Consider the following 144,179-nt stretch of genomic DNA (forward strand, 5'->3'; position numbering starts at 1 on the left):
GATCCTTGTTAACACCAAACGGCAGTCACAATTATCCTCTTCCATTTTACTTCTCCAGACACTTTATTCATCTCATGGAGACAGCTGAAACTCTTCTCCACAGGCTTTGAATAATAATCGGCTTTAAGAGAAAAGAAAATACATGAATCCATTTCAGCAAATAAATAACTCGATGTAAACACATAAATAGCATTAAGATAAGATATCAATTCCTCTCTCCTAGCAGCACCACCAATCGGGGTTTTGTTGCTCAGGGATTTCCCTTCTGGCACTCGCTGTGTTTACACACACACACATCATGCAGCATTATACATCAATGCAGGACTCAAAGCAACTCCAAGAGGCTGGTACCAACACTAAACATAATCTTTTACACTTTGAGGAAGACATTATATTGCAATATAAATCATCTCTTTCTTGACACAGTCTAGCATACATACATTACTGGGGACTCAACAGTTCTGCACTCTCAAATACAGTACAAGATAAATATGACACGTGGGAATTAACATACAGAAATTGACTTTACATCATCACTTGGCCCACAAGTTTCTCCTCTAAAGACAATAGGTTATCTTGATAGTCAGCATGATAGAGGATCAAGACTCAACATGTAATCTGCTCCGTGATAATCTCAATGTACATCTTTTTATGAGAATACATTAAATATTGTAACCTTCACCCCCTCGGTTCTCTTCATTCATCAAATAACTTGCTCTTGAAAGAACAAGCTACATAAAGCCTTCAAATATGGGACACCGTGTTTATCTCTTACCGCAGCCTTAAAGGATAGGTTCAGATTCGTTTAACGTACAACTTTACATGTCTTTGTACATTTTAACATATCCTTTAAAGAGCTTTATGCTTTGAATTTGGCACACAGACTTCCCCCTGAGGACCATCATCACCCACTATGCAACAACAACTTACATTGTTATTATTACTAACATTATCATAAGCTACATTATCGACAGTTTTCACATAACTAATTGTTATCTTCATTTTTACAGATGATTCACAGCAGCACACAGCTGTACAGACGATATGCTTTCATAGCTGCTCTGTCACTTGATGCCCAAACTACAGAGGATCTCAAAACATTGAAAATGTATTGAGGGACTAATACTGGGCAACAGTGATGTTTTGGAATTAAATAGCATTATGGCATTTCCTTCCACTTCTTTACACTTCTTATCTCGGATTGACACGCATGTACTGTACAATTCAAAGTTCTTCTTCTGTACAGTTCATACACACTCAATGTGTGTACGCATTCGGGTTTATACATTGTCCATTGAGCTTCTTTATTTGCTTATTGGCACTGTTGAGTCAGTTTTTATTCAATCCATCAGCCCCAGGTTGGGTATCCATTCCACTGGCATGAAACATGAAGGCATCAAAAAGAACAGGAGGCTGAACACGAGCACAACGGCACTCCACTGCTGCGGTAAAAAGTATTTGGAGGTTCATCTCATTCAGATAGGAAAAGGTCTGGTCGAAATTAAATGATCCACTACAGCAAAACATATTTTCTAGTGAGCGGTTTAACTTCAACCTGACAAGTGGGGGGTTTTGATCAAAGCTAACTTTGTGGCTAAAGTAGAGGAAAAGGGCTACACTCCCAGAGTTGATTTAAACATGATGTTATGAGGCGAGATTAAAGAGAACAAAACAGAAAATGGTAAAAGACACAAACTGTGGGAACATGGAATAAAAAAACTAGACAATCAACAGGGCTTATTTTGTCCAGTGATGTCTTTTGTTTGATGTTGTGTATCAAAATGTTTGCTACATGGTGATGATCTTTTGTCTTGTAAGCCTCCACTCACACAGAAGCCAGACAGGATGTACTATTTCCCACAAAGAGAAACAGAATATGCTTCCCGTTGTCTCATTGTCTCAATTCCATGCTTCTCATTGTCTTGTGTGTACTGCGGAGATTGTTTGAAAAACAAGCCTGCAGGGTGGATGAGTAGCGGTTTAAAAAGGTAAGTTTCATTAAGGAGAGAGAAATGATTTAATGACTATTGTCATTACACTCAATCCTTTTAAGGATTTATTATTTGGGAATTGCAGAATTTCCTCTGTCTGACCCTAGAGGGAGCAATAACTGTGTTTCACTCAAAACAAACAAAAACTGACCCCAACATTTCTGATAACAAATGACAGATGGCATCAATGAAGCGGAATACTCAGATAAAGACATTTTAAATCGCGCTCTGTTCTTAGTATTTCCTAATGCTGTGTGCCTGTCAGAAACAAAGATATTATGGCTGAATGTCTTTTTGTATTTGTATGATTAGACATTTATTGCATCTACATTAGCAGTGTAGACAGACAACAACCCGCTGTAGAAACATCATTCCACACTGTTTTCTCTTCCCTGAATCAAAGATGCCAGTCGTCAGTTCTCATTAGAGACACTGATCTTTAGTCTTTGACGTCTTTTTAACGAAGCAGGCTTCAGTAAGGCTGGGACTGATGACACAGATACACACAGACACCCACTACCAGGGAAACTAGAGCAGGCAAACAGGGCCTGGGTTTGCTTGCGTTCCCAATGAGCCGAGACCACAGAAACATGTGTCTCCACACCTGCCAGGATCTGTGTGTAGGAACACTTAGCCCTGTGTGCGTGTGCATTCATGTCCCCTTGCTAGTGTCTGTATGAGTAATTGGTCATGGTTGTGTACATTCGTATGACTTTATGTAACCTACAGCTGTGATGTGGATCACTACCGTCCACTGCTGTAAACAAGAAAGATAAATAAATAATCCAAGGTGCTCTTTGTCCGCCGTTTGATATTGAAGCCAAATGCGTGTGAACAGAGCATGGAGAACCGAGGGTCCCACAGCAGAATTCAAAGAGCCTGACGCCAGCCACCTGACGTGAATACAATCATTCAGCGAGACAGGGGAACATGGCTCCCCCAGGAGGCTAGAGGCTTTCCTCCTTCCAGATTTCAGAGCTGCTGCACAGACCTAAGACTATACTAGTGATAGAGACCCTCGTGAAAACAATCAAGCATTGACATCCAGTCTAATCAAGATTAAGCCCGCTGAATCATCCCTACGACAGAGATGCTGTGACTCATGGAAACAGACAAGATGGAATGAGAGAAAAGGCGAATGGAAAAATAGGAGGAAAGTAAATCATGAGTTTGTCGGTTTGGATAGCTATTGGAGAGTGAGAGATGTTCCCTTAATGAGAGTTGGCTGCTGCACTTGTTTTTATTCTGTTGTCCCGTGTGTGTAAGCCAGATCCTGTTCTCGAGGTTGTAGGCCCAAGCAGGGAGAGTGTGAATGCTGTGGATCACCTCCTTGTCTTTTATGCTCTCCACCTGTCTCAGAACCTGGTGCTCTCATGTTTCAGCATGCGGATGTTGGTAAGCGTCCCGCTGCCCCTGTGGTGGAACCCGTAATCCTGGCGCTGACCCTCCAGTCACCGAGCACTGCTGCCCGCCGACGACATGCTGCTGCTGGGACTGGAGCTGCCCGAGCCCCGGTCTTCAAACACACTGATCTCCAGCTGAGGACAGGGAGAACGTCAAGGATCATCATGACTGAGGGTATTCAAATACAGTTACAATTACAAAAGCCCTGTATTCGTTCATACTTAAATGTGTAAAGCTAAAGCAGACCACCACTCTTTCTGTATTGCTCACACTACATTTCACCCCATGTTGATGTGGGTGCGCACAAAAATAAACACTTAATCTCAGATGAGGTGGCTTGTGAAAATGTTCTACTTGAGAGCTCAGTGTTTTACAACATACAAACAGAAGAAGTCCCTGTGTGTGTGTGTCTGCTTCCTGCCCCGCTCTGCGTCCCAAGTTTCCTGGTAATGCTTATCTCCTGTCTCAGATTGTCTCCAATGTGCTCCAAATACAATTGCATCTTGTTTTGGCTTGAAAAAGATTGTAGAATCTGGAACAGCTCATGACAAGTAAAAATAAACCCCAGAACTTCTCAAAACTACAAGTTGCAGATTTGTCAACTCGAGGGTTTTTGAGTAAGATCACAGTATGTTGAAACATGTAAAAGAAGTAGAAGTGAGACACATGTTGTGCTGGTCTTTGGGGGATTGAGGTCTCTATCATCCACGAACAGAGACTATATTGTACAGGGGTGTGTTGGCTAATAGGTTGGCCCTGTGACTTGGAGCTTGTCCTTTGAGCCAGGTTTATGTGATGGTCTACTGGATACATTCTCTCTCTCCTTTTGACTTTTAACTTCATGAGGAACTTTGTTGGGTTAACTCCAACTAACAAAGAGATGTTCACATCTGGTTTCTTCTGCAAACTATAAAATACCATAAAATTAGCCTCGTGAAGAGTTAGGAACATTTGAAAAGATTGTGATAGACCACCCTGTTTTGGCACAGCAAAAAAGAACAACATGTCCTGAGCAAACAAAACACAGAACCGCAAGTGCATACACACCTCAGGCTGCTGATTCATCACATCACTACTTTTTCACCTTTTCTCGTCAAAGGACATCTTATGTGTGCTTCTTTCAGGTCTGCCCTCCTTTAAATTTACTCCTGGGAATGACAGCTGGCCATTGAAAAGCTCCTCTGCAGCAGCTGGAGTTTAAGTGCCTTGTTCAAGGGTACCTTGACAGTAATTTATGAGAAAAGAGAGTGTTCCTTTGTAATTCATCCAACTAACATGATGCTAGTAGTTCAATTGATTCTAACTAGTCACCTTTCCTGAAGCCTGGTTTCTGCAAACTCCCAAATTCTGCAACCTCATCTCAGTCTTTATATCACTGACTGTTCTGTTCAGCAGTTACTCTTTTTTAACACTCTTGGGCAGCAGATGAGTGAAGGATACAACTCTCATTCCTCTCTCTACGGGATCTGTCAGCAGCAGACCTCGAGGAGCGTAGATCTTCTCATTCTGCTCATGGATGTATCCTGATATCTTCTTCAGCACCTGGAGTAGAACAAGAGGGTTGGTGAGGGGTAAGAAAAAGGACAGAGGTACATTTGGAGACAATCAAGATTTGATTAGAACCATTGGAGGCATAGTGAAAACCTAAAGAAACAAGCCTAAAATGTGATCCAGCAGAAAATAATCTGTACAGACATTCTAACAGGGGACCCATTACCTGCATATTGCTTTTCAAAGTGCACTCTGTGTAACCATGTAGATAAAAAGACGCCAAACCATGGCAGGGCTGCAGTACCTAACCACATACAATACTGAAACTCATTGCCTGTCTCTATTTTTCCTGAACATTATAATCTAAACTCAAAGTAATTATATTATGCTCTAAGTACGGAAGCTATTTTATACATATTTCTAGGCCACTCATGTCAAGCAAGGCTGTATGTATTCGGTTAGTAAAAAGTACAAGCTTGAGCTTTTCTCTTTTTGAAGTTTTCCATTTGGAAGCCATGGTTTCCTGATTCCAAATATGGCTCTCCCGGGCTAAATGTCATGCCTTGGTTAACTGTCGGGTCAATTCGGAAACACTATACAATGCGAGGTGGACAGTTTATTTGGATTGCATTGGCACTGGACTTACTGTATATCTCAGTTTTGCAAGTGAGTATTGGATCAAATGTGTGCTAAATACCCAAGAACAGCAGTGGAGCGAAGCTGAGCACCAAGTTCAGACCATACCTCGGCACAGAAATTCAAACAAGCATGCCTGTATTACATTACTCTACGCATTACAACTACACACATTGTTTAGAGAGTTCAACAAAACCGTAGCACTGGGAAGCAGTCCCATGGTCCCGCTGATAGCAACCAAATGACTCCTGACTGATGCGTGGAGATGCTAAATGGACTGATGATAGCCAAAGTGGCATCATTAGAGCAGCTTATTCAGCCTCAGATATGCCTCTGTGGACATCAACAAGGCTGATGTGCCATGCCTCTTCTACACTCTGCCTAAGCATGTCAATCAGCCAACCCACGCTCCACTGGGCCTTATGTACACTGACAGAGCTGTCACCACTCCTAAAGAGAGAGGCAATCTGAAGCACATCTGGGGGTCTCTACTAAGACAACACACATTTGTATCACTTAAGAAAAAAGACCACAACATTATCTACTGTATATACAATGAGAAACCAGTTTAACCATATTGTCTACAACTTTAGGATGCGACCCTGACATTGATGGCACCTGAAAGTCAGGCTAACATAGGGGTTTGTTTAAAACATGTATCATTACTTGTCTTTCTTTCCAAGGGATTTTCTTTTAACAATTGATGGTTAAAACAACAACAATAGAATCCGTAGAACAACTACAGCAATCACTTGAAGTATGCTGTATTGGGGATGTAAAAACTTTTGTTTCTGATTTATTAAACATGAAATATTCACATCCACATATTTGAGTTAACTAAAGGTCAGTGTAGCACTCGGCATTGACAGGTTAAAACAATAGAGGGTGAGCAACACACTGAGCAGCGCTCCTCTGGGATGTCAAAAGCCTGTTACAGCTGCAGGCACAGCTGCTAATATAGTGACCCCTGCTAGAGGAGACCAAAACTACAGAAGAATACTTCTTTCTATCTCCAACTGGCAGACAAAAAAGAAGATGTGTTTTCAATGAAATGCCTGGAAAGATTTAACATTAAGGAGAAAACCACACAGTACATTTCTCAGTGAAAAGCCATCAAACGGCAGCGGTTTGCTCCATTGTGCTGCCTTAAATCAGTCAGATCTATGTCAAGTTAAGGTATCAATATTGTGTCTTGTTTTATAACTCCATCAAAGAGAATACAGCATCATAGAGAGAAGCCTTATTATTTATTGTGGCCCGAAAGGCCAACCGTGTCACAGCTAGCCAATCGTGTCACTTCAGCGAAACAATGTGACAGTTAAGTACTCAAGCTGTGCCACTTTGTGCTGGCTTGTCTGTTACAGCCCTTCTAGAAAAAGCTTTAAGAGTGTGTGTATATCGCCTAGGAAGCGAAGGTGTCACAGTCTGTTTCACATGCATGCCGCGAGTGTTTATTCCTCTGCAAGAAAGAAAGTTGTTTATGTCACCAAGTGCAATATAAAGGGAATTATGTGTGTCTGACTGAAACCCGAGTGTTCAGGCACGTTCTTGTGAATAATAGAAGAACAACAAATGGGAGATGAGGGCACATGCTGTGTGTGAGGGAAGCTTTCTGAACGCTTGTGTGCACATGTATCTGTTCTGACATGCTGGGAGCAATCAGTGTCCTTTGATAGGGTGAGATGTAAGCATCAAGGGCTCTGGGTGCTCCAATGAATCTGCACACTGATCCACGCTCTCTGGTGTGTGGCCTCTTTATCAGCACACACACACACACGTACACGCACAAACAGCATCAACTTGGGTGGGTATATTTGATCATTGTCAGTCGCAACATCATTCAGCCAAGATGGTTAAGTTAAACAAGTAAATAAACAGCTTTCCTGTGTGTTTGATGGCATCTTAGCGTCTCAATGGAGCGGCACCCAGCTGACGAGGAGATGAAAGCAGCTCAGACCAATGCGTTTGCGCATGGCTTCATGACAGCAACAAGTCCTTTTGTGCTCCTAGGTCAAGCTCCAAGAATCTCTGTACTGCTTTGATAAAGAAATGTTTACAGAATGCAACAAAACTAGGGAGATGAATGTTGCGGGTGACAACGATCAGAACACAGAGGCATGCTGGGACTTCACGCCACTCTAGTTTAATCTAAAACAACCGACAAAGTCACAAGAGGTTAATCAAACTCCCTGTGTATGTGTCTGGGATTGTGTGTGTGTGCATGTGTTCCATCTCATGTAGCGGCATGCTGCAACAAAGAGGTTTAGTCACGTGCCCTTTCTCAAGATGGACATCTTGGTTTTGCTGCAGGTAAATGTCACGTTACAGTTGGCGTGCCATGCCTTGTGCACCAGCACACAGGTGGACGAACAGCTGAGAGGAACATTTTCAGAGAGAGAATCGAGTGTAATCTCCTAATTTTGGGGGTTTTCCAGGTACCAGGTGACCTTCTGGATTCTTATAAGGTGGAGGTCAATGTAACCCATCCAGATCCACTCAATTACCTTGCTGACTTTAATATTTTAATCACGAAATTCCATAATGATTACATATTTATCATGGCAGCACAGTTGGCATGCTGGGTGTGCATATATTTATTCCAGGTGTTCTAGTTTCCTCCTCTCATCCATATGTGATATATTTCAGCATAGGTTAACCTTGCTCTCATCCAGTACATGTTACAATATAATTGTTATCCACCTGCCACCGGGATACTCGGATCAGAAAAAGGGTTTGCCCTTTAAGGCCTCATTAGATTTCTGCAATCCATACGTTGTTCTAAAAGACTTAAGAGGGGCCTCTCGAATAATGATCATGTGTTCTATAAGAGATCTATTTAGCTGCAGGAAATAGAAAATCATTGGGAAGCAATACTAAAACAAGCGTTATAAAAAAAGTGTGTGCTCTCAAGAAAGCTCCAAGGAATAATTCAACAGATAAGAAATATTTGCTGAAGATAAGATAAATAGGTCGGTAAGATAAGATGGGATATTTGTTTTATTAATCATCATTGGGAAAGTCAGGCGTCAACCACTCTAATGCCTGTGCATGCATTGCGCAAATTCCTAAGGCAATGGGCTTTTTCCACCGCAGAAATGTTCACTTTTCATAGTAGGAAAAGCACCGGTGTTACCAATAAAATGATTGATGGCTCTGCTCTATTCAAGTGTCCCAGTAAGCCATAGAGGTGGGACAGTGAGCCAGGATGAATAACACCAGGACCCTGAAACTGAAGCAGCAAAATTAAATGCAGCCATTACGAACTTTATTATTTACACCGGAGCTTTTCCTGCTGTGAAATAACATGTCTTCAGTAAAAAAATACCCATGGGCCTATCTTAGCAACAAGACTAGAATCAGGGGGAAGAAACTTGCCTAGCTGTGTCCAAAGTAACAAAGTGTGCCTTATGACCCGTGTAAAGCTAAACAACAGTTTACCAAACCATTGTTACAACACATATTTCCCAAACCTAATGTGCAGCCATATTTTCATTGATACAAAGTTAAATGTTAAATGTGTTTTGGATAAATGTATGACAGTACCTTCTCATAGCGTGTCTCCATGCAGAGGAAGACGATGTAAGCTGTTGCACAAGCCAGACATCCTTCCAGGTACGACTGGCCCCCGATTTTTTCTGCCTCCACATAATAAGAGTTCAGCGTCTTCACCGTCTCCTCGAGCAAGGTTCGCTCAATCTACTTACAAACACAAACAGACATCCAGGTAGGGACATGGACATGCACACACCATAAGGACTGTGAAAGTCTTCTGGCATAACAGTGGGAACAGGCTGTTCCGCTATTAAAACGACCTGCCAAACACACCAGCTGCAATCTGCTCCACCCAAAGTACTCCTGCTTTGTCAGAGAATTTATCAACAAACGTCACGTGAAAACTAAGAAGAAATCTACATGAAAAGATACATTTTTAAACTGTGACAGCAGTCGGTAGTGGTTTGCACAACATTACATTTAAAACGCTCACTAATGGCCCCTTTGCACTGACTCCCACTGTGTTTGTCTCTGTGTTTATGTTTCCTTTTCGCTGTTTATGTGGACTGTCTGCCTAAGATGCTAATTACTAGACAAATCTACAATAATACCCCAATATAACAGCATTCACAGATGCTAATGTGGAAAGGTGAAAAGAGCAAATAAACAGCACCACTTCTCCAGAGCCTAAAGTGAGTGTAAAAAAAGGGCTTCATTAGATTCAGCTTTCTTTTGAGGATCAGAAGATTTTGAATACATTTATAATACTTATACTGTTTTTGTCCGCTGAGTTAGAACTGCAGGACATTAAAGCTCAAAGTTTGTATCCTTTTGTGGGGTGGAAATACCTTACAAACCAACAGCCATCACTCACACCTGTTCTTTCATATTGGGAAGCACCATTTTGATCTTATTAGGCTATATTGGGCTATCACTCTTTCAGTATCAGAGAACGGGGGTGTTGCTTCAGGTGAGTTGGGTTTTGGTCAACATATTACATTTTGCCTGGATGTGTGTATACTGTAAGTGGGTTTGTGCTCACCCTGTTGTCGAGCTCGGAGGGGAACTTGGCCTGGAAGCGGCACACGGTTCCTTCAGTGTAGTCTCTCTGAACAAACACCTTGGTGACCAGCGATGCATTGTGCCTCAGCTCCTGAAGGTTATGAAACTGAGCAGATAGACAACAGGAGAAAAGCACACATGTTCAATTTGTGGTTCAAAATGTATTTATATACATAATCGTACAAGAGTAACAGGTCTATTTGATTTGGTGTTGTGTGTTCAAAAACCCTCTCACAACGTTCATTCAGACTAGAATATTGTATTCTCCATTAAATATACATATAATGGGAATTTGGCTTTGGCACTGGATGATGATAATAAGGTAAAATAACAATCACCATACACAGTACAACATTCAATTCATACACAGAAAAATGGAATCTTAAAGTGACTAAGTGGCAGTCTTAATAAAATGTCAGAGTGGTTTGTTCTTCCACTGGCTTGGGTCCATTAACATATCAGTTGTATTTAAAATGAATTCTTTATTATACGTTAAAATGGTGATGGTTTTCAGGGTTTTTCTTGACAACACAGGTACATAAGGGCTACACAGTGTGAGAATGGTACTGTGTTACTACACCAACACTTCATTCCTCCAGCATCAATGGACCCAATTGCAGTAATAACACTTTGAAAGACATCCTTTTGCAGCACTTTGGTGCTGAGTGGAGTGTTTTACACCCAAACAGTCATTCCCCTGAGAGGAATAAAGCAGCCACCAAGTGGGCCAATGTAACATGCCCCCTGCTGATATAAATGACTCCCCTCAAGAGGATGGCAATTAGAGATAGAGTAGGAGGAAGGGAATGAACAAAAAGCGTGTGTGAAAATTGAGTATAACACAGATAAGGAGGCATGGTTTTCATTCAGAGCCTCAAACTTGATTTCTGCTCCATATTTCCCAGAATGTGCGGGCCATATTGTAGTTGTTGGCTTATTATATTCACTACATTTTATTTTGTGGATCGTTTGTCCAGCTACTGCAGTGTTGTTATAATTAAGAGCAAGCATATTTTCAGTTCATGAGGTTGCCTGAGCAGGAGAGAGTCATTTCCAAGTAAGCAGACATAGTACAGTGCCAGCCTTTCATCTCTATATAGAGTATATCACTCACAACCCAGAATAGCATCCAAGCAGCTATTTTTATCAGCCATAAGCCAAAATCATCTCACTGCCAATAGATCTTTCTGTCTGCCAGAGCTTTGAATATCCTTCTTTTTTGCGTTCTTCATCTCAAAAAACACCCCCCTCCTCCTCCTCCCTGCGCTATCTTCAGGCCATCATGATGAACAACAAGTCACTCTATTAATAGAAGCAATTATCAGCACACGATTGAGAATCCTTTATCCAAGTAAGAATCATTTTGCCGAGTGGGATAAACAAAAGATCCATACGGGTCATTTGTTCGTCACTGTGAGATTTGTTTTGGGTGAGGAGGTCTCGCATTCAATCTTTTAATTGAGAAGTTTGAACTTGTTTACTTCAAACAGATATTAGCAGTTAATAGTTCTGTTTGCTGAAGGATTTAAACCTGATATCCAGGTCCAGTTGTGTAGATTTTTATGCTTCAGGATTGTTAGAAAAAAGAAATAAGAGATACTGTAGATGAAAAGATGTGAGAAAAGAAAGAGAGGAAATGAAGATGGAAAAAGGTAAAGAAAATAAGGTCTAAGGAAACAAGTAAACAGGAAGAAGGATGCTGACACTTTAGTTGACAGAAGTTCAGACCAGAGTGAAACCCAGCAGCTTGAACTGCACTGTCACATGCTCAGCTTTCAGGCCAGTGGGACATCACAGTGTGTTTTGACTGGTTGTTGACCTACTGACCTCCCTCTTACATCTCTCTGCTACATGTAGCTCGCAGCTGAGCAAAGCAAGCAAGTGTCACGAGTCTGTGTGGCGGCCAATCAAACATGTCCCTTTATTTCTTCAAAAAGACATCCTGAAAAGAACATCTCTCCAGACAATCACATGATTTTTAACAAACATGGAAACTTGTGTGACAAAATTAAAAGTGATTCGTCCAATGGGGATGTCCGAGTTAAAGGTCACAACTGACTGGTTCTGCCTGCCAGTGTCTTCTGTGTCATTTCATGTCATGTGATGCTTTATAGATGTGGGTCATAGCATCTACATTGTTATAACTTGGTCCTAAACGTGGTGCCCACTCTCAAATAACTTTCAACTGCCCAAATCCTCCAACACCTACACTGTTTTGTTAATAGAAAACTTAAACATAAAATGTTTATTTGGTCATGTTACCGGCCAGAGTGGTCTTTTCTCCATTTGAGCCTTAAAGATCAATGTTTTCTGTTGGCAGAGATCTGATGTTTACTTTTCTGCGTGGGAGATCAGGGTTCAAATCCAGCCTATTACTGTGTCTAAGTATAGCACACAAGCAGACAGCAATGTTAAAATGTCATACTGATCACACAGGACTATTAAGAAGCTGTGCATCATGCAGCTCTGTCTAACTTCTCCTTCCACCCACACATCCACTACTTCTAGTTTGCACATTGATTAACTGCAAAATGAAATGTACTCAGTTGAAGAAATAAAATAAGAAAAAGAAAAAGGACTTATAACCAGTTTAGAGGTTCATAAAAACATCATGAATTTAGCAAACAAAAGAAACAAATGTATTTTACAAGCCACTGGCTCACCAGACAAAAAAAACACCAAGAACCAAACTACTGTAGAGTACACCAGTTCAAACCAGAAGTGAAAAATGACACATGATGCATCAATGACCTCTCATGGCCATGGATGGATGTCCATCACTGCTTGTAGCACTTCTGGATTTGAATTTGAATATGAAGTGCTTTATAAATGGAACCCATTATTATGTCACTAAATCACTTTAAACATATTTGCATTGTCATTCCTACTCAGATACCCTTCCCTATCTCTGACTTCCAGCCTGGATATTGGGGTCTGTGTTACTCTCAATGCCATGACATGTTTCATAGTCTCGTCACTCCGACTCAAACAACGTAAAACGACAGCACGGGTGAGTGCCATTGGGCAGCAATGCAAAGGGCATACACAATTACAGTATGCACAGTAAATACACTGAGTCAGATGTTTCATTCTTGTCTCCAAGCTAGTATTTTTCAGCTCTCTTGTCATCTGTTCAACTGATTTTCTGCCATTTGGAGCAGCATTTGACCTGTTTTCTGCCAAGCAACGCTAGCCATATGTCTATAAATCGTTTAATTTTAAGACAGTGTTGACAAAACTGTCACCTTTCCATGACATCTGGAGGAAGATCAGTGACTTTGGGGCCTAAGCTGAAAGAGGAAATCTCTTTTGGATAAAGGTGGAGCATTGTTTCAGTGGACAGCTGAGCCAGCCTCTGATGATTACTGGTTCAACACATTATTCATCAACAGTGTATGCTGAGCCAGGGCTAGCCTATACGAGGAGGGTCTGGAATTGGTGGACTTAATGGATCCAGAGAGCGTCCACGCAGCACAAACAGTCTGCAGGATGAGCTATGTGCTACTCACTCACTTAACATGGTCCTTTGCTGACTTGGCATACACGGAAATGTCAAATAATTAGTTTTAATATAATATAAAAGAGAGACAGAGAGCTGGGTAAAAGCATGGATAGGAAATCAACGGTGCTTCTCATCTCTAACTCCAATCACTGATGGTTACAAACTGCAGCAGCCTGTTCACATTAAATATGTCATGGATGATTGATGGGCCTTGGACATAAAATCTATCCTGGTTGCACCAACTGGGTGTGTTTGCGTGCATGTGCATTTTGAGTTGTGTGCATGCACGTGTGCGTAATTGATGGGGCTTGGACAGGGATGCTGGCAGACCACCAGAGGGAAAATCAGGGACCCTCTGCCAATGTCTTTCAGGCTCGGAAAAAATCTGGCAAGAATCCTGCGCAGCTTATTGTCACTACACCTTTACCTGCAGCACCATTAAGCTTGAATTACAACTTCACTCACTTATAAATTGCATGTTTAGTGTGTTCACATACATATGATCACATATATTTACACTCATGCATGTACTGTATGCTGGCACAACTAAGCTGGCTCAATCTTGCAAAGAAATGGCTCTTCCAGGGAGATCATTATTATGATAACTAAAGCAGATATGTCTTCAGCGTGATGGTTACATCACCAAGGACACAACGGGGACGAGAGGAAGACGTGCATGCTGGCCTGAGAGCTAGCAGACATTACTGAGGCTAAAAATACATCAGCAACACAGTTTGTTGTAGTTGTGCTATGACACTGCCTGAACAATACTATTTCTGTCATGGACGCTGTGCCTCTGCTGTTCAGGGTTGCCAATCATGTTGGCTCTATTTATGAGAGCTGGGAATTGGAAAGCTGATTCACTATGTGGCTCATTTAAAATGCAAGGACACATTCCTGTCAAGACCATTTCGAAGTGACAGTGTGAAAGACAGAGAGAGGCTGTCCCTGTCCATGGTGCTGACTGCTCCATCATCTTCAGCACACCATCAGCCTCCTCATCTTCGAGCCGACTGGATATTCTCTAACTGGAGGACATTGGTTTTCTTAATTGACCATGCAAGAAAAAAACACTACGTATGAAAAAATATGCATATCTGCCTGTTATCACAGAGCTCAAAAAGTAGAATGAAAGTAAATGCAATGGAGCTTCTGCATGAAAAATATGTTCATACTTGAAGATAACCTGGCAAGACTCTCTGATATTTCAGTTACAATTCACAAGAAGACAAGTCCAAGCGGTGGAAAAGATTGAATTAACAATTAACATTAACCACGAGAAACCACATGCATCGGAGGAACAGCAAGCAAGACACTCAGTTTACAAGACTGCATTTCTTATAAAAAACGAAGGGACATAATTTTCGGGTTTTGTTCATGAAATAATAGAGAAAAGGCAGCGGAGGAGCCGCATTTCTTACCTCTCTCGCCATATTGCAGTAATGAAGTACAGAGGATCTGTCCCGTGCTGAAAGAGACTACCGTGTGCTCGTGCTGTGCGGGACACCGCGACTACAGAGCAGGAGAACGAGGGCGCGTGCTTTTGCGTGACTGAGCGCGCACACTGCGACTAGATTCGCAGAGATGGGAATATGCTCATTAGGCTACATGCTTTTTTTTTTATATAAAGCACAAACCGAACATTATTTGCCCTCAGTCCTTTTCAGTCCTCAAGGTCAGACTTTTAAAACACTAATCAGTGGTAACGGAAATATTCATTTTTTTTAAAGGTTGGTACCTCTTTTTGTGGGGTATTAATAATTTCATTGATCATTAATAATTCAAACAAGTGCCTATAGGTTTCGGTTTCTGTTTGCGACCAGTCAAGCACCTCAGTTCTTCACTTGAAGGATAGACAACAGGCAAATAAATAATCAAATGTAATGTTTACAGATGCAATCCTTCACACATTGAGTAGCTTTACTATAAAAACTTTTGCGAGAGTATTATCAAAGCAAAGCTCAATAAGAGTAGCATTCAGAAGTGTTATACTGATACCAGAGATTTAAAAAAAAAAAAAAATACGAGTTCAGTATTAAATCACCAGTGAATGAAAATGCCCCCAAGGACATAAATCTTATCTTATCAATCTCAAATGTATTTAATTTGAAGCCTATGTTTTATATTAACACATTGCTCGTCATCCAGTGTTTCCTCTAGCCAACTCTGCCATCCTTGGTGCAAAGTTGTCATGCTGTGTTGACCATAGCCCATATGTTTAATGCACCATCAGAAGGGGCTCATATTAAACATTCATCAGAGCCCACTTGGGTGTTTTATATTTCCACGTTTTCCCTTTTCCAGTTCACGAGCAGATCAAGGTCTTACACCACTTGCATTTTTTACAAGGTTGACTTCAATTTCACAAATATCACTAAAGAAAAAGCTGCAGCCATTATGAAAGCTCAGGTTTAACGCTCTTGACGCTCCCAAGGACAGGGAAATGTTTAGATGAGATAAAAGACTTTGAAATAAGACAGCGAGTGAAGTCACTTTGTAAGGCTATTTTTGGTGTAAAACTCCTATTTTCTGCTACCTAATTGAGGTCATGACGTGCTGAAAATAGCCACTTTCTCTATCACTACACATTCCCCAGAGGAATCACATTTCAGGCAGATATGCTCAAATGTATAAACAAATATATCCACTAAGACACAGCAGTAAACAACTCTTATGAATGGAAACAGAATCCAAAAATAAGATGGAAGAGGTTTAACAAAATGAGAATTATGCTAAACTAATCTCATTCGCCAGGATCCTGCTGCTTTCTCCGACTTGCTTGAAAAGATTCGTATCTAATCACATGCTGGCTGAGGTTCCCTTAGGGCTGTGTGTATATATACTCACATTTACAAGTTTCTGTATGCATGTGTGTGTATTACACATTCTACAGTGTATTTTCTTTTCGAGACACAGACACACACACTGGTACACACTCACCATCACATAAACCTAAGCCTAGGGAACCTATTCAGAAGTAGAGCTCATTATCTGTGTTCATTATATGTGCATAATTTGTGGAACTAAAATCTCTAACAACCATATGAGGGTGTATTTCTCATTGCATACAAGAATACAACACTATTGGGCTGGTGTTACGCTGGAAACTTAGATTTGTACCTTTAAAAAACAGGAATACTGTTAGAAATGACTCGTGAAAAGGTTAAATATTAGCATTTAGTGATCTGTCACCAATAGATAAGGCTAAGAAATGTCGCCATCATGGAACATCTATTGGTTTGGGGTGTGTGATCGTAGTAAGCCACACTTTGTTGACCCATTTACTCCCTGCTGCATCCCTAAGATTTTGAAGCTGCTCTGGCTTTTTTCGCCTGATAGATTGATTAATAATTCACATGACGAAGAAAGACCCTTTTAAGGTCAATGTTCACGTACAGGAAGTAATTTGGGGCATTTTCAACAATACGAATTCTGCTGTCTTCCTTTGAAGGGGCAGCAAACGTTGAAAATGTGATGGTGGGTCAGCTGAAGACATTGCGTTACTTAAATGACGCAAACTTTATACAATCCATCTAATAGTTGTTGATATATTATTTCCATATTGTTTAGACTGACATCAACATAACAAAGGAGCAGCCTGGATCTGTGATGAAGTAGTGGCTTCAGCTAGTTAGTGTGTATGTATGTACATTATTTATGTCACAGATTGTAGAGTATATATGTTAACAGGAGCGATAGATGCGAGGTGGAATAGGAAAAAGTTAGGTCTTGGTTTTATGAAGGTTTTATTTTAGTTTCCTCCAGATGCAAGCAAGCTGAAGAAAACTACAGAGTTGTTTCATTTTAAATGTCTATCATGGCAGAGTACATGCATTCCTTTCCATATTGAGAAAGAAGATGCCTTCATATTACATCTCATTTAAGTCTTCCAGCATGTCTGAATCTGCACTTCAGCAGAAAATAATAACTTTGCCACAACCTTAAATTATCATAATGACCCGTAGCAGGCACACACACACACTCACATAGTGCACTCAAATATAGCCTTTTTCACATTTCATCCTTCATGAAATATTTATTCCAGCAAAACATTCATGGTTTCAGCTTCACTCCCAAAACTGCCACTTTCTATTTGAAGCTGGTGCTGTGAAGTGTTGAAGATGGTGATGCTGACCTTGCAATGAAAAGGAAAACAGAACCAAAGAAAACACTAACTATACCTGCGGTTTCTCAGCTCTCATGTCCTTAGACTTGGCAAGTTGGGGTAGCATTAGGGACTTTCTAGGAGTCTCTTGGTTCAAATGAGCAGGAAACGTATACATATAAGTGCATCCACATGTCATGATTGACATGGGAAGCTATTATAGTTTTGATATTGTCCGAATCAGTTTTGTCCTTGTTTTTTGTGTCGGTCCAAAACCACAGATCCCAGATATCCGTGATCTTTGACTTTCACTACAATAACAGAAATGTGTTTGTTTGAGGGTTCGGTCATCGTCATGAAACCTCTTATTGTCTATGTGTGTGACTGTTCCATCCTGGAATGTTGACATGTCCCTCTTCTTGGTAATCGAATAAGGGCCAAAAAAGTTTAGAACAGATTGTGTTTCCTGGGAGGTTTACAGGCAGTGAAAAGGATCGCCTGATGACGAGATCTGAGCGCTGGCTCCGATTTGTTTATGTAGTGCAGCTGGTATGTGTCTTTCAGTTTCATCAGCTTCTACTCTTGCATGCACGCTCTACCTGTACGAGGCAGTGATGCATGAGATTTGGGTTCAACCGTGTTTCTATCTCCAAGTTGTCTGGGCATTAAGCCACAGCAAACACTCTTCTCTATTGACTTAACCACAAGTTGAGAATCTCTCACAGACACAAATACACAGATACTGTCAGAGGAGCACATTGAAAGAGATCTGGTTCTATCCCAACATGACAGGAAATGAGAAGTCTCTAACCAAAAACATATTAACTTGGAATCTTTAAAAGCAAATAAACATCTACTCGAATGCCTTCCAACATTTCAGATACCAAAGTCGAACTAAATAGAACTCCACAGGTCATCTTTTTTTCAGCGAGTCTGCATTTTGGATCCGTCTACCACACATCCTCCATCTCTCATATATACAGGCTGGATTATTTGGTGTATGTTTGTGCGTCTGTGTGGCCTGTCAACAGTCGGCCTTGCTCCTGCACGAATGTTGATTTATCCCTCTGGCTGGCAATCAAATCTGTGTTATACTTTTCATATCGAAGCCAGCGGATGTTCTCATTTCTGATATCAATGCTGGCTATGGGTAACTCTTGCAATCCAGCTGGAATATTGCTTTGCAAAAGACACAACTCCATCTCTCGATTTACACATCATTACAGGGAGAAACGTCTGAGAAATGAGAAGAAGGTATTCGGAAGAGAATAATCCATCCACTGCTGCAAAAAACTAAAAGAAAGGAGTTGATGAAAAGAATAAATAGCTGGCAAGAAAGTGGCTAATTATGAGATATTTGAACAAAGAAAGGAGAGTAGGACACCCACTGAGTCATCTGTTTCTGAGGAGTTACATAAAAGTGAAGCTTGTTTGAGGAAGAACAGGAAAGAGTTGGCCAGTCAGACAGATAAATGCACATCTCTGTATGTTAACATTTATGTCTTATTTGGGCCAAAACACAATCAGAAGTGATGAAGAACTTCCCTTCTAATAATCCACACATGATTTCATGACTGCTGTCCAATCACAGCTGAAAAGTCAAGTTTGGCACTCACAGACACAAAAGGGGCAATACCAACTGAACTGTATAATAATCAAGCTGCATATAGATATACATTTCATCCGAGCCCGGCTAAAAATATAACAATACAATTGAATAGGACAAGCAGAATGGCAGAGTGACGCGCTGGAGGGAAAACACATCGTACACTAACACATTTCAGATCAAGGGAAAGACATCAACATGATTTCCTCTGGGCTATCAGGCAGAGGTTAAGACAGAAAAAAAAAGGGGGGGGGGGGGGGGGGGGGGGGAACAGAGATAAAAACAGAAATGAAGAAAGACAAAGGATGTGATCTTTGCAAATGTAATCCCTTGTGAACGTCAATATTGTTAATTTGGCGCTGAGGAAGATAATAACACGCAACAATTGAAATTCCCCTGCCAGTTGAGGTGGTTTGTGGCTCCAGGAGGAACTGACATTATGCATATTTGGTAGTAATAAATAAAGCGAATTAGGAATAAAAGTGATTTAAACTGTTTTGTCATGAACTGACCTCAGTTATAAACACAGAAATATTACTTGAAGGCTCGTTGCGAATCACACCGTGAAGGCATGATTTATAACGTTGGCATTCTCTCTTTAAAAATGACAAATGACAAGTGTTGGTTAGTGGCAAACACACTTCATCTCGTACCCACTTTCAAATGTAACCCATTAAAGTGATGGTTCACAGGCTTCTCACTGTCTTACTGAATACTAATATGCTCACTATATGCTGTGGTGACAACTATGGTCCTTCCTCTGCCAGAGGGAAGGGGATGAGAAATGAGATGAGCCAACAGATTCCTGCCTGCATGGTTCCTATGAAGGGCTGCACTGCCATATAAAGACATATTCAGTGTTGTTTAAGAGACACACAAAGAGCCGCCCCTCCTCTCTAAAACACACAATGTTGACATGCGAGACTCGGCTCATCATATTTCAGTTCTTATGTTTATCCAGCTTTCATCTCGAGATTTGTAAAAAAAAGCTTACAGTAAGGTGAAACTCAAAATCCACATTGCTCCAATTAAAGGATAACCTCTCTATAGCTGCAGACATAAGACTTTATTTTATTCCGACCGTTTGTTCATAAAATGTGTGTGTAAAATGTTCGGCAGGTCTCTCAGCTGCTGCATGTTTGAGATGGACACATGTTCAAAGGCTTTCACAGCAGAGAAAACATCCCAGTCTGCTCACATAGCTTCCCCCTGAGCGAGTGGAACTCACAGCACGCTGCCTTACATACACGTATATGTCTGCTTTGTTGCCATGGTTTCCCTCACCTTAACACCTGCTACTGTGTCTTGTAAAAATAAAAAGTACCAAAAATAAAGGTTATGACTGAAGCATGAGGGTTTTTTTTCCATTTAAAAATGTTCCCTATTGCAGTGGAATTACACTTATGAATAATCAGAGTTAACTTTCTCTGTTGCCCTGTGACTTAACAATGTTTCTGTCTTGTCTGTTTTTAGCAATGTTTGATTGGAGCCCTAAGAACTAAAATAAATGCTTTGTGTCTGCGCTGTCTTTTCTTGTGTACTTCTGTTTGATCAGACGCAACACCGACGTCCCTCTGAGCCCAGCATCAAAGCAGCTCTGCATCATAATTAAACAGCAGCCACGGGCTCACAAAAAGCCATATGAAGTGTTTTAATGCAGTGACGTGATTTCATGTGTTTGTTAGAGGATTCTTAAGCTTATAAGTGGTAATCAAGGGTTCTGCTAAATTTGCTTTTCAACATTTCTACAATGTTTATATACTGCAATATCAAAAAAGTACTTGCATGAACTCCATATTTCAAGTGTTTTGGATTTTGGTGCTGTATTTCTGGTTGAGAAGAAGGACATCATAAATAGTTAGAAAAAATACTAAGGTGGAGAAAAACATAGACCTACAAAACACAGCTTGCTACAATGTTACTGTATCAACAAATGGTTTCCCTTATCACTTTTCTGTACAATGATTTTACAGATTAAAAGCCCTTATAAATCATTTCTATATAGAGCTTAATTCAGTTTTATACACATTTCATCTAAAATGTTTGCCTGCTGATATACTTACCAAAATAATGCTCAGCAGTATTGATTATGATGAGTCAATGATTCAGATACACAAACATACACATGCAGCCCCACTCACAGAGGTGAAACATGACAGGGAGAAAGGCCTTGTTCCAATAATAAAGAGAGAGTGTCCTGCCAGGAGGCACATGACGCCACATTAGTCTTCACTGACAGGAAGGGGAGGGGAGAGAGGGAGAGAGGGGGAGAGGGAGAGAACACTATTCTTCTTGCATAATAGTTGGTTTTGAGTTTAAAGACTCCGATGTTCAGTCCATCTTAAATGGATGCTGGGGTGAGCGGAGGACATCAAAACTGAAATAAAAGAGTCTCATTGAGGCGATGACATTTGTGGCTTTAAAGCATTCTGCATACATCAGGCTCCTGTCCTGGTAGGGGGCTCAGAAAAATGTTGGCAGCGCACACAGCAAACAGTGAGACTCCAAACACAAAAGGTTGACTTGTTAAACATACACAATTTATGAGCTTTCAGGCCTCGGCACAGTGAAGCCCTGTCAGTGCTACTGACAGCAACGAGTGTGAAAGCTGTTGGATTGAGCCCCATGATAGAGTGCTCTGTAATGTAGTGGAGCGTAATGACACCACCACCAGCAGTCGTCCTACTGAGACAAGAAAAATGAGCCTGTCAGGGGAAAGAAAAGAAAAAGATACACGAAAAAAATCCCCCCTCAAAGTTTGGCTATGAATCTGCTTTTAGCAGCCAGCTTTCTGCACAGATTCAAATGCATTTATTCCATCAAACATTCAGGAAGGCAGCCTGCCAGTTATTAGTCTGTAGTTTGTTTACAGTGAAGCTCTTTTTGAATGAGGACTAATGCGACAAGAAACACCAGGTGTACAGCTGATAGAAGATATTTGATGTCACTGTAATGTTCCTTTGACTTAAAGAGCCTCATAATTGCAAGTAATCAGGTTGCAGAGAAACAGACTAATGCACGTCTCCTACATTAAATCCGACAGTAACACCGCTCACACTCTTAGCATAAGGAAATATCTGTAATCACAAATGAAAGTGAGGGTCCGGGCCGTATGCCATGGTGTTCCTTGGTGTGGCCCACAGTGAAGGCAGAATTTCAGGCGGTTGGGAAGCTTATTTCTCGCTGTGGTTGAAGTACAGAACAAGCCGGTGGAGTCCACAGTAGAAAGTTAGATGAAGCTGGTTTCCTGTGTTCAGATGGCGAGAGTCCGGAGGGCCGATGATACGGGCCGGCATCCAACTGTACATCAGCAGCAATCACCTCCTCAGCATCTAGTAAAGGCAGGTATGATATTGCACTGTTTACATACTGTGCACATCGGTTTCCCTGATTTAATGTTCAAACACAGTCCATTAGCTGATAAAGCGCCAGGCACGATGGTAACTTTCTGGCAGGTTAAAGTATATCCTTTCCATTTTTTCAGATATATCAAAGTCATTTTGTGTGTAAAAAAGAGTCACACCTTAAAGCAGGACAGGTAAGCCAAAGATCAACTGTGTCCACTGCTCCCTCTTGTGGACATCCACAATTAAGCGTAGAGTAATGAATATGAATAATATTTCGAAATGGAGAACAATAAACACAAGTGTATCCCTTTTCCTTCGAGCAACACTAATATTTAGAGCTGTGGTTAGAGTGTTTGTTTAAAGAACTGTTCAGATAAAGAGAAACTCCATCAGTGATTGATTATCTGATATATCTGTAATTCTTTTTCCTCGCTTCAGAGTTTGGGAAATGAGAAACATAGAAAGCAGAACTTGAGACTAATAACTGAAAGAACAGAAGGGCTTATATTATGCTATCTGGGCAAACATGCAGAAGGAACCCAATACTTCCAAACGGATTGTTTTAGCCTGTTTTGAATAAAACACCATCTGCTGTTTCGGTGCCACAATTAATGTTTTAATGATTTAATCAAAACCTACATTTTGAACATTTAAGGGGAAACAAGACAGAGCATGGGAGCCAAGAATACCGACTTCTTTTTTTTGATGAATGAGAGCACTTTTGTTATTTCCTTTGAAAGGAACTTGGGATGATAGATTTTGACTTTAGTTCTGTTTAACACCTGCATGGAGAGACATTGAGGACGCTCTTATCAATTCAGTCAGGGTTAAAGGTGGGGTAGGTACGTTTGAGAAACCGGCTCGAGATACACTTTTTGTTATATTCCATGGAATGCTCTTACCATCCCGATAGCAATGAATATCTTAAGTGCTTTGACAAAAAATCCATAAAAAAATGTCATCTGTGGAAGCCGTAATACTGTAAAAAGCACGACCAATCATTTTAGCTGGCCCGGCTAAAATAACTGGATGGCCTACCTGCCTGTCAGCCTTCCATCTGTGCACAAACTTATCTCGTGCCCTCATTGGTCATGTGCGCGTTCGTGTGTGTTGGAGGAGGGGCTCTGTAAGGAAGTGGCAGATTTTCTCCGGTTGTGTATTTTCAAATTCTAGCGATCTCGAGCCGGTTTCTCAAACTTACCTACCCTACCTTTAAGGTTAGATAAAGACTCATGCACCTTTTATCTAAAATAACAAAACTGTGAACTGAAGGTGACAAGCACTTAAACAGCTTGCAGGATTTAAAAAAGAAAATAAATAATGGGCTCCAGCTGCACTAGTGAATGTCAAGCCTCATTATAAACAACATCAAGCTTGTGAGCATACGGGAATTAAATAAATACACACAAAATAATTCACATGAGAACACCGACAAACACCCACATACCGGATGGCTTTCTAATATCACAGATACTTGGAAGCAACAACACAGAGCAGAAACACTGGCTTCATTATTTGAGCTTCATCAGAGGAGCTGAGGTGGGTGAGTGTGTGAAAGGGACAGGCGACACAGGAGGAACGGACATTAACATATATAGGGATTTCATACATTTCTTATCATAAAAAGCCTGTCTACTCAGACAGGAATAATTCTCCCTGTAGCTTCCCGTAATCATATGAACATCATCAGAGTCAAATGTAAGGACGCATGATAATAGTTTCAGCATGCATCACATTCACTTTCTGCTGTCTCTCCTTCTTCCCCTTCCTGAATGCTCTTTAGATATATTCTTCTTCCCTTAGTGTCTCCTCGTGTGCTGCCTCTCCCTCTCTGCAGTCATCTCGCTGTCTCTGCCAGTCCTCTGCTGCTTTGAAGTGTTTAGTGCTTTCCTCACTCAGACAGCCTTCCTGCCCTGTGCCGAGCTCTGGCCCGGGAATAACAGGGAAGAGCCAAGCGCCGAAATGCTGCTAATTACAGCAATGTGTGTGTAGCTGTGTGTGTGTGTGTGTAGCAGCACATGTGTATCATCATCAATTCCCCAGCCTCGCTTCGTCTAATTACACCATGTCATGTCTTCGCCTGTCACTCCCTACGTCTTGTGATCATCCTAGACATTTGTTTTCACTTTTTTAGAATGCCGTATTCATCTCTATAATGAGGATCCAAAACTTGTGCCAGGGTTTACCCAGCGAGCTACAAAGGTTAGCCCCACAGAATTCTTTGGCTTGAGTATGTTTAATCAATCCGTTATTTTCCAAACTATGAGAGCAAATTCCATATTTTTTTAAGAGCCCACCTTAAACTCAGGAAATGACACTTTCTCCTGTTGTCTGACTCAAAGAAACATGAGCTTTACCTCCAACAGCGATGGAGACAAACTAGAGCACTCGTGTCAGCCATTAGCAGGAATATATTAGATATTTTTCCGGGGAGTAAAAGGAGGTAAAGAGAGGTGAGACCACAGAGGGAGTGGGAGTACAAGGAGTGGAAGTATAGTGACAGATTTGTGCTCAAATGTTTTGCCAGCACAGTGTCAGAAAAGATGGTTTGCATTGTATGGACCAGAAGAGCAGGATTATGCATACAAACTGTGGAGTGGTTAAACCATTTCACGTGGAAGCAAAGAAGGACTGTAATACATTTGTCAGTGATTTTTGCAGTATATGAAAAGAGGTTATTGGATGTGGTTCTGTAGCTGTGCAGGGGTTCTGCCAAGACTCCACTTCAAAAGGTCTGGAGTGAAAGAATGAGTTTTTATAGAGATGAATGCTCGAGCAGCGATGATCAATCTAATCGATGAAGTTTTCCAGACATCTGTCAGAATTGAATACTCTTTTTTAGTATGTGCAACTCTAAAATAAACCAAAAACTGAACCCATATTCAAATGTATCTCTGGTTTGTTTCCAGGGAGAGACGTGATTTATTAATGGGTATATTTAGGTCTGAGCGTATGACATTTTATAAAGACATGACCAAGTGGTTTCCGTATGTTTATAGCTCCACAGTTCCATGGCTGATGAATAATATACCGCATCCAATGGAAACAACTAGTTCAATAAAAAAACATACATACATACATCTTGACAGCAGGAAGGGAGGACTCTATTTTCTGGAAATGATAACTGTGAAATGGTACAAAGTGCAACCAGACTGCAGGATTAATCAGAACACTGACCTGGGAAATGAACATGGACGTCGAGACAATCAAGAAAGGATGGGGCCAGGGGATGAAGGTGAAGAGAACGGTAAAGAGATCGCTTCAGCATCTGAAGAAAAGGACAGAAGGAGAATCTGTCAGCACGGAAAGTGGACCTAAAGGATGGAGGGAGGAAACAGCTGTCTTGTAACTCAAAGCATGTCCTCAAATCTGCTGTCACAAGAAAGACACTTACTGTACTTACTTACACGTACTGTAACTAAAAAGGAAGAGAGAATGACAGAAAAGACCCAAAGGATACAGCGTCTAATAGCTCTTCCTTGTAGTAAATTAAACTAAAACCATTCCCATCTGGAGGGATTTAGATTAATTACATTAAGTACAGAGTTTAGCTTGCTAATTTAAAATGACAAGGCACAGAGAGCGAGAGAGAGAGAGAGGGAGGGAGGGAGGGCGGGAGAGACGTTCTGAAACTATTGTCTGGGAAATGCCATCAACAACACAATAAAAGCTTTATTATAATGACATCAAGAAACAGCTTAGTTTGTATGATCTGCGGCGCGGGTCTGTTTCTGCTGTTGAATTCTGTTGTTTTATCACCTTTGTTTACAACCTCGTACACATTACAGCCAGCAGCCCTTTCACACTCTTTACACACTGTGACTTAGCTGACTGCGGGGAGGGATTATCATTCACTCTGGGGTCATGTTAGATCAACGCACATACATGGCACTACATGCACAGTGAAACATTCTGAAGCATGCAAAAACACAGACTTTCTTGCCAAGCTAAATTGTTTCCATTAGGTTTGAGGTGGTCGTTCTTTGTGTTCCTGACTTATTCAGGTCACCCATGATGTAGATCAAAAATATAATGGGGGAAAGGAAAATACTAGACTCTAGTCTCTCTGTGTGTGTCTGTGTGTACCCACAGAAAAGTATGAGCAGCATGAGTCACAACATTTTTGAACATTCAAATGCTATTGCTTTATTGCATATCAATATATATTGAATCATGTAATAACATGCACTTCTGTGTGTTGCAGGCTCCTATACAGTATGACAGCAGAATATCTGAATGGGAGGTGAGTCTGGTCATTGAGTGGAAAGAGTTTAAGAACCCTTGATGTACTTTATTGCTCTTTCATACTCCAGCAGCTATTGGGCTTGTAAAAAAGACCTTTCCGCGCTGCTGAATCCGCCCAAAGATCATCTGAGCGCAATAATGTTTCAAGTTCTCCTTGTTACACATTTTTGCACCTGTGAAATTGGTTGGGTTGGTGTAGATTACCTTGAATGGGACTTCAGTGAGCGGAGCAGCAGGCACTGCCCTGGAGTTGGCCCAACGCATGCCTGTCTAATGGATGTGATATGTGAGTGGGACAGAGCACGCTCTGCACACTGCACACATTGATGAAAACGGGAAGATTTTCCTCTGACCATGCATGGAATAGCCAGGTGGTCCGCCCTTGACATTTTTCATCTGTGCAAAATGGTATGTGTGGGGTAAATGTGCATGAGAGAGACACACAGAGAAACAGTGAGTAAGCGAGAGAGAGGGGAGAGAATTATGCTTTCCCTATTCCAAAGTTTGTGTTGTCCAAAACTAGCATAGGTGTATGGTAACCAGACTGGAAGAGGACAGATGAAGTGGTTTGGAACAGCCGCCTCGCTGCCAAAGTGAGACTGCTGTTCTTCCATTAACACAGTACAGTAGCATGTCTGCCCGCTGCTTTAATGAAAGCACCATTGTACTTAACAATTAACTTGTTTGTTCTTGCTTTCATTTATCTGGGCAGAGTTTGCTCTGGACTCATGGTGTTATGCAATATGTCACATTCTTTCAGCTGTGCCCTGTTCACTTGTACTGCAGCCGTCCAACAGCTCCAATTATGTGCTTAGCTCAAGGACAGCTCAAATATACAGTACATTTGTAGCCATGGAAGAACATAATTCATGAATTAATCCCAGCTTTAATCCCACAGTGTCCAACTAATATGCATTATATTTCAAATATTCACACAATAGACATTTTTCATATAAGAAATGTGTTGACACTTTTGATAACAAAAGGTAAGACTATGGATTTATAAATACATCATGGAGCAAGTGTGTTTTGAAAGATTCCTTAACTGTTATACACCGCTTATAAAAGCCTGTGAATAGACAACACTATTTATATCTTAAGATGACATCCTGTTCTCACTCCTTGCCCTTGAGTTTCAATGTACTTGTTATTTTAAGCTTCTTTGGATAAAAAAACACCTTAAGAATGTTAAAAGTGTTTTATTTATTGATGGTTTATTTGCTGCCTATAAATGCTGAATAAGAATAGGTTAAAAATAATGTGCTTTAACTAAACTTGCGATTTGTCTGATTGAGATATGACAGACTTAGTGTTTGATTTTCATCAAATGTAACTTCTTTCACCGTCATCTTGAACTGAAAAACCCTGAGTGCCGTCAATGTGTCCATAAAACTGATGACTTGAGACGTGCTGAACTTTATTGAGATGGCACCATAAAAAGAGCTGTAACGCTCTTGTTTTTAACTTTGTTTCAGCATTGTTCACATTGATAAATGTGAAAGGTTTTTGAAAATAACCTTGTGAGGGCTGCTCTCCAGATGCCAGTTTAAATGACAAACTACTCAGGAGATATGGAAATATGCAATTTCACAATGCCACTGGCATGGTCAATGTATCAGATCATTTCCAAGGGTGATGTAACAGGAATCCATGCGATGAATACTTGGTTGAGTCATGCTAAACGTTTGTTATATCACATGGAACTAATTTCAACCATTAGCTGTTTTATATCAGATGCAGATTAAGATTGTTGCCGTGGAAGAGCAGGCTAGGACCACAGATATGACTATACATCTCAGGACAATCAGCAAATCTAAAATACTAAACATTTATTTTAAACAGTGATATATGTTTGGCTTTCAGAAGGCCAGTGGGAGACCTTCCTTAATGTTTTAAAATAATGACTGCTGAAGGCTGACATTAATGCCAAGACCTTTTCTCCCATCAGCCAAAAATGTTATCACGCGATCTTTCACTGAGATATGGAAGAAATCCCTCACCGTTTGTTTAAACTCCTATCTCCCTATTTCTTAACAGAGGTGATGTCTGATCCTTAACTGATGACCCTGGCCATTACAGAGACAAGCGGATAACACACACACACACACACACACACACACACACACACACACACACACACACACACACACACACACACACACACACACACACACACACACACACACCACACACACACACACACACACACACACACACACACACACACACACACACACACACACACACACACACACACACACACACACACACACACACACACACACACACACACACACACACACACACACACACACACACACACACAGTGTGAAGAGGAAAAATTGCTTATGCCGAAAAGACAAGCAGATGGATTGATAACGCACACATAAACAGAAAACAGATCAAGTGACGGGAGAGTGTTTAACAACCAAGTCCACGGCTCATAAATCACAGGAGATCTTGCAGTAACGGCCTAAACTCACTCACACTTGGGCTCATATTACAAACAGCCACACTTGGAACAACACCAAAGACTAAGAGCTGTGCTAAAACACGCAGCTTTACAGTAGCTCACACACAGATTGTGAGTCAAGCGGATGAGGTCAAAGAGGAACCTGGTAAGCTTCAAAACAGTCGACATCCTTTATTTAAATAAATTGGCGTTTCAAAAAGCGCCACATTTATTTATTCTTCATCTCCAATTATATGAATGTAGCTGGAAATGCAGGGCCTCAGCCTGACCTGTGGTTCTCTAAGCATTACTTTAGGTTCACTCCATCCAAATAAACTATTACAGTACAGCCCGGTTTCTCTGCCTGGCACTAACTGAGCCTGTGTTGAATCTTCAAAACTAAATTAAATCCCACACTTTAAACTGATCCTATCCAATTTTCTTAAAAAATACACAGTCAAATAGTAGAAACATCAAGTGGGAAAGGTTACTATCGACTTGGTCCAGTTTGTAATTAAGTTAGTGAAATCATTCAATAAGAGTTTCCATTTTAATCCAAGTAAAGTGGATTTAATGTGAAAAATAATTTTCTTCAGGGGTTTTGGATTGTTCGTTTAACCTTTTTCACCTTCTCTCGTTCTCCTCTCGCATCTCATTTCCTGTAAAGTACGTGCATCTGTCCACACACGACGAAATTGAGATCCCAAGATCAAACACTGGACGTGTGCTGCTTTAAATAAGCTGTCTGACGAAGCTGAAACCGACACTAAAAAAAACCCAGTTAGAAACAAAATGTTTCCATGCTGGTATATTGAACTGGATGTGCAACTGGCTCACGCTCACACAAATGTACCAATTGTGTGAATTCTCACACCGTGGTAGCAAGTTTTACCCAAAATGCTGACAAGGGCCATCATTTCTGGCACAATATGCTACTGCTTGTGTTTGTATGTGTGATTTAGAGAGGGTCCCCCATCACTCAAATGTTTTTACTGAAAACCACACACATAAAACACACACAAGTATATGTTTAAAAAAAAAATCCCTCACCCCAGTTTGGGTGTTCCTTTATCTCCTCTGTCTCTTTACATTGGGCTCCATGACAGTGATCTGGTCAAAGCGTCTTTACAAAGAGTCTGATTGGGGGAAGCTGAAGCCAGTTGCAAAGGTTTAAGTTGACAGTGGAGGGGTGTGTGTGTGTGTGTGTGTGTGTGTGTGTGTGTGTGTGTGTGTGTGTGTGTGTGTGTGTGTGTGTGTGTGTGTGTGTGTGTGTGTGTGTGTGTGTGTGCGTGTGTGTCAGAGGGAGGAGAAATTGTCACATTGTCTGATTGTGTGCCTGAATGTACCTTCTGTGTGTTAGCCCTGACGTCCAAGGGAAAAGCATCCTAAGCTGGAACGAGAGAAGCAGAAGTGAGGATGGAAAGAGACACAAAGTATCAGGCAAAAAAAAATACTTGAGGTGAAAGTTAAATTTGTAGACAAGAAGGTCAAAGACAGGAGAGAGCAAACACTTGTCAGCATATCTCTTCACCACTGACCGCTGTGACAGGCATCTACGGGTTTAACACTATGTGACTGTGTGGTGCTAAAGTCTTCCAACATTATTTCATCACATTTCAACAACTACGTGCAATAGTCCCAACTGACGAAGTCATTCCTGACATAAGGCTCTGTGAACAAGCTGAACTAAGGCAGAAATCAGTCATACCATATAAGCCTGATATTTCCTGGTGGCACACACGCAGCCAGTTTTTATGCAAGTCTGTGACATTCTCTGAGAACTAAAGCTCCCTGCTGATTAATTGTGTTTGTTTGTGTGTCTGCCCATGCAGGCTTTTTATCCACCGAAGGATGTGGACTGACTGACCCTGCTAACATTGTTTGCAAACAATCAGGATAAGGGGAGCAGATTACCCAACAAGCCGTAATCGCTCATGGATTGCATACGACATTTCAGATTTTGTAGATTATACAGCTGAGTTTGAGAACTAGAACTGTTAAATGTAACAGTTTTATACTGTATAAGAGTTTTTGCTTGGGTCACTGTTGGATTGACTCTAGGTGTTTCTAACTGAATTAAGAATCTTCACCATGACAATACAAATCTTCATGTGTAACTGAAGATGGTAATATAAAGTAATATGCTCTTTGCCTTGAATAAAACTGTTGGTTTTGCAGCAATAAGTGTTGGACCAATGTGTGTGTTTTCGTGAGAAAAAGACAAATAATGAGTGAGAGAAACATAAGGTATGTATGGGAGACACTGGTCTCTGTGTTTCACACATGTTTTGACAGTTTGCAAGGAAATCCCTATTGTTGCTTCGCAAGTGTGGGAAGTCTGTGTGTGGTGAGGGGGTGGGGGGTTAACTCATAGATAAAACCTGTTACTGGGTAGACAAAGCCTCCTTCACAATGTATACATTTTCTTGGATGACAATGGAGATACATTTCTTTGCATAGATGCCTCTACTTTGGGTTTTAAATGTGTGTACTCCATGCTAATCTTTGAATACATTGGATTTCTTTAAAAAGTATTTGTACTATACAATGGATCCAAGCAACAATTCAGTGACTGTCAAGTTTTATTTACTCTGACTTGAGTAAAAATAATAGATTTCTGAGCAGCAAGTAAAACATTTAGAATTATATTAGTTTAAAATAAGACATTTCCTGTACTTTCTGCAGTTTGTGAACTAGTTCTGTCACAGAAAGACCAGCAACATGCGGACATTCACATCCTCCACTTCATCTTCTTGTGTGGTTTGGAATTCAAACTCTGCTTGGAGGGCATATTTGGGCGTCTGGCCACCTCACCCACACCCTCCAGCCTTTCCTCTTTAGAATCTCCCTGACACACTCACAACCACCAGTACCCAGCACAATCTACACACACACACACACACACACAGACACACACACAATTGCTGAGACACTCTTTTCAAACCATGCTAAACCTTTAGGCCCAACAATACAGGCTGGACCTAATCTTATAGTCCTCGACCAATCAGAGAGCTGGAAACTGGAGAGTGGAATTGATTGGCCGGTGGCCACAGGGGCCAGTAAGGGGAAGGAGAACAAGAGGAGACAACCATTGTTGATTGACAACCATTGTTGATTGATTACCATGAAAGACACTTTTGTTAGCGACTTGAAGGCAGTACACTGTGCATGTGTCAAGAGGAAACGCTAGCAGTCCTAAATTAGGTCACCACTGAACTAATGTGGATACAAAATAAATCACTGAGATAGTGAGGTGTGCACAAGACAATCTCACCACACCTTCCGGAAAGAGTAAGGTCCATAGATTATTAGCTGTTAGTTATATTGATTAGCTGTGGTGCAAAGGTTAGCTTGGTGATTTCTATCCATGAATAACATAACAGAATGAGAGCAGGAGCAGAGTGATGGAAGAGAAAAAATGTAGTCCGTTAGCTTTGGCTATACATTTATCAAACCAAAACAGTTCCTTATAAGCAATCAACGATGCTTTTAGTAATGGTGACGCTATTTTAGGGGTGACTTCAGCTCACTGCCATCTCATCTGTCCACATTGCAGGTTATGAGAGCTGCTCCAAGAGAAGACTGAGCTTGTTTTTTCTACTGGCAGCTTTTCGATTCCCAGAAAAATCACTCCACGGTGTCTGCAATACACCAACGAGTCAACAGGGATCGGAGCTGTAGCTCGGGAAGATAAGGTTGAAACATGTTCAACTCCATTCTCATGGAAACATTTTTTTGCAGTAACCTTATTCACAATCCCCTGGATTTAGAAATAAGGCTGGTCAAGATAAACTATGTGGGTGCTTGGATAATGTGGAGGGTGTTATTGATGTTTCTGATATTGAACCACATTCTTATCTATTTGATTTCATCTTATTGAATTAGATTTTATAGACTGACTGCTGTTTCTGGAATGTTATCTTCTAAGCTCCGGGCGAAGAACAATACTGTCCCTGACTCTCATCCAAGTACACCTCTGACTGTTTGCAAAACACACTCTCACATGCACGTTCCTTGTCTCCTTGTTTGTACTGCCACATACAGATAATAATAATCAAAACATCTGAAGAATGAATTACTTCATATCAAGTGTCAGCAGTATCCAGCCGCAGATTCAGTCTCCTAACAATCTTTCTGAATCAGGATAAAATGTCAGCTTGCACCAGCAAACAAACACTTTTCTATCATTTGTATGAACCTGCATTTACAGACTATTCACATGAGCAAAAGCATTAAAGCGCGACCAGATCAAATGCAAGATTCAAGAACACCCTCCATGTGAGGCAGCGATCCCACATCCTGCTCTTTGAATCTGAATGTGAATTTGCTGCCAAGGCCAAGGACCTCACAGTGTAAGTGGCACTGATAGAAAGAGACAGAGAGACAGCGTGCCTCTATTCACAGCTAACATACACATTAGCATAACTACCATAGCGCGGGTAACCCACCTAGCCACCTGTAGCTACACAAACCACACCAAGTAACCTCCATGGAACACTTTCCCACCCACTTTATTCCCTCTCTTCCCCTGGATTCCTTGCACTTATATCTGTACTTGAGCGTGACTGTGTGTGTGTGAACGTATGTTTCTTCACTTTGAATGCCAGCAGAAGACCATTACGCCAGACTGTTTTGTGCAATAATTAAGTGAGCAGGCTTGAATGGCAAGCAGACATCAATTGTTATGTGGGGCATTGTGCAGCTCAATGAACCTCTGATGAGTAAATGTAAGACAGCTAGAACGTTCATAACAGAATGAGTAAGAGGCTGACAATATCTGCTATGAGTATTTGTGGGTGTGTATTTGACCAAATAATCTTGTGCATATTAGAGAGATGAATCAACTAAAATTCTCTCTCTCTCTCACTCATGTTAACTTGTTGTAGAGGAGGGGTTTTGTTGAGAACAAGGGGTAGGAGGAGTGTTATGGGGAGAGCCTCCCCCAAGGCTGTGATTGGATGAGGCTGTTGTGACTGAGTGCAGGGGAGGCCAGTGGGAAGGTGAGTGGTCTGGGAGCTTGCTAGGGGGCAGGCAGCCGCAGAGAGCAGCTACCACTGCCTCTTAAAACCTAAGGTAGTCCTCATTACAGCTACAGACTGATAGACAGAGAGCAGAGCAGAGCAGGGCTGGAGACAGTTCCAAGAGAGGGAGAGGAAAGGAGAGAGTGAGAAATTGTGAACAGGGAAAGTTAGAAAACCAGCAGTCCTACTTGAGTGCTCACCCTTCCTTGACTGCTGCCTCCCCACTGCACTACCTGAGGCTCACATACACACACACAGGGAGGTGTTCAGGGAGGCTTAGAGGGCTGACTCTCCAGGGAAGAAGGGAATTAAACACTTTGTTTTCAATCCACGGCGATCATACTAAGGACAAAAAAAAGGGATTACAGCTTGTACGCCTGCCCCACTTGTTCCTCTCTGCTCTGCATTTTATCTTCGCTTTGGAGACTTTGGATACAACCTTCTTCAATTGTTGGTTTGGGCTGAGAGAGAGATGGCACATGGACAAAAGAGCCCCAGGTGGGCATTAACCCAGGGCTTCTCCAGCTTGGCACTGGGCCTGTCACTCTTCTCCCTCCTCCTCCTGCTCCTCACCGTCTCAGCCGCAGACGAGTACGACTATTACAGCTGGCAGTCGGACAACTTCCACAATGGCCGCTTCTACACCAAGCAGCCCCAGTGTGTGGACATACCAGCTGACCTGCGCCTGTGCCACAACGTGGGCTACAAGAAGATGAGGCTGCCCAACCTCCTGGACCACGAGACCATGCCAGAGGTCAAGCAGCAGGCGGGCAGCTGGGTGCCCCTCCTGGCCAAACGGTGCCATGCTGACACCCAGGTGTTCCTGTGCTCGCTGTTTGCACCCGTGTGCCTGGACAGACCCATCTATCCCTGCCGCTCGCTGTGTGAGGCCGTGAGGGACAGCTGTGCTCCGGTGATGGAGACCTACGGCTTCCCCTGGCCGGAGATGCTGACCTGTGATAAGTTCCCCATTGATAACGACCTCTGCATCCCCATGCAGTTCACTGGGAACCAGGCCACCCAGCCACCAGGTAGGGCAGCTATGTACACATACACCAACTCTAACGCACACACACTCATTCAAGCATGCTCACATAAATAATTATCTACACACACACAACAGTCCTCAATAGTTTCAGAAAGTGAAATTAATGCTTTAACAGCAGGTAAAATGTTAGCTTGTGATTTTTATCAGGTATGATACGCGGATTGAAGAAAGCAATATAAATACACACATTAACAAGTGATTTAAAAGGGTTAAACATGTAACAATTGTATTCAATTACTGCTGTAACATGACTTGCAGTTAGTCTCTGCATTGTAACTTCCAGAATTCCGACCGACAACATTTCTAAGACAGATGAGTGTTTAGGAGCCTGCAGAGTCAGAAATAGCGAGAGCCCGAAAACGGCTGTGAGGCTGACTGCGCTACAAGGATGACAGATGAGAGTTTCAGTGAGAGACTATGCAGAGTCTGGGAGGAGACAGGAGCAGCGAAAGGCTACAGGGGAAAGTTCTGAGTAAGTGGACGGTGGAGGCCGGCTTCTGTCATCTGCATACGCCTCAGGCCGGACACAGACAGGCTGAGAGAGAGAGACACGAGACTGAGAGACTCCGACAGCCAGATCGATCACCGAGTTAAGATGAATGGACTGTGATGTTAAACACACTTTAGCTGAAAAGGTGACACATGCATACAGACACACACGTTTATCAGCAGACATCCAACGACAGCCAATCAATCAATCTAACCACTGATTGAATGGAGAATGTCTTATTTCAAAGCGGTCAGGCATGCAACTCACAAGCTGGTCTGCGGAGCGTCAATAAATGAGAAAAAATAACCCAAGATGAGACAAAAATTAGAAGAGACATTATACTAAGATTTGATTCACGAAAAATTTGAAAAATATAACATTTTTCACAGGAAACAAGAAAGAAACTGCATATGTGCCAATAGTGATCTGGGAACGAAATAGAGAGAAAAGGGTGTGTGCATGTGTGTGTATGAACCACCACTACTCAAGCAGCCTATTCACAAAAGCAGTCGGAGCTGAGAGGCAGAGAGGGAGTTGATGAGAGTCTTTAGACAGTGGAGTGGGACAGTCCCCACTGTGTCCCAGCCTGCTAGGCCTTTGTTGGGTCTGGCAGCCAGCAGGCCAATTAGCTAGAAGGCCAATTACTGAGCTCCCACTAATTAGTGGACATGACAGGACAAGAGAGGCAGGCAGAGAATGGGAATGGCTTAAGTCTGATTGTCCCTGAGAGGGAGAATGGAGAGGAGTGAAAGGAGAGGGAAGCGGGGAGAGTAAGGAGAGGCAGACCGAGTGTAGAATAGGAGAAAAGCTGCTTCCTGCAGCTCAAAAAGTGTCTACCTCTCGGCTTTCAATAAGGACTCAAAGGAAAACGGTTTATTATTCTCATTATTTCACTTCTTGCCTTTAACCATTTATCACCTTTTATATCTACTTTGATTGACATCTTCCTGTATTTTTGTATCTTAAAAGTAGTTTCCTTAACTTGATGCATTATAGTGATTTTCTGAAGCGATAAAAATGAAAGCAAATAATGCCAAAACATCATTTTAGTCTAGTAAATCATAAGTTCGGTGACTTATCTTTGCTTTTTATCATGTTTGCAGCAAGCCGATATCTAATTATCTACTCTGATAAAAAGTTTTATCTGGACCCTCATGAATTCATGCAGGGCTGACTTATTCCATTAGGGAAAATGGCTGTTCTGTTTTTGTAGGAGGAGTATCAACTATGTGACACTTTGGCTTTGCAGAGCCATAACTCATTCTCTTACATGCTCCCTGAGAAGGAGGCGGCTTAAACTTCATCTGTCACCTCCTGAAACAGGCAACTGTTTGTCGATCCTATCCAATCAAATAATGTTCGGATGTGTATAGATTACACAGAGATGGTGCGAGATCACTGCAAATATGGAAAGGGCTCTTTGCTGTCAAGCATTTTTATGCATATAGAAAAAAGATGTTGAATTAAATGTTTAAAGAATAGATACAAAAGGATAATACTAGGGTAGTTTAACAATTACATTTGATAGTGTGTTTGTGAGTGTGTGTTTGAAACTGAGAGTGAAACCATATCTCTTCTAGCCCAAAGGCTCACTGATTTTTTTTTTTAAGAAACAGAGATTCTCAGATGTGCCGATGAGGCCATCCGAGGACAAACTGTTGGCTTCAAAACACACACACACACACACACACACACACACACACACACACACACACACACACACACACACAGAGCCAGCAATAATAAAAAAGGAATTACAGCTAAGAGTTGTTTCTAAGAGTGAGTTTTCTGGAAATGCTTAATGGACATGCTGATTCCCCTTACACAGGATCACATGAGGACTCTTGTGTTAATCCGGTTGAATCTTTGGGAGTTGGATCAATCACAGGAGTTAAGTGTTCTTATGCTGCTCTGCCTCTCCAGGAGGCCCTGATGTTATCCGAGCTATTCTGCAATTACATGATATAGCACGGTTCGAGGGCTCCTGTGGAAACTAACAGTACATAGTCAGATTCACTTTCCACCTTTCTGTCATAGCCAAAACTGAGAGGAACACCATCACCACCTGAGCTCAGGTTGTATCTGCGGATGATTTTTGGCATGTGTTTGTGTAACGGGGGCCCATGGGGTGTGATTATGTGACACACAAGTCTGTAGGTATTATAGCAGCAAAGACAGGCAGACTGCTGACAGGAGGGCACAGACATCCAGGGAGAAAAAAGGCCAACTGATCTCAGTCTGTCGGGCAGAGCACAGTTATTGCCACCCATCAACTCCACCTTATTTAATGATGCTGCCTTTAGCCTCTGTCAGCATCAGCAAATCAACAGGTGTGATAGGCGAAGGGAGAATTCTGCACCGGGTTTAAGTGCATAGGGTAAACTCCATAACTCAAATAGCACGTTTCCACAGAAATTGCTCTTCAAGACAATATGCACGTTGTCCAGTGAAAGTCGTTGAAATTGCATGGTGTGAAAGATATTGTCTGTCCTCGCCGTACTCATTGATGCGGCTAGTGTAAGTTACAACCGTGCTAAAGGAGACAGGCAGCACTGTCAGGTCCCCAGCAGCACAATGGGCGCTACTCATGTGGCCCTGGCTGCTATATGAAAAGGAAAATGTGATCCAATGCTCTGTGCATGGAAGACTGCCTCGGCCTTTTGAGAATGTATTTTCTCCTCTGTATAGGATTCCTACAGATGCAAGGAGCATGCTGTGTTTTAGAGGCCCCGGGGGCTGCCTGTGGGCCATATTTAAGTCCTCCTCTGTCCGTCTGCATGCCGCATTTAAACAGATGTTAGGACCTCCGACATAAATCACACGCTGCATTTCATCTCCGGCACAGTACCGTTTTATGTCATAAGTGTTGCTGCTCGTAACTTAAAGGGCCCAAATGAGGCATGAGATAGTGACCCGCACATACTTTAAATGGAACGTTATTCCCATAAAAGTGGCTGTGATGCTCTGGCTGCAGGGGATGAGGCAGAATACACGGCAGGGGATCGGATGACAATATTGTTAGATCTGATCATGGATGGTGGGAAGATATGTGTGTGTATGTTGGAGAGAAAGAGTCAGAGACAAATTGAGAGGAAGCTTACTGTAACTAACATACAGGCTATACCATTTATTTTACGCTATAGGAAATGTTGCAAACATAAAATGTGATTTACAGTGTTGGTATTTCAAAGAGACTCTTTGAGATGAATGAGAAGGATTCTTAAATGTCATGTTATGACAAATGGTGTCAAGATGTTTTTACTCTTTAAACTGTGTCCACACCTATACGGGGAATTCTGCAGACATAGCTTTTCAACAGTGTGTTGGCCTTTTGTCCACACCAAGCTGCGTTTTAGGTCATTGAAAAGAAAACAGATATTTACAGGAAATGTTATTAACTAATTACAAGAAAATTAGCATTATTATATTATCATGGTTTTGTGTTGTTTTTGGAGGTCAAAGCTGTTCACTGTTTATGGGGCCTTCTATTCCAAAAGTATGTCATTATTTGATACATGACTTTTCACATTAAGAACAAGTTATATTATTAAAATAAATATTAAGGTGGAATACAATTCAATGTGCAAGAGAGGATAACAAAAACAGACACAGCAGAGGATGGAGACTGAAATGGAGAAAGTGAAGTTTTGCACTTAAATTACTGGCCTCTTGCCGTACGTCATTGCTACTCTGGCTTGCTGTTTGAAGATTACCAGCAGGCTTTCCAACAGACCACCTCCCTACTCGCACTGCTCCCATCATCCTTTCCTCCTACCCAAAATCATCCACTCCCAACCTCTTCTAGAACGTCAGCTCTGAGAGACAATATTATAACACTCGGCACTGGGAATGGAAATATTTAAGCTTGGGCGATGAAGTCTATAACCCAGCACGCAGCATGACGAAAAGCAGCACACAGACATAGTCACGTCCAAAGTCAACCAAGGCAAGAGCATACTTCTCGGATTCTCAATCACATGGCGCAAAAAATCCTAAACTGCTTTGAGATGATGGCAAAATACATGAATGACCTAATGTCAAAATATTTGCTGAGTAGAAATTAGTCCAGGAAATAAATCCACGCAGCAGTGATTCCCATTAGAACATGACGGTGGTTCCCCCGACGGAGAGCAGAACGTGATGAGGGCAGTCGTCGCTTAATTGATTTCTCAGCGGCATCCAAATGGTGGTTTTCTGTCCAAGCTCAACTAAGTTTCATGGAAGGGCTGCTTTCTCCTGACACATGCTCTGGCATCCACGCGGCTGGGCCTCCTGCCAACATACCACCCCTGTGAAACCAGAATGAATTACCGTGGAGTCTGAATAAGAAGTAACAGCTTCAAGGGAATCATTCAAAACAGACAAATCTAGAGTTTTGGCATCTATCAAAACGCGTGTGTGCGTGTGTTTCCGTGCTCTTGTCCCAGTCTTCATGTCAGCACCAGACAATTAAGAGGTCTGACCCTGTAGGTAGGTCCCGCCTGTGAATGCATGGGAAACCTCAGAGAAGGAAAAACTGGCAGATACTCTACAAGAACACGGTTCAACTCCCTCCATACAAGCGCTTACACAGCCATACACTCAGTGGCGGTTAGGGGGTTCACCTCCCCACGACCCTGAGCAGTGAAGCATGCTCAACTATGACCCCTCTCATTATCTGCCCAGACGCTGGGGTTTGGGCTGGGGTGATAACCTTTGAACCCTGACTTTTAACCCAGGGGTCGCTGCTGGACTGTGCTAGGATTATCCTGTGTGTGTTTATAAGTGTGAGACACACAGGAAAAAACAGGAAGGGGGGAGAAATCTCAACATATTTTGGATATTGCGGTGAGTGAGCAATAGAAAAATGTAACTCCCCTATAAGCAGACTTTCCAAATATGTGTATGCATGTGGTGAGGGGAAGATTTCTACTCCACATCCTTCTCTCCCTGGCCATTTCTAATATTATAGCGTGTTCTCTCGATTGGCTCAAGGCTCGGTTTTGTGGATAAGTTGACTGATATTAGCTGTGTACAGCAACAACCAGCACTACAAGGATTACATGGAGGTTATGTAGTAATTGTCATAATAATAGCTTCTATTGAAAAGCCTTTGGAGAAAATTGCAAGGCAGTTTGAGGCATTTTATGTGAGTTTTGTGTGTCTGAGATTGAAGAAATTGAGGTATAAGAGAGATATTTTTTTTATATAACAATATTTGCACCGGGGCCAATCACAACCTTGTTACGCCACTGGCTTGGAAGCAAGTTCTTGTGTGGCATTGGTGAGAATATATGATTAGGTCAAAATGTCAGGATTATTTATCATATTTTAAAGCATATTCTGTCTATTTTCTGCTGTAGAAACAAACAGGATTTTGCTGTAAACAAACAAAAAGACTTAATGTAGGGCCTGCACTTCTCTCATAAGTTGCATGAGTGCACAATAACAACAATCAAGTTCTAAATCAAAGTTAGAGAAGCTAAACATGCTTTAGAGCAAAGCAGCCATGACCATACATTTCGAGATAAAAATAAACTGAAGTTGTTGCTTTGGTTTCCTCTTGCTGTTTCACAATGTGTGGTTGCTGTGTGGCCTAGGAGCTGGCTCTGTATACTGAATCACTTTTCACCGTGTTCAGCGGCAGCAGCAGCGTTTACCTTTCTGCACAGCCAAGCCCACGCCTGCACCACCAAAATATACAAGGGCCAGAATAAAAACATTTTGTCCGGTGTAATTGCAGGGCAAACATCAGTCAGCTTGCTGGACTGTGTATTCGCTCTGCAGCAAATAGCCTCTGACATGAGGAGGGGGGCTGCAAGTAAGTGCCTCAAAAGTGCTCGGGGCTTAATGATTTCATACCGACACGGCTTTCGTTTCACTTGACTAGCACTGACCTCAACTCAGCCCTTAGATATTAGCTAATCTTGCCTTAAAATGACTATATGAGATGTGTGTAGTTGCTAATGAAACATCATTTTTCTCTGTCCCCCTCAGTGTCAAAGGTGTGCCCGCCGTGTGACAATGAGATGAAAGCAGACAACATCATGGAGCATTACTGCGCCAGTGACTTTGGTAAGTACCATCAACTAAAGACTGAGAGCTGCTTGTGTGGTCACATACAGTAGAGAATACAGGAATAGGGTAGTTAAAAAAACTTCAGCAAATACTGACTGAATGCTGAAAATGAGCGTATATTGTAAATGATACTGCAACTTTCTCTCCTTTAAGTACGGAACGTAATCTACAGGTTGATTTTGGCTTTTAATTTAAGTAAATTACACATCTACTTAAACACCAGTATTCTAATAACACATACAACTATTTATCAACAGTAAAAAAGGTAACTAACAGTTCTTCAGTACTAAAATAAACCTTTGAAGAGCCTTCGTTTAAAAAGAATGAAATGACACTGACGCTGGTACAATCAACACTTAAAGGTACCCTAATAGAGGACACAAGCATCATGTCTTTACAAAGCCGTATTATTCTATGTATCAACATGAAATAAATATATCCTTAAAAAATAACAATTGGGTTTTATTTTCTTTATATATTTATGTTTCAATCTCTCCTGATAAACCACATACACCATATGTTTGCAGGTGTTTGTAGAAAACAGTCAAAAATGAGTGCAGAACAACCATTCATTTTGAACTATTCCCTCTGCTATCATAACCCCTCTTCTATAACAGATTCCAGTCCCTGATGTCCATTCAACGTCATTTTATCTTTCTACTTTCTCACATTCCAGTTCCTCCACAGTAATGACCAGCACACAAAGCCAGAACATAATTATTCCATTATTTTTGCTCATGGAGGATTTTGGCTCATCGTACTCCACAGCGGCTGAATTTCTGCTTGCATGGACTACTTCCCCAGTCTTTAGAGTTAATGATATACTGCTCTCTGTTTCTCTGGTCATAAGATTCTGAGCAATGAACTGGAAATGGTGATGAAAAAACTCATAACCTTGGGAGACTGAAGAACATGGCTTATGTTTCCGAACAGATTAGTGAGAGTAGAGAAATTAAAAATGAAACTGGGCCAGACTGGTATTTAGAAGCAAAGTTCAGGTTTCACCCACACCTATGAAATGACCTTAATAGACACAACTCGACCCATTTTGAATGATAAATTAATCAAAGCCTAAAAAATCACATCCAACCACTACATTTATGTGTGTGCTCATTGCTGCAGCCAAAACAAACTGTAGGCTCATCCCCATCATTTATCATGACTACCGAATCACAGATTTTTTTTTCCTGATTGATTTCTGGATTAGATATCTCAATCTTCCATCATGAGGGTGTTTTTCATGGATAAGATTCTTTCTGTTGATTAAAATGAAATACATGTAGTTGTGGAAGCAGATAGCGAGCCAAAGACAGACATTTTATTGGCTATTAATGTATGCGAGTGCATGAGGATGAGTAGAGAAGTCAAGATAGCCATGACGTATGGATCTGGAGATCAAGGCAAGAATGACTCCACAATGTTATTCTATAGGGCGATAGCAGATTGCAGCTTGATCTCATGCCTTATGAATGGTGTTGCCTATTCATCTTAAGAACAATGTTCGCCTTGGGAGGAGTTTATACTCCGCGTTTTATTACAGTCTACTTTTGATATCTGATCCCTCCACATTCCATGATGTACCATCCTGCAAACCAGTACGATGTGAGTCTGGCAGGGCACGGACATGAAACCAACACCTGGTTGGAAGTGGAGGTTGCTCCGGAAAACCTGCGTCTGCTCAAAATGACAGAACACTTCTCACTCCTTCTTCCTCTATGGAAATGTGCTCACTTTAAAAAACGGTATGTTTGTATAAATATGTGGGCACAGCTTGTCACTAGGATACTGGCCAGGTTGCAAAGTGAGCCAGCTGCATCACTTAATACTTATTATGAGTTGGCATTCAAAGTGAAGCAGGGAGTGAAATTATTTTATCTTTTCTATCTTTACTGAACACACATGTGAACATGAATGCATTCATTCACAAAAACATACACACTCTGAGGCACGCAAACAAACACATGCCCTCAGTGAAAGAGCTGGATGTGAATTAGGATGCGGATGAAAGGCAACTCAACACACGCATTCCTTTTTGAACATGCTATCGCTTCGCCTGTACTGTGTATACGTAACAGAGTGTACCAAGGGATGTTTATGCAGGCAAGAAGCGAAATGGCGATCTTCCAGCAGGCTTGGGTAGGGTACATACTGTAGCGATGCTTCATACCGACCCGGTGCCTTTGCACGGCAAATGATTAATTTCACCTGTCAAAATGTTCACCCAGAGAATTCCTCTTTCATGCTTGGCAGTTCAATTTTAATCTTTCACATGGTAAGTCTATAAACATGAGACAGCAGGAGATAGGAGTTGGAACTTCATTAAGTTGATACACTGAAGTATGCCGTATTTAAACTCTGCATATTGTAAAAACAGAGTTGATCTGTGTTGTATATTTTGATTTATAATTACAGGACCGTGAGCACAATTTCTCAGTAGAGGAGCATTAGAACGAAAAACTGACTACAGAGTGAGTGTTACATAGAAAATGATAGAGACAAGCGAGTATGGACAACAAAGGATGATAACATTGCAGAGCTTTAGACTTTGACTTTTCTTTACTCTTGACCTGAACTTGATTGCAGAGAGTCTTGCCTCATTCAAATCTAACTTCCTAGAGATTTACCTTAAGTCTTGAAAGCAAAAACATGCAGGTCCCAATCTTTGACATGGTCAAATCAAGTAAAAAACTATCATCTTAACTTAATGAAGACTTGTAACTTAGACTTACTCTCAAGGGCTCAAGACTTGACATGAACTTGCTTCGTAAAAAGGAGGTTGTAACTTGAAAAACATGTCTTCCTTTTCATTTATGAGTTTTCCCCAAGTTGGACACACACACACACACACACATGCACACACAGGATACACTTTTTATATGCTGCTGGAGAGTTTAAGTTATGATACTCAGGAGAGGTGTAAAATAGCTGCTTCTTTGGCGCAGCACAGGACTCAGTGCTGGTCTGCAGGAGGAAGAAATGTCACAGCTGCTCACAGTAGGAATGAACGTTTAAGTCAGAGTGACACATTAACAGCGTCTAGGTGTAAATATCTGTTTTATAGGATAAAATAAAGAGTTTAAATATGCCTATATCTTCTCCCTTAGCCCTCAAGATGAAAATCAAGGAGGTGAAGAAGGAAAAGGGCGACCGGAAGCTGATTGCAGCACAGAAGAAGAAGAAAGTGTTGAAGCAGGGCGTGCTAAGGAAAAAGGACCTGAAGAAGCTGACCCTGTACATCAAGAATGGAGCCAACTGCCCGTGCGCCCAGCTGGACAGCCTGAGCACCAACTTCCTCATCATGGGTCGCAAAGTGGACCAGCAACTGCTGCTCATGTCCATTCACAAGTGGGACAAGAAAAGCAAGGAGCTCAAATTCGCCATCAAGTACATGAAGTCCCATCAGTGTCCCACCTATCACACTGTCTTCCAGTGAGGCGGCTTGCAGCACAATCTACAATCACACATTTCACCCACATAGAATCTAATTCTGCGTTCCTGACCCCCAAATCCCTGGAAAATCTCTTAACAGTCTGACAAATAGTCCTACAAGAGGTCGTAGGGCAGCCAAGCTTTTATTTTCTCAGCTTTAACTTGAATCAGGTTGTCAAGGGGATCGTCCTGATCTGCTTAGATGATTCAGACATGTTAATGTTGGAGAGGGAAAAAAGCTGCACACTCTGCAGCTCCAATCACATCATAAAAAACCCAAAGTAACCACAGATTGTATAATAATTTGGGTGATGTAATTTTATTTCCCAAGGAACAACAGACATTTTAGATCCCCTGTGATTCAATAAATATATTCCTTGACAATTCTACTTTCCTATTCCAATATAGAAGACAGAATCACTTGTGTGATATCCAACAGCAACTTAATCAAGACAGCTGCATTAAAAAATGGAAAACGAAAGATTTGAGGCAACTATTGGAGGGAAAACATGTTCGATAATGTAATAAGTATAGACTAAGGGAGTTCAGTGGGAAGGCAGGGTTTGTTTCAGTGTAAAAAGAGAGAAATGATACACTACAGTACAAGGCGGCTGTGCAATTGGGCACAAAGCTCCCAGGAATAACATCAAAGCAGAGACATATAGATGATCAGCTAAACTGTGTTGTAATAATGTAAAAAGTAGGTAATTCAGACGAATACTAGATGATTAGAAATCGGGCTTTTTTTCTTTTATCCCTGCCGGGAAAGAAGACAGATGGAGCAAGGAAGACTGGCGGACTGGAGGATGCTTCCACTGACTTTGTACAGCAACGCTTATGTGGCCTGAAAGAGGGAAACTTGAATATTCTTGCTTTTCAATTGGAGAGAGAATGAGGTTAAAGTAGAGAAGACATCTTCCTGAAAACAAGTGGTAAAGAAAGAGAGAGAAAGAGACTCTGGACAGAACCAACAATGTTGGGTTGATAAGTCTCTGGTACTGTTTTTCACTATCGCTCTTTAAATGTTTATTTGTTTTGTACTTTTTAAAATTTTCTTCAGTTAAACTTCTATTGTGTGAAGACAGGAATCATCCATACAGACATAGCACCTGAATTCACTGTTGCCGTAGCAATAAAAGATGAACATTTAACTATGACAATATTTTCTAATCAGTTAACCTGTAAGTAGTTATGTTACTGAAAGACATCTTTGTTTTACAAAAAAAAAGTAAATGAATAAAATATATTTGAAATTTTTATAAAGAATATTCCTTTGACCTCATTTCTTTATCATTATGATTTAACCATGTGCTCATCCATGTTTCTTTGACTTCCTGAAAGAATGTTTGCACAAGAAAGTGCATACTTTGTGCATACTTTAGGTGCTTTCTTACTCTTTTTCTCTATTTTTTTTAAACTGCCATTTCTAAATCCAGCAAGCCAAAGTTAGAACATTAGAAAAACACACTTTTTCTTATAAACAATTAATACGAATGAACATTTTAATTTACTTGAATAGGTTTCCATCTAGGTTTAGAACATTACATTGAGGGTACATAAGGACTGTGAGAGTGCAATAAGCCTGCCCCGCACCTTCATTTCTCATTTCCCAGGGAATAAAAAGGTTAACAGAAAACACAGTTTTACAGAAAGCCAGGGCAATAAAAGCCCTGTGTTTTAATGTGAAAGAGTAAAGGGGTGACGCAGACGGACAGCAGGCTGCAATGTAACCGACCAACTTGATCAAAACCACCCAGACCCTAATCACTCCAGACGCTCACATAACTCAGTCAATGCAATTTAAAAATAGTTGGCATATAAGGGCTCCAAAATACAAGATGGATCAATTGTGACATTGTATGATTTTTGTCTTCCGTCCATATTTTCCGAAATGGGAAGACTTTTGGAGACGGCTCGAATCGTGAACGCCAGTAGAGTAATGACCTATTTCCAGCTGATTGTGGAGATAGTACACACTTTGCCTGTAGACCGTGGAATGACAGAAAGGGAAAGGCATTATGGGTAGACACGTGTTGGACAGGTCCGCATTTATTGGAAACTTCGAAACTTCCAATTCTCTAAGAGCAATCAAAGACGATAAACACAGAGTTAAACACTTAAATTCCATACAGGTGGAGTAGTTTCTGTTGGAACATGCGGACCAGGGTTGAAACAGCTCTGTTGCAGTATATTATACACAGCTTAGTGAAAACGAAGAGCAGCTAAGACAAGATGTGGTAATTCAGTAGACTCAAGTGGAGGGAGACAAAAAAGAGGGAAGGTGAAAAAGGAGATCGGGGAGAATGTTGGCTGGGTCCCACAAGCACCCATCAGCACCTCCTCAAAGGTCACTGGAGTTAATAAGGGCCTGATGAGGGACCAGTGACATACATGTGGTAAAAACACACACAAAAGAGCCATCTTGGGAAAAATAAAACAACAGGCTCACATTGTCTCATCCCAATGAGAACTGAATTCAAACGAGCATCAGTTCCAATAAAAAAGTAGAACAAGTATAGAAAAGAAGTGCAAAAAGGGCATCGCTACTATACACACACACACATTCAAAAGATGTAGAAGAATGGCCACATTGTCTGTTTTTATTGCAGTGCGCTGATAAGCATCACCTTTTTCACAGTTGAATAGTGGTTGTGGCTGTAACACACATACGCACACACCTCAACGGTCACTCGCACTGTATCATACTCAGTAATGCATTATTATTTCATACCAACAATAAAACCAGTGGCTGTAAAATGTCGGTCTCTTCCAGTAATCTCAAATAGTTGTATCAATGAGGTTTTATTTGATCTCAAAAGTGAAAAACAACAGATCCAATAATCTAATATTCCTTATAAGATTTAGTAACTTCACTCCATTTTCAGGATGGGTGGAGAGAGTCTGGAAAAAAAAACAACCTTTGATCAGAGCACCAGACAAAAAAACCAAGACATTTAAGGATAATGTTTATAACTGTATTATCTTTGGACAACACATTGCACATTGGCAACAATGTAGAAGGGCTATAAAATACTGAAACTGTTTCCAGTTCAATTACAATATTCAAGCCAGATTCAAAAGATCATTGTATTACTTTGAGTTTCAGGAATTGGAATGATATATTTGTTCATCTTTTAACTTTAACATTAGTGCAGACACAAACACACCAGTGAGCACATAGACACACATGGTCATTCACACACTAATCAGATTTGACTACTTTGCCTCAACAGAAAGAGACCATTATATAACGTTCTGGAGGGTCCAGAAACAGAATGTCTCTGTCTCTACCCACCACACAAGGTACCATTAAAACAGAATTAGATGGTAAGCCAACATCCTTCTAGTCTGAACCATGGGACCACCTGTCTACAGGAAGAGAGGACGGAGAGATTTACATTCATTTAGAAGAAGAGAGTGAGAGAGGGTGGAAACAGCAGAACATGGACAGAAGTACTGTACTGGCTCCGAGCCTTGGCCTGCCTTGCTCAGTTAAATGCATTAAAGATGTTGTGTTTCGTTGTGTGTGTGTGTGTTACCGTGTGTTTGTGTGTGAGTGTGCTTGCTGATGTGCTTGAGTGTGCCGTGTACACTCTTTTTAAAAAGGCCCAGAGCAAGCCAGGGAATCATTTTCTCCCTATAATAAAGTCAGAGAAACTTTCTACATGTAGAACACACTCTCATTTGCATCCGTACTCGTCTAAGCTAAAAAAAGACAGTTATGGCTTGCAGAGTGATTTTCTCAGTACAGATGAATATGAATTCAAAATAAAGAGAATTATTCTAATTTCTTAACCAGTGCCAGGCATGGTTTAAACTATTTGACGATGATTGTGGAATATTAAATCAGAGGGATGATTTGCTCCGACACATTTTTGTGTCATTTAACATGTTGTTAGTTCATACAGAGGACTGAATTAGTGTGTCAAGCTTTCCCTAAATTCAACTAAATCTGGGCAAATGTATGCAATAACCTCCCAATTGGTTAGAGAGCAATGGAATGCCTGTCTAATGCCTCATGGCTTTGTCTCGTCTACATAAGAAATGGTGAGAGTAGTAAAAGTGACAGCCAAATTGAAGCCTTTCCTCTTCTTTGCACTGATCAGTGTCCCATACTGACTCAGGGACAAAGACATCACACACACACACACACACACACACACACACACACACACACACACACACACACACACACACACACACACACACACACACACACACACACACACACACACACACACACACACACACACACACACACACACACACACACACACACACACACACACACACACACCACACACACACACACACACACACACACACACACACACACACACACACACACACACACACACACACACCACACACACACACACACACACACACACACACACCACACACACACACACACACACACACACACACACACACACACACACACACACACACACACACACACACACACACACACACACACACACACACACACACACACACACACCTTGGTAAAGAGGGCAGGGGGACAGAAGAGGCTAGAAGGAAAGAATGAAGGGGGAAAAGGGACTGGATAAGAAAACACCCGAGCTGCTCTCAAGGGACTCTGGCTCTCGGAAACAATCACATTGGCCTCAGTGTCTCCTCTGCAGTGGAAAATGAATAAATGAATAGGTGGAGTAGGAGGCCTCCCATGGGCAGGGTCCTGAAGCCATCTGTGAAGGCCATCAGTGTGTCCCAAACCTGCTGTTTCCCTACTGAAGCAACATGTCAGTCTGGAGATTTACAGCCAACCGGAAAGCACACACGCACGCCCGAGCAGTGACACACTCGCACACACAAACATCAAAGAGGACACACTCATAGGTGCAGCCAAATGCGCATCCATGTATATTTATACAGAGAGAGTGCCAGGATGCAAAGGCACAGACAAAACAAATATTGGCACAAACATACAGTGGAAACAGAAGTGCACTCTTCACACACACTCCCACGTGCACGGACAAACACTTGGCTGGTGCACAGATTTACACCCTTTTGGAAACACAGGCTAATAAATAAATCCTTTTCACTGGAGACCTGTTGACCTCTCTTTCTCACTTCTTGTCGCACACACACAACGACAGAGGTCAAGGTCAGCCAGGGATGAGCGGAGGGTCAGAAGGAGGTGAAAGTGTGTGTTTGTGGGGGGGCATGCAGGCTGATAAAACTGTGCAAAGAGTCAAAGCCTCCCTCTTTGGCTGGGGGTTAGCAGCCTCCATGGTCGGCAGTCAGGTCGTGATCTGTGACCCAATCAGATCCCTAGAGACGAGGCGGTCTCGTCAGGTGGGACAGTGGCCACTAATTAGACATAATCTCCCATCTCCTACTTGTCAGTGTCTTTTCAAACAGACCAGAATAATCAGCGTGACTCAGGGAGGCTGTCTTTGGGTGGCATTCTGCTTTTGTTAGGTGGAAATAGCCTCTGTGGCTTTGCTGGCTCTGCTATCAAGTGTTGTCTGTTTGCAATAGAGAACTAACCACGATGGTCTCCAAAAGGACAAATGGATCCACTTTTTAGGGCTTGAAATGATTTTTAATAGAAGTGAAACTGTTGGTTAGGGTCTGACGCAATAATAATAATAGTGTATGCAGATTACCCTGCAGTGAGAAACTGTTGGAAACAAAAACGTTGGTCCCCCTTCACAACTCTGGAACAAATGGCAAATGTTTTCCTCCGGAGGTTAGGTTATTTTCCACGAGATGTTTTTGTTTGTCTGTCTTTCAGCACGGATGCAGAAAAACTACTTGCCAAATTGTCATGAAACTTGCTGGAAGAGTGCGGCAGGAGCCAAGGTTGAACCCATTAAACAGGGGAGTGGAACCAAATCATTTAATAGGGGGAATAAATAATTAATTTTTTGATAACAATTCAAAATGTGTTCAGCCTTAGCTACCAACTTGGAAGAGGAAATGTAAACAGTAGAAAGGTTGTTGTTAGCGAATAATGCACTGTCAAGTTGTTGGGAACTTAAAAATGAACTAATTTAAGTTTGTTTTGGCCCAGTTATGTTTTAACTCACTAATTGTTGCAGCACTTTACATCATAATGACAGAAAGGCTGGATTGACTTACGCAAGTGTTCGCTTCTTAATCGGCCTTGTTGGGCATTACTTAAGCAGTCATAAAGCTCTTCTTAAGCATGTTCTTACCTGTTGCTCTGCCTTCCTCCTCAGCACCTCTTGAGCCAACTGACCTCTGCCTCCAATTCAATGTTTCTTTACTCCTCCTTGTTCTGATGACAAGCCGTAGTTAAGGTTTTAGTCGCTTTTACTCTCAGATAATTATTTCTATCATTTTTTAATTGCAGCTGAACTCTTTCTGCACCTCACCACACCTCCTCTCCCAGGATTCACGTGTAATAAATCTCAGGATATAGTCACATAGGCCACACATTTGACAAGAGAAGCATTTCACTACAGGATTATACTCAAAGTTGGATACATTTTGCGTTCAATTAGCAATCTTAAAAAAAACAAATGTTGTTTAGCAAAGAAGCTGAAATAATGTGATTACTTCTTGTTTCAAACAAATGGTTGTAATATTTTGGTGCAACCACAGCTTCATATCTATCGTGATGAAGCAGGATATGAGCAGTAAGCACATTGAAATTAGGACCAAAGATTCTAGTGAAGATCCATATAAGAAGCCTACTACAATTTACATTGACACAAATGTGCTATTACTGAAGCCCTTAATGTCCCCCATTGGTATGTGTCCTTGGTGTAAGCACAGACTGCACAGGCTCAATTGTCTGATTCCTTTCCATGAGCAGATTGCAAGTCCAAAAAAAGGACATACTCTTCCCCACTGCTTGAAACAAAAACCCCACCAGAAGCAGCTCCAACGAGCCAGCTTCACAGCAATCGTTCTTCAGCATTTGAAGTGTTTATGGACATTAATGATCCAGCATTTCAAAAGAACAGCACATGTTTGGCATAGCAGAGCACTTGGGCAGGAGGAGAAAGCATGTTCTTATGGAAAATATTTAATCAGAAGTGTGGGATGTGTTGTGTGGTCTGAATCCAGCAAGTACCCCTAGGAAGTCAAAACATCAACTGTCCGACTGCAGAGACATCCAAGAAATACAATGAAAAACAGGTGTTTCAGAAGAGGAGCTTCTTAGCTGTGAACACAGATGGCAGGTGTGCAGATGTCTTGCTATGCTCCTGCTGTTGGTTTGACAAAGAAGGGTTACAAATATCGAAATAATAAAAAAAAAAAATTAAAAGCATAACCGATCAATCTCTAATGAATTGATTAATGTGTAGTCATAGACAGAAGGACAGAGAGAATGCAGACAGCTAAACAGACAGACACAGCAGTCGGCTCTGTATTCCACCGCAGAGCTCTTGTGGCCGTCTAGCAGAACCGAGCCAGATGTAAATAATTTACCCTGCTTTTTTTGGTTTTCCGCTCAGCTTACATGATTTTGGAAACTTGTGATCCTCTTGAACATGTACTGAATGCATGGAACGAACCCTGCTCACTATCTGCCATAAATGGAGTGTTTCTAACATGTTCTGCATACTGATCCCTGGCCAAGACAAGCACAAGGTCAATCAGTTCATCGGGCCCGTTCTCCATCCATTGAATATCATTTTAGTCTTTAGTTGCCTCTTTCTACATATTTATTTTTCCCTCAGTCAGTCTCTTTTTGTCATCTAGCCTCTTTGCTGCAATCTGTTTATGCATCGCTGTGTCTGCGTCTCTGTTTCAGAACCTTTACGTTTAAGGGATGACAGACACACAGCAGATCTTCCTGGAGACCTTTAGGACAGACAGAGAGGACACAGGAACGCATTTCACCACACATCAGTCAGCCTCCATGAGGACACACTTAAACTATGTGAGAGCTGGAGCTTTTAAACATGAAAAAGTCACGCAACTATTTGTTTGTGAAGGATGCAGCACCGCTGCTAGGATACAAAATATGATGATGACATGGAAATAACTAAATTGAAGCGGAATAGTCAATATAATAAACAAACAGAGGGAAGGCTGAGAGGATACACCCTGACCTCTAGGTCTGTCGTGTTTCAGTAGTAACCCCTAATCACATTGGCAGGCATCAGAGTTCATTTATTTAAATACAACTTTTGAGAAATGGTGTTTAAATCAGAACAAAGCAGAAAACCTTACCCATGTGTTGTACAAACCAAAAGAAACTAATGTGATGGAACGAACCCTGAGCATGTCCCCATGTTCAATGCTTAGATACAGGGAGGCCAGGTGCAGCTGAAAGCACTTATATCAATCATATACTGATGAAGTCATTGCTCTGTGGATTGCTAATATGACATGCATGCAAAAGTATTGAAGTTGGCACACAGTGACAGGGTTAGTTTGCACTGCGTGTCAGGAGGAAGAAATGTTTCTTCATTGGAGGTACTTCAACTTAGAATGCTGCAATATCTCACAATAAGTCACGGGACACTTGAATCATCATGCAGAATTTGAACTAACACCGTGTTCCTGAGTTTTCTGCTTTCATTTCATAGTTTTGTGTCTTCAGGTGGGTCAGGATGAAGCTGAATGAGCAGCAAAGATTTTGTAGCTTATAAACAATAAAAAAGATGGAGCCCTGAAGGCCAGCTTCTGTATATGGATGTGTCTTTTCTTGATGACCGTGTCTCCTTTCCCCCTCCTTTAATACAGATTTCAATATGCTGCATGGTACAGCTTTCTCTCCCTCTCACTCACAGTGGCTGCGCCCCACCCCTCCTCCTCCTCAGAGGGATGAAGTATTTGTTTGGACAGACTGTGAGATCACAGTTGCTGAGGGTGGGTGCAGTTATCCAGACCACATAGTGGGACATTACACTGCTTTTTAATTATATTGCACCACACAATGTGCATTAGTATGGATCTGAACATGTCTCATAGCGTGCACTGCATGTGCTATGACTGCAGGGGTTTGCAGAACAGGAGCGGGTTTATTCATCATGAAACAGTAAATATGACAGATGGAGCTCAGAGGGCAGCCTCCTACATAACGAATGGGAAACTTTCCACTAAGTGAATCCAAGTGAGAATGCCAGAAGGTGCACTTGTCTCAGTATGTGGCCACCACATTCAAATTACATATCAGATCCCATGTCATATGTTGGTTCATTTCTCAGTCAGAAAAACAGCTTTGCTCTCAGATGGACCACCATGCATCTTTGTGGTTCTCTTACCGGCTTAAAGGGTGTTATGAGCCCACGGGATCACGGGATCAACATGATGAAGGGATATTTTTAAAAGCCATACAAAATACTATATAACCTACTGTTCTACAGTTCTTGCATAATGTACATGTATGTAGCTTCTGGTCCCCCTTTGTTAAAACTGTTAAGAGGTCCTCCTGTGCAATATTTATCAACTGATCCTTTGACAATACAGTCATGAAAAATGTACAAATCCAGATTAAGAGCAATCAGTTAGCATTCCAATCCTCAGCAGCTCACACATGTTCATGGATGTTGCGTACATGCCTGCAGCTACTTCACAGTAAAAAAGCCTCTAAGACCTGAGGAGTCTAAAGAAGTAAAAGAGAGGAGGGAGGTAGTGCTGGGAACAATGCACAAGTGTTTGAGCTTGCTTGTGAGGCTACTTCATGATGTATGTGATTTATTCATTAGATAATATACAATATAATAGAACATTTAATAAAAAGGAGTAGTAATACTGGGATTTGTTTAAGTGTGTGTTTTGAAACTACACTGTAAGGAAGAGCACAGTCATCTTCTGGTCAGTGCAGTCGATATATGAGTGAGTGATGATAAAACCCTTGGTAGTTTTGACCTTCAGCTATCTGAAAGAGCTCCCCATGGCTCCTTCATCACACTCTACACAACCTCTGTCTCTGCCTGTCAACACCAGCTTATAAAGAAAGAGGCATCACACCGACAGCACACACAAACATACACACAGAAGGAAATACATTACAACGCGAGACACAAGCAGCTAGCTCAGTACTTACACTGTGTATATAGCTACAGCTGAATGGCACTAATAATTAAGCAGTACACTTGCTTTGTTGCATTATGTATGGCAGAAAAAGGGAGATTCCTAGGCTATGTGTGCTGCTACAAGTAGACTAAGCCCACAGTAAAACCTTGACACCTCATTCTTTCACATCCTTTATTGTCGCATTAACCCTCTTCCTGGAAGCACACCCTTTTCCAACAGATTCATCAACTATAGCCCCATCCATGCATCACACTGACCTCCGGGAACTGACCAGTGAGGCCATGTTGACTCACTACCCTTTGCCTTTGATGAGCTGTCCTTGCTGGTTGTGTCGTTGGCGCAAAACCAGAGGACCAACCCCTTGCCTGGAAGGCATGGTGTCAGGTTTTAATAAAACCCTATACTCACTGCCCAAACATTCAGATGATGTGAACCTGAATTTGAGAAATGTCACTGCCTTTAGGAGTTCCTTTCATGTGTTTTTGTCCTCTGTAAGGAACACGTTTTTTTTGTGAATAACACTTTACAGTTCAATGATATACATTTTTGTCTTACACACCTTGAAACATGTTGAGAAATTGAAGAATTCTAGCACTTACTAAATGCAATACTGAATGCAAACTTGTTGAAAAGGGACTAGGTATAATCAGTATACTAAATGGCACAATGATGCAAAATAGAACGTATTTTAATTTTTCTGTGATTGGAAAGAGAATAATTGATGATGACAGTATGACTGCTGTCTTAATTGTGACCGGTGTGCACGTGAGTCCTCAGGTCACATATGATCAGTAAGGAGCCAGGCCAGCCTCAAAGCCCCTCACTTTCTCTTCTCCTCTCTAGCTGCCAATTTACTGACTGTAGACCTACTGCTGGCAGCTTTGTTGATGTAGAGGGACGAGTCAACAAATCAACGGCTTCCTATGCCAAACTCGTCACACAACGCTCAAACTGTGCTGCACTGGCTCATCCACACAGACATATATAGACAGGAGTTTGCACACATTTGTACATGCTTGCAGCACAAAAATATACATGTAGCTGTACACGCCTGTGATTAACCTAATGGTTACACTTTAAAAACACAGGTTTGTCACTGATGTGTGTGTGTGTGTTTATTTATCTTTACCAGAAGCTAACATGATACAGTCACTCAGTTCACAGCCAGCAGCTAGGGGGCTGCCTGATTTAATTTGTTAAGGCTAAGAATAGACTTTTACAGGTTTACCCACACCAAAGCAAACACCAACACATTTTCACAACAACAACAGAGGCAGTCAGATCAGCCAGAGCCAGAGCAAACTGAATCAGCTACTACAAACAAGCCGGGTGATTCTTAAAGACAAATACAATGTACCTGTCTTTATTGAGTTTTTATCAACGTGTTTTTAAAATAAAAAAATGAAGTACAGCGTGAAAACAAACTCCAGTTAGACTACAGGAACAGCAACAGCTTACTCCACAAAGCAACCCCTCTATCAATGTGACATGAAACCGCTCAAGTTTTACTAGCCAAGCCAAATGTTTGAAGAAAGCTACCAAGTACATTTTTTCCAAGGATTATAAATACTTACATAAGAGTTTTTGAAAGGAAAATCATGTATGCATGTACCATACAATTGCCAGTAGTGACAAAGGCTTGTTGCAGGCCTTAAAGGTAAAAACTGGGTAATATCTTTGTCAAAAGAACTACAAGGGAGGGGGGTTAATGTATTCAGACAGAGACACAATGGTTGCAATAAGTCATCCTGTCCTTCCAGAAAATGATGGCTTTATGGGCTTCCTGTCAACAAGCATGCCTTCCGAGAAGATACCGTATCAGTGAGTGCATGTATATGTGTGTTATGACCGGTCATGGTCAATGACAAATAGCAATCATTTAGGTAGTGTGCTGTGTAAAGGTTATTTCTCCAAGACAAGGTCAAAAACACAAGGCCATCATAATCATCAGATTACAATGAACTTTACAAAATACGTAAAGGATGAGTTGCCTCTCATTTTCTGAAATATTATCAAAGACTCCCATGTGGTGAGGCAGTTAGGCCTAACCTTGAAGAATAGCCTGTGCTGTGTCACCTATAGTGTGTGTATGTGTGTGTGATTAAGAGCAGGGGCCCCTCAGAGCACTAATGACAGCTGATGATAGGCTGAGAAGAACAGCTCTATGACTGATGAAAGCTGCTGCGGCACTGAAGCAGAGAGAGGGGTCAGATTGTGGCCGTGTGGACCACGGCACACAAAAGATAACACTAATGACAAAGCTATTTCACCATTTTACAAATGCTTGGCCAACACGCTGACAACGAGGGTGACGGCTAATATAAAAGTTGCACTGGAACGAAATACAAAAATATTTTCTAAATCAGCTTCTTACGGGGGGTTGTTAAAATCCAACCTGATTAGACCCATATTAGCAGAGTTCTGACTTTTTAACGCTTAATAAGTAAAAAACAACTTTGTAGCTTATCATAAATATGACTATATGTAATGATAATGCAGAATAGTTTTAAACCTATTATTCTTAGGATGGTAGATTTGCCAGACTCTTCTCGTGTAGGGTGTGTTTATCTTACATTTTTTCTATCCTTTAAGTCGTTACAGTTCATGGGAAAGATCAATAAATCAAATGCCATTATAGGTTATCCTTTTCGTCCCTATAGTTTACGGGAGTGGGTGCCTGGAGGATGACATTAACCGTTACCATCTGGCCATTGTGGTCACTAAAATAGTTGGATCAGCAAAGAAATGCCATTGCTATGAATAAAGTCCAATTTTTATTAAATGGGACATTTTGGATTGGCGCCTGAAGCAGTTTTATCCACCAACTACCAGCAGCAATTAATACCACAATAATGTAATCTCTCATGAGTGCAGTTAAACTTTTCAAACAGAGAAGCAGACACTCAAAGAATAAGATGCCAGAGTTCAAACTGTTCTAATGTCCAATACAGTTAAAAGGCTTAATACTTATTCTACTTTGTATTTTGGCTACCCAGAGAGCACTTGGCTTTAAAAGTGTACCATATAAAATACTTATTCGTGGACCCAAATTAGTTTGATCTACAACTATAATAAACCAGGGAATACTTGAGGCAGGTTGCAGGACAGCTGAAACTAGGCTGTGACCGATAATGGCCGACTCCATCAACAAAGAACTTCAAAGGCCAGCCGAGTCTCTACTGTATAGCCTCGGGCAGGCTACTCATCAATCAGGAGACAGCACTGAGGTGGTGCTATACATCCAGTAGATAGCATCATACATCAAACAAACTCTGGAAATGCTACCCTCCTTTCTGGCTGCGTCAGAAAGCTATCTGGTTTTAGCCCACACACGGCCTCGCATGTGGAATGCTTATATACACTAACAAGTTTTTTAAAAACTGTGAATTTCCATGATCATAATCAGTGCTACAATCTCACCTTAAAATCAACACACTGAACATATTGGTTTTAAACTCATATTACGAGTTGACCTGTAAAAAATAGGATTTGACACCTGGTGCCGCTGGACCTAATATGTGAAATATTCAATACTGGCATATCTTCCTTGATATGTTTTTATTCACTCATGCCAGTGCTGAATACTTTGGGAGTGTGAGAAGGGAGTAGGTGCTACACCCAAAAAGTGGGTGAGAGCCAGGCGGGTCCTTCTCTCACCTGACAAGAGTTGGTTGGAGCTGATCCATCAGGACTTATCTGATGTTATAAACATATAAACGTCTGCAATGTTTGGCTGTCTGTGTGTGTCTGGTGAAGAGAACATGGTCCGTTTTAAATAGAAGAGACACGTAGTTGATTGGAGACACCAAGCTGTACACTTTAACCCCACTAATCTCTCTTCAAAATCATTACTAAGTAAAATACAGCCTTGCTTTATACTGTCCATACAGACAGCACTGTGTACAGTAGGTGTCAGCATACAGATCTCTGTTGATACAGCATACACAGACAGCAGACACATCCTGTATGTATTACAAAGGACATGGCACCAGCGATCCCACACACCACACACAGAGTCTTCAGCCTTCAGGCACAAAGAAAAGAAGCCTCCATGGTGAAATGCTGTAATTGCAGCTTAACTGCCCAACAAACACAAACAATTTGGTCATATCCTGCAAAGATGCAAACAAACAAAGGAAGGGGATGAGGACTACACCATTAAATATCCAATGCTGTCATTTCAAGCACGCAGAGGTGGAACCAGGTTTTGCAAGTCACAAGTAAGTCTCATGTCTGAAGTAAGCTTCAAGTCCTAAACAAGCTATAAAAGATCTTGCTACGATAAAATCCCGACAGTAACCTAAAGATAGTATTTGGCTTAGGGAAAAATGAATGTTTGACTCAGTCATGTGACTTGAGTCCAAGTCATGTGACCATAGTTCAAGTCATGTGAATGAGCCCACACCTCTGCAACTACGACTTCCTAGTGACAGTAGTACACACATTCCACTCATACTTTTACATACATTAAAGTTAGATTAAATAAGATTAGGGGGAAATAAATGAAGTCGATAACGTATGTGATTATGTTCTACAGATTTATGAAAGGAGCCAGATTGAACAAACAAGACAGGAATGAAAGTGGGCAAAAACTGTAGAGAATTTAGTCAAAGAGAGAGGGGGGGAGAGACCAAACCGAGGAGAAACGGGAGGGAGAAGGGCAACGTCTGAGTGTAGGAGACCCAGGAATGTTAATCCTCTTTGTATGTCTCCCAGCAATGATTAAACTTTTCTAATATCAGGCATGACAAGAAAAAACAGGTCACATATGGGTCAGCTGTGGGATAAGAAGAACAAGACCAAAGCCAGTGGTTATTCTCACAGCAGAACAGCATGAAAATCACACAATGCAAAGCCACAAATAAGTCGGTGTAACAGCCTGCGGGGCATTCATGCACAGAAACAGAACCAGAGCCTGTTGTTAGTTAGCATGTCTCATTTCTACGCTGGACTGGGTGTACATCAGTGGTAAAGTGGACATGCATATTTGCACCCTAAATGAAAGCAAGCTACATTGAGCTGTAACATGCTGGCCTGGTTATCCATTCACCACAATAGTTCGAGCCACGTGACATATGAAATACATCATGCCTGTTGCTACTGTGTGAAAATGTCCAGAGAAGCTGGCAGGCTGAGTGCAGGAGTCACAGAGAACCACTTAGCGGCTATGCTAGGCTAATCACAGGTGAAAGGTCAGTGCCAAACTGTGTGTGCTTAACCCCTACACTTCCTGGAAACTCTTCTCTCTGGAGGAGGATGAAGAGAGGACGAGCACACATTTTCCACAGCTCGGGAGTCCCTGAGGCTCTGGACACTGGACATACCCTTCTTTTTCGCTGCATTTTTTTCCTCCCAGTCTCTCTTTTCCCTGCTCTCACCACTTTCAATGAGCTGCATCATTACCAGCAGATTTAAACACAAGGCGGGCGAAGAGTTACACGGGGAAAGTGAGGGGGCAAGGGTGGGTTAAGGGGGGCATGTTTGTGTCTGTTACGCACTGGTGTCAGCAGGGAGACAGATTGGAGAAGTATTTCCTTGCCTGTCAGAGGAAAGACCCTCTCACAGGAGGGCTCAGACATCATAAATTATCTGTGATTCTTTCCATGCCCCTCTCTCTCTCTCTCTCTCTCTCGTCGCACTCTCTCCGAGCCCAAATTCTAGTCATAGTGTCGAAAAACAATCTGATTCATAATTTCCCCTGAGTGCCTCTGTGAATTAGCCCCTCACACAGCTCAACAGGCCTCACTTTCACACAGTGTCTTTTCATCAGCGTCTGTGGTCACACACGCAGTAACTTCCAAGCTCGCCTGGCACCCAGAGCACACACACACACTGGACAATCTCCACTGATACTTCGTTAAGCTCCAACAGTGCCATTTATCTCTGGGATCCTGTCATGTATTACTATGTTAAGTATTATGTTCAAGTACTGTTTTACTGGGCTTTTATTGTGAAATACCAAAGACACCCATACACCCACTCAGGCGCTTTCACACGCTCACACTTGGCTCTCTCTATATATATATATTCTTCAATCAAAAGCAGCACAGCCCTGATCATTAACATTCTTACATTGAAGGCCAGTTTTATCACTCCAACCACACAAGGCAATCGCTCCCTTTGAAGTCGGGTTATAGTCAGCATCAGCTCTCGTGCTAACCGTTTATCTGCAGGATGTCAAACTACTGCTAATCTACTGAGAGCTGTGAGAAGTTGCCACACGTGTCTCCCACCTAGCTACGCAATGGACCTTATCCAACAAGGAAGAGCAGAACTAGTCCAATCTGGTTGTTTGAGGGTGAGATAGCCACAGAGTGTCTGCTAAGTATCTGACAGACGGATTTACACCCTCACCTCTGGACCAGTTCACTCATCAGGCTATATACGTTCTTTGGATTCTTTGCTGGATGGGGAAAACCCCCTGCACACAGCAGATATAATGTACAAGGGATGTTCACACATACTGAAACAAAATAAGATACTGAATAAAAACGTTATCTAAAAGAGATACATGGGTTTCAGCCAGTATTCATTTATCCTTCACATGACTGCCCTCTTCTGGTCTAAGTTTATTTAAACTAACTCCATATTTAAATGTATACATGAAAGAGGGAACATTTTCATTGTTATTTATTGTAATGCAAAAATAATTTAGGTATTCTGCATCCTACAAATCCTACCTTGCACTTTAGCTATCGGTTGTAACAGTGCACTGGTGCTCTGCATATCTGTGCAGTTGCTCAACTCCCAACAGGAAATATTTGGAATTTTACATTTGTTTTCGTTCCTCTCTGATCTCAGAGGGCACATAGCTGATTTGCTTTTTCATAGAATGACACAACCCTAGCTGTAGGCAACAGTACTTCAGAGTTCTTAAGTTAACAAAGTCTGTGTAGCTGCATTACACGGTGCACAGATGCGTTTGGGGATGATAGGTCTAAACAGGCTGGTGACCTGTGTACGTCCTGCTGTATCACAAACATGTCAGCTGTATAAAGGGCCATATCAAAAGAGCTGGTCTTCTACTTGTGGACTTGATGCACTTTGGGTTCACCCTCAACCCCCCTTTGTTTGACTTCCTCCCCTCTCAGGTGCTGGCAGAAGCAGAGAGGGTCCCATGTGTTCACTCATCTGTCCCTCGACGCACATTCCCTAAACAAGCACTCTCCAAAACACTGCTGGTTGCCATGGCAGTACTACTGGCCTGAGTAAATAAGCAGGAATAATGTCCTTAGAGAAGGGGAGTGTTGAATGTGGTAGGGGCAGCAATGTGTGCGTGTGTGCGTATGTGTGTGTGTGTGTGTGTGTGTCTTTGCCACTGTACTGCCCCCATGGGAGAGCTGCCTGGCAGAATCATTACAGTCTGTGCAAACACACTGACGTCTTGACTGAAGTCAGCCCTGCCACACACGAACATGCACACACGCGTTCATATTAATATGATAGTTAATTTGCATCAGTGTTATGCAGATTTTCCCTACTGGCCTCTGTCGCGGAGCCACATGTCCATTATTCTAATTGCATATTTCCTTGCATTTGTTTACAGGATGGATACTTGTAGATCTCAAACAAACCGTCTCTGCTGTCTTTTATCTTGTTTAGTCTGACACAAACATGCAACAAACAGGTAAAGCATGTCGAGTTTGGTTCATTATTTCCCCGTACATTTTTTCCAGATGCTACGTCACTTAAAGTGAAGATAGCTCGGAGCATCCAGATGCTCAAAAACAGGTTGTGAGTCAGCATCAGGAAATGAACAAATTACAGTTTATCCAAACAAAGATGCAAGCAGACCTACATACCCATGGACATATACCTGCTAGTCTCACGCAGTGACTGTCAGGTGAGCACATTTCTTGTACAGTTATCATGAGGGTGAAGTAATGCAGCAGTGCACACACAGACATATTAACAGAAACTCATACATGTACTTATCGCCCTATCATTTGAAGTTCCTTCTTTTAGAAAACTGCAAAAATGTGCACAAAAAATCTCCACGCTTTTAAACTGGTCCTCACAAAGATAGACATTTGAGATCTCACACACGCCTGCACGATGACCACTGAAGCAAGTAAATGCCAATAAGACATTAATGATAGAAATTAATGGAGGAATGTAAGACTTCGTAAAAGTGTATTCTTTACTATTCCACTGCGGTTGCATTTTTCAATCTTAAGGCCCTTTCCAACTGCAGAAAGAAGACACTAATGCACACAGTTACATCTGGCTTTTGTCTTTAGTGAGAAAAGTAAAATAGACATTCATTGCCGGGGAAATTATCCTTTACTAGTGACGGTATTTACCAGCGGCACCTAAACTGGAAGTGATGGAAACATGACACACTGGTGGTCACGCTAATTTACATTCTTATGCTGGAGCAATGCCATGCCTCGAGTTTGAAGTGAATATAAATTCAGATATGACAATTATGATCATTTATATATGTACACAATGTACAATTCATATGCTCTCCTAAAAGCCACTATTATCCATTGACAGAAACAGCAAACAGCATACTTATCTTCAGAAAAACATGCTTCATTCAAACCTGACAGAAACCAAATTAAAATCATCAAAACGTACTGATTACTGACCATAATTCTGGATCTGTCTACCAAAGATATATATATATACATATATGTAGACTCTTAACCCCACTGGTTGCATATAACAAAGTACAGCTGTACATCTTATTGGGGTTTCTTGAAGTATTCCTGTTTTAGTTGGCACTGCTGTGTATATATGTGAATGCATCATCCACCTTGTGTATTTATGTGTGCTTGTGTGATTGCAGTAAGCTGCACAGTTTGTGTGGTGCACTCGTGGAATTGTTATTGCATATGCGATACATAAAACAATGATTCATGGAAATCTGGAGCACCGCAGATGAAAAAAATGTCTCTGGTCATTTAGGGATTTAGTTAATTAGTGATATTGCATTATATTTAAGTATTCGTCCATAATACTCAGGTTTCAGTTGAAACCATTTTTGATTCGGCCTTTTTTCAAAGTCTTTATATTAGGTCTCAAAATCCCCTCAATTTTCTAAATTCCCAGTTTCAATGCCAGCTGTCTTTAAACCGACAGAAATATACTGTAATGTACTGCAATTTAAAAATGTCAGTTTCGTCAATGCAGAGGAACGATGATAAAGAACACCTTTATGAGATTTATGCTCCACATGTGAACAGCCTATGCAGTTTTAAATTCCATGTGACAACATAACGAAAAGGCTAGAAATAAAGTTAACTGTAGTTCCTTGGTTACCACTAGGTAGCTTAAAAACAATCCATAAAACACACCACTGCACTTAACAGACACACATAAAGCATGGCTGGAACGCCCATCGGACCAATTCACTTGCATGGCAGAACTACCCATTGCATCACCATAAAGCAATGACACCCTGCTCTATCTAAATCATTTGACCCTGCCCAGCCCTCACTCCTGGGCCATGTGGGGGCCCCTAGGCAGCAACTAGCCAAGTCCAGTTGGCCCTCCATTACGTAAATAATTATCCGGGGTCCAAAGACCACATCTGTAGCTAAACAAGACCTCCAGGCCTGAGGCGAGTCGGAGTGCCGGCCGTCATGGTCAAAACATGCTGCGCCGGAACAGCTAAAGCACCTGGGTCTATCTGCATCCTCATTTATCTGCTCAGAGTGGGTAGAATTGAATCCGCAGCAAAAACATATTTTTTATTAAAAAATAATAATTCTGTTGATCCAAACAAAGAAGAAAGGCAAATTACTTCTCCAAGCGATTTGGAAAAGATGTTTCTTGTATATATATCCATTATGTTTTGACCTGGGTTTAGTATGTGTGTGTTAGTTTGTTACTGTATGTGTTTATGATTATTCTGTATCTCCAAGCCTACGTGAATATTAACAACATGAGCATTGACACCATGAGTAAGGATTGTGTCAGTCTCAGCAGCCCATAAATCTCCTCCCCACCCTGTCCCTGGCTGATGACACATGTCTCTGTTTTGCTAAACATCTTGTTCCAAAACTTGACTTGTTCCAAATTCAACGCCAGTAAGGAACACATTCTCATTAGCACACATAGCACTTTGCTTATATATACACACAGTATTCCCACACAAAGAACAGGCTCATGTGCTGAGAACACACACACTGACACAGGGAAACAAAGCATAAAAAGGCAAAATCCCTTCTTTATGTAATCATAGTTTTCTAAGTTGCTACACAGTAGTCCAACACTCAGTGGGAACTTCAGAGTGGACAGACACTCTCTCCATTGTACAACACATATTGAGAAGAGCTGCAGATGTGAAGCAACAGATCACAGCAGCTGCCAAACAGAGACAGCTTGTGTGACGGTATGGTCAGCTTAATTACACCTAGAGATCCATCATGCAGCAGGCAGCCGTTATCAGCAGCTATGATGGATATACAGCACAGGAGCAGGAAAGCAGACCTTTTCCCTGGACGCCTTAAATCCACACAAACCTGAGCGACATCATTGAAGCATAACCCACTGTGAAGAAGACGTCTTCATCACAGTTGGCATAGGGGCATGGTAAAAGGCACACTGAGGGAAAAACATGAATAACTTGTAAGTTGACATTTCTGCTGGACATTGGTAAAATAAAACCCAAATCATTATTTTGCTCAAGACCGTTTTCTTTTGCATACTCAACATAACAATGCTGTGCCAAAGTAACCTGCTTACCCTCTCATTCAAGGTTGTGAAGTTCCAAACAGAGCAACAGAAAACTGCAGCCTTAAGTAGAGGCTCAATCAGTGGAAACCTGTGCTCAATTGGAGCGTACCATGTAGTGCATGGGCACGGGTGACAATATTTGTGTTAAAAGTGTAATTGTTTATGGCTTCTGTGGAATATGTTGACCTATTTTATGTATTGTGATTAATTAGTTTAAACTACATTTTGAATACATTTGTAGGGAATAAGAATAACAGTAATTCATTGTATAAATAGTTGATTGGCCTTTTGGGAGGGGCTTAACAGATATAAACCTCTGGCCACAAGTGATTGAGTTACTCTGACTGGGGCTGTAGAGCAGCGAGGTACCAGTTTACGTTTCTTAGAGCTGTATATATTAATGTTTGTTTTTCTTTCTATTTTGGACTATACGTCCTTGTAACTTAGTTTTTTTGGCTTTTAATAAAAGCACTTAAGTATGCATTTTTTGTGACTCTAGCCATCTTATTAATTCCTTAGTTATTGCATCGGCCCTTTTTGTAACACACAGAGAAATGACATTGCTGATGGCTGTATCAGCTGACATTTTCCCCCAGGATGCCTTAATCGGATTCCACCTGAGAGACATCAATCACTGCCACCAGACCTATTGAGAAAGGGCCAAACACATCAGACAGGACCAGCTCTGCGCAGGTGTCACTCATCTCAAGGCTAAACACACCAGAACTGGAGATATTATGGATATTTAATTAGCAGAATAAGACAAACATCACACACAGGGGTTAGCATATCACTCAAAAGAAAATCTGTTTGATGGCTCTGACAAGCATCTACTTCCATTTATCTTAGACTGTCTGTTTAGACACATGCGGGGTAATAATATATGTTCTGTTAATCAAGCCAAATTAGCCATTTGGCTAACCTTGAGGAACTTATTTGAACCTTGACTTCACAGTTTTGACTGCTCTTGAAACTTTTAACAAAACATTCTTTCCTTCAGTTTCTTGGGTCAAAATGTGTCTAACATATTTTCATATTTTCCTTTGCCTTCAAATAAATTCAACCTAGCACATAAAAGGAGGCATCATGCATGCTTTAACATTTGATGCTATAATTATGATATTTAAACTGGCTGTAATGTCCACACGCACTTGACGGAAACAAAGACAAAGGTGAGTGAAGAAAAAGAACGTGTGCCGGTGTACATTGTATTTTCCTTCATGCACTAAATCTAAATATTGCTGCTTTATTTTTGATTTGACAGTATGCTGTTGTTTGTGTGATAATTAAAAATGAGTGGGTGGGTTGCTTTGTTACATGCATTGACTTTTCCACTGTATTTTTGTAATTTATATTATACAAGTTTTTGCTCTGAGAGAAACAGACCATAACCCGCACAACTCAGTCCCCAGGTAGACCTTCAGACCACTGCTATAATCTCATAATCTACTGGACCTATGGACTGCTGGAAAAGAACATTTTAGCACAGGTCAAAACCTCAACAGCACACACAAACACATACACACTTTCATGGTCCCACACACACCAATGGTCCCTGTAAATGTTTTTCTTCAGTTACAACCACAAGAACAAGAGTTCAGTCTCGTTAGCTGGTAAACTGAGACCTTTTGTTTAGAATAAGAGAATAATGGCTTGTTGGAAAGGCTACTTTCCTTACATGCCGGTGGTTGTTAAAGATTTCTAGGGATTGTGAATAAAGCCATTTGAGGATCATGTCGTTGTTCGGATCAGCATGGATACACAGGGAATGGAAATTCACAAAACTTAGGTAGAGCTTGCAATTTAACATGTTTGGAAAGGATGATGGAGAGAGGATTATGTCTACTGTAGGCATGCATACATGTTGATAAACAATTTGTGTGTGCATACATCCTTTTGGGATTTTATATAATCTGATGCTTATGGGAAAATGTAGAGCCTTTATACATTACTCCTGCTTGAATATACCAAAGTGATCAAGATAGATGCTCAAGAGCAAGGGGAAGAATTCAGAGTGATTCGGGTAGTAGAAGGTTGGGATAGGAGGAAGTAGAAGCCTAAAGGAGCTCAATCAAAAAGATTGTTGGCCAGGGAGCAAAGTACTATACATGGCTGAGAACATTAGTGACACACTGCAAAAGCATGCTTAGCAACCGGCACAAAGACAAACCACGTATGTAATGTAACGTAATTCAATTCCTCCAGGCACACAGGCAGGCAGATGCACAGTGAGTCAACACAAGTGTTTAAATTCCAGGGAGACATCTGTAATGAGGACTGAGTCATTTGGATCTAATTATGGGCAACCAAGTGGAAAAGATGGGAGTAAATCAACTCAAAGTGATTTCAGTAAAGAAAACTCAATTCCAGAGTGTAAACTCAATTCGCCATAAACTTAATTAATGTTGGTTTAAATGGAAGCACTCAGCTGATTGTGCATCATAAAACATCGCTGAGGTTTTTCGGCTTCACTCTCTCTGTCTCTTCTCTCGATCTCTCTCATTTGTCTTCTCCCTTCTCTCAACCAACAAGTATTGAGAGAAAGAGGAAGTGCTCCACTGCCATCCTGTGTCTTCTTATGCGTCCTACAGCAGGCTGGACCATCTTCTACACTTTAATTAAAGGATACATTAAGATGAGAAAGAAAAGTTTAAAATGTGTGTTAAGTAGTTCTATAATGCACCATATCACTGTACTCAACCATGCTTTAGAAAATTATGTTATTCAAATAGCATGTATTTGAATAACATCCCATTTGTATACATACTGTATATTAAAGGTCCCCTATTATACTGTTTTTCATCAATATATTATAGGTCTCAGATATATACAAAACATGTCTCTGAAGTGTTTGGCTCGAAATACCAAACAGATCGTACATTATAGCATCCCATAAACCCCTCTGTTTCAGGCCTGTTTCAAAAGTGCTGATATTGTGTCTTTTACTTTAGATGAAAATAAGGAGCCACTCCCCACGCCCCTCAGAGATATTTGGTTAAAAAGAACACAATGGTGGGGTTGACCCATAGGAGCGTCTAATGGAGTAATCCTGCTATTTTCTGTTCTAATTCGACCAAAACTTGACCCAGTTTAAGATTAAAGCTATCTGTGATCTACTATTGGGATATATGTGCAGCTATCATGCCTCCAAAGGTGAACAAGACGACTGCTAGGTTAACCAGTAGCACGGTTGAGGCTAATGTTCAACGCAACAACATGCTAGAGGACATCCGCAGAATTGTAAGGGAAGTGATTCAAGATGAAGTTTCCTCGCTCAAGACAGACATTCAGCTTGCAATTGCACCAGTAAGAGCTGAATTGGATGAATGTAAGACTCAACTTGCTGATCATGAGGAAGGTTTAAACACCCTGGCCGCCCGGATTGACTCTCTGGAAGCCTGCAGTACTCAGCTAGCTAAAGACAATGCTAAATTACAATTGAAAACGGACGACCTGGAGAATAGAGGGAGACGTTGCAATCTACATATTGTTGGAATACCAGAAGGTGTTGAACAAGGCAACCTACTACTTTCATCTCTAACATGCTTCACGAATTGTTTACCGGACCGGGCGGACTGGAGAAAGCACCGGTACTTGACCGTGCTCACTGTGTACCCGCTTCACGACCTAAAGACTGAGAGCGCCCACGCTCCTTCCTATGTAAAGTTCATATTTTTCAAGTGAAAGAGGAAATACTGAAACTCTCACGTTAGAAAGGCAAGCTAGTGCTCGGTGGCTACTCTACTCCCATTTTCTGAATAAATATATTGAACAACTAAGGGTTGATTTGCAGGATTGATTGCTTACGCCCTATATCAGTATATAGCATGAATAATAATCACACATCAGTCATATTTTTTATGAATAGTCATTTATTAAATATGAATACAATGGTAGTCCCAAAAACTGTTCCTATCGTCGGAAAAGCAGAGACGGACGTCACACTTGGTGCATTGTGTGTTTGTGTACCCTTTACTGCAGTGTCTGCAGCGTCCTCTCTTTGTCTTCACTGGAAAATGTGCCATTAGGTCCTTACGTACATCCAGTGGAGGATGTGATCTCTTGGATGGGGCCCCGTTTGGTGGACTCACCTGAGAATGGTCTCTTCTGAGCATTCAACAGGCTCCTTGATGTCACTGTCGCTGCTGGGCTCCCGTTGCCTGAAGATGGTCGTCCTCTCTTGGGTGTTTTCAGAGGAGTTGTGTTCACCTGATTAGAACAGAATTAATCAAGATACATGTCAAAAATACATTAGGATACAAGTAAAACATATTACAGTGAAATATAAAAAAATATTACAAATGGCAAATGCATTCTTACCAGGATGAGAGAGGATGCTAGATCTGCCTGAAACTGTCTCCTGTTCAGGATCTCCTGCTTTGGCATCTTTAGAGCTTTGCACTCCCGCTTGTAGAAGAGCCAGGCGTTGATCACAGCAAGGATGATGGAGTGCAAGGATGATGGAGTGGCACAAGATGTACACGTACCAGCGTCAGGACTTCATGGGTCTGGTCCAGCAAAGGATGACACAAGTGTGACCGCTCTGCTGTCATACCATTTAACAGCACAGATGTTGTGGTTGGCCTCCACTCGGATGGATTTCAGAAAGAACTGTTTCTGCCAGAATCAGAGAAGAGTTAAAAGTATTTTTGTAACTAATTAACTGATAAGATACAAGTAGAGTTTAAAATATTGCTACAGATATAATTTCACATACTTTTATCAGAAATAATGCATTAATGTATTCAATTCTGGTGTTAATTCAAAATCTTAACAGAGGACACATTTAGAACTTAGTTATAGTGAATTATCAAAGACATATATTTCTATTAGTGTTTTATTTCCATATGTGAACATATAAGAAGGGCAATCTCCATGACAGGGACACATGCTATGTTGACTACCACACTGACCCAGTGTTGTAATATTACAACAAAGACATAAGCTGCTCAAAATCAAATTTGATTAATGTATTCCACAATAACTAAATATGTACATGTTCTAAACACCCAGAGCATCCAAGCGGACGTGAAGAGATAAATGTAATGGGTTCAAATATGATTAACAACATTGTGAAGACAACAAAAAAATGTTTGCTCCTCTAAAAGGTGGTTTCTTCTTTAAATCCTTGTTTTTTTTGGTATTCTATCACACCTGTTTAAGACTTAAAAACAAATGTAAATAAAACAAATTCAGAGTTTTATATTTCATACTTTCACACAGAAATATTGGTTTGTAAATAAAGAAAGCTCCTTTTAAGTCAGTCCCAAGCTATAAGCATGTGGCTTAACCCTTCTCTTGCGTTAGGTCATAGCCCCCTTCCCATGCTATTTTCGGTCAAAATTGACCGGTGTGTTTTGCACAGTGATATCTCTGGAACCCCTTATCCAATTTTGTTGATTGACATCTCATTTGAACAGTCAAAGCAAGTAGAATCAAGGGATGACAGACAGAATGACACCAGGGGTGAATTTCATATTATCTTTGGCAGTAAGTTCAAAGATAGTGCTTATTTTACATTACTGTATATTATAAAAATGCTTGCCATGTAGGCTGTGTTTACTGGAGATGGACCCGTTCCAATGATGTATGGGATGTATTGATTTGATACAAGCAAGCCAGTGTTTCATGTCATGGTCCGGACCCACCGGTGGGCCCATCAGGTTCAGCATTCACTGTGATGAATATAAAATAAGACACTGATACTGTTTTCCTCAATGAACATTTATTGAAAGACAAATATACCTTAACAGAACGTGTGTGTGTGTGTGTGTGTGTGTGTGTGTGTGTGTGTGTGTGTGTGTGTGTGTGTGTGTGTGTGTGTGCCCTCAGGGGCCTCTATCTCAGGGGCCTCTCCCTCCTCTCCCTCAGGGGCCTCTCCCTCAGGTGCCTCTTCCTGGTCTGTTGTAGGCTCATAGTCTGGATCGCTGTTGTCTTCCATTTCTGAGACATCTTCCTCTATCTCCTCTTCATCTGGTTCAATCTCCTCTTCATCTGGTTCAAAAAATGTGTCCAGAGCCTCTCGTACAGAAAATCGCCTAATCGGTCGCCTGCTCATTGTGTCAATGAGTCAAATGTGAGCAAGGCACAAATATAACAGCTTGAGAGGGGCACAGAGCTCGCACCTGTGAGAAGGTATGATTGTTATCATTGTATCATACAGCGCGAGAAAGGGAGAGGTGTGTGTGTGTGTGTGTGTGTGTGTGTGTGTGTGTGTGTGTGTGTGTGTGTGTGTGTGTGTGTGTGTGTGTGTGTGTGTGTGGAGAGATGTTTTCCATCTGCAGGATGAACATAATACACTCATACCCATTCATTTTCTATGGCGGTCAATTCTGACCGAAAACATCAAGGGTGTTTCACTGTTGAATAAATCACTCAAAATGCAATGCAAGTGGTGATCATCAAGTGTATATGTTCAGAGGCCTAGTGTGGAGGATAACATAAGGTATTGAGGCAATTGGATGAAAAACACAATATTTATGATTAAAACAAAAGTCATTCGGTCACTTTTGACCCGAAACGCAAGAGAAGGGTTAATTGGTATAAGGCACACAAACACACTGAAGGTTGCAATGTGCTCATTCTTCCTCTAGATGGCCTCAGCTACCAACTGCAGACCACATGCTCAGAGAAATGAGGACAGCATTTGCAGCGCAGCAGGATACATTAAATGTGCATGGATGGAGATCAACAAAAGTCACCACTCTCCAAAAGCAGCACCATATTGATTATCTCCTAATGAGGCAAGTACAGCGTTTTTATGGTTGTAACTACAGACGTGCTACTGTGTAAAGTAAAAGGAAACAATATTTAGAATATGTTTCTTTGTAAAGTGTTACAATGAAAGATTCAGCAGATTTAAATGATGATCAAGTATTGGTATGAAATAGCTAGAACTCTCTAAAATAATAACACATCAACCCCGTGACAGTCTCTAATGCATATCCCCCTCCTTCATGTTGTTAGTGTAAAAATACAGCTCTAGACATCTGATGACAAGTATCATGTTTGTACAGTGGGGGGCTGACATAGATCTGTCTGCAATCTCGCTATGAATCACGTTAAGCAGACTGAATTGTGAGGAAAACGGGAAGGTTAAAACTGAATGACTTAAGAAAAGAATGAGGGTTTGCATAAATGAAGTGACATGTTTTGTAGGTTTAAGGAGAGTTGTTCATGAATAGAAATGTTCCATAATTGTGCTTACGTAAGGCATAAGCCACATACATTTATTGCAATCTTTGCTAAAAGAATAAGAGCAGGGCTTTGAGTTTGAGTTGCTTAAATAGGTTGTGGATTACAACGGGAAAATACATTAATCACAAGGGTTAATTTGTGTTGAAGTTGACACTGTGGATATCATTTACTTTCTGTCCTCGCTGCTTCTTCCTTGTCTGGTGTTCAGGGTGGCGACAAGATCACATTAACTTTGAATTAGCTCCTTCTGTACGCTATCAGTGTCAGCTGTACTCTATATATGACTGTGTGTAAGTGATCTGAGCTGGAAGTTAAGAGTTGCTGATGCTACTGAAATCAAATACATCTCTCTGGATTATCCCCTCACCTGTTACAAATAAACACTTTATTGGAGAGTACATGGATCCATATTTGTCTGTATCCTTATGCTTCTACTTTCTACTTACTTATTACAGACACATGCAGTCTGTGTCTGTGACCTGTGATGTACAAACAAAGGCATATCAGTTTTGTAAATACTTTTTAAACCATGATTCTTGGAGCTTGCCTTACTTTCTAAATACAATGAGCAACCCAGTCGCTCAGGCTCGCCACCAACTGGCAGTGCCAGCAGGCTGCCCCGAACCTTGGAGCGGTATCAAGCGGAGCGGGCCAGTATCCCAGCCGCCAAAACCCAACAGATGCACCGCACTGAAGCCGACTTCACAAAATCAGGGGACTAACATTTGAAATGTTCTCCCTCACACATAAACACACTCTTATTCACATCTAAATATAAACACTAGGGAGTTGGTGGATGAGTGCAAACGAAAGCTGGTGTATCAATTTAATCTCTGTGGATTTCTCTTTCGCCCTTGGAGGATCTGTTTCTACGTTGCTTTACTTTTCCACCAAAAGTGGAGTAGATAAGTTGTTCTGTCAGTTCAATTATTATTACATTTATTTATTCAAGCAGCATAATTCTGCACCTGCCAAAAGCTTCTATGTCATGCTTGTATGAAAACAGTCTCCGTATGCTTTGTCTATTTTTAAATATTCTGTATTTTTTCTTTGTCTGCTTGTGATTGTATTCCCTACACCAATTATGCAGCATTACAATAATTGGGACAACATTATTTAAAAAAAATCAATGATTCATTTTAGAAATATTGAATGGTTGAGTGAGTGATTGAAATTTCAAAACAGGACAAAATGTCATTGCACATAGTTTTTTGTAGCTGTTGTCCAGGAAGCGCCTCCATCATTTCACTATCCAATCATTCAATACTGGCTCACATCAGCTCTGTCATCTGTCACTGTCAAATATCAAGACCTTAATCACATTAGATTTGTTTTTCTCTTTGTGCCGGTCACTATCTCACCCTCTCTCTTACGAAACGTTTTTTGTACATTTTTCAACATCCCAAAAGTGAACCATGCCATGCAGTGAAGAGCTCCTTACACAACAGTGTGCTGTGCAAACCCTCTGTGAGGTTCAGAGAGAATATTTACAGAAGTTAGACACAATTTGGTGATGTTCTTTGTTCATTTCAACACAGCTTCTCTCTAAGCACTGCTCTGTGCCTTTCTCTGCAGCTCTGTCATGCAGCTCTCTAATAGTGGATTAGTTTGGCCTTGTAAATGCTGTAAAGCTCTGAGAATGGACATTGATCTTGCAGTTTAATGAGAAATAACAAGGGACAGGCACTAGCACCATTCCTCCCTCCCTCTCTTTTGCTCTCCTTCTCATTTCAACAAACAGACACACATGCACTCGAAGCACCGGACAATCACAAGAACTAAACATTATCTTGTCCTGCAGACACGTCAGCTGGCATCAGCGTTAAAAGGTAATGCATTTTACTTTTGAATATTACCCGAAGGCAAAAGTGAATGTTATGTTAGGAGGAACGACTTTACTGTCACGGCAAAGGAAACATGAAAGTTAAACACACACACACTCACACAGACACATCTTGCCCTCTTTCTCCAGACCAATGCTGGCACTATACGTCCTCAGGCCTGCCTTGGCTGGTGGTTTGATAAATTGGCCCTTTCATCTCGTCAATGCGTATTGTGTCAGTGCGTTCGTGTGTATTTGGTTCTGTAAGTGCATGCTGTGTGTGTGCGTGTGTGTGTGTATAAACGTGTGTGTGTGCGTGTGCGTGTGCGTGTGCGTGTGCGTGTGCGTGTGTGCATTGTCTGAGCTGTGAAGTGTTTGGCTTCATCACTGAGGGCTGCTGTCAGCCTCTGAAAGCGTGTAATAGGCGTCCATTCTCCCGGAATGAATGCACATCCATACACTTGCGAGAAAATTGAGGATTTCAAAAAGACTTGGTATGATTGAACAGAGAAAATATATAAAAAGGGGCATGGCAATGTCATTCTTTTCAGCTCAGCTCAAATTCGGTACATATGATTGCTTTGGCAAGTGATTTTGGTTCACAGATAATTAATGCAATTTTTGATAGATCTAGGGAGGTTATTGTCAGCTATGCAAAACATTCTGGCACCAAACATGGGGTTTCTGTGAGTTGGACTGTGATTCATGGCTGTGTAGTATTGTCTTGGTTTGATTGGGATTCAAACGCAACTGTTTGTCCATTCAAATCCTGACAACACATCATCCTGAAATATGGGATAATTTGCGGGAATTTGGCTTTCTGAGATTGTCTGCAAAATAAGACCTGCAGCAAAATACTGCAATCATCTTCGTAGGAAAGGGAACAACTCTAGAAATATTTGCTTTGGTAGCATTTTGGTATTTCGCTTTTTTGGTTATTTATCATTATAAATACATCAGTCTTTCTTCAAGTTTGATTGGTTACTTGTTGAGTCTACAGAGCATGTAAATAGAACAATTATGACCAAACCCATCCAATGTGCCATCTTCAAATTGCTGGTATTGGTTTACCTTCAGTGGCACATTAGCAAAGACTTGATGGATAAAGTTTACTGTTGAAAGAAGTTGGAGGTATGAAATATTTGTATATTGTTTGTTTACTCTTATCTTATTAGTTAACCTCCTCAGATGGACTGAAAGTCATTCAAAACATCTTGTCAGTATAATATGACAAGTGATTGACGCACACCTGAGCAGCATTACGCTTAATTAGACTAGTAGGCTATATGAAACACAGGTTCGCTATTACAGTCATTGTGGCATATGATCAGGATTTTTGGCGCTTTTTCTCCCTCTCTGTTTTTATGTAAGATGATATTTATGTGGGTGCACTGTGCTGAAATACTCACTCGACCAGTGCTCCCACTCACTCACTCTGCAAACCCAGCATTCAGTGAACACTATCACACACAGGGAGAGCCGACAGCGCTTTCTGTCTTTCATTCATCCCGCTGAAGCTGCTCACACTTTCTTCTTCTCTTCTCCCCCCTCCCTCATTCCTCCCTCACGCTGGTGCAGCTTACTTTGTTTTTGTTTTCCTTCCTCGGTGCCTTTCGGTCGGAGTAGTGGTGGATGATATCAACAGAGCCCCGTTTCTTCTCGGCTCCGCGATACTACGGACTACAGAGGAGTCGCTAGAGGACACGCGCATCACGACAGAGAGCAGCGCGAGGGAGTTTTCTGTTCTTGTTTTGGACGGTACGGCGCGATTTTAAACAAGAAATATACACGATATCAGTGTTGAAGAGTAGCCTTGCGACAAACGCTCCACCTGACGAGACTCCCGTTAAGTTTTGACGGATTTTACGGCACAGGTGCGTAAAGGATTAACCACCGGGATTTTGCGGATGGTTGTGGGAGAGGAGTCACTGCCTCTGCGCAAGGTGAGTGATGGATTTAACTGGAAAATACTCACAGTGGAGTTTGATCAACAGATGAGTTATTGATCTGTATTGACCTCCTTATTTGACATCATTATTCTGTCGGTTTCAGGCCGAATACAGAAGGCTATGGCACCTTAAATCACTTAATATCTATATAGAATTCTTGCTGGAGTGTCAGCAGAGTTTGTAGTAACCTCTACAAACTTTGTTGTGTTGTTTTTTTAATTTGTAAATAGATCTGAGTAATGATATTTATCTCAAATTACAAATTACAGAATCTCCTGCTTTATAACATCATAGTTTGCCTTTCGGGATTGAAATATCCTTCTAAGGCGTTTCTGGATGTTGACCTTGACTTTTTGGACTAATGTCAACTGCTGCAACTAATAATCATAACAGTTATGAATATGTTTACATCGATTCCTTGTTTTGTTACTACAGTCTGTTACATAGTCCAAGGTGCACATGTGTAGTCCGCCCAAGACTCATAGTTACATCAGAAAAGATGCAACCAGAGAATGGCTGGTGGTCTGCTTGATAAATGTCTTGAATGATTGATACACTTTCAACATGTAGCAGAATATTTTCCTACCAAACTGCTTTTCAAATAATGTCGCTCATTTCATTTTACCTCTGTATGTTTAATGAATTTAGAGAATGTTGGCTGCCCGCTTTAGTTTTATTAGATGCAGAGATTTGGCTCATGATTCAGAAACTTTTCACGGTATTGCAAATCCAAGATCTGGCACAGGTTCAATAATGACTTTGTGTGAAATATGAATGTGAGACATGTCAGATACATTATGGATTAGGTCTGATACTTGCTGCCTCTAGTTTCACTGGCTCCTATCTCATTGAGAGCCCGCTCTTAGCGAGTATTTGTCACTTTGGGAAGAATGCTCAGTCAGTCTGTGGCAGGATGATAGCGGCTTATGGCCTTTACACAGCACTCGCCTGCCTGTCACCATCACTGACACACACAGATACATGCAGACCAGGCTGTTCCCTAATATCACTCATTCAGACCTAGGTGTCAGGAAGTAAACAATTCAATTTATTTGAGTCATCACACACAGCCATTTCGTTCCTCAGAAAAGCACATTTTGTTTACCCTGCTCTCACCTCACTGCAGTCAATACTCTGCCTTCTTATTTCCACTCTGTTTTTCCACAAGTAGCCCAACCTACTGAGCTGAGGCTTCATGCTCTGTTTTCATACAGGTATTGATCCGCATCCTCTGACTTCTACTGTACTGTACTTCAGGTCACTGCAGCAGGCAGGGCGACAGGGTGTCTCAGAGCTGGAATAAGAGAGAAATGCCCCTTTTACACCATTTAAGAGCTGCAACTGACAATTATTTGTATAATTGTAAATCAGTCCAATAAACAATTGTTCTTTTGGTCCTTTAAATGTCAGAAATGTGTGATAAAAAGCCCTTCAAAAGGTTTCCAGAGCCAAATAAGACTTCTTAAAACAGACTTAAATCAAAGCTGCAACGGTAATTGGAGAGTCAATAGACAGAGAAACCAACAGCAACCATTTTGACAGTTAATTAAAGTAAAATCAAGCAATAATGCCAGATATATCGTAGTTTCAGAATCTCAATTGGGAGGATTTGCTTCTTTCTTCTGTGGGAAGAATTTTATTTATTTATTTGCTTTTAAGGTTTAGTCGTTCACAAACAAGACATTTAAAGACCTGATCTTAAAATGTCAATTAATGCCGGACTTAATGTAGACCAAATCATTAATCCTCTTATCAAGAAAATAATAATTACATTGATCAATAATGAAAATATGTGGTTATTGTGGCAAAATCCCTAACCAAAAATGTTCAATATCATGAGAAACAAAAAAAAGCAGTCAAATACACTTTGGCGTCTGGAACCAGCAAACTTTGGGCATTTTCCTTGTAAATTACTTATTATTGTTAAATACTGTAGAATATGTTGTAGAGCAGTATTGTAAATGTATATGTAATTAGGATGTGTTGCCCTATAGGGTACTTTAGAGCTAATACTCTAAGTGCACATTTAAAGAGGGGCAAAAAATACAAAATAAAATAAAGCAGGTTAATTAACATGTTTTTCATAATGTGGAACATATGCAGTGAAGCTGTTTCCAGCTCGGAGCCATCTAGAAGTACAGAAGCCTATTTCACTCTTCCTCTCTCTGTCTCTCGTGAGGTGCTGAACTGCATCTGGGGGAGAATCTGATTAACAGACTGGCATAATTTAACCAGTCCTGAAGGAATAAAAGGAAAAGTGATGTTGTTCTTGCAAAGTGCTCGCTTTCCTTCTATACATACAAATAAAGTGCTTGCACGCACACGCACACGTACAAAGATAGACACACACACACAGTCCGAGAGCAATAATTGAGGCGGTGATGCTCCTCAAACGCTTCTTTGCTTTTAAAGGACATGGATTGATTCCTGATTGATGCCTTTGTTCATAGGCGTGCAATTGCTCTAGTTTCTTTAAGATTGATAGCGCATCATTTGTAGGTGTGTGTCTTTTGTGTGTGTATGTTTTCCTCCAGGAGTGCTCCATAGCAACAGGCAGCATATCTTCTTCAAATATCTGTTTCTCACACACACCGTATGCTGTGACCTTTCTGCTGTCTGTGTGCACGCACGTCTTTGCTCGAGTGCATCTGTGTTAATGTGTTGGTGGGTCCGTGTAAATCAGTGTGTGGGCCATTTGACCTTTCTTGGTGTACATTCATTAATAGCAGCATAATAGCTTATATGGAACCACCCGCTGTGCCTGTCCTCATGATCAAGATATTGAAGCAGCATCAGTGCGATGCCAACCTTTCCCAAAGAGCTTTTTGTGCCTATTTTTTCTCTCAAACAAAACCAATATTGTCACAATTGTGCAGTGCTGATAAGGATTTGGCATGCTTTAGCAAAGTGTCAGTTTATCAGTCTTAGACTATTTCATGTATCTCTCAAGAGAAACAAGAGAGACATCTTTAATATATATCTCGACACGGTTGTCGTGTTATGTTAATATCAGTGTTAGACTAATAACTGGTTGCATATTTCATTTCCGGGAATAGCAGACAGTGCTCTTTAGAAATCAATTTTCTTTTGCTCCATCACCATGTTAGGAAACTGGCCAGCTGCCAAATAGAGAGGAGACGAGAGAAGGAGAGGAGCATATTGTGGGTGCATTAGTGGATAAGCAAAGGAAACATGCCTATCCGATGTCAAATGTGTTCTTTTCTGTGTTTGAATTGGTCTTAAAAAGGTATTTCCTTTCTCAAAACTTCCTTCACAAGCACACTTTCGAATAGATGCAAGTTGAAGACGCCCAGTACATCCACATGTAATTTTCTATTCATATAGACTAGGGTGCTGTGAGTTCATGTCCTATATTATCCATGCTAGAGAGTGTGTATGGGTGTGTGCATTTGTTTGTGATGCACAGCATGTAGTCCAAGCTCATACATATCAATAGCATATTCCTTTGTGTGCATGTGTGTTTGCTCATAATTCACAAAGCACATGAGCACAGCACAGTATGGTGTTTATATGTAAGCTATCTTTGTAGATAGGGGATGTGCATGCGGAGACTGTAATTCATAATAAAATAATAACTTACCGCGCTATCGTAGATTCGGTGCTGCATGTGTAAGTGCTGTTGGCATTGCTCGCTTTCCTTTGACATAGTCATGCAAGATAAAATAAAAAACCATTGCCTTTTCCTCTTCAATTCCCTTATCAAACTCATATTAAATATCTTGAAAACACATTGTATTCTGTGAATCAAATAGCATAGGAGGTGGAGTTCATGTGACTGAAATTGGCTTTAATAGATAGTGTGTGGGTGAATAATAACAATAAAATAAATCTAATTTAATCTTATTTGATTTATCTAAAGTTCAATCTGGAAGAGTTTTAGTTGCTTTTCTTTTCTGTTTATTTTTAACATGGACTTTGTTTGATCATTTGACAGTTGATTGCTATTGTCAATGCCATCGATCTTCTCTGTTCTTGTGGCTGGAGGCACTGTTCTCTATCTAACACAAAATGATCAACCAAGCTCTCACAAAAAAGCTGAAATCAATCCTTCCAATGCAATAACACACAGTCTTAGAGAACACAGTCCAGCTTACAGTAATTGATCATATGTTAGTGTATTACTTTCTGACAGGGACAGAGCATTATTTACATTTCTGAAAATACAATTTTGATGTGTAGTTTCCGCCCCGGGCATGCAAAAGTTAAAAGTCCAGACATAGGGAATAAAAGCTTAGAAAATACAATCGGACAAGAAGACAGCTCATCTATTAGCAAAACTCAGCTCCCGGCAAACTGAATAAACAGAAACCTCTACAGTGTGAGAGTCGAGTTCGATCAATCCCAATGATATAGGCAGCCCAGCATGAAAACAACAAAAACTTTCCTTTACCACTATTGCACTTACCTTACCTGACCCTGAACTGCGTAATCATTTCAGCAAAATTACACTGGAGGTTCTACAAGAGGCCAAGCAACATAGTTCAAGATAAATATTTCTAAGCTTTCAGACAACCACTGTCAGAAATGCAGTCCTACACACATACCTCTTATAAAAGATGCACTAATAAGCCAGTTTTTACCTCTGGGCTGTTGTGAGGATCTCTGCAGGCATGGCAACTTACATTTATACTTAGCAAACACTTAAACACAAATAAAAATAGGAGACCTACTATGATTGACAGGTGACAAGAATATCTGTCTACATGTCCCCAGGACCAGCCGACATCATTAACTCTCAGCTGTGTTGCTGAAACTATTAATACCCCCGTTTAAAGACTTTTTAGGAGCAATGCACTCATGGTATAGATGTGGCGCATACATCTTAGTTCCTACTCTTTTCCCTAACCCTATCCTAAGGGAGTGCATGTACGTAGACACGTTGTGCCTCTCCACCTCTGTTCCTTACTTCTTACTTGCTACCCCTTTCCCTCAACCTATCCTAAGGGAGTGCATGTACGTAGACACGTTGTGCCTCTCCACCTCTGTTCCTCACTTCTTACTTGCTACCCCTTTCCCTCAACCTATCCTAAGGGAGTGCATGTACGTAGACACGTTGTGCCTCTCCACCTCTGTTCCTCACTTCTTACTTGCTACCCCTTTCCCTCAACCTATCCTAAGGGAGTCCATGTACGTAGACACGTTAGTTTTGCTGCTATAGGCTTAGACTGTCGGGGGAACACCTTACTTCTTCCTTCTCTCTGTCTGTACCTGTGTACTCTCATGTTCCGAATAACCCAGCTTCCCCCAAATTTCTTTTTGGTGTCTATCTACGCCGGGATCCTGAGTCGTGGCTGATCCTGTTGCTGCGGTCCTGTGTCCTGGATCCTGAATCATGTGTCCTGGATCCTGCATCCTGAGTCCTGGATCCGGAGTACTGGATCATGAGTTCTGGATCCTTGGTCCTGAGTCCTGGATCCTGGTGTCCTGGACCCTCTATCCTGAGTTCTGGATTTGAGTCCTGGACTTCGAGTCGTGGCTGAACCTATCACTGATATCACCTATCACTGCCTGACTCATCATACTACTTCCCTGATGGCTCCCACAGGATTGTTGACATCCTCGTGGATCCATCTTCTTATTATAGACACATGCATTTCCAAACATTTGGTCTACCTACGCTGTAAAATGTATTATCTCTTCGATTTACACACGGCATCTATTGCACGTCTGTCCGTCCTGGGAGAGGGATCCCTCCTCTGTTGCTCTCCCTGAGGTTTCTCCCATGTTCCCCTTTAAACTGTGGAGTTTTTCTCTGGAAGTTTTTCCTTGTACGATGTGAGGGTCTAAGGACAGAGGGTGTCGTATTGTCATACTGATATTCTGTACAAACTTTGAAGTCCACTGAGACAAATGTAACATTTGTGATATTGGGCTCTATAAATAAACATTGATTGATTGAATATAGTCAAACCACCAAGATATTGTCGTAATATTGGATTCAGTCAAGCTTGTTGTGCCATAGAACAAGAGCTTATTTTACGAATGAGTTAGAGGGGAAGTGTCATATTGCTTATATACATAATATAATAAGTTGTTTGTCTCCATTACTAAACTGATATTAACAAAGAGAGTGAGAGAGAACAGAGATTTGGAGAAAGTCATTACAAAGCATTATTTGGCTTGTGTCACTTCAGCTGTTCCACTTATTGCAATTTGATGCCTGATTTGTTTTACACTTCTTATTTTCTTTCAAGTGCATTATATGTCTCACTCCAGCTCAGTCTTTTTGGAAATACATGGATTTTGTGTTGAGGTGCATGTTGCCTCATGGGAAATCTGTTTGTTCCCTTCTCCATTTCACTTTAATCTCCCTACTGGTAGCTTATCATACATATTGTTCTTGGAAATAGAGTAAGAGATTGCTCATGTGTGAGTTTTTGGCTGGGTTTAGAAAATACATTAATGAAAATATAGAATATTAATATATTTCTCAAGTGCTCTGACTGCTGTTTTAAGTCCTGCCAACAAGGGGCTATGTTTTTATAAGAGTGTGTGTGTGTGTGTGTGTGTGTGTGTGTGTGTGTGTGTGTGTGTGTGACTGAGATGAACTCTTGATACCTCGTGAAACATCCTTGAAGTGAGTGCTTTTGTGCTTAGTGCAATACCATGTTTGAAGACCCTCTTTTATCGATTGCACAATTTTCTTGCTTTGTTTGATCCTTAAACCATGCTTTGACATCAGTATAGTCCTAAGGTCTTATACATTTTGTATTGAATCGGAATGTGAAGTGCATCAAATCAAGCTATTGTTAAGTCTATAATTGCTCTTATGCTTTCAAGGAGAAAATATGGTGATGAGAACTATGCCAAGAAAGTTACACTAAACAGTAAAAGAACATTTGGAGCCGAAGTTTAAAAACAGGGCAATTAGTTGCTAATGGAACAGATAGACCCCAACAGTTTTGTTGCTATTCAGCAAAGCACCCCCCATATGTTACAGTAACAAAACAACTCCCGTTCAAACTTCAGGCCGTCTTTGTCTCCCCCCATCACACACACACACACACACACACACACACACACACACACACACACACACACACACACACACACACACACACACACACACACACACACACACACACACACACACACACACACACACACACACACACACACCACACACACACACACACACACACACACACACACACACCACACACACACACACACACACACACACACACACACACACACACACACACACACACACACACACACACACACACACACACACACACACACACACACACACACACACACACACACACACACACACACACACACACACACACACACACACACACACACACACACACACACACACACACACACACACACAGGGAAACCCTAACTTTGCCTGGGATAATAGTCTTTGTTCACCCTCTGATGAATCCATATATCGTGGCCTAAAGCTGAAGATCTGTGATTAATACCATTAACAAGTAATGACCCAGAGAAGATTTCAGAGATAAAAGTACCACACAACATCATGAATAACAAGGTTGGATACACACAAAATAGGTTACAAAGTCTAAGAGATAAATTAATTAATTAAAGGAATAGCGCCCTTGCCCTGAGATAGCGCTATTATGGACCTCCTGTTTAATATTTTCTATCCACTGATGTAGAAAACTCAACAAAGAACCAAGAAGAGATACATCTTGTGTCGAGTTCCATGACATTTTTTAATTGCTGTGCTATTTCGCTGCAATATTGCATACAATGATTGGAATGAAATGCATAAAGATGTATTCAAGGTGTTCAGACAGTTCATTGAAGAGAAGGTTTTTCCTCTGTTTTCTATCATACTAGAAATGCCTGATCAGTTATTGCCAATAAGTGATATTGGTTGATACATGTGCATCTCAAGACCAGTAAACACAGTGTTTTACCACAGGTTTGTAGTAGTAGATTGATTGAAAACTAACATTGGAACACAAGCTCGTGAAGTTGGCAAAATGTGGATCTTACATTTGATCTGACATTTTTCTGAGGTGATTGCACAAGATAAATAGGCCAGATGATCAGCAAAGATGTAACAATGAATCCTGGGAGGGGCATGATTGTTAGTACCAACAATTCATAGAAACCCATACAATACGTTCAGATATGTTTCACCCAAAACCATCAAATTGTTGCACTATAGTCAATGTTAGGGGATCACTAAAGTCAGTAGGATACATAAGTTAAGGAACAACGACTCCGTACACATTGTTATGCCAATCCATTAAGCAGATGTAGAGGTACTGTATTTCACAGGGCAAGTTAAAACCTTGAACTGCAGTATCACCAACGGTATTAGCATTCATAGCATGGTCTCTTTTGCAAGGAAGAGCAGAGATTGTACACCCATCTCAAATATAATTAAACTTATCTGCAAGTAGCCTTAAGAGGAATGAGTGTCTAGCTTCAAGTTGCATTGCAATTTATTCCAGTAGGTGCATAATACAGAAGATTATCTCCTCTTCTTTTGCTAGAGTAGATAAGTCTAGCCTACACCATCCCTCATGAATAATCCCTGCCCTCAAGGCCACATGTCATCCACCGGGAGAGGAAATAGGAAATGGAGAAAAATAAATTGGAAAAGGAAGATGAGACGTATAGTGCTGCCAACATGTGTGGTTGTTTTTAACCGTCAATATCAAGTTGCTTCTCAATATCTCATAGGGGGTATTTCGTCTAAAATAGAATATAGGGCACAACAAGCAGTGACCAAAGGGAGAGAGTAATAAAAACACAGACACACACACTGACTCAGAGGGAGGAGTGTGTGACCCGACCTTGGCATTAAGTGACGTCTCTTTTAGTACCACACACTGTCTCTTCCTTAGAGGACTTACCCTGTTGGTTTGATGCTGAAATTAGCGATGAGGGAACAGAGAGCAACCCCTCACACAGATGTGTTGTTTTGTATCGTTAACTGTAGGCTCTAGGTTGTATTTTCCCCAACAAGATGTGTGTGTTTGCACCCTGGCTGTATTTGAGTCAGTGTATGTTTGCAGTGTGCAGCATTAATCAGAAATAGTACAAAGTGAGCTCCTGCAGTGCAAACAGAATGAGTGCGAATAGAGGTTCAGTCTTGGGCTCCGGCTCCTTAAAAGACATTATTCCCTCAGTCTAGTACCTTTGATTGCTACTGTTCAAAGGTAAGGGGGGGGGAGATGGAATGATGGTGTCGGAAAGATCACATTACCCAGAGTGAAACAGGAAACAATTTGTAAGGTGGAACATCAAAGTGACTGCGTACCTTTGCTATATAGGGTTCCATATTATTAACCCTGCAACCCTTTACATTGTTATACCCACGAGTGACTCATTAGACGGGTCATTGGCTCCCAGGCTGATGTCAATATTTCATCGTCTGTATGCATAATTTGACAGTTAAATCAGAGCAGCCTTTTCAAAGGAAAAATAAACTATAAAATGTGTGAGCGCAGAAGAGGGAGAGGGGAACAGGCAGCCCTCTTCACAGCAGCACTTCTGATGGAGCAGAAAGGGAAAGATTGATGAGGGAGGAAGAGAAACAACAGGGAACCTACAGTACTGCCCCAACCACCGGCTCCTTGTATTCCTTATCATCCCTGTGTCTTAACGTTTGATCTCTGTAAAGTGTGGCACCTCTTTCTGTCTTTGACGAGTTCCTGTCAAGTATAGTGATTCCCAAACTCTGGTACACATGACACTGGGGGTATGCAAGCTTCACCTTCGTAGTGTCGTGTAAGAGGATTGCTGAAATACCCAACAATTGCAATCCAACTGGCCCCAAAATCACATTACAGTGTTTTAAAAATAAGTTGTTGGTCAAAGATATATTAGAATCAATAATTGGCGTGACCTAGTAAGTTAAGTGACGGCTTAATGCAGTTTGATTCCGACTCCTTAGACGTTGATAATAAGTAGTATTTTAAAATGTTTCTTTAAAAGAAAGAATTAGATCATAGACAAGCGGCAATGCTGACTTAAGATAGATGAACCTTTCAATGCTGAACAAGAGTTTGAGTAGACAGTTGAGCCGCTGAGCGACAGCTTCTAGCAAAATGAAAATACATTACGAACAGCAACATGGGATTTACCGTCACTGGGATAGAGGAAAAGACAAGGCTGTATAAAGGCAAGGGTTTTTTAGAATGTTACACTTTTGCTATCTGCAGTGGGAAGTGGTACTTAGAGGTCATTTTGTTTGGTATGAAGGGGTAAATGAATGGTCTAAAAGGTTTTGGAATCTCACCATTATACCCATAAAGGTGTGTTTTCAGTTCATGAAATTATCTGTAATGAGAGCAGTGTCTCTGAAGCCCACGGTGGGTAAAACATTACTATCTATGTCACTACAATAAGGGCTTCCATTTAATAATGCTATCTAGTTGTGAGTGATACTACAAAAGTAATTAATATCCTAAGCCCAGGCGACAGAAAACAGTCTAAGTGGTTGCATTTACTAGACAAGAACAAAAAAGCCACGTCCAATTCAATGCCAGCTTTTTAATGAATGGTGGGCCAGCGGCTGAGATTTGAGGGCAGGCTCAGAGTTCACACGACTGCTAAATACTTGATGTGGTCTTAAAGGGGAATCCCCTCAAGGTTTATCCGTCTTCAGATGCCTCAGGCGTTCATGCATTCGCTAAGACTCATCTAGGTTTAGAATCCCATTTCTAATTAAGATTTCTATATTTTAACCCCAGCTACCGTTTCTGAATAATTTTCACCCTTTCTTCCTTACTTTAAATGGAAGAGGTCTCTTTAAATATATATTCACCTTTCCAGCAGATATATTTTGACTGACTCCCACTTATTAATCCTCAACATACTTTTAGATCCCCTTTGAACTTTAGACTAGATTTTCAAGTGTTTTTATATAACATTAAATACTTTCAACTAGATAAGAAACGATCAATACATTTTGGTTTTGTTGAACTAATATGAAATTGTACTTTTTATAAAAATCGATGGGTTCCCTCAAATAGCAGAGCCTTAACTGACTAAACTAACAGTATACATGTTTTATCAATGGTCAATTACATCATCATTGATTCCATATTCTCAGTGACTTCTGTTCGAGTCTGAGCCAAAAATAAGATGCTTGTTAAACTGCAACTCGAGAAGGCCGAGCAATAAAGAAGGAATTGAAAGATGAACTGACGTTGAACTGTCCGCTGATTCTAAATTTAACATATGACCATTTGTGTTTCATGCCAGTTTAAACTAAAAGTCGCACTCATTAGATTCTCAAAAAACATAGAATACAGTAGAGTAACAGTCCTCGATACAGCTGCTCTGGTCTGATTTTGGAATGAAACCACGTTCCTCATTAGGACCTCTAAGCCCATGTAACATGAAGACATCACATCCAAAGCACCAATTATAACCCCCTGCCTCTCTTTTTTCCTCTTTCCTTACCGCTTTAATTCCCCCCCACCCCACCCCACTATCTGTCTCTTCATCTTTTCGCTTCGATGGGCCTGCCATTCTATTAATCTCAGCAACAGATTGCCTCTATTAATTAGTCTACATCTCCCATCTTGCATGTAATAATCGGAGGTAATGGAGATATTAGGAAGATAAGGTTATTTCTGCAGCCACAATCGCTTTTAATTAGCCCGAAGATGAAGAGATAGATTTGCTCCTGCCTGGCTGACGTCCAGACAGACAGCGCAAGGTCTTTTTATCGCCACAAAGTTCTGTGAGGACACGTATTCAGCAGCAAATATAATGTTATCAAAATATATCTGTTCCAACATGTCTCACAGGACACTTCACATAGGGAGGGTAATAATGCATCCCTGTAGACAAAACACATTTCCAGCTTGTCATCAGTGACATTTCAGAATTCTTATCATTTCTCACAGACACACATATAAGTTACACGGCACACAAAGAGGTCATAATAATAATAATAATGTGTGCTTCTCTAATTCAAATGTATCTGCATTGCCATTTAATTTTAAATGATGGGGGTCATACTGTAGGCTCAACGACATAATTGAGAAAATGTCTATACAGCATGTCGGTAGTTAATTGGAAGGGCCAAGGTGCACTAAACAGACAAGGAGAACAGACATGGGTAATTACCGGTGGTGTGTTAAAATGTGTGTGCGCTCACATGTGTGTCACTGTGTGAGAGTCAGTGCTTTCGCTTAGAGGTAATTACACCCTAGACTATAAATAAAGAATACCAACTCCTGTCGCTACTTCTCCCTGCTGACACACGGAGTCGTTTTTTCCTGATCTCATCGCTAATGTTGTGATTTTACGGCTACCGTGCTGGACAGAGTAACTAGAGCTGACCTCTGCAGCATTCATGTATCTCACTCTATAAAACACTTTGCCGCTGCAAGCACTGTCCTGACGCTTCCTCGGGGCAAGGAGCTCATCCAGTTTAATGGTTGATGTTCCTGGACCGCTCCCTACACACCCGTTACTCACCCTTACCCTGTCAGAGCACTGCCTACAGGGCACACATAATGAAGAGAATAGAACATATAACAACACTGCAGAGCACATCATTAAACCATTTTCTATTACAGTGCTCAGTATCAAATGTATAGAAAAACACTGCTGCCAGGTTTTTAAGGACCCAGCTCCATGGCTCCCAGTGGGATGCTCAGGTCTCCATGGTGTTACTGGTCAGACAGTTTTACCACTGACTACATTTTAACAAACCATTTTTCTCTGGGGAATCTTGAAGGAGACCTTATAACAATTCAACCCAGGGACTGTAATCCTTATCCAAGTTGCTATTGGCTATACTGTGCAGCTTTACAGCATTATTATCATCCTGCCAGTGTTCAGAAACCTATGCAAAGAGAGGGGGAATGGAGGGTCTTTAAGTATTTCTAAGCTTGCAAAAATTGAGTGTCAAAATTCAAATTTAGGGTGGCAGGAAAAGCTTTGGGATTGTTAGTCACTACAGCCCAGTAGGAAAAAAAAAAGGTTGGAGAAGTAATGAGAGCAGTCGGAGCAGAGCTTAGTGAAGACTGTGGTTAGTGGTGGTCTAATGGATAGTGAGGGCTGGAGATCAGAAGGTTGTGAGTTCAAATCCCACCTGGAACACCACCACTAGTGTGCCCTTGAGTAAGACACTTACCCGTAGTTACTCCAGGGAGAATGTCTTGGTAATTGGTAATTGTAAGTCGCTTTGGATAAAAGCGTCAGCTAAATGAAATGTAATGACTGTAAAATGACTCTATAGAGTTGGAGAGATGAATATATTTATCACAAAGAAGGCAAAACTTGACATATTTGAGTCCACTATGTCCTATTCTGGTTTTTAATACCACATCTCTTTGTAATAGAAGTAAATGAAGTCAGACAACTCCTAACACTGTTCAACATAGATGTCTGAAAAGTGACTGATAAAGATGGTCCTATATCATGGCTAGAGAGATATAAAACCGTTTCTAAAACTCTTGAACAGTGTTCCTGCACTTTCATACATTTGTTTTACTCTTGGTCGATGTGACCAAACATAAAGGCTACTCTGATAAATGTGATGCGTTACTCTAACTTGAACTCCCAACAATTGATTATGTAGTTAAGAATACAGTAGGAACACTTTGAACCACTGCGACATCAACATGCTCATCATAACCCATTTGTGTATGATGAATGCAGCACTTTGAGAGGACCCATACTTTTGACTTCATATATATATATAATCTTGATGATTCGATATAACTTTGTAACGATTACCTGTTGGTTTGGAAAAATTTACATTATAATTAAAACCATAATTAAATGAAACTCTAACTCCGTGTTAAGTGAGCGTTATCACATTATTTTTAAATATATATCTATATTTAGAAGCTTATTGCTAAGTAAGGAGCAGGAACTCCAGCCAAAGCCTCGGGCCACTGTTCTCAAGACTGGAGCCAAAATCCTCTGAGAGAAGATGTTCTGACAGAGGATCAACATGCATTTGGGATGAACTGTCGTGTGGAATCTGTCACTCTAAAGGGAAATCTAAATTGAGATGAGATGCATGCATGCTTACACACCTCTAACACTGTATTCCATTCTGCATTTTTTATCATATTTACTTATGTTTGGTCCTGTGTTTGTGTAGTCTCAGATGAAGATGAAGTCTGCGGGCGTGGTGGACGGAGGCTTGTTCACAGAGAGCTACTGTAACATCTGCAATGCCCAGCTCATCTCGGAGTCCCAGCGCACCGCTCACTACGAGGTGAGTCCGTCTCCACTCACACACGAATGTTTGACAAAAACTGAATAAAACAAAATGCTGCAACGAACACTGCTTTGATGAGCAGATTTCTTCACGGTGCGCTTTGCATCAGTCTTATTTGTACCAATTTGTGCTTTTGCTATTGTGCTCATCCATTATACATAGACTTAATGCTGCATGGTAATGTTAGTCATTTGCACTCAAACAAACACGCAGACTTTTTGTTTTAATGTAGTCTACCTCTCAGCAGTCTCCCTTTGAGCAATTGAATGAAAAGCCATCCAATAATCAGCCCTGTGCAATGTTTAACTCGGGTGTGTGTGTGTACTGCATTGAGGTCGTCCTTGATTACAAGACACAATTGAGATTAACAAGCAGACTAATGAGGACAAGACCCTTATCAGGAGAGAAATAAGCGAGCACAACAGTGTACCAACCACATTCACTTCAAAGTATTTCTGCATCGCAACCTACCTCCAACAAAAACACACAGCCTTGATCTGTGCAGAGAGTAGGCCAGCTCAGTTTATGTTCTCAGTGTCACCTCTACTTTCTATAGAGGTCAGTAGACCAAGGAGAGAAGGCAAGACATCATTTGAAGGCAGGGAGAGTGGGAGTTTGCATCTTAGATTCAATACAAATAAAGGGCAATCAAAAGGCAGCTTTACTTGTAGAGCACTTTCCAGAGGGTAACATAATATGTTAGACGACAACAACAGGTCAAAGAAAGGACAACTTGAATGTGGGAGGATTTAAGGAAGAGGATTCTGGAGTCGATGCTAATCAGGACTAAGGCAGTAATGCACCTGAACAATTCGATCAATGACAAAAATACCGAAAGAATAACTGTTGTTCTTCAGCAGGTTCGTTACAACAATTAGCAATAACAGCTTGCTTGCCACTACTATTCATAAACTGGCTTGCATGGATGGACTACAACTAACACACATGTTAACTGTGAACAAGGGGTCCTTTAGCAAGTGAAATATGAATCTACTTGTCAATATGAAAAATAAATGTTATCCCCGTCTCCACTGCGTAACACATTTGGAAACAAATCAAATGTGTTCTGTGTTGTTGGTAGCTCTAAAAAAAAAAAAGAGTGAGAGATTGACCGCTTACTGCCTTAAGAAGAAATGTTTTCACCAATATTTTCTTATTTGGGATTTGTTTTTAAGAACATAATCTAACCACATACAAGTGCAGTCATATTATACGCACATTTGAGTCCCGTTTGTGCAAAATAGATGGTACCTGCATGTTCTTTAATCCTACAGTTGTGTAGTATAGGATTACAATTTGAATATTAAGCCGTTAAACAGAAAGAAACTGTCCTCTGCCCTGTCTGTCTCCTCCAACTGGATTTGACACTGAGGAAAACAGCGGCAGAAGAGACAGAGACAGATCCTTTAGAGAAGGGCAGGCGCTGAGGGTTAGTGCGGGGTAACCATGGTGACACAAGGTCCCGCTTTTAGCCCGTATCCCGGAGCCATCGACTGCATGACCATTTATACACCTATAAACACAAGGATACACTCAGACACACCAACACACACAAGCACTGACAAAATGCATTAAAGTAGTCTGACAAGTGAGGAGGCATGGGGGGGGGGGGGCGGGCGGGGGGATTTCTTCTCCCCGGGGTAGACGATCCAATCTAAGCACTGAGGCAGCCAGTCCAGAGTCTTGTCACTCTCCCATGCAATTCCTTTGTGCCGTTCTCAGCCATTATATACATTTAAACGTATGCTTTTCCACCGATCAACAGCAAATTGTTTCCTTCACATGTCATTTCAGTTCTGGCGGATAAAGCCATTTTTTCATATATGGTTTGTCACTTTTAATCAATTCCATCCCCTATCAATCAATTTTCAACCTTGAAGCTTTGTAACCCCAATTCTATCCCTGCATTGTCATATCATCATTTATATTTGACTCAAAATGTGGCGGTATAGATTCGATGTCTTTGACAGTGTCAACACTTGCTTCTGGAAAATTGTCCCAGCACTGGAATTTATAGATAATAATAGTTGTCACATTGTAGAAAGGAGTGAAGGTCACAGAGCATGACAATAAAAGCATATGTATAGAACGAGATCACACACACACACACACACACACACACACACACACACACACACACACACACCACACACACACACCACACACCACACACACACACAACACACACACACACACACACACACACACACACACACACACACACAACACACACACACACACACACACACACACACACACACACACACACACACACACCACACACACACACACACACACACACACACACACACCACACACACACACACACACCACACACACACACACACACACACAACACAACACACACACACACACACACACACACACACACACACACACACACACACACACACACACACACACACACACACACACATCACAGCTTATAGAGATGGTGACGGAGGCAGGCAAAAACACCCACAGCCAGGTGGGCCGAAAACACAACAATATCAATGAAGCAGCACGAACCCTAACAGTTCAAAGTACTTGAACTGTAAAGCTCACTAATAGCTTTTTTTTATATTGTACACTCATATATTCCAATTATAATCATATCTTAAATGATATTAATCATGATTCCCCAAAAGGGCTCTTTGCCTTTCTATTTCACAAAGCCACTAGGATATCATTGTTTACATTTTGCCGCCCCTCTAAACGACTGCCTCACTTCATTTAGCACTTTACAGAGCCAGTGTGCACAGGTGAAATAAAGAGCTCTCCCACCACTCCCCCTTCCCCAACATCTGACTCAGGGCTCCCAAAAAGCTGAGGCTGGCCCGGACCATTAGTCACCTAGCCGGGAGCAAAACCGTCTGCTAGCATCATCAACTGCAGCAATGCTTATCGTCCAGAGAGATAAAAGCTTGGAGGAAATGGCCGAGGTGGAGTGACAGTCATTGATTTTGGTTTCCACTTGGCTCAGTTGATCAAATAAATCTCAGTTCACTGTCTGACACTCTTACTCTCTCTTACTGTCTTTTTCTCAGAGCAAGAAGCATGCCAACAAGGTACGTCTGTTCTACATGCTTCACCCAGAAGATGGAGGACCCCCTTCCAAGAGACTGCGGCCAGATAACCCAGTATGCTCCCTGCATGTGTGTGTTTCTGTGTCTGTGTTGCATCTTTCATACAATGCTATTTACATTTTATTTAGACTTTCAAGCTAAACATTTAGTATTAGTGCATGGAATTACCTTAAATGTACACGTTTTGTGGTACAATCACAAGCTGAAATAACTGTGAAGATGTGATGGGAAACACAATTATCTGCATGCTGAAATGTGTGAATTTGTGGCTTTATGCTGTAGTTGACAAACAGAGTTGACTTGTCTTTGTCTAATCCTTTCCTGGGCCTGTCCACTCTCTGGCTCGGCCATTGCAGCTCATGGGCATATTTGTTTGATCTATTGTCTGCACTTGTGTGTTATAATTCCCCCAAAAGAGGTTTTGCCTGGTGTTTCTGGCGAGATTTAGTGAGTGCAGACGCCACCAAGCAGCATTTTATCGGACTATTGCAGGCTTTGGCTAGGGAGGTCAGTGCATTGCTGATATTTGTGAGTCTGTCTTTGTGTTGTGGGTTTGAAATTGTTTTTTTGTTCTCTTTTCTGCAACTGTAGCCAATGCTGAGGTTTGCATTTGTATCCACAGTGAGTTGATGGAGCTGTTGATTCAATGTTGACTTTGTATATGTGCATCTTTGTGTGTTTGCGTCGGTGAAAAGAAATGTGACTATCGTGTCCAGGGAGATTTACTATAGTGCATTGTGTGCCCCATTTCTCCAGCAAGCCCATAAGTCCCACATGGCATAATACACACATACACAATACATTTACTTTGAGGACACAGCTGGTGGAAAAATAAAGCTTATCAAACTAACTGACAAATCAGAGAGAGTGGAGAGAGAGAGAGAGGAGAGGAGAGGAAAAGGTGGAGCGGCTCAGTACCACAGCCAAGACCCTGAGCCCAGAGCCAATTAGCTTTGAACAGCAATGACCCTCTGTCCTCCAAAGACAGGACATTCATAATAAAAACTCAAATATTTGCAAACATTAAGTACAAGTGATTTCAGGCTGCCCTTCATAAATAGGCAATGAACAGTTTTGAACCCTGACAAATGACGCGTGTGATTTTTGGCTCCATCCTCTCACCCAGCATATGTATAAAGTATCATTGAATAACTCTATTAGTCAAGATGCTGAGAATATTTCCAAAATAGATAAAGAACTGTAAGCCATTAACATCCAGGTCATGCTCGAAAATAACTAGTGTTTATTGCTATTAACGCCGCACTTGAAGGCAGAGTGACAAGCCAGTCTTCATAGAGAGAAGAGAGAGGCGATAATTGCTTAAATATGCAGATAAAAGCAACACATATTTAGACAGTCGCTCGTGAAAGGCATTCATACTTTTGCAATCGTTTTGACACATGAAAAGTTGCATAAAGAGTTGTAGATGAGCTTTAGAGAAGTTCAAACCTGCTTGATTTTGAACAATCGCTTTGTGATCGGTGTGAATGTTGGATTGAAAGTAGTGGAAATTGTCAGACACAGCTTCCTTATACCGACCAAGGAAAATTATGGGGGGGGGGGGGGGGGGGGGGGGGGGGGGGAAGCAGGTTGATAAAGCTTTTCAGAATAATGTAATAGTGTAAACCTCTGGAAATGGGCATTAATGTGTCTTAGTCCACCCATGTTCCTTAGTGCACTTAGGTGTCATAAAGTCAAACTATTGGGCATGTCAAGGGCACATGGGTTTACAACTGTACTGTAGGAACACACCTGCGTCTCCATCTGTCTCCCTAAGTGAATAAGACACGACTCAGCCCCTCATACGGGACACTGAACAGACCATGTGCACGCTCATGTACACACTCACCTCATCTGCCGTACAGTAACGCACCGTGACCGCCTCAGCTATAGCAATTTGCTCGTAACCTTTCACGCAGAGATGTGACATTGATTATCCGACAATGCTGCAAAACTGATTGAAGATGGAAGCTCCTCCAGAGATGAAATTCTCATCATACAACTTGGGATTTTCGTCTTTCAACTCTTTCATCTTTTTCTCTTATCTCCCAGTTTTCTAATCTTTTTTCTTACACTGAGTGTTTTTGCCCTCTGTTCTCTTGCTGATTGACATGCTGCATTCCAATGGGAACAGCAGAGAAAGATTTTCTCAGAGTGAATGAAATGCCAGCGTCTACCCAGTGCAAAATGCCATGCCTTGAGGTGTGTGTGTTTGTGTGTACGAGAAAGTGTCAGAGAACAAACGTAGAGAAAGTAGGTCATAAAGGTGCTCCCAGATGAAAGGGGAGGGGACTTTATCCGTTTTTCTCCCCGATTTTCCACCATGCTCTTTCTCCGTCTGTGCAGTTTTTTTACCTGCGCAATGGACAAGAGATAACAAAATGGGTTTTTCTCGCCTATTATTTTCCTCTAATGCTATATCTGCACTCTGGGTCCTTTCAATTTACACTTTCAGCACTCCTTCAAATTCCAAATGAGAGTGTCTGTTTCCTGTGCTGCTCAATGTGTATATTTAGAAATGTTTCCCACAGCGCCTCGACACAGAGCAGTTGGAGAAGCAAGGAGGAGCAGAGAGAAAGCAAAACAGAAGGAGAGGAAGATTAACACAGCTAATTAGGAGTCTATTGTTAGCTGCACGAGCAACATGAAACCAACCCAACACAGAATATTCTGCGATACACAGGCATCACTAACAGGCTGTGGATAAACAGGCAAACATGCGGCATTGCACACACAAACAGAAACACACTCGGCAATTAGGTCGCATGCAAATCAGTCTCAACAGATGTGCGGCAGGTAGAGGCAAAATACAAAAGGAATCTAGAAAACTCAAATGAAGAAACAGAAAGGTTGATGACTTTCAGCGCAGAGCGATGGTGGAGGAAAACAGTGAGTCAGAGATGCTGTTTATTGTTTGAAGTGGCGTAGTGGAGTGGCAGCTGTAATGAGATGACACTTATTCATGTCATTCACCCACACACTCCAGATTGTTTAAAACTTTCCCCGCACTGTCACTAAATCCCTCATTGTCATTGAGCGACAGGATTTGTTCTACCGTCTTCTTTCATGAACACGCGTCTTTGTGTTTTAGTCCCTTTGCTGTCGACTGATGCTTTTACTTTGCAGTGTGCTTTGACAGGTGAGACCACTACATGGTGCCACTGAGACTCAGCTCAACCTCTTTGTCCGGAGTACAAAGAAATATGCAGTTTTGGGACATTGGCTCACTGCGGTTGATTTCCCCCATCCTGGTACAACAACATTTCAGTAGAACAAGATCTCAGCAGCGCTGCCCAGGGGAGAGAACAAGTAGACAAAGTAGGCGGGGGGGGGGGGGAAGTGTAGGGAAAGAGCAATAGGATGACTAGTGAAAAAGACAAGAGGAGGTAAGCATTAGAGAGGAGGTGGAACAGAACAAGGGGGAGATGGTAATGAGGAAGCGGGGGAAATGTAGGTGAAAAGGATGTAATGGAGGAGAGGAGAGGAGACTTGTCCTCATGGGTGCTGACTATGATTAATAAAGACTATGAGTTAAGTATAGGGAAGCCATATTTACTTAACATACTGTAGATCAAAACAAAACTTGCCTTTATCTTCATTTGGCAACCTGAGACAATGCTTCATAATAAAGCACAACAAAATGAACTTGTGGTGACTGAGAAGGAGAGGGAAATTGAGTTTACTGGTGGAGATTGGGGGGGGGTGGACCAGTTCATAGCTAGCTCTTAACATGATCACAGCGGGGACAGACACGGGGGAGGAGTGGAGGCGAGGAGAGAGGGAGGTGGAGTGGAGGTGGCGAGGGCCTGCCAATAGAGATAAATATTTCATCCCACAACACACAGAGTCACTGAGACTGGTGCCCAGGGGGGGGGGGGGCAGAGAGGGAGGGAGAGAAAAAGGCAAGGCAATGACAAAAAGCAAGAGAAGAAGAGTGAGAGAAACAGAAAGCATTAGAAAAAGAAAGCAGGGACAGCTGAGGGACAAAGCTAGGCCTGGGAGGTAAAGGTGTCCTTAAGTCACTGTCCGTGATGCTAACCAGGGCCGACACAAACACACAGAAAACAGAGCACACACTCACAGACTTATACATGGTGTTGTGACGCTGACACTTTTCTATTATTGTCCTCTGTCTGGCTGAGACCAAAGTTTCTCTCCTACATCTCAACTTGACACTAGAGCGCCATTGTAAAGGGAAAAAACAGAGATAGAAAAAGGGAGGAATGTGCAAACCAAAAAAAGAGTTCACATGAGGCAAAGAAATACTTAAAGAGAATTCAAGTCTGGATGAACAGACAGCGAGATGGTGGAGGTTCAATATGAGCAGCAAGAAGAAGAAACAAACTGGGGGGAAAAGTTGTGTAGAATTGAAAAGGTTGGCACTGAAACCGTGAAATATTGCTTTTCTTCAAACAGGAATTCAAAAAATATAAACGTAAATCATCCCCGTTTCCATTTATATATAAATATGAGAAAGCTGAACATCACACCCGTATGTGATTGCGATATCTAATTCTGAAATCTTGGACTTTAAGTATTAATATGCTGAATAACCGCCGTCCACAAGTTGTTGGAGCTGCTGGGATTCCATTCAGCCACGGGGCATTCGTGAGGTCAGGGACTGATGTCGGACGATAAGGCCGAGCTGACAGTCTGTCTTATTTCTTCCCAAAGGTGTTGGATGGGGTTGAGGTCAGGTCTTTGTGCAGGCCAGTCAACTTGTTTTTCACCACACTCAGAAAAACAAGTCTTTCATCAAACCCTTGCTGTGTGCATGGGGACAGGAAAGGGCCTATTCACCACACAGTTGAAAAACACAAGAGAATTGTGTGATGAAGAATTTCAATTTTCTTTAACTGGAACTACAAGGAGCTTAGCCCAAACACTGCTGTGGAGACATACTTTTAGTGTCTTCCATAACTGCACTTTGTGTCTTAGTGTTGTAGATTATGTTGTGATTTATCTTAGTTTAGAAAGAATAAGTGCATGATAGGAGCAAGGTTTACAGGCAATTGTCCTATTACATCAGTTATTACCCGATATTTCCAGAATTGAATCCCTTTTTATTGACGTGCAGTCCACAATATATGGTTTTTCCCTTGAGTATAAACAAACTGAAAAAGCTATAGATGTGTGCCTGTGTATTTGTGTGTATTTGCAGGCGAGAGTTTGTTTGTTTGTACATTTGTGTCAATCAGGCGGTTGGTCTTTTTGTTTGTGTTCGCTCCCTCCCGTGGGGAAAAACACCCCCTCATCATTAGTAATGAACCAGCGGCGGTGAAAGAGCCACAGTCTCAGCCCAGAGAGAGATGAATATTTGATCAGCCTTCTCTTTGCTTTCTGTATGTGTGTGCATGTATGCGTGTCTGTGTGTGTGTCTCAGTGTGTGTGTGTTAAACAGACACAGTCCACAAGGTCAGTGCAAAGTACACAACTTCCCATTTTTCATCTCCCCCTGCCTTTTCTCACCTTCACCTCTCGCTGCCTCTCTTCTCACATCGTTCCTTTCTTCACCTCCACCAACCTCTTTTCTTATTCATCTCCCTCGACCCCTCCACCCATATGGTTCATTTTGGTCTCATATGACCTCTCCCTCTCTCCCTTGTCTCTCTCCTTTACCTTCTCCCCCCTCTGCTCTCCTCCTGTAGGAATGTTCAGAGACAGAGGTGGACAGGAACAAGTGCTGTACGCTGTGTAATATGTTCTTCACTTCCGCCATTGTGGCCCAGTCGCACTACCAGGGCAAAACCCACGCCAAGAGAGTCCGCCTGGTGCTGGGGGAGCAGCCCAGCCTGCCCTCAGCCATGACCAGCCCCACAAACACAGGTATCACACACCTTTACTTTAAGTATATTTTGATGCCGATACTTCTGTACTTTTACTTAAGTAAGATTTTATACGCACGACTTGACCTCTTCTTCTTCCACTACTGCATCAGTCGAGTTTGTAGGGAAAGAAAGAGAAAAAGAGTATAATCCAGATTCTACTTGTCCTTTTACTGGTCAGACCTGAAAGTGAAACTTGACACGTCTAATCTATAAAACAACTGACTGTAAACCAGTGCTTTGGTGATCAGCTGTTTCTATCCAAGCTGATCAATACCTCTATTGAATTCCGATCATGCTGTTTGAACACCGACTCCCAAAGTAATTACCTTAGTCGAAAAGACACCTCACCTCTGCTCGCACATGCTTCTGTAATCCACACATCTAGTTTTTGCAACTTTTGCACTGGAGTGAGAATTATTTTGAGTTCAAAGCATACATTTTTTATCAGAAGTGGATTTGGAAAGCTTTAGTCATGCTTCAGTCAAAATGTCTAGCCTGGATATCAGAGGGAAATGTCTGGGAATGCCAACATGCCAGAGGCCAGGAAGTTACGCTTTGAAGGTGAAGCTCACAGACAGCCTTTCATTTATAAAGGTCTTATGGTAAGTATAAAAATGACTTTAAAAAAATCAAGGCATGCACAATTTTTATATTGTTGTTCATGCTTTCATGATTGATTAAGATTAGCATTTTTCTAATAGTCAGTGCTGGTGTGTCGTCTCCAGGGGAGCTTTACATAATGAGGTTCAAATTGGAATTCAAAGAGAATTCACAGCGCTATAATAAACACGCAATGGCCACAAAATGGAGTGTTATAATCAAGCCCCTGAGTGACTTCTGCTAAACTTTGGCCCACTTTGAAGAAGTGTCACTTCTCTGCTTCCGCTGCCGTGGAGTTTGCGTGGTTTTGTGACAGTGGGACCTGGAGGAAACAAGAGAACAAGAACAAGAAGAGAGAAAGAGTGACCTGGGAGAGAAGAAGAGGATTTCAGGAGAGATTAAAGTCAAAAGTAGCCTTCATGATCGCTCTGAGATGAGCGCTCCGCAAAAGAGGCACAGCCAAGCTGACAGGCTTGAGCGGACAGAAAAACGCTCATGCACACACACACAATCATCAGAAACACACATCAGCAGGATGACTTATACATGCACATTCATATTAGACATTCACTTTCTTCTGAGGACACATGGATACTAACATACACACAGAAACACACTCCAACACACACATCAACACAGAGCACACAGTGAGAGAGAGGAAGCAAAGGCCATGTGTGTTGGAGAAGCCCTTGAGAGGTGGAGAGCAGAAGCTGTACCTGCATTCCCTCCCCCTTCACACATCACACACACACACTACAAACCACCGCCTCCTCCTCCTGCACACACACTATCACGCACACTTCCTGTGCCCCATTCCGTGAAAAACACTTACTTCTGCTCCACTGTGCTGAGATCAGAGTCATGGGAGAAAGGGAAGGGTGGGAAAACAAGGGACGGAGAGCTGTGCCACAGAGCTGTCAGAGCTCAGGATCTTCACTCATGCACGGACACACACACACACGGACACACACACAGGACTGCTGCACCAGAGATTTTTGGATGAACTGTTTCAGGACGGAAAAATGAAATGACAGTAGAAGAGTTTACTGGGTTGAGTTCTGTAAGTGAGATGATAGTGTGGCGAAGGCAAACACAAGCAAAGGGAATGTGAGTGGGTGTGGTTGGTGAGTTGAGCGGAGACACAGCCATAGATACAGTTACTATGTGAACAGAGCCCGAATACACATCAAGGTATGAGCAACCAATCAGCGTGCAGGGCTAGAGTCAGGTCAACACAGGCGCACGCACAAAAAAGAATACTCATGGTCACTGGCCAACACTTCATGAATGCTCTTCATTTGTTATCAGTGAGCTGATGGTTATTGTGAAAGAAGTGTTGTGACTCATTAGGGCTCAAAAGCATGTGTGTGTGGGCTTTTGTCCGTCAATATAAAATGTTTAAAACCTGTGTTATTGTGTACTCAAAGTGGTTCTATCTCGTCATTGACACATTGTAGATGGCAAATCGGCACATTTGGACATGCCATCTGTCATTATGAGCTTTCGCACACGATTTGGCTGTGGACCTAGCACCCCCTCACTGTGATCAAATACACAGATTGAGCAGAGAGGATTCCTTTAGAACAGATACACACAGATACACAGATACACACACACACACACACACACCACCCCCTCTGGAGCTTTAATCATTCTTACACAATCACAGGTATTCACACATTTTCCTACAAATGCATTATACATTCAAACCGCCACCCAATCAGCCAAATGTACACACAGACACACACACGGACACGCACACAGACACGCACGCACATACGCAGTCTTCGCTGTGTGAGACACAACCGTGTCCTGTGGACAAGTCAGTGCCTGTTGGCTATTAATGGGCAATCACCATGGTAACCAGTGTCATGTCACGAGTAGCAGGTCACCTGGAAGTTTGCCATTTCTTGTTTCTTTTTTTTCCATTTCCCAGTTTATTTCCTCAGAGGAAAATAAATGAAGAGGAGAGAAGAGGGGAGGAGAGGAGAGATAGGGATGAAAGGGGAGGAAATATCAGATGAAAGGATGTAGGTAAAAAAAAAAGATAGAGCAGGAAGGTTCAGACGTGGTAGATGTTTGTGGAAAGCACTTGCAGTCTGCTCCCTGGATTGCTGATGGCTTCCTCCTGACCCTCATCTATGTTTCACAGATGTGACCTGCTGCAATCTGCCGCTCCATCAGTAACCTAAAGCGCTCACATTTAGTGGGTATTTCATCAGTTTTTAGTTTTTTTCAGAAAGACAGTGTCTGCATCTGTTCGATATGAATACATGAATGAATGAATGTCCTTGTTAATGTTATTTAATCATTATATTTAGATTTGATGTGATCGTTTCCTTCAAACTCAATTCGATTTTATATGAATATGCTCCCCCTCCTCCCTGTGCAATCCTCACCCCCCGTCTCCACTTCATAACTGTTCACATCTTCTTTCCCCAGACTCCTCCCCTTCCACCCCGTTGCCCGCAGACCCCGCTGCGTGCCCCACTCCTACCCCTGACCTGGCATGGCCCCTGGGCGTGGTCGGGGGAAACGGTGGAAGAGAAGCGGGGAAGTACTGCTGCCTGTGCGGCGCCTGGTTCAACAACCCGCTGATGGCCCAGCAGCACTACGAGGGCAAGAAACACCGCAGGAATGCAGCCAGAGCACGCCTCCTGGAGCAGCTAGCGGGCAGTCTGGATGCCACGGAGAGCACAGGTCAGACTCCTGGCCCCGGGCCCACACAAGTGACAAGAGAAGGGCAGGCGGGGACTTAGCACTTTGTAATACGAAAGATGATGAGGGGGAGATCAGATTCAAGATCTGTGGCAGTGAGGGTGGACTGAAATGTTCATATGCCTTTCTATGTGGTGTCCGTTTCACAAATGTTTTACTGAGGAAAGCCACACCCGTTATTCACAGACAGAATTAGCACCACCAGCAAGTTACTGTTAAGGTCGGCTTATTCACATTCACTGTGCATTCTGATGAATACGGGTTCTGTGACCCACTACCGGTGTCCTTGAACCATATCTGTTTCTATTCATTATGTGCAATACTTTGATTTACATACTGCTGCATCGAAAACATTTCCCAACGAAAAATGTCCCAATTTAGGATTAATAAAGTATATATTTTTTATCTTAAATCACTCCAGAGCTTCAAACCCTCTCTCCTCCAACTGTTTTGACAATATAGAATTAATTTTCCAAAAATGATAGAAAAATGTGATTCAAAGCTTTATACTTCTGTGGTAGGGTAATCACAACATATGTAAATGTTCAAAGCCACTCCACCATTGTTTTTATTGTGTCTATGTCATTTGTGTTTTTGAAGAAGCACCAGATATATCCAGATATAGCGATTTGGGTTTTGAAGCTACAGATTTCTCAAAGAAAGCCGACAAATTGGGGCATGTAGTTCAAAAACATGGTAAAGAACAGCCGTGGGTAAAAAAAATAATGGGGCTGTCGAGTTGCATTATTGTACCTGTAGGAAACAGGTGTTTTGGAGCTCGATGCCTTGCTTGCCCTCTGCTTAATTTACTTTCCATTGCTTTTTTTTGCTTTTTCTTAAATCACTTGAGGAAATGTAATACAAGATCATAAGGGTACTATTGACCCTAAGCTAAACAAAATCATATTAAAGCTCATCCATCATCACAAACATGTGTTTCTCCCTAGAAGTGTTTCTGAATATTAACACACCATTCAATCCTCTCCATGTTGGTTGTCTGTGGTCACAGTCCCCTCATATTACAGCATAGCTCTGACACTTGTTAGTGCCAGCAGTGCAGCATGTTAAACTGTCCTGACAAAGTAATGGGACCTATATGGCATGCTGCATACATCATACCTACAGTAAAAGGAAATACATTGCACAAGCACTGTTATATCATCTAACAACATCATATTTCTGCTGAACGTTAAGGATGAGTGCCAAAGTAAATCAGGAACTTGTGTTTACGATTACACTGAAAGGTTTGTTTTTTTCTGTTATAGAATTAATTTGTAAAACACAGGTTTATTTAATTATGTAGCGATTCCTGGGTTTTAATTTCTATTCTTTCTCCCTCCCACACAAATACTTCCATGCACAAATGTAGCAGCAAGAGGACACGTATTCACATGCTCACACACACATTTATGCCAGAAGGGTATTCTAATGAAATTATTAATAGTCTTTGGCACAGGAAGTGATTTGTTTTTAAATTCTATGAGTGATATCGTCTAACAGCCTCCTACTGCAGCACACAGCCCAACATACTATGCGAGTGCCACAACACCTCGACTACACACACACATTCCAATCTGACACACTGCATGCCTACACTGCTTCGTACACACACCCATGCAAATCCTCTGTGAGCCGAAGCTGCACCGTGCGCTTTGTGCTCCAGGTGCCATGACACAAACCATCATCTCAAGAAGCCAATCATATTAAAAGCATGAGTCATGTTGCCGCCTACACTGGCTCAGAGGCTTTAAGTGGTGTCATGTTGGATATCGTCCTCCTTCCACACACTGTGACCCACATCCTCAGCTGTTTTGGGGTTTCGACTCCAAATCTCAGCATGTAACTCCAGAAGATAAATCAAACTTGAAGTATAACATAGTCAGATTTGTATTTGATCAAAGATATTTGCTCTCGGTGGAGAGTGACGCTCTGCTGCAAAATCTATTACCCGCCTTCTTTTCAAGGGCAATGAATGGTCCCAGATTTCCAAGTGAGCTCACAGCTGACGTGATCTATTATACGTGCCATCAATCAAGTGTTTGTTCCAGTGCCTATAGTCTGAAACACTTTTTTCCCCGCAGTACGGCTCCATTGTCAGCAGGCGTTTGTTCTTCCCGAGTTGGACACATTTCCATTGGTGCAAGATTCTCACATCTGATTGGCTTTCATCACCGTTTCAGGTGTGAATTCACAGGTATAACCGGGTGTAATCTCGTGGCTGAAGCTGAGCTGAGACAGAGAGGAGGGAGAGAGGGGGGCGGGGGGGAATTGTGTCTCAGCCAAGTGCAGATTCGTCTCTGTCCTTTTGTCCTCCTTTTCACGCTGTGAAACTGTTTTCTCTTTACACTCGGTTTTTCTTTTTTTCCTCGCCCTCTTCCTTCTGCTGCACTCTGTCTTGTGTTGTTGCTGTGGTATTTGTGTGTGTAAATGCATGCGCGTGTGCGAGTTCACCACTAGGGGCTCCTATCTCTCGTCATGTCTCATCCGTCATCCTCATTAGCTCCCCACGAGTTGCAGGTGAATTATTTACACACCAATATTTCCTCTCTCTCTCCAAACTATAGCTGCACAGACTGCCTGCTGTATTGTCTGGATGTGTCATATTGATGACGCTGACCTTTACTTGTACTCGCATATTCTGTCTTTGTCTCTCTCCCTATTTCCCGCTTCCCCTTTCAGACTCAAGACCAAAACATATCAAAAAAGGATATGACATTTATATCGAAACCTTTTCTTACTCCTGGATTTTCCCGGTGTAATTGTGCAGACAGGACCCAGGGGAGGCTGTGGTTATTCTTCACGGCTAGGTGCCAGACAAAACCTTTGGAGATGGATTACGGAGGTGGACGAGGGAGTTGCAGTGGGGCTGGCCACTGACGAGCAATGGAGCCAGGCTGACTCGGTTGTCTTTTTACATAAATCACGACAACAGTAGAAACCCCTCAAGACAGAGCCGGGGCATTGTCTCCACTCTCTGGAGACTCAGTAGATAATTAGAAGCAGTGAGATAAGCGTCTAGGATTGGGCTACGTGTGTGTGTGTGTGTGTGTGTGTGTGTGTGTGTGTGTGTGTGTGTGTGGACTGGGGAGGTACCAAAGCAGGGAAAAGTGTGTGTAATTGATGACTGTGCCGGTGTTGGGACACAGAGCTGACCTCATCGCCCATGAGGCAGCACTCACTGTGACAGAGTTGCAAAAGCAAATCGCTTTTATACGTGCACACATAAACAAGATAAACTGTACAGCAGGTACTGTAAATCCCACATATAAATACCAGTTTTTTCTTTAAGTTTTATACTTTCCCAGTTGAACGATTTATCATCAACACTCATATTTGCGTTCCATGCTGTTTTCTTGATGATTACACGGGACATTATCTGCTAGATAATAATAATGGGCGCCTCTAGATAAGCATGTTATTTTTATATATAAGTGTAAATGCTGACCTTTATTGCACTGGTTCTCATTAACCATGACTGAACTGAACAGTCTAAATGTGTTTATGTACAGTACATGCTATTTTATCGATACTCATTTATTACGCTCGCGGATGAGGAAATACTTTCCTCATCCGCGAGTAGGCGAGGGTATCGCAGCCCACTGTCATTAAGGCCAAATCTTAATACAAATTGTGCTCAGGAAGGAACTGTATTTACCTGGCATTATGACCAAAGAGATTGAAATACTCCAGACTTTAACGGATTGTCCCTGTAGTAGACCAAATAGTAAATACTGGAAATCCTGCCATGTACTTTTCCACTTGATAACCAAGGCTAAAAAGCATCTCTTATTCCTATATGGTCCTCTTTCATAGTATTTATTTCACAACTACATGCCATTTCTGATAGATTTCATACATATCTCAAGCATGTCATCTAATGTACACTACAAATGTAATGTTTTGACATCAATCCTGAAACTCGGGTATCAAATTGGAACTGTCAATACGTCATATAAAGTGTTCAAACAATAGCCAGCCCGAGTCTATTTATAAAGTGCTGCATGAATGTCTTAAAACTTGAAAATGTGTTAGCTTGTTACCACTTCCGGTTCCCTCTTTTCGTAGGCAATGTTGTTCTGAACATAAGTGGGTTGGTTGGTTGGTTAGATGCCTGGAATAAAGTATGTGGTTGAGCAGAGAATGTTAGTTTGTTGATAGCCAAATGTTAGCCTTTTACTTCTGGTGATTGCATTTACGCTTAAATAAAGAAATAAAAGTGGTCTTAACATTTTGGGCTACCCTGCTGAACCAAACGTGCAAGTTTCATAAATGCATGTCTGCCAGAGATCTTATTTCAACCAATATTTCAAAATCCATAGGAAAAATCCTATTGCTTTTTGTTGGTTCCGGGTCGGCAAATAAAACTACATCATCACTGCACACCTCTAGATGTAAAAGTCAAGTTGAGACGGAGGACATATAACACAATTTAATGAGCTGTAGCGTCAAATTGGAAACTTAAGAATATGGTAGTTTTATCTAAAGGCATTACTTCAGAAATATAGTTTATTTCCTGTGTATGATAATTTTTCGTCAAAACAGATGGTCTGTCCAATTACTGTCACGTTCTCTGCTAAACTAATTAGTCCCTCTATAGGTCCTTCAAAGATTGTAGCTTGGTAGAATTCCACTTCCTTCTCACTCTGAATCCCTGCTCCACCCCTCTCTGCGATGGTATTTGTGATATATTCCAGGGAGACGTACTGTCAAGCCTTTGCGGCAGACTGTTGGTTTTGATTGCATCTCAATGGGCTTCTTTCTGGATCCACTTTCGTTATAATCTTCCAAAGCACATGGTAAACTAAGGGTGTACCACAGCACAAAGGCTCTGAAGAGCTCTGAAAACTATTATGCCTGCCTCCACTGCGAATAAAACTACACATGAATACCACAGTGATATTCTCAGATGCAGTCGGTCCCCAAGGAGGAAGCAGAAAACAAAGGAAAATTCTACCTTGAAATGACCCATATGTAACTTGATGCTAAGCGTTTGTTGTAAAGTATGTTTAAAGCTTTTTTTCTTCTCTATGCGTTCTAAAACCATCAAACTATTTAACCAACAATCTTCAATACAGTTGTTTGTGCTGACCACTGCATGTAAACCCTGAGAGGCTGCAGTTAGCGCTTGGCGACTTCAAATGGGACAATAGTGTTGCTTGTGCTGAGACCTACTTAGAATATATGAAACTCAAATTGCAAAGAAATAGTAAATCTCTTGAAATGAACAACATTTTTTTTTCTTCCAACATCTCATAACTTTTTTGACAAACACTTAGGCGTCATACCAGGGATGCCAGGGGACTTTTGCTTTTAACGACAGTCCCAACCCGCTCCACACCCACTGTCTTAGCTCATCTCACCCCCTCTTTTCTCACTCCCTGGCATATCTTCATGTGCAATTAACAAGGCTTAGAAACATCCTCACAAATACTGCTCATGCTCACAAAAAACCCACATTCACAACCCTACGCTGCATGCTGTCAGCTCAGTTGGGTTGCACACACACGTTCCCTGCATGTAATTAACATGGATTAGGGCACAGTGTTTTCTTATGCCAGAACTGCTTTATTTAACCAAAAGTAGTGTGTGTGTGTGTGTGTGTGAGTGTGAGTGTGAGTGTATGTGTGTTTTCTGACACAAGCTGCAGCATATTGTACATCAGTGCATCTCGGCTAGGCAGTGGGGGGGTTACAGTCTGAAAGCATGGAACACACACACACACACACACACACACACACACACACACACACACACACACACACACACACACACACACACACACACACACACACACACACACACACACACACACACACACACACACACACACACACACACACACACACACACACACACACACACACACACACACACACACACACACACACACACACACACACACACACACACACACACACACACACACACACACACACACACACACACACACACACACACACACACACACACACACACACACACACACACACACACACACACACACACACACACACACACACACACACACACACACACACACACACACAATCGTGTACACAAGAAAAGACCTCTGTGTAATCCTTGCAGCGGTACAGAATTATGAGGAAGAGAAAGGGAAGAAGAATGAGAGAGAATTATCATTCCTTTCTTTTTCTAAATCATCTCTTCTCCAATGAATTGCCTTTTCATTAAGAGAGAACAGAAGTAATGACATTTTGGTTGAAGAGGATACTATCTCTTTTTTTCCCCTCGCTTCACGCACACACACTCCGTTATTAGCTCCTACTGTAATAGATGCAAAATATCAACATTCAAGCCAAGGCAGCGCTTCCTCCAGGCAACTAATCCAGTTTTAGCTTTCTTGTAAATGACTGTTTGTCCTTAATCACCCCTGAAACAGACAGAGCGACTCAGACCACAGGGAGCAGATATGCCACATTATGCAGCCTTGGCCCAGTCGAAATAACCCCCCACCACTCCTAACTGTATCACAACTTCATCCCAACACACTTCACCAATTACCGCCACAGAAGGTCAAAAAGGTGATGGAATACACAGGCAACTCGTAAATCTCCAGGACAGTAATGACAGCGGAGAAAAGGGCACAACCACATAAGCAAGCACACCCAAGTTCAGTCGCCACAGCCAGAATTACACAGTTGTTGTCAGAAAATGAATGTGCTCAGAGAAGGAATGGGGGGGGGGGGGGGGGGGGGGCAATTAGTTTTTGACTGCTTTGCCATACAATCCTGAAGTGTCAAGGCTGTTCATCTCTGATTGGTGGTGACGACATTACGGTGCGCACAATGTGAGAAAACAAAAATAGCATTTGTATAATGCACATGAAATACACAGGCCAACTATGTTATGTTGCCGATTGATCTATCCTACAGAGAGCATTTCCTGTGATCCTCTGCTCTCATGAAAGAAAACAGATTTGTGTGGCCATGCTGTAGTTACCACATACAAGAGGACTTTTTTGGGGGAGGGGATACCCATGTCATTGTTTCCCCCTATGGTCATTAACGCCCAGCATGCATTTGACATCACTGCTGCAGTGTGACAATTACCACGTCTCCGGCTCCTCCACTTGGTCTTTTTATACACGTCTTAATTTTCTCCGGAAATGTTCCTCTTTCACCTAACTCTCCGCCTGCCCCTCCCCTTCTCTCTTCACCCCACTCTGCTCTGTCAGTATCTCCATCCTCATCCATCTATTTCTGGGTGTTCATCTCGACCACCTGCAAACCCTCTAATTAGCTCACATCTGTGTCACAAGCACGCATTCACGGATACAATACAGAGTGCACAGCCGTACACAGTAGTACACAAGTGCACAACCTGCTGCACTGTTCTTTTTTTACCCCGAGTGTCCCAATTCCTCCACCTTGTTGAAGTTTCAAAAGGCACCTTCACACACAAACATAGGAACAAAATAACATTCTCCAAGGTTCTAAACATGTATCTGGCTTTCTGCTACTGATCACTCCAATCAAATCTTTTTCTAGATCCTGTAATGAGGAAATTAGTATGCACTGTATAAAAGAAAAACGTCTAAATAACACTAATCAGTTCAAATGTGTATCATGGCTGATGTTTGCCTCACTGCTGCTGCTAACGATGATCCAGTTGATGAAAGTGTGTTAAGATTGAATGAGCTGTACTTATTGAAAGTGCCCTCACAGTAACCTGTGTGTTTGTGTCTCTCCAGGGCTGCGCAGTAGTTACTCTTGCAGTGTCTGCAGTGTTGTCCTAAACTCTATCGAGCAGTACCATGCACACCTCCAGGGCTCCAAGCACCAGAACAAGTGAGTATCGCCACTGAGGACATGATTCACTATCCATCCTTTCATCCAGACATCCAAAACGTTTTGAAAGAGATTTACAAAACGTTTTGAAAGAGATTTACAAAACAGACAATTCCCACTTTTTAATGTGTATCGTTCTTTTTTACAAATGAGTGCATCACCATAAATATATTTTAGGATTGACAGAATGGGCCCCGTTTATACAATTCATTGCTTTGAGTCTCTGAAGGACTTTATGTGAGAGAGATACAGCAGGCAGCGAACTGCAGCCAGGAGGCTGTGACCACCATTTTCTAACTGAACACTCAATCATGTTCCTGTCTTTTCCTACAGAGGAGAAGCAAACGATGTCACACTACGGTCATGGTATTCCAGTTTACAGTAATCATTTCAAAGAAAATACTGAAATTGGAAAATTATTTTGGTTGGGAATGTAAGAATGTTTTTACAGACAAGGTATGGTTGCCCGTTGCCATGGTTTGTCATTAAGATGAGTTCTGTGGTTCCAAAGATTTCTATTTTATAAATGTTGTTATTTGTATTTCAGACAAAATATCATAACCTAAGCATTCAAACTGCGCATTTCTGTGGACAATGACACAGGGAAAATACTTTTACACTGACAGGGCAACATTTGAAATATCTTACATGCAAAACAGCACAGCTGACATTCACTGGATAGAAATCATTTATAATACACATAGAAGCCACAGAAATGGATGTGGAGCAGGCTGAGAAAGCGTAATGGAAACAGGGTTATTTATTATAAAGAATGACAGTCACGCAATGAGATTTTGTCATTTTTCATTACCGATATGAGAATATGTAATCACAGCCAAAGTGAGGGAAATGATGTTTACCAGCAGGAAAAGTGTGTGATATGGAACAGAAACAATTCATGCATTTACCATGAGATAGCTGTGAGCGTGGTTATAGGCAGTGTGTTGGCGTGTGTGCATGTCCAGTATGTGTCTCTGTGCATTTAAAGCGATGTAATGAAATTAAGTGAATGGAATATTTGTTTGATGACGGTTGCTCGGGGATATAAGTTAGTTGTTACGGCTGTTTCTTTTTCCCTTTTGTCTTTTTTTAGCGTTGAGGCACTACAGCTGAAATGTCTGTATTTTTCCGCCTCAGAGAAACACTTGTCCCGGCTTCGCACACCGAACTACGGCAAACACGTTGACTGTTAGTGGGTGTAGTGACAATAACAACGGCAAAAACAGGAAGGAGAAAGGCAGATGGGGAAGGTGGATGAGATGAGAACAGAAAGTAAATACTGAGATAGGTTTTCTTTTAGCCATGGCTAAATATTTGTATAATCTTTCCTTAGAAAAAGGAACATTTGTGTTATTAAGCTATATGTGAATTATCATGTGTTCCCCCTTATTCAGACCAAACAGTAGGTGCTATGGACACTAGTTATTAGAGAATGTTCTCTTGTCTGCACATTAGTCTTTATGCACTCACTGCAAAAGCTTCCATCATAACAAAATACTAATATGTTTGGTTGGTTTAATGGATTATAGTTTATTAAACAAGAAGAAAATGAAGTCCGTGGGCTGATAAAGGGAACTGTACCAGAAATTATGGTCAATATCCTAGAGTAATGGAATAATAGACTATTGCAGATCACTGCACAAACACCAAGACAAGAAATGTATAAATGTATTAATAAGTTCCACTGTTATTAAATAAATAATAAGCTCAAGAACATTTATTTGTTATGCAGTGCTTTTTTTTTAAATGGTTTGTGTAATCGTTAATATAAGAGTTAACCTCAAGGGACTAAAAATGCTAAATATGTTACAATGAGTGAGGCTCAAACTCGAGGATTAGTAAGGAGGTAGAAATGAGGTAGGTTTCAACAAAAAGAAAGTGACAGCCTAACAGATTAAAAGGGAAGTTTTAAAAACACTCTTTCACACACTTTTCTTAACCAGAGAGCTTGTTAGATTTGACGAGGTAAAAGCATCAAAAAAGTACATTAAGCATTTTATACAGATTTGAAAGATGACTTGATGTACTACAGAACAAGGTTCTCAGCTAAACTTCAAGATGAGGTTTAAAAATGACCATAATGGACAGCATTATTATATTCACAAAGATATGATGTTGACTAGCAGGAAAATGTGTTAGTGTTTTTGGATTATGTTTGCAGAAGGCAATGTCCATTAACAACCAAATGCCACCCTGCAAGATACTGAATCCTACGGTTTTTCACTCACTCACAGTGGGCCGGGATAGGAGTGTCAGCTAAAGTCCTAAAAAGTGAGATTGTCGAGATGTAAAATGTCTCTGCACAGAGGCTGTAAATCAAGGAAAAGATGGTGCCTCATAACTCTCTCCTTCTGTCAGTTAGACTGTCGTAAAGCGGAAAAAGGGCAGACGTACCGAAAGAGTCCTGTTTATGAGAGAGAGAGAGACGGAGAAAGCTCGACTGACTGACATAAGAGAGACAGTATGGAGCACAGATACAGAGAGACAGATGGGAAGAGAGATCAGACAGACAGAAAGACACATCATGTTTGAAACAGAGGCAAAGCCAACGAAAAAAGCATTAAGATGGCAAAATACTGGGATGAATTGATGGGAACAGACAGATGGACTTGCAGTAGAAATGTAGTCATACAAACTGAGACACGGATGGATGGGAGACAAAACGCTGCAAAGAAACCAAATCTAAATTGCAGCTGAGAGAAAATCTCCTTAAATTGAAGTAAAAGGTGGAGCCAGCGAGATAAGGAGCAGATTTGGAGTTTGCACTGAGGCTAACCCAGGGCTGCTGACAGCTGCAGGGCTTAGGATAAGGAGGGGACGGATTGACAGGACATCGACGGATAGAGGGCAGTGAGAGACAGACTGAGAGGGAGGTAGCAGGGAGATTTACAGGGCAGTGCTGATAGGTCACTGGATAGTGGAGGAAGTTTGGTAGAGAGGTGTACAGAGCTGGGCTTCAGTCTTATTCACAGCAGTGATATTAACTCAGCATTGTGCACAGGCATGTGACGTTTAGTAGCACAATGAGTGTTTGGTGATATATTAAAAAGGAACAAAAGTTGGGGTAATTTACAGACAAATATTTGATATCCCTACCCATCCAAAGGTTCTGCTTTAATACACAGTGCATGCATTATTGTTTTTGTTTTAATGCACAATCCATGTTTTACCCAGATGTTTGTATAATTGACTGTATTCATATTTTAAATAATCATGTGAACAATTCCCTGACTTTTTCAGAATACAAACCAAAAATAAAAACACTTATTCATATATTTTGTCTTTATACAAACATGATAAGCAATGAGACAGCGCTTAATGATGTCTGAGGCTAAAGCGTTTATGTGGCCCATCATTTTGGATTATTTCACATGTGATTGTACAGTTTATGTATAGTAATAGAAATGTTGTTTGACCACTTTATTCTTAGAAGTTGCCGTTCTCTATTTTTAATGCAAATGCTATGGATTGTATTAAATTCCCTTCAGCAGTGTGTGTAGGATGCAGACTTAGAGACAGTGTGCATAAAGTGTGTAAGAGTCCATGAGAGAGCCCTCAAAGCACAAGCAATTTGACAGTGCGACAGCCCTGAGCCCTCGCAGACTTATTTTGCGAGCCTGTGCCGGATTCTGTTAAGTCCAGGAGGGTAAAGACTAAACTGGAAATAAATCTTGCCAGCTCTGTTACATTGGAGGATCGATCCTCAGGGAAACATAGAACAAGAACAAAGGTTCCACCTCATCGACCTCACTTCCTCTGCTTCACTCAGGTGAAACACAATACATGAGATGTGTTGGGAACCAATTCAGACCAAGTCTTTCATTTATAGACACATAACCAATCAGCAATGTGCATTACATTAAGTAATAGGGGTGTGCTGTTATAGCAATTAAAGCCTTTTTCACAAGATTTGAGTGTCACTTTTCTGCTGACATGGGAGTGGAAGTGGAAATGAACTCTCTCTCTCTCTCTCTGAGGCATTGGAGGTTCTGACATAAGAATGAATGAGGTGTTTAAAGTCTACTTACTATAGGAACAAGCTGTCTGATTATTGAGCTGCACAGAAAAGTGGTTTATAGTTTTAAACAGTCATGTGTTTTTGGTGTGAATGTAGAAACATGCGAGTACTTATGGAAAAAAGGCTATTGAGATTTTCCTGTTCATATCTCTTGGTTGTTTACAGCGTGGACAAGGCTTTTCCAAAGTGATGTGCGATCTTGCACCATAGCTTTGACTAAATGTGGATGTGTGGATGTCTGTGTGTGTATTTTTGTAGGGTGTGTGTGTTTTTCCACACTCAGGATGAGCTTTGGCTTGTGTAAGGAGCTTTCCGAAGGAGACGAAAGCACGGCTGACAGTGGCAGGGGATTAGCTCTCACCGAAGAAACATCCATGAAAACCGTGTGTGTGCATCTTCGTCTACTTGTGTGTATGCGGCCCACTTGTATGCCTGTGTGAGTGTGTGTGTGTGTGTGATGGCTCTAGGAATGTGTCATCATAAAACAACAACATATTTCTCTATTCTTTAAACAGCTGGGTGCATCCGTCTGCCAGCTCTTCTTATCTGTGACGTACATGTGCCTCATCCCCAGTCAGCTGCAGACTGGCTGCTGTAATTGGACCTGTACTGGATAATAACAGCGGAGATATAGATAAACTCGGCATGACATTTGCGCTGTTTACAGTGTGTTGCCATTAAGACAATGCACTTAGCTGACCAGTATGAACTAGCTCGATGAATATCAAATCCCCCTGTTAGTTCCTGACTCAAGTACTGCCAGTAAAAGCTAATGGCTTGTTTTAAAAAGTGAAAATTAAAGAATGAACATAAGGCTGTCAGCAGAGAGGAGCTGAATTGGTTATTCCAGCCCTACAGCTGGGAGAAGATCTGGCCAACGTTTTGATGATAGCAGGCTGTTCCCAGTGGTGACTGTGCCTGCGTTCATACGGGAGACCTTTTTTTAGTCAACTTTTGAAAGTGATATGCTGTATATGTAAGGGGATGCAGCAATTACTTTGTGGCAAAGTTTGTGTTTCAAGTTTTGATTCTGCCGATTTATGTTTTCTTTATTTTACTTGCAGTTTTGATTAAAAGCCCTTTGTAAATATAATGTATGCAAATAGGATATTACTTATTTTTTGGATAAACATAATGACATAAACAAATTTGGTTATGAGACTCGTGACAAGAACGTGCACGTGGTTCAAATGTTTAAGAACTAGTAGCAGCAGTGACTGTATATACACTGTAGAGTATTTCCTTAAATGCACCTCTTTTATTTTATAGACCCCTGAATCAACTAAATGTTTATGTACCGCAATTACTGTTTGAATACCTGCCAACAAAAATGCCAATAATATTGGCTTATTGGCATGCTGGTGCGTGAGTCAGGCTCTGTTATAACGATCCTTCTGCGTCTGGTTCAACATTGTTTTTATCAATACCATCCAATAGTCTGAGCCAGAACAAGTGTTGCTAGAGAGTTCATACTCGCAGTACAGAATATCCTCAAGGCATTGTGGTTGTTATGCAGTGATTACCAACATGAATAGTTTTTTTGTACAAGTACACATGCATTTAAAAATATTTCTAAAAACAGAACAGGCAAGAGCGCTAATTAGCTCCTTGGAGTCGACCAGAGAAAACAAAGGATCTAAGTAAAGCGCAGTTAACTAGATGGGAACTGTCAGCTGGGTAGTATCTCTGACCAAAGACACTGCGTGGCTTTAACTACCCGTATAATAATATCCATGTTCACATGGCTCACTAAGCTCCATGGCCTTTGCTCTCTGGGTGCTTCTTCATTATACAATCCCGACCTCTGGCCTGCCTGTATGTGGGATTATGTGCAGAGTGTGTGCTTGTGTGCGAGTGTGTGTGTGCGTGTGCGTGTATTTGTGATGTTTATGCTGATGTTAACGTAGGCCCTAAGGGTATAATGGTGAGGTCAGGATCAATCCTTTTAGCCTACTCACCCTGGTAATTATTCAGCATCAGTGTCACAGAGGACACACACACACACACAAACTACAGCACAAAGTAATGCATGTTGAAGAGAGAGAGGCAATGAGAGAGAGAGGGAGGCAGCGAGTGTGAGAGATTACAGTGGTTAGTGTAAAATAACTGAATGTGAATAGTTGAGCCATCGACCAGATAAAGAGGCAGCATGCTGCATGTGTGTGTGTGTCCTCTCCCTGCTCAAGGCAAGGTGAAAGGTTAATTCAGGTCTACGCAGCTCAGCTGTCCTCACATGGCTCCTCTGTCACACCTGAACACACACACATGCATGCTCATGCCTTTAGGCTCAGCTTTGTCTACCCAGAAGGCACTTGATCATGGGTTCCATAGCTCCTTTCGCCCAAAAATCACAGGTTTTTTGTTTATATAAACACACATGTAAACACACAAACCCTGCCCTGAGCATACTGTCTGCAATGAAAATAAGGCAAGGGTGATGAGGGGGGGGGATCATGCCTAAATGACTCACAGCTCCATTAGCAACTGCCCCTGCTTGATGCATTCACCTGACACACCCACACACAGCTACCAAGGTGACCTTTACATCCTAACACACACTACGCTCTGACACAGAGGCAGATGCGCTCTATCTGCACTCTGCCTCACACATCCTCCTATATCTCACCTCCCACATGTGTGGCCCTGGGACAGATTATTGGATGTAATAGTTATAACCGTCTTTTAACCCGTTCCCTCTCACCTTCTGCTTCCCTGCATTGCACTGTGCTGTGCTTTGTCCTCTTTCCTACCCTCCTCCTACTTTTCCTCACCTCCTACCATCTTAGTCATGCCCTGCTGACTGCATCCAAACTGTACATGCTGTATGTGAAAGACAGCATGTACAGTTTGCATGCAAAGTAAAAAAAAAGATGTTGAGTATGCAGTCGACTCTCATACAGTCAAAACCATCCCATTATTCTTTGTGCCATGTTGTTCCCATAGAAACAGCACGATCCAGGGACATTCCCAAAACAATGTGACAGATAATAGCAGTAGAAGGAGTGGCGAAATCTGCAAGTTTGAATGTACGTTTCTGAAATAACTTTGGGACAAGAATATAGAGCTGAACCTGAAGGCATCTGGTGTTATCAAGCATACCTGCTGCTCCTACAAATATCTGAATTGATGAGTCGATTGGTTCATTATCGATGGTCGGACAATTACTCCGCAACAATCTAGACAAACAAATTAGATATTTGTCTCGAAAAAATGTGCCATAGCCTAAACATTTTTGGCTAAGTCTTGTTAAAATGTGAATATTTGCTTTACTTTTAGTTTTATGTCACTGTAAATAACATATCTAAGACAGTTGGGGATGTCATCAGGCAATTTGATGACCCCCACTTGGGCTCTAGGAAATTGTCCTGGGCATATTGTGTTATCTTTATTAACATTTTATAGCCTGAACCAGTGGTTCCAGACCTGGGGGTCTAAAGATAAATGTAAGCAGTCAGCAAGTGATTAAAACAAGCAAGAAAAAAAAAGAGATCTGTTTTTCTTACTTTTAAAATGTATTTCTGGGCCAGAGGGCTTCTATTGGAGATGTTAGAGTTGAAGGGCAGAGACAGAGGGGAGGACAATCCCTGAGATGTTCGGCCGGCTCGGGATTCAAACCAGCTTACTATGTTGCGTTGACCGCATATGTGACACCAGCTCTAACCACTGAGCCATTTATTCCTTCTTGTGAAAAGTGGATAGTGCTACATCTTTGTCTCAAAAATAAAACACATTTGTTGCAACTTCTCAAATGTGAAAATGTGCTCCTTGTTTCCATCTTAATGGAATCATTGCACACTGAAAATCATATGGTTCTTTAGTCAGAAAATCATCTAAGGACATCACCTCTAGCTTGGTAACACGTGATGGGTCTTTTTCTCTTTCTTTGGGTCAAAACAACTAATGTGAAAATAACTGACGGATAGATGATGAACTTAATCATTAGCTGCAACTCTACCAATCATAAATCATCCTGACACTAAAGCAATCACCTCTCGTAGAAGGTCACAAGCAGCGTTATAAGAGGTCACAAGCCAAGAAGGATGCGAACCTCTGAAAATAAAGCAAATCAATACTGAATATAACAGTTAAGTGCAGCCTTCATCATATATCCGAACACAAAAGCCATCGACTCTTGTGAAGGGTTTTTCAGAAAGATCTTTAAAGATAAGACAAAATGGATAGAAAATCTAGACCTAGCAAACAAACCAATTGTATGTATTATGTAATGCACCTTTAAGCCATATAGACTTTAAACTATACTATACTGATTATTTGCAATGCAAGTCTTTTGCACCCCAGAATGGACTGACCCCGTTCTCCCTCCATCTTTGACCCAATGTTTCTGCTCTTCCTGTGTCCTCGTGTCCTTCATTCCCTCCTCAATAACTGTGCCCTCCCCAGAGAACCAAACAGCCTACAAAGTCACACCCTCCCACCCCTCAAACAGTCCAAAGGGCAGTATGAGTCCCGACAGAGCGGACAGGGTGTAGAGGCCACTGTTTTAACAACCATTACGGGGATATGTGCTGACAGGGTGTCTGTGTGTGCCTCGCTCGCTCTCTCGCTCCCTCCCTCTCTCTCTCTCTCTCTCTCTCCCCCTCTGCGTGCGTTGGAAGTGCGTGTGTGGGGCAACACTCCAATTAGGAGTGTTGTTGGTGGAGGAGTGGCTTTTCTAAAAGGACTGTGATGAAATGGTTGAATTTGTTTTGCCGTTTTTTCAGACAAATGGCAACGAAACAACCAACTTGTTTCAACTTAATGAGTCTGATTTAGTTTGTATTTCCAAACAAAACCTAACTACAGGCATTGCTCAGCTCATCCTGAGATGAAAACATGTCTTAACTGCATCTTCAAACCAAATAAAAAACTTCTCAATCTCACAAGAGGAACAGTTTGAGACAAATGCCCACAAAGAGCTGCAGAGATGAAAGAGTCATTGTTATACATCCATAATATTGTTGGGATATCTGTTGTAAAATTTCAGGCAATTGAAAAAGTGAAATGTAATCTCCATCTTGTCTTTTTCTGCTATTTTTCGCAAAGATCAGCTTCCTGATGATAAATCGTCCTATGGGGGCTCCAAATAAATGTCATTAAATATGTGTTCTCAACTAGATGGGTGTTGCTTGGCGTTAGCTTCAATCCAAGTTATCTCTTTGTTTTAATTCAATGTGGCGCGGTTGCCTCTGGAGTTGCTTTGTTTCATGGAGATAAAGCTACAGAATGCAGCCACAGCGCCTGTCATCACAAAAAACAATCAGCAGCTGGAGATAAAGGCCAAATCCGCAGTAATTATTGCACCTTAAACACAAGGGTTTATGCTCATATCTTTCTCCTTTGTTTTAATTTGTGGAACTGCCAGATGGAAAGCATTATAGACGGCTGTAATTACGAGAAGATTGTGAAACCGGATTATTGGTTAATGCTTCACATCGAGTGGAGCCATCATTCTCGGTGAAAGGAAATTATTTTCAGTGTGGAAGACAAAAATAAAGCAATTCAGTGCTACAGCTCTGCGTGTGTATCTTCTCACATTCGCAATGTGGACGTTGTTTATTCTGCCATACTAAGAATGGCAAGAGAAAAAGATTTAAAGGTAAAATGTAAAGAGCTTGGCAGAAACAAAACATTTCCCCCCCAGAGGGCTTGATGTTCCCTGCAGTTAAAGAGCACTGTCTTGTCGGATCTGATTGTGTCACAGGCAAAACAAGACTAACAAATTCTTTCCTGTGTTTTGTTTTCAGCCTGAAGCAACACCAGCAGTAAGCCACGGAGACAGGCCACTCTGGAAAGAAGAAGAGATGAAGACCGAGATTATTGGAGTAAACAACTTCAGAAGAAAGGACTTGTGTCAGAAACCGAAGAGTCTGAGAAAGTAGTGCAGAGTAGCAAACTTCAGTGTATGTGTATACGTGTGTGAGTTTGTGTGCGTGTGTACGGGTGTCACAGGCATTCATACATGCACCCGCAGTATGCATGTGTGGGTCATTGTGAGAGCGTTTCTACATTTGATCTAAAAATATATATATATCTCTGAGGTTTATTCAGCACCTAAGTGTTTAATACCTCAACACAAAAACAGCCGCCAGAAGACTTGCGGCTGCATATTGCCATACAACTCCTGTGTGAACCACAATCCTAAAAAGTTACTGATGTCAGTGCGTTGCCCAGAGTGGTAATAATCCTTTCAATGATAGTCATACAGCAGCAGTGATAATAACTCTGTAACTAGCCGCCCCGCCAAGTGCTCCGACAGTGATCCAAGTTACTGCATTCATTTTGCATTTCATATACAGCGATAGTGGCTCACTCTCAGACCCCTTGAGACCTACTCAGGCCCAGACCGTTAAATCCAAGGAGAATGAAATTCAGTCATAACAGATTGCATGAATTTCAATAATTTTAGAAAGGATTTTTCTTTTCTTTTTTAACCTTCTGTTTTCTATAAATGTGGTGGATGTGGCATCTTTTGTCAAGTGTTATATGTAATCCAGACCTTGAGATGTGGCATGGTTACGGTACAGAGTTAAGAAAAGCAGCACAAAGACTTTTAAACTCCTGCTCTGAGGTGAGGGTCTGTGCATCTTTGTGAATCATCTACTTTTGAAAACATTCCCACAGCACTGAATACTGATGTCAGATGCAGTCTGGAGGTGAAACTAATTCTCTTCTCTGTTGAGATGGGCAACGTGTAGATAATGTTTTTTTATTTGTTCTGTTGCTATGGACAGAGAGAAAAAAAACTGCACTCCCAATCAATGTAGCAGCCAATGTACAATACAACTGGGATGTAATTCAATGCATGCAAAATGTAAAGCGTTGCATTCACTTGCCTTTTTTAAACCTATTGCTTGCGCGTTTTGGCAATAGCGCTGCTTTCTAGTGATAGCTTCGTAATGCATTACTGCACATGCTTGCTCCTGAACAAAGGGGTCACCTTTTAGTACTGAACTGGCTTCATTTCAACATCTAATGTATTCATCAGAAACCTTTTGATACCTAGAAATTAGAGCAGTCACCACTGTATAACACTCCTTTTCTGTAGTCTCTTTGGAGCGTCTGTAAAGTGAGTTTCTGCGATGGTTTGTAGTATCATGAGATGAGCAAACAGGAGCTCCACTTTACTGCGCGGGCACTCGGATGCTTCCTCTATAAGCTGGGGAAAGGACTGGAAACACTTGATGCAAAGCCATCGTCTGGAAGGTGTTTTTGGCACAAGCTCTGTTTTTTTTTCTGTGACCACATCAAGTATGTTTTTATTTTGTACTATTTACATTTGGAAATGAGGGGAGTGAACTACCAGATATCTAATGGTTTTATTTTGCAGACATATGGATGAGCAATGGTTTTATGCAATCACACTAAAATATAAACAACCATGCAATGAGGGTTTGATGTGAAATAGTTGAATTTAATGAAGAAAAAAAACAGTTTATGTAAATAGGCAGTAGCTGCAGGTGAACTTTGTGTTTTAAGAAGTACAAACGTTTTGTATTTATAGTGTTTATTTGCACTGAGTTAAACGGAGATAAGGAAAATGTGTTTCTTATGGATATTAATGAAAATACAAATGTGCTGGCACTGAAATGAGAATAAAGCGATTATTGGTTGTCATGTTTTTTAATGGATAACTATAACCATCCTGAGCCGAGGAGTCAGTGATGATGGACCAAAATGCAGCGAATGGAAGACAGTTATCACAAAAGGGATTTTGATAACAGCAGAGATACATCTGATATTTGATTGTTTTGCCAGAGGATTCATAAAACAGCCCACAACGACCATTCAGGACTATAAAATGTTGGATTTAGACACGAATCTAAAAATACCAACCCCTCTGTTGTAGAAAAGAAAAGCAGGGGAACAAGAATTCATTTGGCTTGTTTTTTTTATCACGACTGTTTGGATGACTGCCTACTTTCTCTCCAGCACTGGTGTATCCATAAAAGAGCAGCGTCTGTTTGTGCCGATATCACAGTCTGCACGGGATGACTGTGCCATGAGTCACATATTTGACCAGATGTAACATAATATACGACAGAACTGTATCTATGGGTAGGCATTTTGTGATATGATACTTGCGGGTGGGTGTCTGAGTGTGAAGCTGTCAGCTGACGGTGGGAGGCTCGCTGTGAGCAATGTACCGTGAGCACATGTGTTAACACACCTGATGAAGATCACAATGACGATCACAGCTATATATATTTTCTCTTGCAAAATCCAGACCTGTGTTTCTTCTTTTCTGTGCGTGTGCTTCTTCATGGAGAGATATTGGCTCTTCCTGGCAGTGATAATTTGTTACCACACATGCAGCCTTACAGTAGACACCACAGTTATATTTAGATAATTAGTCTTATTTATAAATCGCCTTTTATTTTTAGTGTCTCTTTTTCTCAAGTAACTCCTGTTCCAAAACAACTCTTTAATTATTACTTGAATTATCTTGCAGCACTTCTGCATGAGGTAAACCACCAATAAGTAATAAGATGAGTAATACAACTAGTGATAAATAAATATTTGTAGTTTTACATTTGCAAAAGAGTAATAAGAGAACAGTTAACTCTACAACTAGAGATAAATACCTATATGAATATTTGAATTTTAAAATGTGATAATGATTGAAAAGGTTTGGATTAATTTATATATTATTTCTAGGAATGCCGTTTTGAAAAAAGTATTTTGTAGGAATATAGGATTTCTTACAACGCCCACTTCCACTGACATCAAATTATTACTATATACTTTTATGACATATAATATTAAACTAGCACAGGCACTACTTTGCACAGAACAGGACATGTAGCGGTATTTAATGAGCGAGTGTAAACCAGCATAGATCAAATAGACTGATATATATTGACCATACTGATGCATCATTGATAATCTAACTCCTAGCACAAAGGACCTGCTGCAGGCACTCCCAACCACCTTCATAAACCTACAATATAGATTGAAATCTCTATAGACATAGCAAGAGATGTCTTGTTCCTGTCATAACACTGGAGTGTCTTATACACACACGCATAATATGGATTTTCACCGTGGTGACAACTCATCATTAATTCAAACAGAAAAGTAGGAAGCACATGAAAAGCTACAAGCATTAAAGGTGTGATCTGAACTGGGTGTGTTATGGTCTGTGTGACTAACGCTGAATTAAAAGCAGAGGGAAATGGTGAAAGTAGAAAAATAAGCCCTTTGTTCTGATCGAGCAATTAGCTGCAAAGCTTACTGTAGCTCCCTCAACAAAGTTTCCATGGTAACATTTCTGTTGCTGCTCAATGAGAGGCTGAAAGTTTGAGACTAGTGCTGTAACACTGAGCTGTAAGAAACATCCACAAAAGGAGCAAAATGTTAATAATCCTTCTAGTAATTTTTTCATCAATGGAAATTCAATTTGTTGTTCACAAAGAGCAGCACATGAGAAGCATGAAAAAACAACAGAGAGAGAGGGCTGCAGGAAGGAGAGGAAATCAGTGCACACGGGAGACGCTCCTAATGGCTCAGTGAAGTCAACAGGAGATGAACTTAATAAAACATTAAAGCTGGTATTATGTCATTTCCACTGCGCCATCCAACCTCTGAGTATTATAAGTCAGTGGGTGTGAGAATACTAGGCCAGGACTCCACTTAGCCCACTGTAGGGCATGTTATCTTCGCTCATCCATATTTATGACCCTATCACTGTAACCCCAAGTTCTGCTGGGATGTGTTTCCGCCAAGCTAATCTCTCTGCTGTAGGTGCGGTTCAAAGCTTGGATTCTTGAACTCCTGCATTAGAAAAAACATGAGCGTGGTTGTGCCTCAGTTTGATTGTGTAATAGTTCCCCACAAACACACCCATAGGAGTATCAGTGAGTCACAGGATTGGTACCCAGAGAACCAGTAGATTGGTTGCTACAATTTCCTTGATGTGACCCCGTACAAATGCGTCATTATAAGAAGCATTATTTGAAAATGTCAAGGTGGAGGTCGGTCTTCAGCTGACATTTTATTGGTCGCACAAGGCCGATTTGTTCCAGAAAATACAGTGAAAGGTTTTATTTCTGTACAGCACTGTCTCTTCATAAAAGGTGAATAAATCATGCCTCCTTATAACGGGTATATTAACAAACAAGAATGCTGGTTGTTCAATGAGGGAACTCCTCTTTGATGCAATTACTTTCATTTAATAGAGAAATAACAATGCTTGTCTGATGGAAAAGGTTACCCTGCTGATGTAGATGTAGAGAGACTGACTCCTTCAATAATAACAAAGAACAAGGCGAGACAACAAGCACGGCAGAATGTTTCGTTTTGTCTCTGAATATACATTTGACACATTTTAGCTGCACATTTTCAAACACCCTTCAACATATCAGAGACAACAGACCCGTCACATGTTGTGTCTGCTTTCCCCTAACTGGCTGTTTCCGTCAGCAGCGGGGATGTGACCCCGGACAGCCCAGCAGCAACAGCTTTCCACTCCGCCGCTTTGCTCCATGCAGCAGGCTGTTCATTGTCAGAGCCTGTCAGAGCTTCCCAGTCAAAAATCATTGTCGCTATCACAATATTCAGCCCCACAGCCCCGGCTGGCATTTCAGACAGTGGATCACAGGCTGGCGGGTGACACGAGAGGCCAGACGCATGCAGCACGAGGCACTCAATGCATCTGCATCAAAACAAATGAACGTGTGGTGTTGTACTCGTTTTTTAAGACAAAGCTTTGAGGTGAGAGCAGAAATCTAACATCTCTGTAGAGATACCCAACCTGTCTGTGGTGATTTATTCATGCAGGGCTAAAGGCTGACCTTAGACCTGGCTCACATTAAACTGACCTTTAAAAAGGTCTAGCTGCAGCTGAACCAGGTGAGATGTGATAGAGAGAGAATAAAATGTACAGTTCCTCGATCAGCGTTTACAGATTGGACCCTAAACTGATTAGTTCCTACTTCTAATGGGTTGAGAAACAAACAGCATCCTCTCAAAGCTTAGAAACATTTTAGGAACTTGTTTTTTGTTATAATTACATTATATTTTGATGATAAAGTTACAAATATCAAGTTGGTTATTTCCATCATAGTACATTTAAAAAGCATGTTCACTGCTGAATCAAACCTCAAATCATTCAGTCAGAATTAAAATGAACAAAATATTATGAAAAGGAATCAACACTAGTCACTAGGTTGTCAAAATTGCACAGCAATTCATCCAAAAGTTATTCAGATACTTCAGTCTCTCCAGTGTTTGGTTCAACCAGACAACAACATTCTGGGAACACTCCCTAAATCTAAATGTATTCCTTTGTGAGGAACCAAAACCAAATGGAATGACAACTTGTACATCAATTCCAGTGTTGCTCAAAGTAAAGCAAAACATTACAGCTCAGTTAAAGTGGACCTATCATTAGGGATACTCCGATCGCCAATTTTGGGCCCGATCGCCGGAATCAGTATCGGTCGATACCGATCGCCGATCCGATCGAGTGGGCGGGGCATAAATGGAAGATTTAAACATCACTTTAAATCTTCCATTTAAAGTGATGTTTAAAACTCAGTTAATGGGGCTCATTCACTGGAGCATCCACAAACAACAATCAACTTAATTATTACATTCAAATGATGTACATTATTCAAGTTTACATTCACTTTGGATAATAACACGGGAGAAATGAGCGGAAGCGCTCTCTTTTCCTCTCTCCCTCTCCCTCCCCCTTTCTCTCCCCCTCTCTCCCCCCCTCCTGACAGCCTGTCAGTATCTCATGCAGCTCACTGATCCAGTAATGAGTGACCCGACAGTGAAGAATAAATATATTTATAACTAGTTCAGCTTGTTCCAGAGGTAGATAAAATAGCTAAGTGTGTTAGGTCAAACTCTTGTGTGTTTCGCTCCGCTCACCGGTCCGTTACAGCGGGTGGAGCTGCAGGATTTCTGCTTCACACACACGTTGCATACCGCTATTTTACTGTCTTTTTCGGACACCTTAAAATAATGCCAGACCGGTGAAGCCATTTTGGCGAGCTTGTTTTGCCGCGCACAGAGAAAAGTGTCATGTATTTTACGTCATGCAATCGGCTCTCGCGATCTGCATGTTTAGAGAGCACCGATCGATCGGTAGAGAGTGAGTATCGGCAGATCTCGATCGGTGACCGATCGATTGGAGCATCCCTACCTATCATGCTATATTTGAATCATATATTGTAGGGCCATACCTATATAAAGTTTTTTTTTCAAAATACCAATCAGAGCATTTTAGCCATGCCTCATTTCGCTCCATTTGCTCTTTTCCAGCCCTGTTTTTGCAAGGGCTGAATCTGTGAGAAGTCTTCTTCGCTGCTTTTGTGGCAGACTACAGCGCCACTTACAGGCCTGGCATATGTACTACAGCGTCTCCAGCGCTTTCGAACGGCAATGGCCGTGGCCGTGGCCCAACCCCCCATTCCCCTGATAGGTGGAGAGTTTCCCATATAGGCGGAGCTCCCTGTTTCTGACGTCAGAACAATTTCAAATCTGTATCAGCTCCGTTGCAGCCCCGTTTTTAGAGATTTGGGTATGGAGGAAAAGAGAGAGTGTTTTCTGACACTTGGTGAGTTCCCTGACACACCGGGGACACATATTCATGTGTAAAAGACGTACAAAAGTGCATTTTGCATGATAGGTCCCCTTTAAGTAGCAATATTATAGTCAAACAGTGTGTTTACATGGATGCCCCCATTGCTAATATACTGTATGTGCTTTGAAGACAAGGCCAATAGTTGAATGATGATACAATTATAATATGGGTAACCCTGACTGATTACTGGAGTATTTTTAACCTTGTTTTAAGTTAAATAGAACAAGGCTGTAGCTCCATTCAAGCAGAGACACTGTTTTGGCTTCTGTTGTAATCCAAATCTGTCTCTTGCTGTTTTTCAAATGAGGAAGCTTTGCCAAGTGCCAAACACTTCCCCAGTAAAAAGCCTTTTGCTGTTCCTGCTCCTCGGCTGGCCAGAGATGCTTTAATTAAAACTCTGATCCGACACATTCACTGTCTCAGCCCCTGATGCACCAGCATGCATTTAGAGTGTGTGCGTGTGCGTGTGCGTGTGCGTGTGCGTGTGCGTGCGAGTGTGAGTGTGAGTGTGTGTGTGTGTGTAAATCTATTTCACAATCTGGAGACTTTTAGTACAAATCAATCCTGTAAGTTCATTCAAAACTCATTTCATTTTAAATAATACATGTACCAAACAAGTGTATAGTGCTCCTTGTTGTACTTGACACATCTTACCTTGGCCTTATCTTTTCTTAATATTAATTATGTTGGGCTTCACACATTTTAGCTTATATTAAAAACTAAAAAAGGGATTCAGTGTTGGCGTGTGATGGGGATGTCCCACAACACCTACACTCTACCAAACTAGGCCATGCATTAACTGGGTCAGTGAGGCAGCATTTGGCCTAATACCGTATGTATCTGGGCCGGCTGACGGCTACCTCGAATACTTTCCCCCCTGTGACTGCTGCCGTCTCAACATCCTGCTGCCAGCCTGCAGAGCGCACCCCAAACAGAGATATAGATATGTAACCAGCATGCAGACTCACACACAGCCCATAAAATACATTCACAGATAGCCTGTCTGCAGCTGGAATTAGGTTGTCAATGGTAACAGGCAGCTAGTCAGGTGCCTTGTCTCCCTGTCAACCAGATCCAATCAATAACCACAATGCAACAGCCTGAAGGTGTCTATGGGTGTTTCTCAATGTCAAGTATGCTTGCGTGGTAGCACATATCTTCCGAGTCACTTGCTTCAGAAGCGAGGCAAGAATACTTCCTGGCATTCGGAAAACGAAGAGTGGAACAGGCGAGCAAGTGTGCAGGTGTGCGTCATATGAGAGGCCCCGCCTTACATTTTCCGCCACAGCTTTGGGGAAATTGGTCCGTGCGCAAAGCATTATGGGGATTTTAAGACTGGAGTCTACACATGTGCAGCCTCGAAATGTCTCGCTATGAAGTACGCCGGGCTCGGTAGAATTCCAAGTATGCTGGAGATTGGAACAGTCCTTCGGCGGCACTCGATGACGTAGTATGCTTGAAATAGTGGCTCTGGAGCAGCTTTACTCGACATTGAGAAACACCCACTGAATAGGGAAATTCTATCTTGTCTTGGAAAATATAAAGTCAACATTATTTTAGAGTTTCTGTTTTAGTTTGTATTTTTTTGAATTGAGGAAAACCTCTAAAAGCAAACACAAATGTTTGAGTGTAATTTCTTCCGATCTTTTTGGAGCTATCTCACCAATAAATGAAATGTGTCTTAATGTTTTAGCCGTAAGCTGTTACATTTCAGTCTTAATTGCATCATGGGAGAATAGTGTCAGTCAACATCACGCTCAAAAGTCAGTAAAAATGCAAACTGACATTAATAAGTACAAATACTGTCCGTTTCCAAATGTTGTATCATGAAATTGGGACACAGAGCCAACTCCAAAACATTACTTTAAAAATATGTACAGCTGATGTCTATGCGTAATCCATGTTTTATATACTTTGGGCACAGATTTTCATTTTGCACATCTGCCCAATATACATTAGGGCAGTGGTTCCCAAACCTTTTGTGCCCAAGTCACACCAAAGGACAAGTAAAAATCTCAAGGCACACCTATTGTGCAAAATAGCCCTTATAAGACGTGTTATCACTCATATCATGTAAAATATCTGTAAATGTGCATAATTATTTACTAATGCCAAACAAAATGTGACAAAGACAACTATATTACTCATGAAATATTTATTAACGAAATATTTCAGAAATTAATTTGAAACCTTATCAAATTAGGCTTCATCAAAGCAGCAACACACTCATTTAAACCAGACAGGTCACAAAATTAAAAATGAGGCAAAGACTCAGCAGAAATTCAGCACAGAGAACTATTGTAAATATTTTGCCGACTTACAAATTAGTGAGATACATGTGCCTGTCGGGGCGCGCAGATTTTTTTAATCCTTGGTGGCACTGAGGAGAGGGCCATTCGCAAGTCCTGTTCAACAGAGCGCCGTGACCTCCTGTTGTTCTTCATGTAAACCAGAGTAGAGAACGCCAACTCACACAGGTAGGTAGTGAGGAAAAAGAAGAAGTTGCTCAATCGCGTGGTGGGAGATGCTTGGGTACTCCGATACAGAAGCCAACCAAAACTGATCCAGTGGGAGCTCACTAAATTTGAGTTTCAGTGTGCGGTCCACACGGAGCTCTGCGCACTTCTCTCTCTCTTTCATAGTGAGCTTCTCTGTTGGGAATTCCTGGTGGAATGGGTCTCGGATCCAGTCATAGTCCTCGATGTCAGCCACACGTGGAAAATAGCGGTCAAACCTCTCTTTTAAGGTCTGAAGGTGTTTGGCATATACAGCGCGCTCCCTAGCTCCCTGCGGCGCAGCTGATGCCAGCGGGAACATGTCCATGGAGCCCTGTTCCAAAGCCTCGCGCCACAGGATAAGTTTGCCCATAAACCCCGAATCTTGTCTGTGGATGATAAAATGTTTTCATTCCTGCCCTGAAGCTTGGCGTTTAACTCGTTGAGATGCCCAAATATGTCTGCGAGGTAAGCCAGCCTGGCGCACCACCTCTCATCCGCGAGCTTGTCTTTATGTGGGACAGCGTGTTCACGTGAAAACTCCAAAAGCTCTTCCCGAAGCTCATAAAGACGGGATAGGACTTTCCCCCGTGACAGCCAACGTACCTCTGTGTGGAGGATCAGGCTTTGGTGGTCGGCTCCCATCTCGGCGCACAGCTGGGAGAAGAGGCGAGATTTCAGGGGCCTTGATTTGATGTAATTCACCATCTTCTCCCGTAGTATGGCTTTCCATTTCTTTGCAGAAGAAAAACGTCTCTTTGATAGAGTCAGCATCAACATATCTGACGTTTGCCAGAAGTTGGGCAGCCCCACTTATGTCAGTAGATTCGTCTATTTGTAGGGAAAATCTGCCGCTCGCCTGCAGTGCCATAAGACAGGTAACTTTCATGATACTGTCTGCTGACAGTTTTTTTCCTCTTTTCTTTCGGTGGTGGGTTGTCGGCAGTCTCTGCACTGGTGGTTGGTGGTTTGCTCCGCACAAGAAAGCGCTCCATTTTCCCTCTTGCGTGTTTCTTTGTTTTAATGTTGTCCTTCAGCCTTCGATGTGTCACGGTCTTATAATTCCCACCTGCAACTGCGTTAACAGCGAAATATGGGGTTCTGTGAGGATTTTTTTTTAAATAATTGTTTTTAGGTATAGAGGAAAAAAAAAAATGTGTGTAGTTGTATATTGCAATAATAACGTATGGTTGTCACAAAATCCCACGGCACACCCGGACTTGCCTCACGGCACACCAGTGTGCCGCGGCACACCGTTTGGGAACCACTGCATTAGGGCACACCTGTCTGGGTGTGGCGACTTTGCTGTCAATGTCGTAAGATGTCAGGCAAAAAGTGGTTCTTGAACGAAACACCAAGAAATTCAGTTTCAATTAAGACTTTGAGCTAAGCAGAGGATCAACGTACAATCAGAAACAGAAAAGGGCAGGAGGTTTTGTAATTGGTCAGCATTATGTGTGTCAGACAGAAAGCCAGAGAATGATGGTCAGGAGAGACAAGGCTTAGGTCTTTTTGAATAATATATAAAACACATTTTCAAAAGGCTTCAAAACTTCTCACTACAGTTCTCAAGAAACACTTTAAAAACGGCACTGACACCCTTATTTAGAGAACACTTATTGTACGGATCTTTTCACAATCTTATTCCATGATTTTCAGTTTATTTCAATTCTAATAAAGCTGGACAGTGATCCTAAAGCAACCAGGAGGGAATCTTTATGAATGAACTGTGGAATTCAAATCAGTCGGCTGACATTAAACAACTTTACTGAAGAAAAAGACCCTGACAAGGCTAGAAGTAAAGATGGGTACAGTTCAGGAAGTCACCTAGTAATCAGGTGACTTTAAAACTGGAGGACAGTCACAATATAAATGTCTCACTGTCCCTGTGGCGGCTATATTCCCATTGAATACGGCCGCTGTGAGGCTAAACTTCGCTCATTGATGTGACGCGTATAAATAATAAAGTCTGTACTGATCTTGACGTTTTAGGGATATTTAATATTGTAACTCAAAACAATAAACAAACAGAATCATACGGTCAACAAAAGATTTCAGAGCTACAGTAAGCTCACCCCCATTGTCATGCTACCAAACCTCCACATACACCAGGTGCCCTAAATACCATTAACCACACCCATGTGACAATCCCCGGAAACAACCAATTACAAGAGTGTGTGGTGTTAACAAATAATTAAGATAATATAACTATAAACACAGGCAGTCCCTACTGCACTGTAACGGAGGAGCAACAATGAAACCGCTCTCTGGAGCATACTATAGTGCTCATAATAAATTTAGTTAAATTAATCGAAGCCCTTTCACATATGGTTAATGTGTTTAAGGCATTGAACGTGGCATGAAATGAATAAATAAACAGTGAAAAGAAACCCCTTTATCCAACGATATAAAACCCCTCTCCTCTTTAAAGCAGAATATTAATAGGTCTCAGCCTCAATCAGCCACTGTTGTAAAAGAGAACGGCATGAGACGGCATAATGTAGAGCCATTATAACACTAAAATGCACTTAGCCTTCATTAGAAGAGGAAAAAGAGGGAAGTGACTACATGGCAAGCAGACTCATCTTTTGTTCTGGTAAATGTAAAAGGCCCGGGGAGTTAACTGGGCTGAGCCCCCCATCAGAAGAGGTATATAATCCTTTAGGTCACAATCCAGAGGGCAGTTGTCATCACAATCGCTGTGGGATGAAAAACACTGCAAAGGTTTTGAATAGACTGCAAATATATCTCCAACCCCACGGGTGGATGATGTCACTCCTGAAATCTGTGGCTGTTTTGACGTCTGTGCGAAGGCATTTGACAGTTAGCACATGTGAGTCACAAATGTCACCTCTTACGTATCAACACAACCAAAACAGGGTTGTTGGTCCTTTTCATGGACTTACCCAAATGAAAACAACACTATTACTAAGAGCGCCTTGGAAGTTTAGTCTTTCAAAACAATACAAGCTGATATGAATGAAAACCTGCATGTCAAAAGAAAATGTACACACACACACGCACACACAATGACAGGTGCCATCTTTCTGAGTCAAACGATCCTCAGAGACTAAATATGAACACATCAGCTTACAGGCATTAAGGCTACTCCTGTTCAAAGCTACAACAAGGTCACTCTGTCCTTGAACAACAGCTGAAGTAACATCAAAGTTTAACTTAATTTCATGTGTGAGTTATGTTCCAACTCTTTTTTTAAGACAATGGGTAATTAAAACAATTTCCTACCCTCATTTGTACCACAATAATAGTACAGAAACTCATTGTTGCCATCATGTTTATGTGATTACATTTTGAAGGACTAATTGGAAGCATCTCTTGCCTATCAGGCCTTTCATTTAAAGATAACCAACAAGCAGCAGACAGATGCATTCATCTGAGAAGTAAATAAGAGGCTCGTTACTCTGGCTCTGAAATATGTCTCCGTTAGAAAAATAAGCATTAAATAAACACAGCCGTTTACCAACTTCTCAGTAACAGCTCCCTTAACATTCGGAACACAGAAATGTGGGGAATTGCATCACAACGGCATATGTGGCAGGTGACGGAGCGGCCGAACGACACGGAGGGCCGGGGACTGCAGAGGAACTGTTACCGAGTGATTGGACCGCTTCCCCTCGGGGTACAAATAGCAGCAGAGAGCGAGTTTGAGAAGCAAAAGGAAAGAATGTTTTTGCACTTCAGCTTTGGCCACACACAGGTTTTCTATTAGCTGACAGATGACACGCTTCACACCCTGCACACTGCAGATATCACTCAGCACAGCCCTCACCTCCTCCCCCCTCCTCTACCTCACCTCTCCATCTGGCTACTGCCTCATCCCAGTCTTACCCCCCCCTCCCGCCCCCTGACATATATTCATACATTGTCTATTTCTCCATCAGCGTGTCTTCCTTCCCAGCACTGAAGCTCTAGCCAGGTATGTTAATGAAGTTAATCGGATTGTCGCCTGCGGGGAAGCAGCACAACTTTCACAAAGTTCCCAGTTAATTTTACCTTAATTCAATCAGCAGTCGCCTGTCTTCCTGCATTTTGTGTGTGTACGTGCATGGAGGGAGAGACACAGGGTGCACAAGTGTCTGTGGGTATGTGTTTGATGTGTTTCTTTTTTTTCCCCTGAGCCGCAGTTTGGCAGAAATCAGCCATAATCATATTTGCCGCTCTCCTTCTTTCGTCTGCCGCGGGCTTAAATGTGGGACAGAATTAGCAGCAAGTTTCCTTCCCAGTAATCTAACGCCTGTGATCAACTCTCCTGACAAAGACAGCAGCTTAAGTGTTCACAAAAACACTCTTACGGTCTCATAAAAGACACTCTCAAAAAAATGTGATGACCTCGTCTCGGCTTGTCACCTCAGCTGCTTAGTATTGACATGAAGAAGGTGTCAGAGGTTAGCAGTCGGCTCCACCATGCTGGGCTACGAGGGAACCCTTCTGAGGATCGTGTTACATATTTAAATCGCTCAAAAGTCTCCAACACATCCACGCTGCATGCCATTGTCTCCCCATGGTCCTTCAACCCGTGGCCTTGGTGCCCATTGTGAATGTGTGAAGGAATGACCCAGTCATTTCACTATGTACCACAGACTTTATAAGCTTGGCAACTCTCTCCATATTTATTCTCCCCTGACAGTGACCTTGCTGCGCTGTCCCCACCCCCTAAGTCTTAATGCCAGCGCTGTCAATCACAGCCTGCTCTCCTCCCCACAGCGCTACCTCAGGGGCTATTCTAATGAGGTGCATGTTGGCATTATGGGACAAAAGGCTGCCTGTGAGACCGTTCCATACAAGGGCAGTCATTAGGGTGTGTGCAGAGAAAACAGAGACACTAACAGCAACTTCAGTCCAGCTGTTTTGGCAGATAAGAATAATTGGGCTTTATATCTCAGCACAATGTCAGGGCTGATATATTTTTGACAATCCCTGAGTTTCCGTGCAAAACCAATGTTCATTTAATAATGACCTCTTTTAAAGAAATCCAACCATGTTTTCCTGCAAATACTCATTCAACAAAAAGGAGTCCAGGAGTGTCACTTAGTCAATCCAAACACACACATCTTTACAAGAATCAAGTTTAGCCGGACAAAAATACAGTTAGCAACATTTTGTTTAAACAGGCCCTGATACTCTCCATAGTTGAATGTTTTCCATATTTAATGACATAGTTCAGAGATCCATTGATGTCCAGCCCTGCAAGGTGCAGGTAAACATTTACGTCGTCTGTCTTTTTAACTATCACTTTGTCTCTCGTCTAAGACTCAATTTCTGCTGCCAAATGTGTTTGAGGAGACTTGGCATGAGTGTGTTTTTGGATCCGCAGCAACTAACGGTTACACGGTAGTGGCAGCTGTTTGCAGTCCAGGCCTACGGAGGAAAAAGCTTCCCGAGAATTAGCGGTCACACTGCTGTTTTCGAACACATTCACACATGCAGTTTCCCCTCACAGCAAACTCTGACACAGACAATTAAAGAAGATTTATTGTCGCAGTGTCATACCTGCTTCCCACTTCTCTGATATTTCTCACACATATACTAACCTTTATATATACAGTCTATGATACTAACACATGGCTCGAATGCATGCTCACACACACACAAACATGCACTATAAATTGTATCTTAAAAGGTGGTCGATCAAACATTTAATTTTCCTCCGGTGCTGACAAAGGCCTCTCAGCACTGAACAGAGACAAGCCCCTTTTATCGACTGGCGTCCAGAGGGCCCGGCAGCTATTATAGCAGCAATGAGTGACTGGCCCAGTCAATAGACTTTCTATTAGTGAACTGCTCCCTCAGCCCCACGCCAGCACACACACAGTGAGAGGGAGAGAGTAGGGACGAGAGACTTGGGAGCTCTATGAAGGTCGGGGAAGGAGCAGCCGGCCCCCCCGAGGGAAATGCGTTGTGTAGGAGCGAGGACCAGGAGTAGATCAATAAAAGAATAAATAGGCAGTGACAACATGGCTGAGATACCAGAGGCATGAGAACCAGAAACGCCGACATACATGGACAGTCCTTGCTCATCCTACAGGCATGCAAACACACAGATGACTCTTTGTATAGGGTTAACGATGAATGTTTTCCACACATAAAGTTATGTTTACACAGCACTCCACACAGCAACGTGACTAGCTCTTATAGTGGGCAGAATGTGATGGCAAAGCTTCAGTGACCTTGGTCTTGTCTGCCCAAGGCACATTTAGGCTGATCTAGATGAGCTGCGAGATGCTCATGCTGCTCCGCTCTAACAGAGGGAGTAATAGCAAAAGGCAAACACGCTCATTCCTCTGAGCATCTCACATAACACCACCTATCATTAATGATGCTACACAGCTTAAACAGATGAAGATTCATTTGACAGAACAGCAGCGAGAGAGGAAGAGAGTCAAAGAGATAAACAGCAAGGAGTATTTTAGCAGTTTGACTCCAGCTCCATGCAGGGGAGCTTCAGTCCACGTTTAGATACATGACGTGAATTTAATAAATACTTTTATTCTTATGTTGTTTTTCCTTTAAGAAAATGTGTCTCTGGCTTTTGTTAACTAGAGGTGGAGACACTAGCTGTATTTCAGACGATGCTCAACTTAGCTTGAGGAGACTAAATATGTACATAACAAGAAAGCAATGTCAAAGTATTGGTTATGTATGATTTAACACACTATCCTTTTAGGACTGTCAAAAGGAAGACTTTTTTTACATTATTTACAGAATCATTCCAAGTCAAATCAAATTCAGATGTAGATGTCTGCAGTTTCTTGGGGTAAAGCCAATACCTATTCCTGCTTACTCCTGAATGTACTAGCACCATTTTCTGTCTGAAGTGTTTTGTACGTCTCTTTGTTGGACTTAATGGTTTTCATTGCCAACAGCTACACTGTAGCTATTTTGCAGACAATAAAGCCTTTACATCTTTCAAGGTTCAACTTTGAATAATTCACAGTATAAGAGCCTTTTTATCCAAACAATTGAATATTTATACATATTTAAAAAGACATGCTTTAGCAAAATACAAAGAGAAGAAAGAAAAGTCCAGGGTCATCCAAACAAATGTAGAAGGCAAAGTAGCCAAGGTCTTGAATAAATGCATGTGAAAAATGTGAAAAAGCATTTTCGCAAAAACATGCAACTGAATTAAAAATCGTGGCACAAAATAAAGGGCAATAGAAAGACAGTAACTCATGACTAAAATGGCAAATGCTAGGGCTACAAAACAGATGTGAGTATTTGGAGAAGCACAGAATCACAGAGGCTGCATTTTCTCTCCAAAGCCTGCTGTTGCATTGCAGACTCAATCTTTGCCTCCTCTGTGCTTCTCTGATATGTTGCTTGTGTGTACTGGGCAAGGATCAAAAACATGTCCCAACTCTATACACATAGAAACAGGCAGCACAATCATAGTAAGATGTGTCACTGACAAATATTAGGTAAGAGGCATTTTCTTATTTATTTCTAACTGTGCTTATGCAGCATCTTCACTATTCACTCTGGGGCCGAGTCGACAATGGGAGCAACACAACAACCTCGTTCTTGATGTAATGACAATGAATATGCATTTACTTTCTGGGGCCATGTATGTTCCGTTCACACATAATCGGATGGGGCAGCAGCACAGCCGAGCACGGGGACAAACTAAACACGAGCAGAATTAGGAAGGACGTATAGAGGAAAAAGCTTTCACTTTCATATGAATAAGTTGTGACAGTCAAACAGAGCTTAGAAGCTGTGTGTATAAATCTGCTCATAGGACATATACTTGTATAGGTTAGTGCCCTCGTTTGAATTCCCCACTGGCAAGCTAATGGCCGTCACTCTGCACTGAGGTCATACGGCAGTGTTGACATGTTTAGACAATCACTCTGCTTTGAATGCCATTGTTGAGCTTTAAGCATATTTTGATTATTTTTGTCCCAATATCATGAATCGCAATTATTTTAGCCAGATATGGATATATTTCGCGCCCATCCTTATGGTGTTTCAAACCTAATAATTGACTGATTATCTGGTTCCAATCAGTAAATTAGGTGGTAGATTTTCCCTTGAATTAAAGTAGAGATGTCCCGATCCGATCACGTAATCGGGGATCGGAGCCTATCACGTGATTTTCAAAAGATCGGAATCGGGAGAAAAAAAAATCGGGGATCGGGAATTTTTCTTTTTTTTTTATAAAATATTTTTATTATTTTATTTAATGTTACAAAACAAAAATGACCATGTTCACGTCTTAAAGTCATCCTGAGGCCTTAGTTTTGGTTTAAAATTACACAACATCATGTATGTGTTGCTTCTTTTGGGCTTGTTTTCATAGACCAGAGGCCTGTACTACGAAGCCAGATTTTCCTAACCTGGATATGTTTGAGTTAGCCGGTTGGCCCAATCCAAAACATACGCGCTCTCGCTAAGCTGTACTACGACACTGGTTATCAAGTGGATCGCTCAAGCCAGCCGTGTCCTATCTAGTTAGGTGCGCGTTCACATGAAAGGGGTGGTATTTGGAGCATTCGACCGATCTCAAACATGGACAAGCGTACTGACAGGCAGCGTCATACTTCCTGAATGAAAAGTGAACTTTAATATTAGTCAAATATGAAGAAGTTAAACTTTAAACATCCATGACTTAAACACTTTATCCAGGATAAAAGCCACATAGCTGCACCTGCAAGGTGAATACAGCTGGTAAAAGAAAAAGCGTTTGAATGCGTACATTAACAGGTTTATGAAATCACTGCCCCGTCCAAGACACGAGTGGATCTGACTTTAATTAGGAGAATTTGACTCGAGTGTTTCGTCAACTTAATGTGTTGCTTAAAATAATACTTCTGCATACAGTATGTGACACTGTGAGTGTTGCACGGCCAGATACGGCTCAAGAAGCTGACTCAAATAAGGAAATATATGATACATTATGATGTGATATGAATGATAATGGGACACATCGACGTCTGCACTCACAGTGCCGCAGACTGTACTAGTTACTCTGATCCGGTTACTTATGTCGTGGCAGATATTTAAGTAAGCTTTCTTAACGCTAATATTATAATAGTCAGATTGCTCTGAAGATGGGAGGGGATATTCTATTAATTTTCACGTTCACACAGTCAGTTGATTTTTGCCGGCCGTCTTTCCTGCAACGGCAGTTTTTCTGTATTTCCTCTATCCTGTAATAGGACTTGATCGCTTTAAACTCCGCACACGGAGCTCTGATTGGTCAGCAGGCGGTGCTTTCACTGAGTTGATCTCTTCGCCTGCAACCTAACCTCCTCCTGAGGAGGTTAGCCGCTCAGCATAAGTTACCATGGAGATCTAGCCCGCTAAAAAGAGAACCAGCGTCGTAGGACCGGAAAGCCCAAGTTTTCCCTGAAGTCAGCCGGCTAAGCGAAAATCCGGCTTCGTAGTACAGGCCTCTGGTTGCTTATTTCTCTCAAATCTGGCAACAGAGTGGGCAGGGCGCAGTGTCTAATAGTAGCAGTAAGCTAACGAGAGGCTACATTCAGCTGGTGACTCGGGAGTCGTGACAGAGAAAATGTCAGGAGTTTGGAAATATTATAAAATTGAAAGCAAAGGCAGTGTAACAGCCAGATGCAATGTTTGCAAGGCGGAGGTTCCGCGTGGTGGAAAGAACAGAGCTACGTTCAACACGACCAATCTAATACGCCACCTGAGAAACGAACACTAACAACAACACGACGAGTACACAGCGGCCACTCAGGTAACGGCACTGAAACAACCAACACTTTCAGAGACTTTTAAAAGGAAAGAGAAACTGCCCCAAAACAGAGAAAAGGCCAAAAACATAACAGCCAAGATAGCTGAATTCATCGCGTTGGATGACCAGCCGTTATCTGTGGTGGAGAACGTGGGGGTTTAAGGGACAACTTGAATGCTTTTCTCCTTTTTTTTCTCTTAATGCATTGCATAAAGATCGGATCGGGAAAAATCGGTATCGGCAGATTGTCAAAATCAAATGATCGGAAGCAAAAAAAGGTGATCGGGACATCCCTAAATTAAAGCCACAGGAAAAGATTAACTCCGCTCATTGGATCTGCCCAACTATCAGGAAGTAATGCGTCATGTTTAGATCTGCCCAAATCAATCCGACCAATGACAAAATGAAAGAGTTGTAATCAGTCGGACCGAACAGGGTTTCTCAGCGTTTCTTGTGGACCTGTAGACGATTTTATTGGAGCAGTGTTAGAGAGCCATTCTGAACCATCGTGATCATTTGTTCATGTCTGAAGCCTCTGAAATAGAACTAGCTCCAGTTCACGGGTTCATTCTGTTTTTGTTTGTTTGTCTCACACATTGGTAAGCTAAGTTTCAACAGAACTTTCAAGGTGCATCAATAATGAGAAGATTGTTTTCATGTTTGTTTCTTTTTGATCTTCTCAACCAATCCCTTTGTATATTGTGCAAGGGAGCCTGGATTAACTGGTCTCAGAGCGGTAAATACAGCAGTGGTAATCTGCAGAGGTGTTTGGTGCTGTCTGTGTATTCAGCTGAGCACAATAGTGCCAATTGGACTCGAAAACTTAGAGGTTTAAAGCGAGAAAGCTACATAATAAAAAGAGCTGTGTACCAGTGCCACATGACACCAGAGAAGAGTTTCTTTGCGAGGACGAAGATGACTCGATGCTTTTGTTCATTTAAGTCGCATTACTCCAACAATGACTGGTATTATGGCAGACTAACGCACGCACTGCTGCAAATTCATATGCATACTCAAATGTGGACTGCAGGTACACAAACACAACTCTTGCCAAAGTGGCGTGATTATTAAGAAATAAAAGATTAGCATTCAGTTGAAATTCATTGACAAGAACAAATCACACCGTTTCAAACACTTACAAAGCAGTTGTAGAACGTTGAGTGAGAGAGTGATTGTTCTGTTGTTGGTAGATTTACCGGCATGCTACGAAGAATGTGTGTAAAACACTCTTTCTTTCTCACATAAATACACTTCACTCGTCTCTTTTTGTGCGTATTCCTGCAGGCGAAGACATTAGCAGCAATCTTCTGACAGCTTAATCATGCATCACAAAAATGGGACTGGCTTAAATTAGAGGGACAAGTCAGTTCCTTATGCTTCTTTAACACGGGCACTTTACCACACACACATTACGATTTCATAGACACTTACTTTTTGTCTGTGTTGCTGTCTCTTTTCTTTTTTTCAACGACAATGAGCCAAGTCCTCTCACCTTTAGGTAGGTCAGATCGTTCAGGCTAAGGTCTGAGTTTGAGCATTAAGATTGGCTTCTTACTTAGAGGGTTAATAAAATATCTTGGTGTTGACTGACCTATTTGGCCCAAAACCTAAAAAAAATCTCTTATTAGACTGAATATACTTCATTTCATTTCAAACCTTTATTTAACGAGACTGGTCCCATTGAGATCATAGATCTCTTTTTCAAGGGAGACCTGCAGCAAATAGGTTCCACATGAAACAACATAAAACAATAAAGGACATCATACATTATATTTACAGGTTACATTTACATTGTTATCGACATTTACAAGTGCCCATAGTATCAAAGAGCATTTCATTTAGCCTAGCTTTAAAAACATGCAGAGGAATGAGATTGCTCAGTTTCAATTCTTGCTGAAGATTGTTCCAAGCAAGTGGAGCTGCGCACATAAAAGCTGTCTTACCTAAGACAGTCCTTGCTCTTGGCACATGTAACAAGACTACAGTACATCATGCGATCTCAGACAATAGCTGCTTGCAACTCTCTGTGTTATCAGAGAGCAGATATAATACGGGAGTTTACCCAGCATAGCTTTATAAATAAACGTGTACCAATGACTGAGCATCCGTACAGTAAGTGATACTTACACACTGTTACGGCTGTATGTATTCCCTGTTTCTTTTTCCCTTTGGTTCCTCTACCCAGGTGTGCTGCATTGCTGTAACGAGGTTCAGACGAGGTGCACCTGGAGAAGGAAGTGCTTAAAAGCTCCATTGTAACCCTGTCAGCAGCAGAAGAGAGAGGCCTCTGGTGTGGGGACTGCTGTGTTTCTGCCTCAATTTTGTTAGCCCCATAGGGCCATTTTAAGGGTGGGGCGTAACACACACACTAAAGGAAATTATGATAATGTGTATATTATCTTGAGATCCCAATGGGTAATGACAAGTTCCAAATGCTCTTTCCAGCACAATGTCATCTCATTGCTCACCTCATCATTTTCTCTTTTAACTTGATGCGAGGTAGCAAAAGTCTTTTTGGAAGTTTTTTATGCAATGTCATCATTTAAAAGTGCATAGTAAGCTCAAATAAAGCAGAGCAGGGCGGTTTGAAAATCTAATTCAGTGATCTAAATTTGGATGATTTTCATTGTGCAGTAAAGTGCCATGCATTACTTCTATTGTGAACCTTAACAATGAAATAGATAATTGGTTTGTGTGATGATACAAATTAAACAACTTAAACACTTGATTAAGGTAAGGAACAAATCGGGGTCATATTTTAATGAAAACAATGTTAAGAATTGACTAGCAGAGACATCACTGCTTCCAGGGGCTGCCGTCATGCTGCTTCGTCTCTCCCTGTCAGAATATAGGCAATGCACCTAGTCTAAAACACCTCATTTACCATGCTTTGTGGGTGGGCCCTCTTTCACAGTGACACAGTAAAATAATTGGCTAAGATCTATTTTGGTAGGTCTATTTTCATCTCTTAGTATTGCTTTCAAAGTGCATCTCTTAAATGAATCAAATGTTCTACCATTACCAAACTACCAGACTGCCCATAGAGGGTCAGAGTTCCACACACTGAATCCCATGGGAAAACTGCAACATCAAATACCTTAAAATAAAAAAAATGAAAAATCACTACACCTCCATGCCATAAGCTGGCTGATGAGACGGCTGAGCTCAGAGTGCTTGATCATACCTGCTACCAGAGATCAAACAGTGACAAAAGGTTGATCTGAAAATATAAACAACTGCCCAACCCTGAGGGGTGTCATCAAAGTGAATGTGGTTGATGACACAGGAAGGCAAAGGCACAGGAGAGTGCACATTTAAGGCCTGAGTGCAGTACCTGAGAGCCCTTTGAGCTCTGTAGTGACCGCAGCACTTCTAACAACCCCGCCTCTCAGAGCAGTCAGAGTACACCATCACTAAGCCTGAATACCACCTTCAGCTCAACAGCTCTCTTTATGGACACTACCGGCTGTTGTGCCCTGCTCCGGAAGGTTGGGGATCATTTTAGTGGGTGTCAGGGTAAATCCTTCAGCTTTTGAGACAATTTTCAAAACCCGAGCAGCAGGGAGTCTGAAAAGTCTGTAAGTGAAGGCGAGAATGAGAGATTGGCAACGAAAAGCAACAGAGGGATGGAAGAAGATGAAGCATGGGCTACAGAAGAAAGAAAGAGGTGAAATAATGGTAGGATGAAGCATGAGCCAGATGGAGGGGAGAAAGAAAGATATGAACAGGAATCACATGAAGTGTGTGCATCTGGGCTCGCTTGCCTGCTCTCGTGTGTGTGTGTGTGTGTGTGTGTGTGTGTGTGTGTGTGTGTGTGTGTGTGTGTGTGTGTATGTGTGTGTGTGTGTGTGTGTGTGTGTGTGTGTGTGTGTGTGTGTGTGTGTGTAGCAGACTGAGTAAGCCTCCCTTTATTTGTTGTAAGGATTAAGAGGACAGCTCCAACACATGCACATGCTCGGGCTTAATGCGGTGACAGACTGAGCACATTCACAACTGTGGGTGCGTGAAAAAACTGCACACACACACACAGTCACACACACATTGGGCTGCAGATATGAGGAGCACATTCAACAACTCTTGATGAAGGC

General features: G+C 41.5%; 3 protein-coding genes across 3 annotated transcripts; 2 read left to right on the forward strand and 1 right to left on the reverse strand.

Annotated features, from left to right (window-relative positions):
* Positions 1 to 3,185: 3,185 nt before the first annotated feature.
* Positions 3,186 to 15,024, reverse strand: golga7bb (golgin A7 family, member Bb). The gene is made up of 5 exons (XM_034152427.1): positions 15,000 to 15,024; positions 10,057 to 10,182; positions 9,066 to 9,218; positions 4,836 to 4,937; positions 3,186 to 3,529 (listed from the first exon to the last, which is right to left on the reverse strand). Exons 1-5 carry the CDS (start codon positions 15,009 to 15,011, stop codon positions 3,443 to 3,445), a joined length of 480 nt encoding a protein of 159 aa, XP_034008318.1. The 5' UTR covers positions 15,012 to 15,024; the 3' UTR covers positions 3,186 to 3,442.
* Positions 15,025 to 34,344: 19,320 nt separating this feature from the next.
* Positions 34,345 to 46,644, forward strand: sfrp5 (secreted frizzled-related protein 5). The gene is made up of 3 exons (XM_034152481.1): positions 34,345 to 35,385; positions 41,869 to 41,946; positions 45,054 to 46,644. The coding sequence occupies exons 1-3, from the start codon at positions 34,827 to 34,829 to the stop codon at positions 45,380 to 45,382; spliced, it is 966 nt and encodes a 321-aa protein (XP_034008372.1). The 5' UTR covers positions 34,345 to 34,826; the 3' UTR covers positions 45,383 to 46,644.
* Positions 46,645 to 76,612: 29,968 nt separating this feature from the next.
* zgc:171482 (zinc finger protein) lies at positions 76,613 to 122,896 on the forward strand. Its single transcript, XM_034152473.1, has 7 exons — positions 76,613 to 77,016; positions 91,109 to 91,225; positions 94,276 to 94,368; positions 99,963 to 100,140; positions 103,185 to 103,442; positions 111,172 to 111,268; positions 121,031 to 122,896. Exons 1-7 carry the CDS (start codon positions 76,981 to 76,983, stop codon positions 121,050 to 121,052), a joined length of 801 nt encoding a protein of 266 aa, XP_034008364.1. The 5' UTR covers positions 76,613 to 76,980; the 3' UTR covers positions 121,053 to 122,896.
* The last annotated feature ends 21,283 nt before the right edge of the window (positions 122,897 to 144,179 follow it).

Source organism: Trematomus bernacchii, unplaced genomic scaffold (genome assembly GCF_902827165.1).
Source record: "Trematomus bernacchii unplaced genomic scaffold, fTreBer1.1, whole genome shotgun sequence".
Lineage (NCBI taxonomy): Eukaryota > Metazoa > Chordata > Actinopteri > Perciformes > Nototheniidae > Trematomus > Trematomus bernacchii.

What these genes read in the sequence shown, in the direction of transcription:
- golga7bb (XM_034152427.1), bottom strand. An exon ending in TGGAGACACGCTATGAGAAG is followed by an intron (nt 4,938 to 9,065) that starts GTACTGTCATAC and finishes GTTCTACTCCAG; the next exon opens with GTGCTGAAGAAGATATCAGG. An exon ending in TAGAGAGAGGAATGAGAGTT is followed by an intron (nt 3,530 to 4,835) that starts GTATCCTTCACT and finishes CCCTGTCCTCAG; the next exon opens with CTGGAGATCAGTGTGTTTGA.
- sfrp5 (XM_034152481.1), top strand. Translation starts at nt 34,827, where the DNA reads ATGGCACATGGACAAAAGAGCCCCAGGTGGGCATTAACCCAGGGCTTC. An exon ending in CCAGGCCACCCAGCCACCAG is followed by an intron (nt 35,386 to 41,868) that starts GTAGGGCAGCTA and finishes TGTCCCCCTCAG; the next exon opens with TGTCAAAGGTGTGCCCGCCG. An exon ending in TTACTGCGCCAGTGACTTTG is followed by an intron (nt 41,947 to 45,053) that starts GTAAGTACCATC and finishes CTTCTCCCTTAG; the next exon opens with CCCTCAAGATGAAAATCAAG.
- zgc:171482 (XM_034152473.1), top strand. Translation starts at nt 76,981, where the DNA reads ATGGTTGTGGGAGAGGAGTCACTGCCTCTGCGCAAG. An exon ending in AGCGCACCGCTCACTACGAG is followed by an intron (nt 91,226 to 94,275) that starts GTGAGTCCGTCT and finishes TCTTTTTCTCAG; the next exon opens with AGCAAGAAGCATGCCAACAA. An exon ending in GACTGCGGCCAGATAACCCA is followed by an intron (nt 94,369 to 99,962) that starts GTATGCTCCCTG and finishes CTCCTCCTGTAG; the next exon opens with GAATGTTCAGAGACAGAGGT.